Below are 144,179 nucleotides of genomic sequence, written 5' to 3' on the forward strand. Positions count from 1 at the left end.
TTCATTCTAAGTCATTCAAGCTTGACTCTCAAGCTTTCTTGATGTTGACAGTGTGCAGATCATTAACAGACAACAGTCTCTGCAACTGTGTGTGCACCGTGGCCTAGAGGCAGAGTGGAAGTCTACTGACCATGAGGTTGTGGGTTCAATTCCGACCTTGGTCAAACATTTGTATGGTGATCACTGCTTGCACTATTTGCTAATTCTGCAACAGCGTTCAGTTGCTATCAGCAGTCACACCATTTCCATTCTTGGAAATGCTTTTTCTAGTTTTTATTAGTGTGACTGCTGAAGCAGTCACACTATTGTTCTTCTGTTTGGCCATTTTCTTCCGCCTTTTTACGGTCTTCTTCTAGTCCTTCATACTTTGTGCTATTTCAACAATTCATATATCAAAACGTGCAGCTTTTTTTGAACTTTATCGGCATTACTTTTCTCTTTTTAACTCTTTATACTTTTTAAAATATTTAACTTTTTCTGATTTTTTTCAGCTTTATAATGTGTGTGTGTTGCGTCTAACGAGCAGAGCCAGAGTGGTGTCAGAGTGGAGAGAGGCAAAAAAACATTCTAGAGTTTTTCTGGCTAAACTGTCAGCACGGCCACAAATTAAACTCTAGACAAATTATTTTCTCCAGTTTTGTAGCCACACTTGTCTTCTGGCTAAAATTCTGGTCAAAAATGCAAAGAGACTTAGATAATAATTTAAAATATTTTTTAAATGCAGCCAGGGAGCTCTCTGCTCTCATACAGCTCAATGCATTTTTTTCACAGCAGCAGGAGAAGGAGCTCAACTTTGTAACTTGCTGTTAAGTGCTTTTTAAATCATTTTAATTCACCAAAAAATAGTCACAGGTCACAAAAAAGTCATCTTCTTACTTGGTGTGGCTAATTTACTCATTTCTCTTTATTTTAAGCATCATTGAAAAATCTCACATTCATCAAATTCTCAACCTCTGTTACTCATAACTCTGTCTGTAGTCCAGTTGGTAAGATGTCCGCTTGCCAACCCCAAGGTCACTAGTTCGAATCCAGGCTGAGCAATCTTGTTATGTTATGTTGAATTCTGCTCCCCTCCATCACCCTCAATTGGTTACAGGTGGTCGTTAAGAGACGCATTAATTGCTAGTGCCACCATTTGCAGCACATCATCAAATTACAATGGCAACATGCTTTAGTCTGTGCTCTCTGTGGCGAAGTGGCAGAGTAAAGGTTTACTGATCATGAGGTCATGGGTTCGATTCCTGCCTCATTCATGTAGTACTTTCTGCTAGAGACTTCATTCAAATTCTGATTTGTAGACAAACTTCTAATGGCTCATTTATGATGCTTTTATAAAGACCCACTCCCGTGAAAATCGTGTTTTTTGAGCTTTTCACATGTTCCTGTGGCATTTTTCTTGTGTTAGAGCACATATCAGCAGAAAAGGAAGTGCAAAATTGCATTTCTGAGTTTTTCTGCCTTCAAACTGCTGTGAACCAATGGCAGACTCAAACTGGCAGTTTCAGGGAGACTGGAGCTGACGTGTCACAGCTCCAGGGGAGGGCACTAGTGCTACAAGCTGCCGCCCCGTTCTTCATCTGGCTCAGAGGTGAAAGGCTTGGCAGCTCAGTGTTGCTGTCAAGGTATAATAGGTATAGCTCACCTGGTAGAGCAGCTATCACTGTGAGCAAGGACTATGCTCCAGTCTGTGATCGAATCCCAGTGTAGAGTTTTACACTAAATGCGCTGAATCTGTAATTATACAATGTCCAGCTGTCAGCAACCGGGGGGCAAAGTCAAAGTCTTCTGACCATGAGATTGTGGGTTCAATTCCTACCTTGGTCAACCATTTGTATGGTCATCACTGCTTGCACTATTTTTACAAAAGTGTCCTCTACTTACTTGTTGTGGTTAATTTCTGCACTTTCCTTACTTTTTTTTCTAAGCAGAAGCCAGTGATCCTCTTATAAAAGGTTTTCTTTGCCCCTCATATACTGTCTCTGTCTGTAGCCTAGTGGTTAGCTTGCTGGCCTGACGACCTGAAGGTTGCTGGTTCAAATCTTGCCTCAACAACAATTATAGTGAATTATTTTCCCAGTCGTCCTCTGTTGACTTCTGATAACTTGCTTCATGTTGAAACTGCTGCTCTCAGCCTGAAATTCACAGAAATTTTCATTCTAAGTCATTCAAGCTTGACTCTCAAGCTTTCTTGATGTTGACAGTGTGCAGATCATTAACAGACAACAGTCTCTGCAACTGTGTGCGCACTGTGGCCTAGAGGCAGAGTGGAAGTCTAATGACCATGAGGATGTGGGTTCGATTCTGACCTTGGTCAAACATTTGTATGGTGATCACTGCTTGCACTATTTGCTAATTCTGCAACAGCGTTCAGTTGCTATCAGCAGTCACACCATTTCCATTCTTGGAAATGCTTTTTCTAGTTAGTGTGACTGCTGAAGCAGTCACACTATTGTTCTTCTGTTTGGCCATTTTCTTCCGCCTTTTTACGGTCTTCTTCTAGTCCTTCATACTTTGTGCTATTTCAACAATTCATATATCAAAACGTGCAGCTTTTTTTGAACTTTATCGGCATTACTTTTCTCTTTTTAACTATTTATACTTTTTCAAATATTTAACTTTTTCTGATTTTTTTCAGCTTTATAATGGGTGTGTATTGCGTCTAACGAGCAGAGCCAGAGTGGTGTCAGAGTGGAGAGAGGCAAAAAAACATTCTAGAGTTTTTCTGGCTAAACTGTCAGCACGGCCACAAATTAAACTCTAGACAAATTATTTTCTCCAGTTTTGTAGCCACACTTGTCTTCTGGCTAAAATTCTGGTCAAAAATGCAAAGAGACTTAGATAATAATTTAAAATATTTTTTAAATGCAGCCAGGGAGCTCTCTGCTCCCATTCAGCCTAATGCATTTTTTTCACATCAGCAGGAGAAGGAGCTCAACTTTGTAACTTGCTGTTAAGTGCTTTTTAAATCATTTTAATTCACCAAAAAATAGTCACAGGTCACAAAAAAGTCCTCTTCTTACTTGGTGTGGCTAATATATACTAATTTATTTTTATTTTAAGCATCATTGAAAAATCTCACATTCATCAAAGTCTCAACCTCTCTTCTTCACAACTCCACTGTAGTGTAGGGGTTAGGGTAACTGCTTGTCAACCCTAAGGTCACTGGTTCGAATCCAAGGGAAGAACTCTTGTTATGTTATGTTGAATTCTGCTCTCCTCCCCCGCCTTCAATTGGTTACAGGTGTTTGTTATCTCCTTGATTACTCATACCAGTTTGCAGCACATCATCACATTACAATGAATGACAACAGTCTTGAAAGCAGTGTGCTCTCTGTAGCCGAGTGGCAGAGTAAAGGTTTAGTGATCATATGGTCATGGGTTCAATTCCTGCCTCAGTCTTTTCACTTCATTGCTTGACTTTTGATTCCAATTATTCAGCTGTCATTGGACAGTCTTTGATTCCTCATAGTATAAAGCTCATTGTAACTCAGGTTCTCTGTGGCCATATAGTTAGTGTGTTAGGTGTTGTGCTATTTCAACAATTCATATATCAAAACGTGCAGCTTTTTTTGAACTTTATCGGCATTACTTTTCTCTTTTTAACTATTTATACTTTTTCAAATATTTAACTTTTTCTGCAAATTAAACTCTAGACAAATTATTTTCTCCAGTTTTGTAGCCACACTTGTCTTCTGGCTAAAATTCTGGTCAAAAATGCAAAGAGACTTAGATAATAATTTTAAATATTTTTTAAATGCAGCCAGGGAGCTCTCTGCTCTCATTCAGCCCAATGCTGAGAATTCTCCACAACTCTGTCTGAAACATGTTTATGTCTGTGCTCTCTGTGGCGAAGTGGCAGAGTAAAGGTTTATTGATCATGAGGTCTTGGGTTCGATTCCTTACTTTTTTTTTTAAGCAGAAGCCAGTGATCCTCTTATCAAAGGTTTTCTTTACCCCTCACATACTGTCTCTGTCTGTAGCCTAGTGGTTAGCTTGCTGGTCTGGAGACCTGAAGGTTGCTGGTTCAAATCTTGCCTCAACAACAATTATAGTGAATTATCTTCCCAGTCGTCCTCTGTTGACTTCTGATAACTTGCTTCATGTTGAAACTGCTGCTCTCAGCCTGAAATTCACAGAAATTTTCATTCTAAGTCATTCAAGCTTGACTCTCAAGCTTTCTTGATGTTGACAGTGTGCAGATCATTAACAGACAACAGTCTCTGCAACTGTGTGCGCACTGTGGCCTAGAGGCAAAGTGGAAGTCTAATGACCATGAGGTTGTGGGTTCGATTCTGACCTTGGTCAAACATTTGTATGGTGATCACTGCTTGCACTATTTGCTAATTCTGCAACAGCGTTCAGTTGCTGTCAGCAGTCACACCATTTCCATTCTTGGAAATGCTTTTTAGTGTGACTGCTGAAGCAGTCACACTATTGTTCTTCTGTTTGGCCATTTTCTTCCGCCTTTTTACGGTCTTCTTCTAGTCCTTCATACTTTGTGCTATTTCAACAATTCATATATCAAAACGTGCAGCTTTTTTTGAACTTTATCGGCATTACTTTTCTCTTTTTAACTATTTATACTTTTTAAAATATTTAACTTTTTCACAAAAAATCTCACATTCATCAAAGTCTCAACCTCTCTTCTTCACAACTCCACTGTAGTGTAGGGGTTAGGGTGGATACTTGCCAACCCTAAGGTCACTGGTTCGAATCCAAGGGAAGAACTCTTGTTATGTTATGTTGAATTCTGCTCTCCTCCACTGCCTTCAATTGGTTACAGGTGTTTGTTATCTCCTTGATTACTCGTACCAGTTTGCAGCACATCATCACATTACAATGAATGACAACAGTTTTGAAAGCAGTGTGCTCTCTGTAGCCGAGTGGCAGAGTAAAGGCTTAATGATCATATGGTCATGGGTTCGATTCCTGCCTCAGTCTTTTCACTTCATTGCTTGACTTTTGATTCCAATTATTCAGCTGTCATTGGACAGTCTTTGATTCCTCATAGTATAAAGCTCATTGTAACTCAGGTTCTCTGTGGCCATATGGTTAGTGCTCAGCCTGAAATTCACAGACATTTTCATTCTAAGTCATTCAAGCTTGACTCTCAAGCTTTCTTGATGTTGACAGTGTGCAGATCATTAACAGACAACAGTCTCTGCAACTGTGTGTGCACTGTGGCCTAGAGGCAGAGTGGAAGTCTAATGACCATGAGGATGTGGGTTCGATTCCGACCTTGGTCAAACATTTGTATGGTGATCACTGCTTGCGCTATTTGCTAATTCTGCAACAGCGTTCAGTTGCTGTCAGCAGTCACACCATTTCCATTCTTGGAAATGCTTTTTCTAGTTCTTACTACTTTCCGCCTTTTTACGGTTTTAAACTAGTCCTTCATACTTTGTGCGATTTCAACAATTCATATATCAAAACGTGCAGCTTTTTTTGAACTTTATCGGCATTACTTTTCTCTTTTTAACTATTTATATTTTTTAAAATATTTAACTTTTTCTGCAATTTTTTTCCCATAGGAATGCATTGAAAACATCTTCAAACTTTTAAAATCTTCTTACTACTTTGAACCTCTAAAACTTCAGCATACTTTCTCCCACAGACTCCATTTGACTTTTAAATTGTAGACAAACTTTTAATCTATTCACATATTACTCAGCTTATTGATATCTTCAACAGTTTTTAGGTATTTGGCTGTTTTAAAATCATTAAAATTTTCGACAAAATCCAACTTTATAATGGTTGTGTATTGCGCTTAACGAGCAGGGCTTAGAGTGAGTGACATCATCGTTAGAGTGAGAGGGATCGAAAAAACATTCAGGATTTTTTCTGGATATATTGCCAGCACGGCCACAAATTAAACTCTAGACACATGATTTCCTCACCGGTTTGTAGCCACACTTGTCGTCTCTCATCTGATGTGCTCAAAACAGCAGACAGACTTACAGAATTGTCTCAGTGAGCCTAATTGTCCAGCTAGACCCGCTCCAGTGGCTCATCCACTTCAATATAAAAGTAGGAGCTGATTTTTTTAGAAAAGCAGAAATGCCCCCCTTTTCTACCTTGCGATTCTGAGAAAAGTTTTTGCCCTACAAACATTTAATGCACATCAATGTGCTCAGGAAGATCTCCTCTCCCAGTAGTCATGGCCACATTCTGATAAGAGTTACGGTTCTCTTTTTATGGGCTGTTTTGGGAAGCTGCACAGAGCTCAAATCTCTCTGCTCTGCTCTGCTCTGTGTGCAGTTGGTCCAGCTGTAGGGGCCAGCTCGTTATCAAAGTCTATTAATAGAACAGGTCAGGTGCAGCCTGGCCGCTCGTTAAGATGTTTTTAAACACAGCCCCACACAGACACATGATAAACCAGACTGACAGAGGATGTCCATGCACAAACACAGGCATCACACTCACACAGACACACACAGACACTCACACACAGTCACACATGCACGCATACACAAACAGACAAACACACAAACACAACACTGTTCCACACAGTAAAATGTAAGCAGTTAGTTGAGTCGCCATGGTAACTTCTGAGGGCAGGCTGCCACGCAGGTGTAATCAATCAGATCATTAGGGAGAGAGGAGTTCTGTGGCGCTTAACAGTTTTACTTTCTGCACATGTACACGCAGGCAGAGAGACCGTCAGACTCACACACCCAGACACACACACAGGTTTTCAGCTCAAATTCATCAGCCTCTCAATTATTTACAGGTGGAGCCTGGGATATAGGATGCAGCTTTTAACATGTGTCAAATCTATCTATCTATCTATCTGTAGGTTCCTAATAAATGAAGCCATGAGCTTGACGCTCTCCTCCCTCGTAACATCCACTTCAAAGGCAAAAAAAACTCCACACGTTCTTTCGTTCCTTTTCATAGTTTACTCCAAAAATAAAGCAAGATACAATCCAGCATGATGAAAATAAAAAAGGCCAGAGCAAAATATCTAGAAAATGCTGAGTAAATGCAGAGGTAAAGGCAGAGAGGTAAAGGCAGAGGTAAAAAAAAAACTGTGTGGCTCCACTCCATGACGACTGACCTGACTGACTGCTTCACGTGAATCACGCACACACGTATCAATCCGCATTAAAGGTTACATGCGCAATTTTTAACCTCTAAACATCCACACATTTTTAAGTGAAATGAATTAAATAGTAACTTATTAATATTAACTGTTCACCTGTAAATAATGTAAATAACCTATTTTTATCATAATTAACAACAACCTCTTTTTAGATGTAAACTTAAATTATTATCCAAATACTAATCAACTAAAAATAGCATTTAGGCTCCTATAGGCTCCTATACTATCTAACTATCTATCTATCTATCTATCTATCTATCTATCTATCTATCTATCTATCTATCTATCTATCTATCTATCTATCTATCTATCTATCTATCTATCTATCTATCTATCTATCTATCTATCTATCTATCTCTTCAAACCCTTTGTCTCTTTTTTCACTTTCTTTCCTTCTTTTACTCCTTCATTTGTATTTTACATAACTTATTTCTATATTTCCATCCATCCATCCATCCCTCCATCCATCCATCCATCCATCCATCCATCCATCCATCCATCTACTTCGTTCTATCTATCATCCCCCTCTCTCTTTTTCTTCTTTCTTTCTTTCTCCCTCCATCTACCCTTCCCATTTTCTTTCTTTCCTTCTGTCCTTTTCTTTTTTCTCTCTTGTTCCAACCTTTTTCTTTCTTTCTTTCTTTCTTTCTTTCTTTCTTTCTTTCTTTCTTTCTTTCTTTCTTTCTTTCTTTCTTTCTTTCTTTCTACTCCTTTTCTCTTTCTTTCTTTCTACCCCATTTCTTTCTTTCTTTCTTTCTTTCTTTCTTTCTACCGCTCTCTGTATATATCTCTCTTTCATTTATCCACCCCAATTTCTTTACTTCTTTCTTACTACCCCTCTGTCTCTTTCATTCATTCTCTATTCTCTTTATCTTCTATTATTCTGTTTTTCTTACCTTTTTCTTTCTCTATCTACCCTTCTCTCTGTGTCTTTTTCTTTCTTTCTGTCCTTTTGTTCTTTCTTTCTTTCTTTCTCCATCTACCCTTCCGATTTTCTTTCTTTCCTTCTGTCCTTTTCTTTTTTCTCTCTTCTTTCTTTCTTTCTTTCTTTCTTTCTTTCTTTCTTTCTTTCTTTCTTTCTTTCTTTCTTCAGCTCATTTAGCATTGTTTCAACAATTTCTTCAGCATTCACACCATTTCCATTCTTGGAAATGTTTTTTCTAGTTTTTATTTTATCTTTCTGTCTATTTTTCTTTGTTGCCATCATGTCAGGTAGGTTGTAGGTTTTTGTTCCTATTGTCTTTGTTTATACATGATTTTGATTCTCCAATTGGGTGTGTTATTAGGATTTTAAAATTTCAATATGCACAAATATCATTTTGATAACCTCACAACCTCAGAACAGACAAAGCTCTGTGGACCCCCTGAAATCTCTGACGCCCCCCTGAGGGGGACCCGGACCCCAGGTTGGGAACCAACGCCCTAGATCAGGCTTGAACTTACAACCTCTGACACCAAGAAGAACCAGCTCCAGCTCATGGAGCTAATAGGCTAGAGGTGCAACCTGGTGTGTGGCTTCACAAAAGGACTAAGGCAGTCTCCATGGTGACAGCAGCTGTCAAGGCCAATTTCAAAAACTGTCAAAATATCAACAATTCTGTTATCAAGACAAAAAACGGATAATACATGTATTGTATCTTGACAGCATGGGGGTGTTGGCCATTTGTTTTCAGCAAATAATGTTTTGCTGCATAAGTGAAAAACTGATACTTAACTTAAAAATGCCAACAGATCCAATGAGAGCAGAATTCAAAATGTTTTCAAAAATTCAGTTTTTTCAAAGTTCAGGAATATTGAAAACACATTTAATTGGATTTTATATGTTTACAGTCAAATTTTCATACACTGTAGTTAATTGTACAAAAGTACTGGGGCTACATTTTGGTGAAAGTTGCAAAACTTCTTAAATCAACTATAGCAGGTACAGTTGATTTGTTAGAAATTTTAAAAAGTTTTTAGATTTTTTTTAAAACTTAATTATTATTCTGGCCCCTAATGAGGAGATAACTCATTAACACTGATGACTAAGCGCAGGAGCCGGTGGTTTAAGCCCGTTGAAGTTTGTGCTCTCATGGAAATAAACCCTGGACCTGCTCATTAAGTTGTTTGTTGGGGGAATAAGTCATCTGTAAAGCCAGGAAATCGTTTTTGGAGGTCTCACAACTATGAAAAGCCTGTTGTGGGATTTCCAAGTCCTTGTCCTGTGGTTGAGTCACTGGTGGCCTGGTGCGCAGCGTTCACATCCTTTTGGCCTCATGCTGAGGTCAGGAAATTAAAAGGGAGAAGCCACAGACAAACAGCCAATTGTCAAGTTTTACACCTTGACCTCGGCTTAAACTCGCAGCGTCCGCCTTCATGTTTGCAGCCGCTGCAGCAGCCGGAGGAAATCGAGAGGTTACTGGCGGTTCAGCCTTGATAAGAATCTCTGAAATGGAGAAGTTCACGGAGGGGAAAAGGTCACGGGGAGTTTAAAGAGCACAGTCAGTCATGGGGAGGATTAAATAAAAAGGGAAGTCAGTGTTGAGGAACTGCGCTTTTTCAAAAAGTACACCGCAAACAAAAAGGCGTCTGTTCGCTCGCTGAACTTGATGTTTAACCCCTGAGCAGAGGAGCTTCGGCCTGAACTCGTCTTCACCTCCTGGAAGCCTGGCGCTGCAGCCGGTGGAGAAAACGATTGGTAAAGAGGGGGGGACGTGTGTCAGAGTGAGGGTTTAGCACGGGCCCCCGTACAATGAAGGTCTATTTCAGGCTCTTAACAGATGACGTGTGTGGCACAGCCTTGGATATTGAGCGTACATCTGGTGACCTCTCTGCGTGCGCCCTCTCCTCTGGCTTTCCTGCCTTTGTCAAGACGCAGCTCTGTAGTGAGCGGCGGCGCAGGTTTCATGGCAAATACAGGACGTCCTCTCACTCTGCTCCACTCTTTGATTTACACAAGTAACTCTGACCTCCGTGACCTTTAGTCACACACGTCTTAACTGTCGGTCTGACATCCCTAATGTGTTCTGTAAACCCGACCACATATATGACTTAAAACCAGTGTTGGGCATGTTACTTTTTAAGAGTAATTAGTTGTAGTTATTAGTTATTTCCCCCAAAATGTAACTGAGTTAGGAATGAATGAATTACTAAAAAGTAAGTTACTTTATTATTAAAGGGATAGTTCACCCAAAATTCAAATTTCACTCATTATCTACTCACCCTCATGTCGACTAAGAGCTGTGAGAACTCCTCTGAGTCCTTCGTGCCTTCTCTGAGTTACGGGGGGGTCCGCACAGCAGTATTTGTCCATATAATGGTTGTGAATGGATACCAACTTTCTTCGTCCAAAAAGACACACCAAAAAACATCCAAATACCTCCATACTGCTCGTCTGTAATGTCCCTCTTGTATTGAAGCCCCGACATGAGAAATTGTTTTGAAAGAAATTAAATAAGTCTATATTTTAAGCTTGTTTGTAGCGGAAGCTCCCAGTGTCTTGGTTCACTGCTCTTCCTGTGTCAGTGCAAATCTCTCTCGTACATTGCAGACGAGCAGTATGGAGGTATTTGGATGTTTTTGGTGTGTCTTTTTGGACGAAGAAAGTTGGTATCCATTCACAACCATTATATGGACAAATACTGCTGCGCGGACCCCCCCCCCCCCCCGTAACTCCGAGAAGGCACGGAGGACTCTGAAAATTCTCACAGCTCTTAGTCGACATGAGGGTAAGTAGATAATGAGTGAAATTTGAATTTTGGGTGAACTATCCCTTTAAATGCTCAACTATGTCAATTTACTCGGGCTCGCCCCCCTAATCCCCATTTATCTGGAACTAACCAACTCAGTATTCCTAGAGTTGGTTAGTTCCAGATAAACGGCTTTTTTCCAACTAGTTGATGGACTGAAAAAAAAGGTGTATATAGCTAATGTACACTTTAACTGGTGTATTATTTTGTGACAGGACTTCTTGAATCAAGTAACGACGCATTTTATTGTCAGTAACGGTAACAGCGTTCTAACGGGGTAACAGTCATTTTTTGGATTACTTGTTACTGAAAAAAGTTGCACTGTTAGTAAGACTGTTATTTTATAACGCGGTTATTCCCATCACTCCTTATAACTAGGCTACACAGAGAAGATTATTTATTCACAGCAGGGGTGTCAAACTCATTTTAGTTCAGGGCCCACATACAGCGCAGTTTGATCTCAAGTGGGCTGAACCAGTGGCATGACATAATAACCTATAAATAACAAAAACCCAATATTTTCCCCTTTGTTTTAGTGCAAATTTATTGTAAAGTACATTATTGAGATGTTTACAGGCAATGAACTGTTCTTTTACAAAACGTTAGGGCTGCAGCTATCCATTATTCTATCCATCGATTCATCGAATAAGGTCTCTTGTCTTAGTGAAACAAAGATCCCAGCACAGTCACAGGTAGTCAGGTGCTGGTCCGCAAGCACGGACATATGAAATAGGATTTCAAAAAAATAAGCAAACCACGGCACACTAACAGGACTCACTCCACTACCATTTATTTGTAGTGATTTTATTCGTAGCGATTTTGTAACATTACAAGATTTGCCAGAAATATTCTTACTGTATGTCCATTATTTGAAAACACATTGTTGGCTACAACTAAATCATAGTGGACAGTCCTATCAGTGTGTAGTGGTTTGCTTTTTTAAAATGTATTTAAGGTGTTTTTCCTTATTAAATAGCTATAACAGTATAGGAAGCCAGTGTGTGTGTATTTCTGTGTCTAAGTGAGTGAGAGTATAAAGATTGTACTTTCTTGTGTGTGTTTGCGACAAAAGACAAATTAAATTGACGCCATGTGAAACGAACGCAGCAGTGTTTTATTTGGTTTCCTCAAGCTTACGTTAGTGACATCATACCCGGCCGTCAATATCGACTTGTGTTCCATTTAGTCGTAGGACAATTAACTAATGACCCTATGTTCCCACTAGTGTTCATCTCACTTACTTTGTGTTTGATTTTTTAAGTTTAAAGGGATATTCTGGCGTAAATTTAACCCATGGTCTAACACACATAATGAGACATCAAACACTTGCTAGCTTTGTCTGGTTTCTATTGAAAAGAGACGAAAACAGAAATCACCCACTCTCCTCTGGCCGCTTGCTAGTTGAGGGAAAGCCCTGACAAGTCGATTACCGAATGCATCAGGACTCCTATCTGTCTTCCCTCTCTGTTTCTAACAATAACTAGGGAGTGTTGACAGGGAAATGAACAGAGTTGACTTGCTCAAACTATCTACTGCATTCGGTGATCAACTGGTTAGGGCTTCTGCATTATATGGACGCGGCTGGAGAGGAGATTGGCTCAGTTGTGTTTTCGTCTCTTTTTAATAGAAACCAGGCAATGCATTGTTTTATGTGACGCTATTTGTATTGTTGATAAGGTTTGGTGCTGTTCTTAACATTATTTGTGACTATGAGTGGCTTTTTAGATCATGGTTGGCTCTTGGCTCCATAGACAGCAGTGACTTGCTATCTGGTTGTCTGTGCTGAAGTTACTACAACAAGAAAAGTCGGTCGGCAAATTTAATCTCTCATGGGGGTGTTCTACCCAGTCTCACAGTGTGATAGACCATGGGTTAAACTTACACCGGAATATCCCTTTAACTGCTGCCTCATTAAAGGACGAGCCGTTACAGTATGAAACTTCAATTTTACAGTGAACGCAACTTAAAATGGTCATACACCTTTGATATTGTGTCTCTTTCCTTATTTTCTGTCTTTTCTCAGATTGGCCCACTGACCTCCGACAATGCTGTGTGTCAGTAATAAAAGTTGATGCAAAACACAAGTATAATTTGAGTGTAATTCATTAAATGAAGCTTCGGTTCATTTTTTGTAATCAAATTATTCGAGTTATTACTTGGGTAATGGTTTCAGCCCCTCAAAATGATGAATAACCAACAATTTCTTGAGAAAAATACATGACATTTCAACAATATTATACCTCTTCTGACTTCTATGTTATTTCACATATGGCAAATGCATCCAAAACCGGTCCCCCAGAGGACCCAATCTGGCACACAGGCCGGATTGGGCCCTCTGGGGGACCGGTTTTGGCCTGTGTGCCACATGTTTGACACCTCCTGATTTAGAGAAATACAAATGTGTCTGATGAAAATCTAATGTAAACCGCTCCTGACAAAGAGGAAAACATTCATACTAGGTCATGCATTTTAGTACTTTATTTTTGAGATATCAGTGCAAATGAACACCAAAAAATGAAAACATAAAAAAAAAAAAAAAAAAATGAAATAATGTTTCAGGTCTTCACATGAGAAAATGAAACATCTTTTTTTTTAATATATATATGCTGCTACAACTGTATTTCTTAGATGCACAATGCTTATCTATGATTGTACGTCAATCCCCCACTATAGCCCGAGCTCGGCGGAGCTTTGTTAACCAGTAACAGAATGAGAACAAAAAATAAAATAAAATAAAATAAAAATCACAAAAAAATATTCAATGCACGTTTATTTTTCACACATTTTTTATCAACTTGCTCAACAGTCGGTGGTTATTTAGAGACTGTTCATATTCTAAACGAACCTCTCTCTGTGATAGAAAAAGACCTATTTTAAGACTTGACATTTTCCCCCATCACCAGTAGGGATACACAGGTAGTTCCCATGCGTCTGCATGCAACAGGCAGCAGTGAGGAGAGTCAGACATTATTACACAACACAGGGCAGGATAGATTATCATTTACCACATAGAGACACATGCAAAGAACAAACCCAAAAAAAGAGAAAAAAAAAGAAAAAAAAAAGATGGGCATAGCATCCTCTGCCTTTTTATGTACACTTGTACGCATATAATTCATATTTACATATCAGGGCATTAAAAACTAGGGTAATATCTTTTTCTTAAACATTACAAAATAGTCATCTTTCATACTGAAAGTACTATTTACACAAATATATTTAACCGTTGTGAAAATGTATCAATAATCGAAGAGACGTACTTCATCATAGGTATATGTATTAAAAACATCACAAGACTAAATGGATAAAGCAGTGTGTGAAAAGAACTGAAGACAACACAGTACAATCAAAAAAGAAGGAGCTAGACACCAGATATCCCTCCACACACACGCACACACACACGCGCACTTGCACGCACGCACACACACACACACCAGTATGTGGTGGTGGTTGTTCAGGGGCCAGGTAGACATATCCAGCTGCTCTGAAAACAAACATATACCAGTGGTCTTCTCTTTATTATCATGCGATTTTTTTTTTGACTTCTATGAGTTAAGAGACTGCCACAGAAATAAAATATGTCCATAAACCACAACAGTTAAGAAATGATGGAAATAAAAATCACAAACTATCAAATTTTTAAACGGATAACAATACTGACTTTTTTTTATTTTTTATTACATGCCATTAAATTAAGAACTCGGCTTTCGATAGTGCAAACTCCGGGTGCTCCACTTATAGGAAATGTTTTGTTTGCTTGAAAAAAAAAAAGAAGGTGGAGTGGGTTTACCCAGGGTGGTGAGATAACATCCACAGACACTGCAGCCTTTTAACTGTTGCTCTAGAAACCTGTTTGCACACAGTTGCTCAACTGTAAGCGCCGCAAACGCTCTGTTGACCCATCTGCTCGCGCTCGCAAAACTGCAAAATCTGCAAACACATCACCCTGAGTTTGCACCGTCAAATGTCAGCTTTGAAAAGTTCAATTCAAATAAAAGCAAAGGAGAAAAAAAACAAAATAAAACACAATGAGTTGTGACCATTCAAACCTCGGCCAATAAATATCTCCACTCCGCTGGTGCTTACACCGTCGGGAGAAGCGAGACTGCCGCAGTGTGAGCTTTGTGCCCTCCACGACCTCCTCACGTGCGTCGTGATGAACCTGCTCTTACCGTGACTTTATTTGGGCTCTTATCTAAAATTGATGGGGCTCTGTCTGAAAATGTTCTCATGGAAGGAAAAAAAAAAATAGACATCCACTGAACTGAGCACTAACATTTTTGGAGTCATCAATAATAGATGTTGCTTGAAATGTTCTCTCTGGGTGTTTTAGGGCGGCAACAAAAGAGGACATGGAATAGTGATATGTGTGCAATTAATTTATAAATAAGAAGTAAAGGAGGGCTGAAGTGTGTAGTGCGTGATGGTCGCTGATGGGGAAGGTTCAATTTACTTGTGTGAGTTGAACAGTTTGCTTTAAGACCTGCTGTACCATCCATGACCTCGCTGGGTAAAAATAGAGAAATAATGTGGGGGTGCGTTTAGATTCTAACTCTGCTCTAGTCCACTAGAAATGAACCGTCAATTTTGCGTCTTTGTTTTCTGTTTCATCAAACCAATTTGGCAAATCATTTAAAAAAAAAAAAAAAGAAAGAAAAAAAGGAAGAAAATAAACAACAAAGTCAATGAATTTGATTTCCATCTGTTGTTTGTTTGCGCGTGTAGTTGATACAACTTCTACTCTGATGATTGGCTCAGCCCCTGGCTCTCGTGGCTGTGCTTGTCGTGATGGCTCGGTGATTGGGTGGAGCTCAGACTGTGTTCGTAGGCATGCATGTCACTGATTGGCTCTTCCTTCACTCTGGCTACAGACTGCGTCCCCTCCGCCTGCTCCCTCACCTCCCTCCTCATCTGAATGCTGCCCTTCTGCAGCATGTAGTACAGGATGGGGTTGGAGCGGGAGAGCCGGGGGGAGTCTGGGTTCGAGTCACAGCCCTCCTCCTCCTCCTCTTCCTCATTGTCCTGACCGCCCCACCGCACCGGGCTCTCCGGCTCCTGTTTTACCAGAGCGGTGGCGGCGGCGGCGGCCGCGGCGGGGTCCCGTTTCTGAGCTACGGGCCACGGGGCCGGGTGGCGGCCCCAGGGCGTGCGGACGGGGCTGTCGCTCGCAGGGAGGGTGGGCAGAGGTCTGATGTTGCTCTCCAGCCCAGAGTTGAGGGAAGCGTGGTGGGGGTGCCAGCTGGACATGTGGAGGAAGCTGTGATTGTGGGCGGGCTGGCCCAGGACGCTGCCGTTGGCCTTGCCGTTGGCCTTGCCGTTGGCCTGCAGGACGGAGGGGCTGGGCGCGCCCCCCCCGCCCCGGGGCTGCTGGGACAGCTCCTTCAGGCAGTTGTCGGAGAGCAGCAGCTGCTTGAGCACATTGAAGCCGCGGCTCTCTCTGGTGAGGGTCTCCCCCCCCGCCGGGCTCCTGGACAGAGCCGCCGCCTCCTCCTCCTTCAGACTCCTCTGCTGCTCCAGCTCCTCTTGAACGGCCGAGGAGCCGAACAGGTGCGCGTCGCCGCCGGCGTCCGGCGCTCTGGGAGAGCCGGCGTTATTCAGACCATCGGCCTGTTCGGAGCAGAGGCGTCTCCTCTTGGGGCTGGGGCCGGGATACTCCCTCTGCTCCTCCTTCACCTGTCGGGGCTGTGCCTCCGTCTGCATGGCGGCGCTGGTGTAGTAGGTGGCAGTCTGTTGTTTGAGCAGCTGGCTCAGGAGGCCGTACTTGGCTATGACCTCGGAAGGCCGCGGTTCTGTTTTGAACTCGTGCTGCGGTTCCGAGAGGAGGCCGCCGCCACCGCCGCCGCTCCTCTCGTGGCCGCCGTGTCTCTTTCTGCCGCCCGCGTCCTCGGACACGGTGGAGCACGGAACCAAGGACTCCGTGATCTCCGTTTTGACCTTTACGTCCAGAGGGGGGCCGTTGGAGGTGTTGCAGATGATGGAGGGGCCGGTGCTTTTGTCGTAGCAGGGCCCCACCGCCTCCACGCTCCTCCTCCCGCTGGGCCTGTCCTTGCGGCCACCCGTGGTGGCGGTTGTGGGGGCAGCGGCAGTGGAGCCCGTCCCCAGGAGGAGCTGCAGCACGGTGCGCCTCTCCAGAAGGTTCTCGATCTGCGTCGCCGGAGGAGACGCCTCCTTCCGACTGAAAGGTGTGCCGCTGCCCGAGGGCCTGTCGACCAGCGGGGTGGTGGTGGTCCTGTGGATGGGAGCGTTGAGTCTCTCCAGCAGGGTGATGGGCCTGCTGGCCTCCGGCTCCTGGGCCAGCCCTTTGCTGGGGGGGGGGATGGGCGGGGAGGAGGAGGCCGTGCCGCACTGAGCCAGGTTCTGCAACAGTTTGCTGGCGCTGAAGGCCGGCTCCGAGGCCTTCTCGGCGGGGAAGGTTTTGGATTTACACAAATCCAACGGGCTGGACTGGACGTGGGGGGACGGGTAGGAGTAAGGGGACAGGGCGCCGCTGCGGTCGCGAGGGAGGGGGAAGAGGGGCTGGACCGGGGCTACGGGCCTGTCTGTGGGGCTTTTTGTCCTGGTCTCGTCCCAGGGCGCCAGACCCTTCGGCTGGCTTCGAGACATGGTGGCCATAGTGATGTCCAGTGGTGAATCCTGGTCACCTGCACTCTTATTGACCAACTCATTGTTTCTGCGGTCAAGAAGAAGCTGCATTAGCGTGACCTTAGGGTTGGACTTCAGCTCTGGGCTCAGTTCAGACTTGGACGACTTTGATCCTGATGGCTCTGGCTTCCACTTATTTATTAAAGATTCTGTTAGTTTGTCCAGGGAAGAGGTAGAGAGAGAGGTAGAGGAGGATGAAGAGATAGCACTGGAAATGGACGACACAGCGGTGGAGGACGGAGAAAAGGAGGTGGTAGGGGGTTGGGCCGAAGCTTGAGGAGAGAAAGCAGCAGGGGTGGAGGAGAAGACTGTGGTGGAAGAGGAGGAAAATATGGAGGTGGAGGAGGAGAGGGAGCAGAAGGAGGAGGAAGGGGTGGAGGACTTGGGCCCTGTGTCTTGTGTGTTGGCCCGGTTCCTCATGGAGAGGTCGATGGGCGAGCAGCTGGAGTAGCTCTCTGCATCGCTGCTGTCCTTGGTCAGGCTCCTCTCCTGGACGGAGCACTCGCTGTCCGACGTGACGGAGGAGGAGCCGCTGGGGGGTAAGACGCCGCAGCTGTCCTCCAGGTGTCCGTTCTTGGTCAGCTGCTTCTGGTTGTTGTGGTTGTTGAGGAGCAGGAGCAGCAGGCTGCTGCAGGTCTGGGGGGGGCGGGTCGGCCGCGAGTCGAAGCCTCGCTTCTCCCTCGGCGGTTGGCTGTGGGTGTGGCTGGGGGCGTGTGGCGGCGTGGCCGGGGAGCTGTGGCCGCGCAGCAGGGAGGGGCTCTGTGGACTGGACAGGGCGGTCCGCGAGAGGGTCGTCGTTATCGTGTTCGTCGCCGTCATCCCGTTTTGGGTCGTTAAGGAGCTTAGGGTGTCTGGAGTTCCAGGCCCAGGCCCTGGCCCGGACCCGCCCCCCCCCACGCTAGGTGGCCTTTTGTCCTGGCCGTGCTGCTGGTTGGCCATGGCGGCCAGTCTCTCACTGGCAGAGCGTCCAGAGAGCTGGGCTTTGAGCGCGTGCTCTCTGGAGTACTGCTGCAGGTGAGCTTCACTGGACAGCAGCAGGGCCAGCTGACTGCAGGCCACGCTGGGCTTGGGCGAGGGCGCCGGACTCGAGCGGATCTTCACCATGTTGGCCACCGCCTTCAGGCGCTCGGCGCACGACACCGACTCGGCCGTGGGGGCGGAGGGCGGCGTGGCGCTGTGCGCCGACCGAGGGGACTCCGGGGGCCTGTCCTGATTGTGTCCCCTGCGGCTGTAAGGTGTGTTGCTGTGGTTCTGAAGTTTGCTCTTCCTCATCAAGCCCTTCAGGCGGCTTGAGGCCGTCCCGTACACGGGGAGCGGCTCTTTGTCGGCGGGCGGCGCCTTGGACGGCGAGGAGCACTCGCTGGGGGGCTTGTTAGAGTGCTGCGACATGGCCACGCTCTGCAGCCGGGAGCTGAACGACTGGAGCAGCGAAGCCAGCAGGGTGCTCTCCCCGGCATGGGGGGAGCCCTCCAGGGCTCCGTTCTGCAGGCCTCCCCCCTGACCGTCCAACTCCATCGGGGGCGAGCTGAGCCGCTGGTTCCCCGGGTCATTCCAGGTTCCGGAGCGCAGCAGGCGGGCCTTCTTTAGGTGCTGCGAAGAACCCAGCGTGGGCCCATTGGGTCCCGCCTTGGGGGCCGTGGGGCCATGGTTGGGCAGTTGGTAGGGCCCGCCCACCTTGTCGCCCTGCTCCTGGTTGCTATGGGCAGCCTCAGACCTTCCACTCGCCGTGGCCCCAGACCCGCCCACCACTGGATGCATCAGTAAACCTTCCAGATAAGTTAGAACAGCTGAATCCTTGTGTGTCTCAGGGCCAGGCTCCTCCCCATGAGTCATGTTCAATACTAGGATCCCCTCTTATGGTTCAGCACAGCTACTGGGAAACTAATGTCCACTAGGTCATCTGGTTGACAGTGGCATGTAACTTCCTAAATAACAAAAAGAGGGCGGGTGGGGGGCGGCCGGAAACCGATGCTGCGCCGAGCGGATGTGATCCCTCCGTGCGGTGGGCACAGTTAGCACTGTGATACAACAGCAGCCCTATTTGGAGGCGATCTGGGGCAGGTGGGCCTCCCAGGCATCGTTGTGTGCCTTTAAATACCGTAGGATCCCAGTGGGCCCGGCTCCAGGCTCAGGGAGTCAGTGGGATTTCACCACAAAGATGTTGACACATTCTGTGGCCGCGTGTGGATGTTTGGGATGTCTGTCCGACGGCCCGGCCCTGTCTGCGGGCCACCCCGGTCTGCGGGCACCCTCGTCTGTGGCCCGCCGTCTGTGGTGCCTCTCAGCTTAGCAGATCTCACATCAGGGACCTGAGAGAGGGAGGAGAGGGAGAAGAAGAGGGTTGGGTGGAGAAAAGAGGAGAAAAAAGGACAGACTGTGTGAGAGGCAGTGATTTGCAAAGCAATATATCACATTCATTTCGCCACCTTGTCTGCCATCTCTGTTACTTAGCAACATTTCAGATTGACTGCACACGGCTCCTTCTCCCTCTCTGTGCTCTCTCCCTCCGCGGCCACGACAAATGTAGATTAGGTTTGATTGGATCCAAATTGAAAATTCAAGACCACTACCTTGAAAACATTCAGGTCTTGAGCGGTAAAGCCCTTCACAGCGACGCCTTTCCAAAGTGAAGTGCCTCGTGAGAGCTGTGAATAATTTCTTATGCTGCTTGTCAGTTCAGCCCCCCCCCTCCATCCCACCTCCCCCACCCCTCCTTATGCAGTTGAACAGCGTCTTACACCATGCACACGCCTCTACACAGAGCACGGGCCGCCCACACACACACACACACACACACACACACACACACACACACACACACACACACACACACACACACACACACACACACACACACACACACACACACACACCACACACACACACACACACACACACACACACACACACACACACACACACACACACACACACACACACACACACACACACACACACACACACACACACACACACCAGGTGGATCTTTAAGTATTTAAATCAGATTTCAACAATTACAGTACAAAGGCAGGGGGAGGGGAAGAGCTAACAGATGAGCTACACTTCAGTTTTTGGGAGTAATTACTGATTTGTATTGGAAGCCTCATATAGAATATATCAAAGGAAAAATCCAATCCAAATCTGTTATTGAAAAATAAACGTTTGTATATTCTATATTATTCTCTTATATTGTCATATTATATGACACACGGTGTTGAGGTCTGGAGAAATGTATAAAACAAAAATAGACCCTATAATTAAACTTCAAAAAAGAGTAATTACAATAATTACACAAAGGGTGCTATTGTCAACCTACTAACCCACAATTTATAAGATTCTGTGCATTCAAATTCTCAGATATTGTGTGTTCTTTAAAACACTAGAAATATTGTTTCAAGTCGTCAGCCTTCTGGTTTGTACTCTTACTTAAATTAAGAAAAGGAAATCATAATTTGAGAGAGTTATTGATTTTTGTGTTTTAGTTTTGGGAGTTAAAATATAGAATAAGCTCAGATGAGTTGTAGTTATGTAGTTCTCTGTTGTGTTTTAAAATGTAAAATAATTGATAATTATAAATTACAGTAATGATTCTTTTTGTACTGCTGTTGTTCTAGGTGACCTAATCTGATGGAGTGTATAAAACGGGCATATATAAGCCTTGGGTTTCAGCTGGTTCCCTTTTCAGTCAGTATGACATGTTTCTGTGTGAGATGTATGGATGTAATTATGTATGATAATATGTGCTGGCTAAACTGTCCACGCAGAATGGTTGACTTTGATGTTTGTGTTGTGTGACCGAAATAAGATATTTCATTCATTCATCCATGTGTGTGCATTATTTGAGATGTGTGTATATGTGTGTGTGTTGAGGGGTGGGGCTGCTTTAGGATCAGGTGCACCTGTCACACTGCAGCACTGTCGGGGGCAGGGGTTGGGGGGGGGGGGGGCAGCAGCACTGACACTAGGGCGAGCGCTGTGCAGTGACAGTGTCAGTGGCTGTGCCCTGAGAGCCCTCTGCTGTGAACCCTGTCAGCGTGGTTTCCCTGGTTACAGGACACCTCCAGTCGTCCTGGCCGCATCCCCATAAAGGTTAATTAATACAGAGCTTCCGCCGCGCCTCGCCCCGCCGCCCGCGTCCTCTGCTGACGCCCACGTCCTCACCTTTAGCGTCCTCGGCGAGGACCGACACGGAGGTCACATGGCAGGACAACGGCGCTTGATTATGATAAAAGGCCACGGTCTAAATATTTCACAGGGAGCGGGAGCAGGGGCCAAAAACAACAAGGCAGCAGGGCTTCTAATCAGCCCTGAAATCCACCCCCGTGGCCAAGGTCCACAGGTTGTCATGACAATGAGGGCAGCCCAGTGGACGTTTTTAATGCCACCTTGAAAATGAGCCGGAATTAGACGCCGGAGTTGAATTCATCGCCGAGCCGCTCCAGTCCAGCCAGCGGCACCCAGGTCGGTCCGCACCCATAACCTCCAGCGGGACAGGGGCCATCCCATTGGCGTCCGTTACAGTTCAAGGCCATCTTTAAGCTGCTGACCTAAATCTGACAACAACAAAAGCCAACCTGGCCACACTGGGCCATCTGACGTCTGCTGTCATGCTAATCTTAGATGCCCTGGGATTAGGGCTATTTTCCCTGCCGGCGTGCTTAACACAATTATAATAGAACGGCCCGTAACAGCATTGATAAGTACGGTAAACATGTTTACCTGTAAGGCTGGGGAGGGAGGGAGGGGGGCGGGGGTGTTAAAAGAGCAGCGGCAACATGGGGAGTTGATGTCTGTGCTGCCGGCTCTCAACCTGTGTCTGTGTTTGAGCCCAGAGCAGAGCTGTTTGGGTTTCTACAGTTCACTGTCTCACATTCAGTGTGAATGAAACACAAAACAAAAACACAAAAGGTGTATCATCAGGCTCTGGAGAGACGTGTCCTGAGATTGAGATTTATTTGTGTATTAATGATGTCTCCAAATGAAAACTTTGGTGACATCAAATAAACTTCCTAGTCTGTCAGACCCATACTTGATGTCCATATCAATACAGTACTGCCATGCAGAGATAGATAGACAGATAGACAGACATATATTTGTCATTGTTATAAAAACAACAACAACAACAACATATAACACGATACTATGCTGCATCCATTTCTACCCCACCCGTAGACTTTAAAGTGGAACTATGCAAGTCTGGTCTGTTCTCTTCTGTGTTGCTAACCCTCCTCTTGGTCATGTGCATTTGTTTTTAACGAAGCCAGCGGGAAATCAATCAATAGAGCAGTGAATAAAGTTATTCATCATACGATGTTAGGACGTGTATATTTGTGTAGTCTTATCTGTCATAAACAAGAGATTACGGGTTACGGGGCGCATTACGTTTGTATCGCGGTGCCGCAGAGACGAGAGTTGGGACACTGGGTCAGAGGCTCTGATCTTACAAGGTTGGTTTTAGCCAAGAGACGCTAGGTGGAAGGCAGAGAGCCTCCATTCTCCCTGGAACTAGTTACAAGTCATTGATTTAACCAGCACTAGGACTTAACTGTTTAATTAAGGTACAAATGTAGTTTGTAGACAGTTAAGGTGAAAATCCAGAATAGGTCCTCTTTAATATAAGTAGTAGTAGAATCTCATATGGAAAATGACTTCATACATCTGTTCAGATTCATCTTATTGGGGGTGGCACCCGAAAGGTCTGACCTCCGCCCGCTCCTTCCCCCCCACGGAGGGACACAGCAGCGTCTATGAGCCGCTCTCTGGCTCCTGGGGTGATTATCCATTATGGTTGACAATGTCAGCCAATGACAGAGCAGCCCCTATAGCATGTGGAGTGGGTGAGAGCTTCGTCTCTGTTGGACTCTTTGTCCATCTCCTGTACTTGGAGACACCAGGAGCAGGAGGTGGCTGCTCCCTCAGCTGCTCTCTCTACACACACACACAGATTAGATCTCAAAGCCTGACCTTCATCTGCTCTGCTTGACCTCCACATCCCAACCCCTCCATCACATCACGCGCGTGCATCTTTAAAAAAAAAAGTGGTGACCTTCATTGTCAAGAATGGTAATCCATTTAAAATGTATGAGATCAAACAACACAATTAAAAAGGAGCCAAAGGAGCGGCAGTTAAAGTCAAGGTCATTCATAGCGCTGAAGCTTCGCCACTAGATGCAACAGCTGGTGTCCATGCAAAGCTGTGGGTGTTAATAAAAAGTGACAATGCTGCCTGAGTGGTGTGTATTACTAATGTCTGACACCAGCCTGGCAGATGTGTTCTCCCTGCATTTAAGGGGAGTCAAGGTTAAAGGAATTTAAAAAAGGAGAGGCGATGCCTAAACACCATTATATCATGTAATCTGCAGCCCGGCCCCTGCTACACACACACATACACATACTCGACAGGGCAGCTCGCTTACACACGCCGCCCGCGTGACCGCTATTTGTAAATTCAATATGCCCTGACATGATTAAATAAGACAAAACATAAGCTACCTGACGGAACGCGAGCACTTTGCGGGCGGCGGGGCCATCATCCCCCGGCCAACCAGCCGCCACAGGTACAAAAAAAACAAAAGAAGCTCCGGCTCACCTAAGGGGGGGGGGGGGGGGGGGGGGGGTAAAACATAAGAAGAACATAGGTAAAGGGAGGGGGTCGGAACTTCTACAGGAACCGTCCTCTCAGCGGCGACGTGCAACAGTTTTGATCATCATCATTTTTTCTGTTTTTTATTTTACTACCCTTGTTGTTTTTTCTAATAAAGCTGGGTTTTTAATTGCCATTTCGATCGTCACGTAATCGTGCAAACGCATATTTATCAAACTTTTTGTTTTACTACTACAACTTTCATACGTCTTTTACTGACTTATTCTCTCTTTTTCTGGCCGTATAGATGCTTTTTTCTTTTTTTTTTTAAGGGACAAAGGAGTTTTGGAAAGCGAAGTGTTTTCATACTACATTTCCCATGAGCCTCCACGCACAGTCTGAGTCTGACCAATCAGCACCAAGTGGACATTGTGTAACTTCTCCTGTTATCTATTCATGAAAATCGATTAAAAGTATGTTTTTCATTCATTCATCAGTAATCCCCCCCATCAACAAACTGAAGTGTTCCGGTGAGCTCTGAATTTGCCGTTCATATCATTCATACATGGAGCGGGTAAGCTCGGTGCTGGCTGCCATGTCGTATCGCTATGTTATTTACGTTCAGTGGCAGCATGACGGTAGGAAACCATGGAAACTCACCAGAGACAACGTCTGTGAAAAGTCGCCGCGGTGACACTGATGCTGCATTCACGTGCAGTCGGGCAGACGGCCGTCAGTAACAAACCAGATGTCATTTTAGTCACAGAAGTCGAGAAAAAGCCGGTAAAACGCGGGTCAGGTAAACAATACGACATCGCCATGACAACATATTGTCACGTGTATTGTTTTGCCTCGTGCTTACGGACCACTCGTTTACATAGTGGCTTGTTTATGCCGTTACGTGCAGCGGCTGTCGTCCGTCTGCCGTCTGCCCAATTTCATGTGAATGCAGCATGAAAAATATGATTGAGTTGCTTGTGATATACAACCGCAAGGCTAGATGGGAGTAATTCCTACACAATGTCCCTTTAAGCCCCACTCTGGAGTTTTTCGGGGCCGATCTGGGTTCCTTTCGGCCCCGTAAAATTACCCCGAAGTTCCTGCGGGGGAACCGTGCCTAACGGCATCAGGCGGGGCAGGAGGATAAGTCAATCAGGACAGAATAACACTGAAATGCAATACACACACCCACACAATGAGAACTAGGGCACTCTGACCCACTTCTTGGGATGCATTGACCAAACAAGTCATGCAAGTCATGCACGCACACACACACACACAGCCATGGATGTTCATAAAGGAGAAGTCAGAGCTCTTGTGTTAAGTAGTGCAGGTCGCTGCATTGAGTGCGAGCTAAAAGCTTAGATTTCACAACGGAATGGGACCGGGGCCCCGCTTAAGTTCTTGGCCCCGCGTTTGGCCTCGGACGAGGAGCGCGGGGGCGGGCGTCGACTTCATCTGCTCATCAGTACAAAGAGTTGTTGAGGTTAAGAGAGAGCAGAGAGGAACTCATGCACACACACACACACACACACTGATGAGTCATCCGAGCTCCACGGCCCAGATGACTGGAAGAGGAGCCAGACCGGCCGCGCCACACCGCGCAGAGCAACGCCGCTGATGGTATCACTCCGCCCGCCGCTTCATACATTCTGCGTGGATGTGAAGACGGTGCTGACAAAAAAAAAAATGTTTATGTACGCACTAAATATTTGTGTACGGTTTGGACGACCCACCCAAGAGCCATTTCCTGAGGAGCTGAAAATTAGTGCATCAATTAAAGAGCGCACACACACACACACTCCTGCCATCAATCTATACCCGATTCATTTCTATCGGGGTTGGAGATAATCATCGTCCGTCCTGAATGCAGCTCATTTCCCTCCAGAAACAACACACATTTTCCATTTGTAAACACTGAGGCTGGGAATAGGAAGGAGTGATTGCCCCCGCAGCTGGCACGCCACGGGGCAGAGCGGGGCAGAGGGGGGCAGATCGGGGCAGAGGGGGCGCAGACTGCAGCCCAGACGTCTGAGGGAAAACAGGACACTCTGCAATCAACATCCAGTGTCTCACAGTCGGTCCTGTCCCTGAGAGCTGCTTAAAACCAGCTAAAAAAGCTCCGTCCTTTAATGAATCATTCCCATAATATCCTTGGCATCGGCCCTGAGAAGGCTATCGCCATGAGTCAGCAGGACCTCTGCCGTTATTGGGTTAAAAGAGTATTGCTTTACTCAGAGCAGTCTGAGAAGGTTTGGAGCGGTGTAACGACTGACAGAGACCACGGCTCTCTTTCAAAATGTTGGGCACGTTACCATTAACTCTCCTAGGTCCCCAGACTGCTTTTTTATGTTTCAAAAAATATAAAAAATTTGGCCAGATTGTGTATTTTGAGGTGCATTTTAATTTTCATGATATTTTTTTTCCTTCGAGTTTTTCATTATGCCTTTTAAACCAAGTTAATCTGTGTCTCTTCAGTATGTTTCATGTTCTATTGACTCTCATTCAAAACACTTTTTTTTTTTTAAAACATTGACATCTTTGTATTGCAATTTCAGTTCTATTTTTAATTTTAAATAATTCCGTGGTGTTTAAATCCCCTCAAAAGTTTATGTTTCACTGTTTTCATTGTTTTTTAATGCACCTGCACAGAGGGTCATGCACGCTGGTATATGCATTCTTCAAGTAATCAAAACATCAGGTATATTGCAAGATTTCAAAGGCTTCACCACTAAGTGACCCCCAAAAAAGCCTTTGTTTACGCAGGTGCAAGTGTTGGTGGCCCCAGCCACAATGGACTGAAGTTCATTTTTTAAAAAACCCCAGAGACTTTAATTGCTAAAAGTGACGTTAAAGGGGCTAAAAATTCATGATAGTTCATTAATATTTTCTAGTTATGTATGGCGAGGACTGGGAAAAAACATTGATTTGTTCAAAAAGTAACTGCATTACTACATTATAAAAGTAACTAATTACCAGAAAAAGTAACTTTCTTATAAAATGTTCGCCCTCCTACCCCAACACCCCATTTATCTGGAACTATCTTGTCGTGAAGCCTGTGCGGAGGAATACTGAGTGAGTTGGTTAGTTCCAGATAAACAGCTTTTTTCTGACTAGTTGATGGACTGAAAAAAATGTATTTAACATTATTATTTTGTGACAGTTCTTCTTGAGTCAAGTAACGGTGCATTTTATTGTCAGTAACGGTAACGGCGTTATAACAGGGGAAACTGTTTTCATTACTCGTTACTAAAAAAGTAGTGCTGTTAGTAACACTATTATTCTGTTTTTCCCATCACTGCTCTTTCATAACGCTCTGACCCACTTCCTGCTTTGTGTGTCAGGCGCTACACCGGGCCGTCGGTCGTCGCAGCCTCAGCGTGGATGTTTTCTCCTTCCACATCAGAGAGAAGCTCAAAGTCAAAGTTCAAAGTTACACAATTAAGGGAATCTCTTAAATCAGTTAGATACATTTAACCCAATAAAGTATAAAACAATTATGTGCAACCTTTTTCGGAGAAAATCTCTCCGGCAGCAGCGGTCCAGCTGGCAGCGTGCGGCCGAGTACATGCCAATGAACAGGAGACTTCAATAAGATTAGTCCTACACCTGGCTCTGGAGCCTGACCCAGTAGTCACAGAGCAGGGAGACGGCTACGAGCCACGCAGACAGCTCGGCTCTAAAGTGGTCCTGACACGCTAATACACCCGGGTCAATCATCCCAACCGCCTTTAAACAGCACAGAGCGGGACCGGCAGTCAGGAACATATCTGCTTTATTATCCCAACGCTTCAACATATGGAGGCTGGTCCTGCTGAGACCGGCTGCAGGTGGCACCGGCTGCAGTCAACTGGGTCTGTGGGAGGAGGACGTCCAGAGCTGCTGCCGAGGACACACAGCTGTCTGAGGTCATGTTACAGGCCTGATGGGTCCTGTTCAACACACACACACACACACAACTCAACACAAATTGTGTTGTGTAACTTAATTTCTTAGTATTTCTTCTGGCTTTTTATGCCTTTATTTTATTTTAGAGACAGGGGGAATGACACGCAGTAAAGGGCCGCTGGTGGGATTCAACCTGATGGGTCGCTTGCTCTACCCAGTGAAGCTATACGACGCCACGTTATTAATTTTTACTCAGGTATAGATATTTTGGGGGGAAATTTTTCACTTTTATTTTGAAAGGACAGACAATTAATCTATTAATTGCACAATAATCGATTATTAAATGAATCGTCAACTATTTTGATAATGGAATAATCAGTTTGGGTACCGTAATTTTCGGACTATAGTGCGCACCTGAGTATAAGCCGCACCAGCTAAATTTTAAAAGAAAATACATATATAGGCAGCACTTGAATATAAGCCGCATGTTTTCATGTATTTACACAAAAAGACAGTAGAGAACTGCACAAGTCCGCTCGCTTTTCCGCTGTTTTGGTTACGCTCCACTCGCCCATGTGCATTTGTGTACAACGGAGCGGGCGAAAAATCAATAAATGGAGCGACCGGATAACGTTACATAACATATACGAAGTTACGGCGTGTGTGTTTGTGTAGTCTTAACCGTCATGAACAAAAGATTATGGGTTATGGAGCGCGTTTGTGTGCAGTGTGCAGAGATGAGAGCTGGGACACCGGGGCGGGGGAAAAAGTAGCGGCTTATAGTCTGGAAAGTACGGTAGTTTTTTAAAGAAAAAAAAAGTCCAAATTCTCTGATTTCAGCTTCTTAAATGTGAATATTCCTGGTTTCTTTGTTCCTTTATGACAATAAACTGAGTCTCTCTTTGGTTTGTGGATAAAACAAGACATTTGAGAACGTCATCTGGTGGTTTGGGAAACACTGACATTTTTCAACATTTTTTAACGTTTTATTGACCAAACAACTACGGTAATCGATTAATCATTGAAATAATTGATAATGAAAATAATGGTTAGTTGCAGCTCTGATATAATCCATATCCTTACAGTCAGACTCTGTGTCTCAGCCTGAAGGTGAAGGTGACACCAGCAGCAGCTCCAGGTCTTTATCTCGTTGTGCACCATCATGTGTGTGACCTCCTGACCCACAGGAAGCTCCTGCTGCTCTACACACTCTCTTCAGCTGATAATTCACTCTCCCTCCACCGGTGTTAACACACAGTGGTCACACAGTGTACCTGCTGACTGCTGCAGGGTCCCTCCACACACACACACACACACACACACACACACACACACACACACACACACACACACACACACACACACACACCACACACACACACACACACACACACACACACACACACACACACACACACACACCACACACACACACACACACACACACACACACACACACACACACACACACACACACACACACACACACACACACACACACACACACACACACACACACACAGAGAGGCAGAGGGAGGCCCGGTGTCTGAGCAGAGCTGCTCCCTCCTGATTTAGCTTTATTTTAAAAACATGCTAATGAGCCAAACTGAAGGGAAAACTCCTCAAAGGACGCTGGGAGGCTATAAATGGACCTGTGCTAACAGGTGTGTGCGGCTTCAGCTGTACTTTTAGCAGGTGTGTGTGGGTCAGCGGCGGGAGCCACATGATGGTGGTGAAATAACAACCCTGCTTCTCCATTTAGACGGGATCCTGTTAAAACAGGTGGATTAGATCAGCCTGAGCTCAATCAGTGCTCAAGTGGTCACATTCTGTTTTGGACGGCCGATCTGGGCCAGGCCGCCAGGCCGCCGTCGCCGCCGACCATTAACAACAGGGCACACGGAACTGATAAGTGTAATTGGCCGGGAGTTTGAATTTCACAGAGGTGGACGGGAAAATAGATCCAGTGATGCTGTAGCCTCGCCTCCTGCATAGGGATGCACATTTTGAATTTTTTTTCTGACCGATAACCGACGCTCATTAACCGATTATTAACCGTTAACCGATAAGATTAAGATGCTTGCGGCGCACGGCAAAAAAAAAAAAAAAAAATTATCGCTCCAATTTTTTTTTTTTTTTTGCCGTTAAATTACACACGTGCACTGCGACAGAGCAGCGCCACATCCACTGTGCTCTGTCTCAGCTGATCGCGCTCATATGGAGGTTAGATCGTCCAATGTAGAACTGTTTTTATACAAAGTGCAGCCAAACACCAGGCTGAAGGAGCAGCAGAGCTCCTCTGACAGCTCCTCTGTGGAGCTGCAGGAGAGCTGCAGGTGAACAGGCTGGAGAGCAGCGACGTCCTCGTCCTCTTTTTTTTTTTTTTCTCAGTGCCGTAGTTACAGGTGATTCACATCTATGTCCCTGTAGGTTACATTTATTGTCTGACCTTCCTTCATGGGGGCTGCACATATACTGTCAGTCCTCCTGTGTAACTTTTTGCTGCGAAATATGACTGAAGGCACGTGAACTCTGCACATGTCGACACGCCCCCATGAGTTGACGACATAAGGACCTAATAATAATTTTAAAAAATAACCGATAGTATTAATCGGTCAAAGTTCTTGTTATCGGTTAACGGTTAAACGGTTAATCATGTGCATCCCTACTCCTGCATCATACTGAAATTATGTTCAAAAGGATGCACTGACTTTCCCTTTGAGGATTAATAATGAAGTCATTCTTATTAAATTAACAACAGTGAGTCGCAGTGATACTTCCTAAGTTTATCGATACGTTTATCCTGAGAATAAACTTTGTTGTATTGAAACATTAGATACAGAAAACAACCCTTTTGTAAGCGCTTCTGCATGTGTGTGAGATTTGTTACACAACATTGACTGAACAACATGTTGATGGCGAAGGAGGCAACTATCCTTAACAGGCTTTAATGAATCAGCTCAAGCAGCAACAACAACACAACACGTCTGGTCACACTCTGCAGCTACCGGGGTATCACCAGAGCTCAGCACAGGTGTGTCTGGTTACTGTATATGACACAACACAACACCTTAATCTGCATTAACGTTCTAAAAGAGATGCACAACAACAACTTTTTGTGTCATTTATTTATAGACCTGAACTTGACACTATTACTCTATTTTATCAATTACTTTACAGTTTGTTTGTTTTTTGTTTTTTGCTTTTCCTTTGGCAAATAAAGTTGTCAGATTTGGCATTTGTTCATTTTTCCAGATCCATTTTCAACACACATTATGGAACCAGAACTGGTATGCAACGGTACCTGCTTTTTAATTACTTTTTTGTGTGCATTTGTGGTAATAGTTATTTTGTTTATTAAAAAATTGTCAAAACTTGTTCTGGTTCAATGTTAAAAAAAAGCCGGCATAATGAGGGGTCTTCCTTAAAGCGATAGTTCAACGTTTTGGAAAATTCGCCTTTTGCCACAATCCCTATAGTAGGTTCATTACCTTTAACTGTTGGTGCAAGCTGTTTTTAGATCGGTAGGGCAGAGACGCAGGCGCACAGTACTTTTGCGTTTTCCTCATCATACTAAATAGATACAACAACTCCAAAACGTTCTCATGGACAAGTTGTGACCTGCACATTCACCACGCTATGAAATAATAACGTATCATTTTGTAACATTACGACACATGAAGCAAATACTCAGAACTATGTGCACTTTTGAAATTGCGCCGCCCAGCAGCCGTGTCTGGAATGTTGGAATAACGTTCTGTTATTATCTCATAGCGTGGTGAATGTGCAGGTCACAACTTGTCCACCAAAATGTTTTGGAGTTGTTGGATTGTGTATTTGATAAGTTTGATAGCCAGAAATAGCATATGCCTCTGTAGCGTTAGCTGAGCAGCTTGCGTCTCTGTCCCGCCGATCGAAAAACAGCTTGCACCAACAATTAAAGTTAAAACCTAGCCCTAAAACTATAGGGATTATGGCAATGGGCGCATTTGCCAAAATGTTGAACTATCCCTTTAAACAGCAATTTAGTGGGACCTCTGTTTAAAACTGTCTAGAGTGTGCAGGGAGAGGAGAGGCTGTTCAGACAGGTCTGAAGCCCGGACCCGATGTGGCCTGACTCACTAGCATTAATTCTCAGTCTGAACCCGGCTGAGCCCAACCTGACACAAGTCAGTCGGGCCGGTCCGGACCACTGAGATGGCTCCGTAGTCAGTGTGCGAGGAGGAGCAGCTCTATGAGGAAATAAGATTCTACACATTTTGTGTTTGCGTCAGCCAGAAACTACTCCACTACCTCACAAACACGAGAGCGCGTTCAGGTACGGAAACGTGGCGCTGTTTGAATTCACCTGATCTCGGTGCTCAGGATCACTGTGGGACGTCGGTGGGTTACAGTAGGTACTGATAAAAGAGCCGTGTCCCCGTCCTCATCCCTAACTGTCAGTGTGTCTGTAGAGGAGCAGGGGGCCGTGGCCTGCAGGAAATCACTGTGGTCTCCCTCTCAGTCGGTCATTGATTATGAAGTCAGGGAGAGGGACAGAGACGGGGCCAGCACCGGGCCGGACCCGGCTGCCTGGCCTATCACTCCTCTGTAATGAAGGACGGAGGAAATATCCTCTGTAGTAAAAACAAAGTGTTGTAGAGGAACGCACGCCGAGCCAAACACTAACACATGTGCGCTGCTGGTGCGGGCAGATGAGCTCTCACACACATACACACACACATCATGCTCTGTACCTTGTCATCTTTAGCTGTGGAGGCTGATACAGGTAAAGTGCAGTAATCAATTTGCTCCACTGGCAGGAGAGCTGCTGTAGAATACTAATCAGCTTCCTCCTCCTCCTCCTCCCTCCCCTCCTCCTTCACTCCTCTCCATCCCTCCATCCCTCCACTGCCGCCCCCGCTCTGCCTTTCTCCTTCCTCGTTCACCTTTCTCATGACTTGACCCCCCCCCTCTCCTCCTCGTCCTCCTCTTCGTCCTCCTCCTCCTTCCTTCCCAATGCCCCAGACCTGACCAAATGCTGAAGAAGGGGCGGGCTGTCTTCTGCACAGATAACTGCTGCCACTAATCAAGCCTACGTGCACCCGGGTGTGGGATTAAAAGAGCTTGCACAGCTTGACTCAGGCACTGAATGGTGTTAGCGCGCACACACACACTTGCACACAAACACACACACACATACACACACAAGGTCAAAAACCTATAAGGAAGCCAACAGTGTCTCGTCCTAGAAACACACAGATCCACAGGCCTGAGACCAGCCAACAACACAACAAGGTCGAGTTTAAAAGCTGATATGTTAGGTGAACATTCTGGGCCTATAAAAAAACACACACAGACACGCGCACACACACACACACACACACACACACGAAGATTAAATCTAAATTTACTCCACCAGTCAAAATGGGACTTGGTGATGAGCCACCCATGTCTCTCTCTGAGAACACGTCACACCGCCGTGTTGTGTGTCTGTGTGTGTGTGTGTTACAGACTCGACTGAGAATTGACAGGCCCTTAATTCCCATTCATTTTTCATTTGGAGAGATGGCTTACAGGAGGAGGGAGGGGGGGGGGTCTCTACACCGTATCAAACACAAGCCGGAGTTGCCTGGAGGCTGTAACAAAGTGTCCTCGATGTTACGCTGTGTACACACACATACACACACAAACAGGCAGTAGGAGTGTGTGTGTGTTCTTGTACTTACTACGTTGTGAGGACCGAGAGTTTTTAACCGACAGAGTGAGGACATTTTTGAGAAGTCAGGACATTTTGGCCAGTCCTCACTTTTTCCAAGGGCTGTTTGAGGGTTATAAGACTTTAGGTTATAATTAGGTTTAAGTTAGGTTAAGAGTAATGGTTAAGGTTAGGCATTTGTTTTGGATGGTTAAGGTTAGGGTAAGGGGCTAGGGAATACATTATGTCAATGAGTGTCCTCACAAAGATAGCACTACAAGGATGTGTGTGTGTGTGTGTGTGTGTCTGTGCGCGTGTGTGTGTGTGTGTGACAGAAGGGGAGAGAGAGAGAGACAACACACCCTATGCATCAGCAGGGATATTTCATTATGTACATAACGAGTGCCATTAATCGCTCTTAACAAGAGGACGTAACCTCACCTTGGCAGTCTCACATGCACAGCAGTGAGGAGGGGGGGGGGGCATGTAAATATCTATAGTGTAGTTCGTGGGCACGGCCCCCTCCTTGTGGCCGAAGGGTGTGTGTATGTGTGTGTGTGTGATCAAAACACACAGTCAAATAAAGAGAGAGGAGGAGGAGGAGGAGGAGGAGGTGAGGACAGAAATATATAAATAAAGAGGGGGAGGGGAGGGGAGGGGAGGGGAGGGGAGGGGGGTGCCGCAGTGGCGGTTCCTGGCGGGAGCTCATACCCTTGACATACTGACACGGGTGGAATAGACGGGGGGGGGGGCAATGTCACTCTTGTCATTTTGCCTGAACACCCGCCTGTCTGAGCAGCCACCTGGCAACCCCCCCCCCCCCACACACACACCCAACACCCCCCCACACACACACGCCATATCTCGCCCACCTTCATGCGACCTCATCCTCCACTGACCTGACGCTGCTCCCCCCCTCCTCCTCCTCCCCTCCACCTATGCCCCCCCCCCCCCCGCCGTGCCACTCCCCGCCCCTCCGCAGTCCCCGGCACCCTCCCCTCCCCTACCAGCGCTCTCCGTCTCCCCCCCGCCCCCTCCCTCCCCCCACGGCTGTGCAGCAAGGTCAGGCGGGTCACCGTGTCCTCATCTGTAATCCGCTGCCATTCGTCAGCAGCCCCAGCCCAGGCTGGAGGAGAGAGAGGAGAGGCAGGCGCTCCGACGAGGGGAGAATGCCCAATTAGGCAGCTGTCACACACACACACACACACGCACACACACATACACACACAGCTCAGCACAGTAGAACAGAGCAGGAGAGAGCAAGAGAGGAAGGGAGGGAGGGAGGGAGGGAGGCTGCAGAATCAGAGACAGAGGGGAGACAGAGGGGTGTACATGAATCCTTTCAGCTGTGAGAGTCTGTGTTGGACTGTTTACAGTGTGGACGTGTAGGACTAACACAGTGTGGACATGTAGGACTAACATTGTGTGGACATGTAGGACGAACACAGTGTGGACATGTAGGACTAACATTGTGTGGACATGTAGGACTAACATTGTGTGGACATGTAGGACTACGTAGGACTAACAGTGTGGACATGTATGCCTAACACAATGTGGACATGTAGGACTAACAGTGTGGACATGTAGAACTAACACAGTGTGGACTAACACGGTGTGGACATGTAGGACAAATGGACATGTAGACTAACACAGTGTACAGTTTGGACATGTTGGAGTAATAGTTTGGACTAACAGAGTGTGGACATGTAGGACTAACACAGTGTGGACTAACACGGTGTGGACATGTAGGTCTCACAGTGTGGACTAACACGGTGTGGACTAGAGGTCGACCGATTAATCGTTTTGGCCGATTAATCGGCGCCGATAGGACGTTTTACAAACTATCGGAATCAGCTGAACTTGGCTCCGATAGTGGCCGATGGCTGCAGTTTTTTCCACAGCGCCATAAACTGCTTCTTCCCTGCCGCTCTCTCTGATCACTGAGGGGCGGGGCTGCTCTTCACACACACACAGAGCAGGGGAGAGAGAGAGACGGGGCCTGTGCAGCGGCAGCAGCAGAGAAGTGACCCAGGTGAGGGTACTGTAGGTGCGGTGCGACCGCAGTAAGAGAGAGGCGGCAGGTGGAGGGGCTGACTGGAACGAAACTCTCTTGTTATTTAATGAGAAACACTGTAGTATTTTCTCTTAATCATATAAGGGTTCCTGCATAGATAATGTGGTGGCGGCTGCCACGCTAAATATCTCACCGCCACCAGCTCACGAGTCAGTGTTTTTTTTTTTTTTTTTCCCCTCCGGCTTTTTGTGCTTTTATTTTGAAAGGACAGCTAGAGAGAGACGGGAAGGAGGAAGAGAGAGCGCCGCAGAGTTGGGGCAGACGCACAATAATGGCTCTTTACACTACAAAGTTGGGCTCTATGGGCTCTACTCGACTTGGTTTAGGTCCTGTTCCATAACAGCAGAGTTCCTCCTCAGCGGGGACGGGGTCGTCATATCACGGCCGCTACGCGCGTCTCGCTCTCTTTTTTCTCTCCTCCCGTCAGCTCCAAACACACTCGTCCAACTCGATCACGATCATTACAGCGTGGTTTTTCTTTTTACAGTCTATGGGTTTTCCACACAGTAGGCTAATTGTAGTGAAACAGTCACCTGTTAATGTACGGCGTAACCACACCACGAGCTAACGTCCTGTTTAGTTACAGTCTCCTCACCTGCAGCGTCACGTCCTCACTACAGCTGTTCTGATGTAAACAAACTCACGTGTGGAGTTCGGCTGTTCGTCACTCACAGGGTCCAGGGATGATTCAGTGTCCCACATCCTTTAGTTTTACACTAGCTAATAGCTATATATTATTATATATAAAAAAAAAAATAATAAAAAATAAAAATTATATACAAATACAAAATACAAATACCAGTCCCTCCAGGATTTCGCGGGCTTTTTTTGTGATTGTTGCGGCCTAAAATGCCTGATTTTGCGGCCACATTTTGAAAAAATTGCGGTGAATGTTGCGATATTTTAAGTGCTTTTGTTGCGATTAAATTGCGGGAAACAGCGAAAGTTGCAAAAAAATGTTGCAGTTTTGTTCTGAATAATTAAAAATCAAAGGAAAATTGAAAACTTTGAGATGCCACAAAATAATGTTAGGTCCTGTTATACCAGCAATTTTCCACTTGTTAAGAAAGGCACAGGAAAATTAGAGTTGAAAGTGGTTTTACTTTTAATTAAAATGTCTGTTTAAAAATCGTGGTAAAAGAACTGTTTAAAATGCCATTAAAACAGTCCAGTCTTTGAATAAAAAGGGGAGGGTGGCTACTCAAGTCCAGGGCCAGGGCCTTAGGATGGGGGAAGGGGCACCTGGCCGCCGGCTGCTCCGCTCCGGCCCTGCAGTGGCGCACTCACTGGATTCCCCCTCGGCGAGTGCTGCGGGGGGGGACACAGCCTCAGGTGGTCAACCAGGACAACTCACACACTCAACACGTTCAACTCAGCTTGTGTTCCTTTACTTGTCACTTTGTGCACGTTGTATCAAGTTTCTTGCCATCAGCCCAGCCACGCTGTTCCACCGTGGACTCACTTTCAACCACCGCTCCGTCCAGACTCGCACTCTCTGCTGCGTAACTCGCGGAAAGCACCGACAATTGGTCCAATTTGCGGAAAAGTTGCGGTGATTGTACAAAATTGCAAGATCGCAAAAATTCGCGGGGATTGGCTGAATTTGCGTTAATTGTTGCGATCGCAACATCGCGAATTCCTGGAAGGACTGAAATACAAATATGAATGGGTGACACATCCCCTCATTACATCCTATATCACTACACACATCTGTTTTTGAGTAATGGGAAAACTAATCAGCAGAAATGATACTGGGCCGAGTGTGGGCCGAGTGTGGGCCGAGATTTCTACCTGAGCGGTGCAGGACTGGAGCCTGTACCTGGGATTATTCAGTCCAAGTGGTTTCTCCTTCAATCAGAACCGAGTCAAAGTGCGCGTGTGTGTGTGCCAGCTGTGTGATGGAACAGGTGTGACCGAACCTCCTGGGGGGTGTGGTGGGGGTTAGAAGAGGTGAGAGAGAGTGGGGGGTGGGGGTGTCGGTTATAGTTAGAGGAGACACTCTCCTTTGGTTCTGCCTTTAATGTCAAAGTTCAGCAGGGTTCAGTGGAGCTTCAAATCCAGCTTTGAGTGGTTAGCGCTCAACAGGATTGCGTCACAAGTGCGAGCGACACTTATCCCACAAATCCTGTCTGAGTAGAAAGTCCAGTTCAGAGGGACTTAGGCTGGATGTCACACAGGATGGTTACACATGTGTCTACAGCCTGGACCACAGGTGTTTGGGCTGAACCCCCCCCCTTGTCCCCCATACTACATTACAGCATCCACTAGATTTTGACTGACACACGAGTCCGGCTGACTGAATGACTCAGTGTTTTGTTGGCCAGGTCTTGCAGGACTGGAAGTTCCTAAAGTGCTCTGAAATCTGCAGATTGTAATCTGTGATGTCACATTGATGCATAGCCTGAAGCAGCTCCATTAGCCCGGTTGGACTCACACACCATCTGCCTCCACTTTTACCTCCACCAGGAAGTTTAGATGATGGTGGAGCTATCAGCATAATAATAGATGATGAAACCTGGACTAGCGCAGGTTAACTCATCCGTGTTCAATCTAGGCCTGTCAGAACCAACTTTGCTATTTGAACAGAATCAGAATTATTTTAAAAATGAGAATATTCTAAGGTGGAAACTGACGTTCAAACGTGTGACTTCCACAACGACGCAAATTAGCGTCGCAACATTCCGGGTAGTAAACATGTTGACAAAACAAACACTTTTGTTGTTGTTGTTGTGTGCAACGTAGAGCTGCAGCTTCAAATTTACGAGCAATGTTTTTTTAAAATGCCTGTTTATTCGGCTGGAGCGGTGCACCTACGTGTTCCTGTGCTACACGCACACTTTTTTTTTTTTTTTTTTTAAATCACTTGCATGCCAATACGTGGAGAGCGATTGGATCTGTTTCACCACTACTTATAATATTTAGATTTCCCTTCCTGAAGCTTTATATTGAACTGGTAAAACTTAAAGTGTGTTGCAAATGTTGCATAACGGATTTGGTTGGTGCCCTCTAGTGGACGCGGGACATAACGCATTTTCGATCATTGTGCGGTCGATGTGCAGTGTTTTTTTTTTTTTTTACTGCCTTGTTGTTGTTTTTCTGGCAGTATAGACACTTTCTAATAAAGTTTTAATTTTAATTTAATTGTCGTTTCGATTGTCGCATAATCCTGCGATTGCGTATTTATCATACTTTTTTTTTGTTTTTACTACTGCTACTCTCACAGGCTACGTCTTTTACTGACTTATTCTTTTTTTCCGGTCGTGAAGACACTTTTTAATAATGCTGGGTTTTAAAAATGTTGCTTATTTTCGGGGGCTTTCCCTTGGCATCACAAGCCACTTTGAGTCTGACCAATCAGCACAGAGTAAATCTCAAGCCCCACCCTTTTCGGGGCCGATCTGAGTAGTTTACCTACCCCGAGGCAGTAAAATTACTTAGGCCCCGAAAAATTATCCCGAAGTTCCTGCAGTGAAAAGGTGCCTAGTATTAGCTAAAAAAAAAAAACATTGAAAATTTGAATATAATTTGAATATTTAACATTAGAAGAGTTAGAAATCTGAATGTGATTTGGGGGGAAGATTGACAGCCCTAGTTCAGTCATTAATAGATTTTATTGGAGTCCTCCAACTGAGAGGTCAGAGGAGAGGACAGAGGCTACAGGGTGGACCTCCCCACTCATGACACTGTGCTGCTACTGTGAGTGGGGCTGCTGGAGAACACTGTACAGTGAGTGTAGCACACGAGCCCACCCCCGGCTGACCGGTGAACACATCACCACAGTTGTAAACACACACACACAGTCAGTGGCGTTCCACTTTAACTGCTCATCATGTGACCTCATGCTATCTGTGACACTTCCTGTGCTCTAAATGCCCCAATGTGCAGATTTGACATTTTCATCATTTCAGTTCATCACCTGTGTGTCTGAGAGGCGTGAGAAGATATTAAAGACAGCGCTGGAATCCAACTAAACATCTCCACTTCATGTAAAATGTATATATATCGCCTGCAGACAATAACAACAGCTACATAGAATAAATACATGAGCTTATATAAAAGCCCTCCATGGGATTTGAACAGCGGTGAAACAGAACAATAACAAGGTGAACGTCCCCGTCACGACAACACTACTGTGTCTTGATGACATTTAACCACTTCTTTCCTGTGTAGTCTGCTGTGGTATCACAACCCGCACTACACCAGACTGGATCCGGATCTGCCGGTGGAGTGGAGGGGTTCAGTCCCTGTAGTCTGGGATCTCACTGGGACGGCTCAGTGGAAACAGGTGGGTTTATTTTTATTTTTAATGTGGGTAAAGCTGACAAATCAGAGGCAGACTGACCCTTTACACACTGCCAGGTGAGTCAGCCTTCACCACACTCTCTTTACACAGCACACACACACACACACACACACACACACACACACACACACACAGAACAGCTGCCTCTGTGCAACTGACACTGAGCAGGTGTGTGCTCACCTCTGGACAGGTGACAGAAGGCTCGTCCCCATACCAGAATTTCAGTCCATACCAACACTGGTCAAAATTCTCCATACTTATTTAATACCATGTGGAAAAAATAAAATAACAGATCGTAAATGTTGTTTTGATAATGTGCATATTTACATTATCAAGGATTTATACCGTCTCAAAAAAGAAAACAAACGGAAGGCGCATATGGTAAAGGAGAGGTGCATCAAAGTCCTCATTCATCGAATTTGTGCCTCAGAAGCCAATCAGCGAGCAGGATTCAGTCACCATAACACAACATGGTCTCTGAGGCTGAGAGCAGAGAACCTAAACGTTTTCTCATTTAATGTCTCCGCAATAGAGTTTCATTGGGAGTCTCTTGAATGCTTAAGTTTATAGAAAATAAACAAGAGCTGTTGTTCCAAATCACTATGTCTATCCATGCATCCTGGTAAAAGTACAAAAAGAAATCATATTTCAAAGGTCCAGTGTGTAAACTGGGGGGAGCATGGAGCAATGAGGTGAAGATCTAAACCATTTTACATTATGTCTGCTGTTTCCTACTCCTCCTTCTTTCCTTCCTCCTTCCTCTTCGTTGGTTTATCAATGAAAGTGAAACCTGCTCTCTGATTGGCTGGATTTTCCATTTGGGTTGCCGTACAAACATGGCGGTACAAGATGGCAACACTCTCCCTTGCTATATGTAATATAAAAGAATAATTATAAGGCTACCAAAACCAAAGAAATGTTATTTTATAGCGATTATAAACGTATACAAATATATTCATGGATAGTATATTCAGATTTTGCCAATAAACATTGTTAATTATTACACACTGGACCTTTAAAAGATATCGTCAGACTATCATTATTGAAAAATTGAAAAAGAATAATTGGGATTTTTTTTCCGCCCATATCGACCACCCCTAGAACCCATGGACTTAATAAAAAACAACTTCAGCTTCAACAACTTCTCAAAGAGCAGCAGCATCATCAGATAAACAACAGTGTTAAAATGGTAAATATGACTCAACACAAACAGGAAGTGATGTAGTCATTACTGTGTGTCCTTCAAGTAGTTCAACAAGAGAACTCATGTTCTCATTATTCACTTTTAGGCTGTTTTCACACATACTGGTGTGGACCACAGGCTCACACTTGTCATGTTCCCATGACGACTGACTGACCAGAAAAAAAAACACACAACACCTCACGTTCACATGACTCAATCAAACTTACGTACACCAACCCGCCGAGGGCAAAGTTGTACATCTGGTTCTCAAGGTACCACCCCCCAAAAAAAAGCAGGTACTGATGTATTTTTTGCATGTTGGCATCGACTTTGTACCTAAGTATTGGTTCTCATGACAACCCCAGTAGGGATGTCACGATTACAGATTTTCTTGGTACGATTATTGTCAGAAAAATAATCATGGTATTGCGATTATCACGATTATTATGCGTTAATAAATTTCACAACACTATGAATGTGTAAAATCAAATACAGACAAAATGTAACATTACTAATCTCTTAATAATATAGGACCAGCTATTAATCCCCAGTGGGAAGTGTTTGAAATATTTAAGTCATTAATTGTCATCTATACCGAATGTTTAAGTTTATTTTAATTATTATTATTTTTAATTCCAAATGACCCACTAACATTTAAATTCCTATCAATTAAGTGTTACACTAGGTAAATGGACCAGTATCTGTGCATTTTCCTTTACTTTGGTGCACATCTGCCGATATGGTTCCGACATAATCTTTTTCGGAAAGTGGCGGTATTTAGGAATCTTTACGATCAATTAATTGGGGCGTTTAATACCACGATTGACATCCCTAAACCCCAGTGTTGAAGAGGTTACAGGCCTGTTGTTGATCCTGAACCCCAATCAGATGCTTTTCCACTGCAGACAGGAGCCCAGAGTTCAGTTCACGTGTCCTGGTGGGTTTAACCAGTGGAAAAGGGGCTTTAGTGACCACCTGCAGAGGCACTGTAGCTGCTCTGCAACACACACACTAACACACACTCTAACACACACAGTCAGCCGGCTGGTCTTAAAAAGGTGGGATTGATTCAAGCTAAAACACAGTTCAGCTGCTGGTTTCCTGTCTCTTTAAATAACTTTAAGACTTTTTTCCTCGCTCTACCTCCCTCCCCGGAGGTTTATCACTATGACTCTTCTCTCTTCCATCGCTCTCTCTCTCTCTCTCACACACACACACACACACACAAAAATACTGCCTGTGTGTGTGTGTGTGTGTGACTGGCAACGACAGAGCAGTTAGCCAAGCATCTCTTGGCTCTGTGCAGAGAGAATAAGACACTCTCATTACTGCCCTTTAAAAGCTCCTGCCCTCACAGAATCCACTGTAGCCCCACACACACACACACAGACACACACACACCGGCTCAGGCAGGCACAGGGAAGATTTTGGGGGAGTTGAAGGCTCCCTCTTTCCCCTCGCAGCTCGGCTCTGTGTGTGTGCATGTCTGTGGTTGATGGCTCTCTGCCCCCCCCCCCCCACCCTGCCCCCTCCCTGTCCCCCTTTCCTGTTCCTCTTTAATGTCACTGGGCTGGCTCATATGACCTTGAGCAGCAGCGTTGGCACGGCAAGAGCAAGAGCTGCTTCGCCTGCGGGCGCCCTTGAACTGGATCTGCAAGACAAAAAAGAAAAAAAAAAAAAACCTTCCTGCAGCCTGATAGACATCTCACCCCCCCCACCACCACCACCAAACCCCCCCTCAACCATACTCCTCCTTTCTCATCCGCTCTTTTATTCAATCTACGCCACTCCTTATCTGGTCCCTGTGGTGGGAAGAGATTTATCAGGATGCTGCATCTTTAACCTCTCTATCAGCCTCAGATAGAGACACAATTTCAAAATGTCTGACGGGACTGTGAGGATTTCTGGTTTAAAAGCCGCAGCCTCCTTCGTGCAGAGGTGGAGCGCACCTGTAACCAGGAGGAGGAGGAACTTCCGGCCTGGTGCAGGCTGACCTGTAGCTTCAAAACAAACTCTCCTGCCGCCGGTGCATCGCTCCGCCGGCCAATCACAGCACTCTGACTGAGAGAGAGAGAGGGGCGGGCGGCGCCTCGGAGCCTGTGTTTTGACAGGTTGTTGGCGACCGAACTGTGATTTCCCCAAAGTAAACAGGGCGGTCCATAGTCCACGGTGGAGCTCTGCACCGTCACACTCACAGTGGAATCAACTGGAAAACATGGAAAGCTTTAGCAGCAGTGCAGCGCGCCCAGGTTCGAGTGCTACAACAAATATTTGCGTCGCCGTGTTCGGGAAGCAATGTGTTGGATATGAGACGTTTAAAGGGACAGTTCAACATTTTGGCAAATTCACCTGTTGCCATAATCCCTATAGTCTTAGGACATCTTGTCGGTGCAAGATGTCTTTAGATCGACGGGGCAGAGACGTGAGCTCTGCACGACGCATGGTATTTTAGCCTGTCCCTCATCAAACTCATCAAATACTAGGGCTGATCCGACCTTAACGTCTGACGGGGAGGGGGGGGGGGCACGTAGCGTGAAAAATTAAAGTAATGGCAAACAAACACTGCATATTTCCAAAGGTTTCCAGGATGCCAAGTAGCCTACTCATTTTAACCTCTTCATGCAGAGGCCATTTTTGGCAATTTCCGCCTGTTTTTGTATCACTGCAATTAAAGCTTAATAACCACAAAAGTACTAATCCCACAACTATGGTTTATGGCTTAAATGAAAGACAACCTTTGTCCCTTTACATCTATATGTATAAAATATTGAATTGAGTCATTCCATAAAAAATGGGCTTCTGAAATTACTATTTTTTTTGGAAAAAAAAAAAAACGAGTTTGAAATTTTTGGTGAAAAGGTGATATATCAAAATCCTAATTATAAAACAGGTTGAATTTTACATATGGTTCACACACTCCCTGTCCACATATGTACCAAATTTTAGGTTGATAGGTAAAACTACTGAGGCACTATAGAGTTTTTCCAAACAGTGTCCCTTGGCGATGTACAGTGTGCAAAACCTGTCCAAAATTGTCCAATTTGGCTAAAATGCACACTGCAAGATTTCAGTGAGATTTTTTTTTTTTCCAACAGATAACCTATTGGGGCCAGTCACACACTTGATGGCTTTTAGGAACACCAGTTACATAAGTAAAATGCCATTTGAAAATTTAATTAATGGGGATGAATATTTAGTGTCCAAAACCCATCCAAACATGAATTTACCTATTTTCACCTGTATTATATTGTTATTTTCCTTTATAACTCCAGAAGTAAACATCCCACAACCATCAGTGATAGCTTAAATTAACAAGGACATTTGAAATAGTTAATTTTGTCTTTTATTATTATTTTAATTAAACTTGGGGCAGTAAAAACACACTTTTTGTGGAGACTTGTATTGCTTACTTGTTGACACTAGGGGGAGAGGGAACCACAGGAACCAGCTGGGTGCAGGCTTAAGCTTTGCCCAATCAGGGATCATTATATATCAGGTCACACCTTAGAGTCTCTGCTATTGGACCAAAAAGTTTTCACCCCCGTGACTTTGATTGACAGGCGATGCCAGCTGCGCAAAGCGGGTGCGCAGTCTGACGGAGAATGACTCATTAGCATTAGCACTGCGGGTAAACGTAACCATTGATGGATTATCTCATAGATTATCTGGTCACGATGGATAAAATCGAAGATGCCTGTTTTGTCGACCACATCTTCAGCTTTAAATAGAGGGTAAGCTTGTAATTTTATTCAGTGTTTTAGTGGGTCTATTATTGATGATTGTCCGTATTTTTCGGCACTCGAAAATGACTTCCGGGTTTGTTTGTGTTCAGTGAGCAGGCTTGTTTAAACCTTTAATGGGGTAAAAACTGCATTTTGTTCTTTGCTTTTGTTTATATGACAGTAAACGATTTTTTGGTGGTGAAAGAAGAGGTGTACAGATGGTACATATATGTTTAAATCACCTTCGTTGTTGACGTGACGTCGCTTGTGGGCTGCCGTAGTCTGATATTGTTTGAGACATTTTCAGTGACTGTGAAAAAACCGTAGCACCTAGAAACTTCATTTTTTTTCCTACTTGTTGCCGAAAGTGTCCTTAAAGGGTCTGTGGTGGAGTTTTCATTACAGCATGCATACTTTTCGTTATATTAAGGACGCCGTTCATGTGTTATTGATTTGGGACGCCGGCGTCCCAACCACTAGGGGGCCTGCGTGAACAGGTTAATGTGACGATTGCCGATGAGATCCGGTGTCAAAAAGGAAAAAAGGAAAAAAAACAAAAACAAAACAATCTATCACGGACTTCATGATCGATTACCATGGCAACGAACAAAGCTTCAGCCTTTCAGCCCTATCAAATACACAATCCAACAACTCCAAAACGCTCTCATGGACAAGTTGTGACCTGCACATTCACCACGTTTTTGACACAGATGTGTAGCCGGAACTAGATTTCCGACACGGCTGCTGGGCGGAGTGATTTCAAAAGCACAAGTAGTTCAGATTGTTTGCTTCATGTGTCGTAATATTACATAATTCTACATTATTATCTCATAGCGTGGTGAATGTGCAGGTCACAATTTGTCCACAAGAGTGTTTTGGAGTTGTTGGATTGTGTATTTAGTTTGATGAGGGAAATGTGGAAATACCATCAGTCTCCGTTGGGTTAGCTGAGCAGCTCACGTCTCTGCCCTGCCGATCGAAAAACAGCGTGCACCGACAATTAAAGGTAATGAACCTACTGCCATGACTATAGGGATTAATGTGATTTGTCAAAATGTTGAACTATCCCTTTAAATTCACTAGGTCTTTTTCTTTTTGAAGGCAACACATGCAGAGTGGGAGGACTGAGCCCGTTCTCACCTCCTACCGCTCCTCTTCATGCCTGACCTTTCACAACTGTAATGTTATCACATGTCACACACAGGCCTGCTGGAAACCATCTGCTAAGGCTGCTCCCTGTCACCAAAAAAAAAAAAAAAAAAACAGAAACACGGGCAGGTACTGGTTCTGACTGGTTCACTAGTAGTAGTCACACAAACATACACACACAGAGTGTACCGCCCACTCAGAGGCGGTTGTTGAGCGACATTAGCTGTGAGCAGCCTCTTCAATTAGTCCTAAGGGGCTTTCTCACAGAGACGTGGAGTTTGGGGGCTAACAATAACATGAGGGCGGAGCAGGAGGAGCCCTCTGTCTCACCCAGGGTCACTGCTAATCCAATCCACCCTCCATGTTTAGCCCAACCTCAGGATATTATGTTCTGTCTCTGTTAGCATGACACCTTGGCTAATAAGGTTGTTTTTACACACTGTGTTGGGCACGTTACTTTAAAAAAAGTCATTAGTTATAGTTACTCATAAACCTTCCCCAAAACGTAACTGAGTTACCACATTATAAAACAGAGATTTTCCGATACCATTTTTTCACTCCCAATACCGATTCTGATACTTGTGCTGTGGGTGGCTGAAGGTAGCCTATTGGGTCATTCAGGTCCAATCACAGCACCACTGGCAGAGCACCATATATCATAACGACTGACAGGGAATCCCGATTGTAAGAATGAAAGGCTTAACTTGCGTAGTACGGGTTATTTTTAGCGCTAGAGTTGGACTAGCTAGCTAGCGAGCTAACTGGTAAACAGATGCGCGTGGTATCGGATCGGTGCCTGGACTCCAGTACTCGCCGATACCGATACCAGTATGAAAGGCATTTCTGATACTGGTATCAGAATCGGAACAACTCTTGAACTTGCGTTACCTTTTTTATAAAATGCTCAAATATGTCAAATTACTTGGATAAAGACGTTTATCTGGAACTAACCAACTCACTCAGTATTCCTCCATGATGGTTAGTTCCAGATTAACGTCTTTTTTTCCAACCAGTTGATGGACTGAAACAAATGTGTATAATAACTTACACTTTAACGGGAGTAGCCTATTATTTTGTAGGGTTGGGAATTGGCAAGGACCTCATAATATGATAGGCTACGTATCACGATACTTGCGTCACGATATGATACTGCGATATCCAACTTTTGCGATATATTACGACATTCTACATAGTTCACTGAAAAATTAAAAATGCATGATGCATCGTAAAATCCGAGTTAACATCTGTTTTTTCTAATAAGATAAACTTCTCACTGTTTACCTCTCTTAAATCATTTTCATTGATGCAAATTAGGCGAACATGTATCTGACTAACTTAACTGTTTATTAGGGCTGACCCGATTATCATATTTTGATAATCGAAGCTTCGCGGACATAAAACCGATTTTAATCGAAGCTTCGGCGGCCGGCGGGGTGCGCCATCGTACCGCCGGAGGAGGGGGCTGGAGGGGGGGCTGCGCGAGCGGAAATAATGAAAGTAATGGCAAACAAACATTGCATATCTCCAAAATCAGGCAGGTTTCCAGGATGCCAAGTCGCCTACTCATTTTTATGTAACAATTGCCGATGAGAACCGGTGTCAAAAAGGGAAAAAGGAGGGAAAAAAAAACGATCACGGACTTAGTAGGGTCAGCCCTACTGTTTATATTGCATAGCTACTAGTTCAAATTAATTAAATACTAATGTGGACCGATGTCCTACTGTAAGTAAAATAAATTAAATATATAGTTTTACATTTAAATAAAAATTAAATATAACCTTATTATGTGGCTCTGCCATAAAAAAAAATCAACTGAAATCTAGTTTTCATATCAGGGAGACGTGTGCGTTAAAATATTAAAAAGACACACCATAGACCCCCCCACCCCCACCAACATAAGAGCCAAAAAAGCAGCCTTGGTTGTGGAGGCACCACAGTGTCCAGGGAGATTCATTACAGGCAGATTTGTTCCACATAGTGAAATATGAGTGAGCTCCACTGCCTGAAAGTTGCACTGCTACATACACAGACCCCCCGACGCAAGAATAAGCCGCGACTCTTCAGTGTGGAAGGTCTGAGCTCCGAGACGATGGAACCGCCGCGTTTGTCCCTGCTCCGTCTGAAAGTAGGCCGCTGCAGCGTAATCGATATCAGAAAACGCGCGGCGATAGCGCTGATTCAACGAGAGTGAAGATAAATAATGACAACTAAAATGTCAGTTAATGATCCACACACACATATACACACACACGCCTGGCTGTGGCACAGATCGTATGCAAATAGGTCATTTCATGTGAATAAGCGGCGGTATTGATCATGTGTAAACCGCAGCAGAAGTTGGTACAGTAAATAACCTGACCTGAATAAAGTGGAGCAAATCTGGCAGAAAGCGTTCTATATTTAGAAAACGACGGCGTGTGTCAGAGAGGGAAATGTGAAAAGATCCTGTACTTAAAAGCATCAAACACTATTACAGCAGACTGAGGAGGAGGAGGGGAGGGGGGGGGCTCCTGCACAACTGTACGGCTCATGTGTGGTGGATGTTGTGTTTTTATTTGAAGTGCTGGGTGGAGAGGAGACCTCGGCGGTGCGAGCTCGGCTTGGGGCGTATAATCTATGGTTCATTTACAGCTTTTCTCCCCAGTATGACAAGCCGTTTACAAGATGTAGCCTCTGCCGCTGACCCAGTTCTGAGTGGCTGCGTCTTTGCGACAAGGCCCTGCCTCCCCATCAGGCCCTGCTCCTCATCTAACTGACGATAACACCGCCACCCTCTGCCTCCATGAACTGTGGGAAAAAAAAATAGGTCGCCCTGACCCACTTTTGTTCTTTTCTTTTTTTTTTCCTCCCCTCCCTAAGATTGTGCAAGTTCTGCAGAGCATGATCGAGGGAGACAGTGAAAACGAGAGAGAGAAAGAGGGAGAGAGAGGGGGGAAATAACGGAAGAGCGGAAGTTAAAAAAAGACAGAGGCTCCTCTGTGATGGGTTCCTGCCCCTTGGACCTATGTGATCCTCCTGGCCTCTGGATGGAGGCGGCCCTTATCAGCCAGCCACCTGTGTGTTTAGTCAAACCTCCCACGCCTTGATACAACAACTGGTCCTGACCTGAGACACCGCCCACAGGCCTCCCGGTCCAGTCTCCGTCCCCTCTCCTGAGGAGACCTGTCACAAGTGTTACATAACCGCCTGACCGCAATTATTTCAGCTGATTGCAGATATTCTGCATTATGGTTAGAATGGTTTCCATTTGTCTGTATAACAACAGCTGGATGAAACCAACAGAAATGTCATTTCATCACTGTTTCCTGGTCGTTCTCCATTGTTTGGCTGGTCCTCTTTTAGTGACATCATCACGTTGCACCTCCTTCTTCTGTTAATTGCACACGAGTGGAGACACAAACTGTTTATCTGGAGGAGCTTCATTTCTAATATTCAACTACCAGCATTTCAATGAGCATCTATTGACATCAGAGTCATGGATTTAGTTACAAAGACTAAAGGAAAACGGACATTTTTATTTTAAATTTTTATTTATATGCTCCAATGTTTAAAGCCAATAAATGACTCCTCTTCTTCAAAAGTAGATTGAAATAATTAGATAATCCTTTATTCGTCCCACAGTGGGGAAATTTACAAGGTTGCAGCAGCAGACAACAGCAAAGAAATTTATAGCACAGATAATAAAAAGCAAATGGCCATGGCAGGAAAAAATATTTGTACTAGAGTATGATTAATGAATAAAAGGAATAAGTTTAAGTTTAAAGGGACTACGAGGAGTTTTGGAAAGTGAAGTGTTTTCACACTACATTTCCCATGAGCCTCAGCACGCACAGTGAAATTCTTGGATGGCGCAAGACAGACGAAAGTGAAAACATTTGCCAAGAATGTTTTCATTAATCAAGAATGAAAGTCGGAGGTTCGAAGACGATCAGATACCGTCGTAGTTCCGACCATAAACGGCAATTTGGCGGCGTTATTCCCATGACCCACCGGGCAGCGTCCGGGAAACCGAAAGTAGGAAATGCTGGGTGAGTGGACCACTAAATAATAATAACAAAATAATTATAAAGACAAAACGATATATTTATCAAAAATGGAGCCATTAACAAGTGTGGGTAACGTAGATTCATCTACATTAATGAGACTTTTTTTTAGAACCAAATACAAACTCCTCATTGTTCCTTTAATGTTTCCAATTGTGCTGAGAACAGCTCTGGCATGTGTATTATTAAAGTATCAGAAAAAGACAATTAAATGGTTAACTTTCTATATCTGTATAGCAACGAATGGTCAACATAATGTCATGACGGTGACAGTCCCTCTTCTGAGCAGCCATCCCCTCACGTCTTACTCAGAATGCTAAATAAGACCCGGCTTCTTGTTTGAACACATACGTGCACCACGCTGCCCCCACTCCCTCCGCCGTCATCCGACACCTGCCGAGGTTTGACATGTCATCTATCCAGAGAAGTTACGACCCATGGGTGGGTGGGTGGGGGGGGGGGGGTTGAGCCTGGAGCTGCCCTGATGCCTACTGCTTACGTGGCACCCCTGCCTGTGTTGGTCAGGACTTCACATGACACATGTGGGATCACGCATGGCGCTCTCATGCAAACCCTGGGCTCATTAATACATGCTGTGGTGCTGTGGTGCTCTCCCTCTGTAATCCCTCCTCACATCACCCCCCCCTGCCCCTGCCCCTGCCCCCCTCCCTCCTTCATTCATTCATTTACAAAACCGGACTGTTTGTTCAGCGTTTGATCTCCTGTGTGTGTGATACCTCATCAGTGCACACCTTTGACTGCTCATTTAAATATTCATGCGCCCAGCCAAAAGTCACCACTCATTGCTCAGCGGTGCCGCCCGTGTCGCCTAGCAACCTTTGTTTAGCTCCCGTTGGAGAGCTATTTTTGTGGGACCTTTAAAGAGACTTTCTAGCTGATACGTTTTCACAGCAGGTAGAACTGGCTCTGCTGCGCGTTGTTATGACTTCACCGTCTCTGGAGCCACAGCCCGAGTGCTGGACGTCCGTTTTTACACAAGTTACATGAACCTATCATGACCAAACGTCTGCGTGTGGCTTGAAAAATACATTTTACAATTCATATCCCAGATCTTCATTTGAAAGATCTGATATTGATTAATAAAATCCTTTGATCACTCTTTTAATGTATGTCACTTCCCGTTTCCTCTGTTAGTCTCGCGAGATCTGCACGATTGTGCGAGACCGACCAACTAAATTTGTGATGACGCTGCATGGACTGCAGTACTTGAATTATCACAGGACTGTACCAAAGAGTTGGTTGTTTACTTCTGGGGTGGGTCATGTTAAAGCAGAAGTAAGTGATATATTTGTGTTAATATAAGTCTTAAATAGTTATATCTTCCGACAGCAATCACTTACATAGAGTGTTTGGTCTGAAACACGGGTCTGTCAGTCACTCTGCTCTGCTCTGAGCCGAGGAGAAAACATTTATCGTATCCTACAGTTTTTATCCAATGAGGAGAGAGAACGGCATGCAGGGCTGTGTGTGCAGCCAAGGGACGCCGTGAATGTGGCGACGTAGGGACGAGGACTGTTATGGTGCGTTCAAGGAAACTCGTATTTTTCCGAAAGTGAAGTCGTACCAGTTCGATCTGGTACGAGTTCACCGGTCGGAAGTTACGAGGGGCCGTTATAGTGACTTTCACCGGTAAAACAGGTCGGAAAAACACAAGTGGGTTGCCTGGAACGCTACAAAATCGTAAGTTGTGACTTGAAGGTGTAATTTACGATTTCAAAAGCCTGCCTGGAACGCAGCATTAGCGAAAACGACCGGACCACTTACTTCTGCTTTAAATAAATGTGCAATATGTAACTCAGGGCTTCAGACAGTGAGACAAGTGAAAGTTTGTACATTATATAACAGATTTACTGTAAATATGTTTAATGGCTCCTTACAATTTAAAAAAGATTTTGTTGTATCTACTTATCTGTAGTTTTTCTTCTATTCTATTGGAGCTGCTGTCACACAATCATTTCCTGCAAAGGAATAATAAAGTTCTATTCTATAAAAAAAAAAAGTATCTATTTGCACATGTGCAACTGGTAAATTTTGCTGGGGTTTTTTTCTCCCCCTTTTTTTTAACACTGGTGAAATGTGGAAGGGGCGACTCAAAGAATCTGGAATCTGTGTCTGTTTATTTGGTTTGCAAGTCGATTTACGGTGTGCGTATCCTACATTTTCTGATTACACTAAAATTTTAACTCCTTGTAAAAATCCTTGTAATCTAGAGCTCTGTAACTGCTTTTGGGTCAATTTCTAATGTAAACATTAATATTTTCAATAAAGAAGCAGGTGCAAGAGTTTCATCTTTGTATAATCTGCAGCATTAGTTCTGTGTCTATCTCTTTCATAACCAAGCAAAATGGTATTAAAACTGAAATCCCTAAATATTGAATCGGATCTGATCTGGAATGGATTCAGTGAATCCGCAGTGACACCCAACCCTACTACGTGTGCATGGACATTGGTTTGCATCAGGAGGTTTTACCTGATGCTAAACTCTGCACGGTGCCGCGTTAAGCCCCTGCGCCGGCCGGCGGCTCCAAGACACGAGTCACGAAGACCACAGCTCCGCCGCCGCATGACCTGCAACCACACCTGACCTCTGGCACACGTGTGTGCGAAAGCGCAGAAAACGGAGTTCGCAGACGGAGAAAATGGCCGTTGGAGGAAAAAAAAAAAGTAGAATTGGGTGTCAGGTCTATTTATTGTGCCGGGGCTGCTAGAGATTCTAGTTCCTGTGACTGTGGGGTGGATGTAGGTCAAGCCTCGCCTCCTCATAAGCACCAAGGTCAACGCTGAATGGAAGGGAAGGTGGCTTAGAGAGGGAGAGAGAGAGAGACAGAGAGGCCCTGGATAAAAACATTGGTCTGGCTCCTGTGCCAGCACCGGCCCCTGACGTGTACACACAGTTACACAGGAACACAGCTCCTCTGTGCTGTCCCTAGGTGTGTGTGTGTGGGGGGGTGCGGGTGTTAAGAAAATAAGATCATTCATGTTATACAAGCCTTACTGTTAGTACACATGTATAACAGCCTGCTCTGGTGTGTGTGTGTGTGTAGTCTGGTGTGGTTCCTCCTCTCTCCCTGCAGCACATGATCATCACTGTATTTAAAGGTGAAGGTGGTTGAATAAGCCTGTGTTCCAACACACAGCACTCTGCTCTGCACACTGTCTGCCACTGAGGATGAGGTCCCCCCCCCCTCCCCAGTGCCATTTCACTACTCGGATACTCGTCGGACAAGATAACGGACAAGTGGTTTATCCAATCACATACAAGATTTTTTTTACAAGGCCCCGCCTTCTGAAATGAATCGCCTATGGAGCAGTCCCAGACCCTTGTGCGGAGCTCAGCATAGCTTTGCGGAACTACAAGGGTCTGACGAGAGCCAGGCTAGCGTTCCAGGCAGGCTTTTGAAATCGTAAATTACAGCTTCAAGTCACAACTTACGACTTTGTAGCGTTCCAGGCAACCCACTCGTGTTTTTCCGACCTGTCACTATAACGGCCACTCGTAACTTCCGACCGGTGAACTCGTACCAGATCGAACTGGTACGACTTCACGGTCGGAAAAATACGAGTTTCTTTGAACGCACCATAACAGTCCTCGTCCCTACGTCGCCACATTCACGGCGTCCCTTGGCTGCACACACAGCCCTGCATGCCGTTCTCTCTCCTCATTGGATAAAAACTGTAGGATACGATAAATGTTTTCTCTTCGGCTCAGAGCAGAGCAGAGTGACTGACAGACCCGTGTTTCAGACCAAACACTCTATGTAAGTGATTGCTGTCGGAAGATATAACTATTTAAGACTTATATTAACACAAATATATCACTTACTTCTGCTTTAAAAAAAAAAAAAAAATCTCGCGGGACAGATTTTTAACGCAACGAGAAATATCGTCAAGTTTAATCTCGCGAGATCTCGTGGGACGAGATCTCGTCACACCCCTAATATATATATATATATATACACACACACATTGATACTCTCGCAAATGAGTATTGAGCTACCTTTTAAGTATTGAGTATCAATTAATTTGACAACCCTATTAACTACTATGATTCCTTTTAGCACACAGCAACAACCAACATGTGTCCACAAACATATCAACTAACACCTACCTATAATGTTAAGTTTGTATGTTTTTTTTTTTTTAAACAACAATTCACAGCACTAGATAGAGAATGAATTAACTGTTTACTTGTTCTCTGTTTGTTCTACATATCTAACCAAAACACTTCAAATCGTATCAGTCTACTAACAGAAATAATATAATGAGCAAAGAAATCCAAGTTGTATTTTTGTTTTTCATAGTTTCACACATGAGCTCCTTCCAATCAAATGTTCAGCACCACGGCGATGGAGCCGGACCAAAACCAATGGACACAGTAGAGAAGTTTGCTGCCGAGACAGCAACAGGTCACAAATAGAGTCAATGTTCTGAGCTGCTCTGTGCGGAAAATGAATCCAGCATTTATCTCTATGGGGGGACAGAGTGGTTGATAAGCTCTGATCACTGGGAGCTGCTGTCTGCTGGAGGAGCCATCTCCTCTCTGCACCGTCTCTGGTGTCGGTGAAAACGTGGCAGAGGGCAGTGACAGTCTTTTTAACCCTTCTAAAACCTTCTCACACCGCTTCATAACAGCACGTTTTCTCCTAGATTTCTGAATAAACCTACTGAAAAAACCTCCACTGACTGCTTTCACACTGTTAAACCAGTTTGCCTTTCCGCTCCAAGCCGTGTGACGAGACCACAGAGCTTCCACACAGACAGAGTGAACTGTAACTAACTGTAACGTTTCCACATGAGATGCTTCAGTCGGCCATTGTGTTTTTAAAAAGAGCTGCAGCTACTGTTTGATTTTAACAATCAGGATTATTTTAGACACTCAGTACGTTTACATGACACTTGAAAAAACCGAATTATTGCCTTAATCCGACTATAACTGGACAACTGAAGTGCATGTAAACACCTTAGTCCGACTGAAATCGGAGTTGAGAACTCCGATTAAGACACCCAGATAATGCGATTGGAATTCGATTTTCTCCGTCATGTATACACCTTAGTCGGAGTATAACTGGACAATGCATGTGCGCATGCTCCACAACAGTAGAGACGGCACAAAGTGGAGCAGAGAAGCCGCCCGAACTCGGCAAAGTAAAGACAAAAACCCAACGTCAGCGCCGATTCAATGCATTTCACACAGCGCGACCAGCAGGAGTGTTTTATTTTATTTTTTTAAATGAGAGAGAGAGAGAGAGAGAGAGAGAGAGAGAGAGAGAGAGAGAGAGAGAGAGAGAGAGAGAGAGAGAGAGAGAGAAAGAAAGAGAGAGAGAGAGAGAGAGAGAGAGAGAAAGAGAGAAAGAGAGAAAGAGAGAGAGAGAGAGAGAGAGAGAGAGAGAGAGAGAGAGAGAGAGAGAGAGAGAGAGGAAAAAAGGAAGCCCGTACCCTCTTCTCAGTGCGCATCCAGCCCAGACTGGCGCGTCTGGTCGGGAACTGCAGTTGAGAATTTAAGCTTATAAGTTGTTTATATTCAGTTTTTTACAAGGTGACAGAAAAGTCAACAGGACAGGGGGGCGTATTAACCCGCTGAAGCAATGGGTGACGGCGCATGAGGGGGCGGACCCCGTCAGTTATTCGGTTTTTTCAGTTGCATGTATATTGAGACAAGGACAGAAGTCCGACTTGACGCCAAAATCGAATTTTGAGCATAGCTCGATTAAGCTCTGCATGTAAACGTACTGAGTGTGATCGTTATACTAAATTTAATGACTAGATGTTTAAAGATACAAATATTGTTAATTTAACTTCAAGGTAATATTAACAATACACAGAGTATTGTTTGATAAGCAAGTCTGGGTTTTATATTGACACTGTAAGGGTATGACAGTGCTCAGAACGTGGAGAAATCACCATCAGAAATACTACTTGATGCACTCAGCCTGTATTCAGACCATCAGGATCAGTCTGGCTGTGACATCACAACAGCTCTGCCATCTCTATCATGCCAAGCCAAGCCCCACACACCTGAACCCAGGATTCAGTTTCTCTAAGTGTTTACCTGAGATGTGCTAGATTTTTTATTGCATCATGCAGAAAAGACGCTTGGGGCCTCTGGTGACTGGCTCACCCATCTGTTACTCCAGCTCCAGAGAGAAGGAAGCACAAGAAGGCTTTGGTTCTTTAAACCACAAACATCCACTGTAGAGTTCCAGTGGCATTTTTCTTTCTTTCCTGTTTCTTGAAATAATCATTTTTGAATAATATGAATTATTGGCAGACTATGACCACAACTGAAAATTATTCACACACACACACACACACACACACACACACACACACACACACCCTTTGGGGATAAATATTTTTCAGGACACAAGGTTGACTAGTTAATTATCTGAAATAAATAAATAAAGGCAACAATGAAAACTGCTTCCATGTGAAGTGTCAACACAGTTTTATTCTGTAGTATTAGCATACACCTCCTGTTGAGGCAGTGGACAGAGCCATGCTCATTTAGCCATGGAACAGAGCTAACAGTTAGCTTAGCAAGCTAATAGGCGAGTTATGCAATTGTATCAAACAGTGGAGAGTAGTGATGTCATGTAGAAGACTGTGTTCATGATGGAAAATCGAAACCTGTGTTTGAACTGTCGGCATCATGAGTGAAAACAACATGCTAGCATGTAAACGATGTTGTGTCAGCCAAAGTTGTTAAAAAATGTTGTCAACTGATGCAACGTTTGTTTCATGAGTGTGACAACTTGATTTTACTGGGGAGTGCTGTACAGTATTGTATGACACGTTATCCTATAGCTCCTTAGCTTCAGTGAAAATACCTAGCTGCCCACAAAGCTAGCCCTTACGCCACTGATTAACTTCCACTAATGTTCCCAGTGAACGACCTTTTGACCTGTTTAAATGAATGAATTCTTGCTAGCTAGCTTATCATATATATTAGCATTTTATAGCTAGCTTGTTAGCTATTAAAATGCCATATCTTTATCACATAACCAGTATATTTAACCACAGAGCAGCTACCAAACACCATGATGAAGCTGACCTCTGAATGATGTTTGGGTCTAATTCATAACTGTACAGTAGGCTGTTACTGATTACATGATGACTACATGATGTCCACAACAAGCACAAGGTATACCACTGTTCTCCATGTCCATCCAGTCTGCTACAGGAAGTAGTCTGGATCCATCAGATATATCAGGCACATTGGAGACTAAGTATTAACCCATTTATATGTTATTTCCCGGTTATCTGGGAAGGACAACTCACACCAACACTTAGACTTATGTAACATTTCAGTTTCAACTGCAAACCTTGGGAGCAGTAAGCTTTTTTCTTTCTTTCTTTTTTTTTTTTTAAATAATGAAAGTCAAATAGCCTAGCTCCCATTAACCTAGCCATGGCACACTTCAGTCATGTGGCCTCCTCAGAAACCCTAACCCCCTAAAGCACAAAGCAGCAGAATGAACAAGGGCCTATCAGAACTGTTTATTCTGTGTGTGTTTTTTATATGACTGTAATCACAGGCTGCAGTCTCAGAGTCCATGGTGTTTCAGTAGACCTGAGGGCGGCATCAGTGGTCCTCAGTGACACTGCTACGAGTCACCACCACCCAGAGAGAACTTCTGCAGCCCTGGAGTAAAGAGGTGGAGGTGAGGTTTGGCCTGATCTGTACTCTACATCCCAGCTGTCCTTAATGACTCACCAACATGCTCACAGTCCACAACAGAAATATCACTGTCCATGTTTCACACTGTTCAACTGTTGGTGCTCAGGTTGCTGCTCTACTCAAGTGGTTTTCAGCCAAGTGGCACAAAGTACACACTCTCTGTAATTGCTGATGTCATAATTTTAAGTTTTAACATTACTAATATATGACATACTAACATTGTATAACATACTTGTTTTTTTAAATGAACTGTAATTTTAGGGAGGAAGTTTGAGTGAGAATAAAGGATTATTTTTGATAAAGATTTGTCTAAATAAACGGACAGCATGATTGTGCTAAAAGACAATGGGCAAAACAATTATACTCCACATTTGAGTAAAAAATACTCTAAGGCAATGGTTCTCAAAGTGGGGTTCGGGGACCCCCAGGGGTCCTTGAGAGGGTTTAATGGGGTCCCCAACATTTTTCAAAATCTTACAATTTTTTTTTTTTACAGAAATATTATATTTTTTTCCAGAAATGTCTCGACTTTTTTCCAAGAATTCATGCCATTGGCAATAATTTGAACGTATATTGACAAAAAAAAGTAACTGATACCGTCTGTGAACAAATATTTGTGTATTTCTGGTGTTTGCTTCAAGATTTGGTCCAATGGGGGTCTGTGGTCTAATTTGTATCAATTTAGGGGTCCTTGATGTAAAAACATTTGAGAACCACTGCTTTAAGTTCAGTTGCCACATATATTTTAGTCTTGTGGATGTAAATGATATTGAGTTTGAGTCCATTTTTAATAGTCATTAAGTTATGTGAAGTTATTCCAATGAGTTGGTATTTTAATGTCAGTATACTCAGAAAGTCATGTAACATGAACTCTAAACATTTGAACTCAGATATAGTCAAACTTCTGAGTTTATTATCACAAAAACTGGTTGACACAGTGTGAGTTGTGCTGACTTTTATTGGCGGTTACAGTGAATCTTCTTGTAGTACAACACTTAAAATAACACATATTGTAATGTATTACACCTCTTAAAACAGTTGCTAATATTACAAGACCACCCTGAAGTTTCTGGAAGAGACTAAACCAGCCGTGTTTTATGTGACAACACACACCTAGGAGAGATGATGAAGAGCCTGAGGGAAACAGTGCCTCCCTGTGATTGTCTAGTTACAATATGAATCTACTGAGAGCACGGTTAATATTCTGGGAGTGAGGAGTGATCGTCCTTGACCAGTGTTTTCGCTAAGTCTGCTGGGGTCCTGCTTTTACCCAGTCATCTGATAAACATGTCCCAGCACAGAGGGGCTTGTACAGAGAGGACAGTGAGACAGCTGGAGGAGGAGAGAGCGAAGGCAACTGTAACAACAGGGAATCTTTCGCAGCCAGCTCACTCCGGACATGAATCACCCTGGATACGAGGCGACCTTTCCGTGACACGCGCTGGTATCGGCGATTGAGAATTGAGAAGATGACTAAACCTTGCTGGGTTTGTCACGCCGGTCGCGGGGGGGGGGGGAGTGGGTGGTGGTGGATGGAAACGTTCCCTACATTCAGACGAGGGCAGGGATCAGCAGCACATCGGCGTCTGACACGACCTCCACCCTCTGTGACCTTGGAGCGATTACCCAACTGAATGACAGCCCCGTGCAGCTGCAAGGCAGGCAGGCCACAGTCCCCGCCCCCCCCTTCCTTCTCATCCTCGTAGACATACAAGGTCGGGAGCGAGGGTAAAAGGGGAGGAGGAGTGGAGGAGGAGGGGGGGGTGAGGCTGGGTGAAGGGTGTCACATGATTGGATCTCCTTCTGGAGAGTTACTTAAAAAGCCTCCTCAGCAATCAGGTCAAGGTCGTGCTCTAGCCTTGATGCCAAAAGAAAAGAGAGACGTGTGTGTGAGAGTGCACAAAGACATGACAGAGGAGGAGGAGTGACAACGCTCTCCTCTAAACGTTCAGCAGGCCCTGGCTCCTTGATAACTTGAAAACACAAGCTATGATTCTATTAGCTGTATTAATCTTCCTGCTTAGTGGACACTTTTTTATTCAAAGTCACTTACGCGATTATCGCTCGTGCACATCTCTTTCCCCATCTCTGCAGCTGCTTATTTACTGGAGGAATCCAGGTTAATTGCCTTTGCTCAAGGGCAGAGGGGTGAGCGTGAGTATGAGCCAGCAATCTCCTGGTCACCAGTCCATTCTGCCTAAGTAATAGGTCATGTGGCTGCCTCCAGTCATCGGCCCCGCTGCTCTCCATCTTCTCTCTCAAATGGTCCTCTGTGCTACTGGGAGCCTTCTAACACAGTTATGAGAAAGCTGCACTCCTGAACCGCAGCGTTTCAGCGCGTTTAGTCTGCTCTAGTAAGGATGGACTGAATAACGCCACCTCACTAATGGATTTACAAGTGAGCCGAGGGGTCGCCGAAGGACGCCGTGTTTCAGGGATTCAGCAGGCCGCTGGGTTCCTGCCAGACGTCGTAGGAGCGACTTCATTTCTTTATTTTAGAGACGTGCTACTTCTTCAGTCGCCTTGTTAACATATTTATTAAGAGCGTGATGAGTCATTCGTGCATTCATTGATCAATTTAAAATGGAGCAACCAGGATGTGATGTCAGAGCCATTATGAGGTCTGTCTTTATGCATCTCAGACACACTGAGGACTACGGGTGTGTAATGGCGAACATCTGCCCATACGATATGTACTACATAGGGATGTCATGATTACTTGTTTTCACAATGAATTGCGGTATTAAACGCCACGGTTGATCAACTGTAAACATTCCTCAATACTGTCAATCCCCCAAAAAAGATTATGTCTGAACCATACAGGCAGATAAGCGCAACTCGCACAGGACGAAAACAAAGTCACACAACAATCGTATGTATAACTTTGTTTTCATTCCGTGCGGGTTGCAGAACAGAGACGTGCCCTAGTACGCATGCCGCTAAAAAGTAGCAGACAAAGAAAGAATTACATTTTATATGCATAACCACCTGCAGGACACCCACCTGGCTTTGTATGCCATAGGAAAGGTCAATGCATATTACAGGGGTGCAAACTCATCAGGGGTAAAAAAGGTGACAAGATACCGACCCCCTAGGGGGGTCCGGGGGCATGCTCCCCCGGGGAAATTTTTTTAAAAACCAACTTTAAAGGTGAATTTACAGTCAATTTTAGCATGAGACTAGGGTCCAGATTTACTCAGGTTTGCACAGCTTTTGCTCCTGTTAAACCTGCACAATCTGTCTCTCTGTGTTTGGTTTTGAAATATGTGAAGGGGGTCTTCAGCCTATATGCAGGTTTAGCATGAGCAAAAGCTGTGCAAAACTTGGAGAATCTGTCCCTTTTTGTCCATCAGATGAACCTTGCAAACCTTGCCTTCAAACTAAATAAAATGTAATACAGACTGATTGGTTCATTGTGAAACATTTATTTATTGATGTAAATGTGTTTTCTGTATGTAGGCTATGCTCCGAGGCAGCGCTGCTCTTTCTGTCCAATAACACACATGAAGCTTAAAAATGCCATAGGCTACATAAAACATATTAAGCGGCAATATGTATTTAAAAGATGTTCAAGCAAACGGTTCGGTTCACGGTTTTGTGGTCATGGTTTTCTGTTCGGTTTTGATTTTGATCGTTGGGAAAATCAATCATGTCTTGTATATTCAGGTTAAAACTTAAAGAATGAGGCAGTCTGACATCTGATACATCATTGTGACAGTCTGAGGTTAAAAGTAGGTGAGATTCTGGCGGCAAGGGAGGAGACATTCATAGTTCCAACATGTTTTAATTTATTGGGCAAATAAAGTTATCTAACAAATGCTAAGAACAATTAGATATTCACTGAAATATATAACCTATATTTATTAATTGTGGTTCTTACAAAAAATATATCTTATAAAATATAAAAGCTAAAATGTCTCTTAAAGCTCTGCCCCTTTAATTAGTGCATACAAAATAATTTAACTTTAGCCTACTACTTTTACAACCACATTATTTACCAGCAACATAAAGTGAAAGAGGCAGAGGTGTCACTGCCACAGTCAGTCAGCCTCCTCCTCCTCCTCCTGCTGCTCAGGTCGCGCTGCAGCGCTAATTAATGCTAAACGCGCTAATCGCTAATTGGCCGCGATCGCGATCATCACACACACGCGGTCCCATACAGCACCTATACAACACTGCTGGCGCATCTTCTAGCTCCGACTCTTTCACTCGCCATGCTCAAAAAGTCGCGTTAGTTAGTCTGTATTAAAAGTGAAGCTTCAGGTGTGTGTTGCTGGACAGAAGAGGAGCGCTGCCACCACTCGTTGTCATCCAGATAAGGTGCATGCGCCCTTAAAGAGACAGGTGCATTGGCTCGGCTGGGCTTGCCTCGCCTCGCCTCGCCGGACCCCCCCCCCCCTCTCTCAAATTTTTTTTTATTGCGGATTTACACGAATCACACAAATGACCAATTTGGGATCCAAAACGGCGAATTTCGCCGAAAGATGACAAGTTTGCACCCCTGATATTAACTGGGTTAAAATACGCTAATGTCAGTAGTTGAAAAAAAAAAACATTAAAGGGACTACGAGGAGTTTTGGAAAGCAAAGTGTTTTCACACTACATTTCCCATGAGCCTCCGCGCGCACGGTGAAATTCTTGGACCAGCGCAAGACAGACGCAAGTGAAAACATTTGCCAAGAATGTTTTCATTAATCAAGAATTAAAGTCGAAGGGTTCGCAGACAATCAGATTCCGTCGTAGTTCCAACTTCCGACCATAAACGGCGATCCGGCGGCGTTATTCCCATGACCCGCCAGGCAGCGTATGCGAAACCGTAAATGCTGGGCAAGTCGACCACTAAATAATAATAGCAAGATAACAACAAAGACAAAACAATATATTTAGCGAAAGTTAACAAGTGTGGGTAACGTAGATTCATCCACATTAATGAGACTCTTTTATAACCAAAAGCAAACTTTTTGGGGTCTCTAATAATAAATAAACTTAAACATTTGGTATAATGAACAAACATTTCTCCTGGGGGATTTATAATTTGTCCTATATTAATAGATACTTAAAGTATTTTGTAAAGGTACTTTATTTGACATGAGGGATTCAGGAACATGCCTTTAGTGAAAACCTGGGGTAATCCGTCTGACTCTACTCTCTACGGCTACCCGAGCAGGTTCCCCTGTTGCCCAGCAACACTTCGGCTTATAACTAGAACCCCCCCCCCCAAAAAAAAAGTTACACAATTACAGTTCAAGCCAAAAGAGGATTTGGGGTCATCATCAGCAACTTCCATCTAACGTCTTTAAGACACGGGTCTGACAGAATGAGGAAGTGGGGAAACCCCCCCACCCGCTCACCCACCCACCCCAACGTTTTCCCACACATCCTGCAGCGGTGACAGCCTGCCAGGGGCTCACAGGGTTACAACACAACTCAACCCAAACACCATAGTTACATTTTGCCTGAAAAACTTCACTCTTTTTCTGCAAAGGAAATCTGTCTGAGGGACACGACCTCGCAGCCTACACTTAATATACATCGGCCTGCTCCCTCTCCTCCTCCCTCCCTCCCTCCCTCCCTCTGCCTGTCGTCCTGTGCAATATACCCATCACTCATTCATAAATTCTGAAAACTCCTTTTTAGTTAATTGACTGAGAAAATTTAATTTCAAATGAAAGCTTTTAAAAGAGAAAGACATAATTAAGTTGCAGGGATCTCTCTGTGCCCCATCCTCGTCCAGGGTGGTGGGAGATGGGAGGAGGAGGAGGAGTGAGGGGGGGGCAGAGAGGGGACATGTGCTGTGAGGTGTGCAGCCCTGCACTGCACTGCACTGCTCCGTGTCAGGCGAAGTCATACACCCATGTTTAAAGCAGAGCGTTACATAAAGCCTCCCCCCTCTCTCTCTCTCTCTCTCTCTCTCTCTCTCTGCACGGGCTTACTGCACCAGACGCTGTGTCCTTGCCTGGGCTGCTCAAGGTTCCCAAAAGGACAGGCTGCTAAGAAGTTGGGAAGGACGGGGCCCTGTGATAGAGGGAGGGGAGGGGACAGGAGGGGAGGGGAGGGGGGAGAGAGTCAGAGAGCGAGCTGCTGCCTGTGACAGCCTTGGACTTTGAATTCAACGCCAGACGAGCTCATGCATCAATCCCTCAACTCGCAAAAGACAAGCCGCTAACCTTGACGGGGGCCGGAGACTCTTCAGGAATGAGTGGCATTTTCACTTAGCCCCCGTCTCCTTCCTGCACCGCTGCCACATAACCTGCTTAAAATAAGACACAGTTGAATAACAGCTGACCTGTCGGTGGACTTTGTGACCTATTGTTCTAGCCCTCAACCCTTAGGCCCTTTCAGACCCGTGTCAGGGACATATGCGATGATACGGGGAAGGCTACAGAAATAGCCGCCTGGCGCGGTAGGTGCATGCGGGGGGGGGGGGGGCTCGCCACAGACTGGTCTGTCTGAAGTAAGGCTCAAGTAAATCCATGTTTGCCATGATCCCTGGGATCAAGCACTGTATTATCACAGCTGAGCGAAACAACGGCTACAAACATGCAGGGACTGAGCCGACATTTTTGTCTTTTACCCAAACTCTCCATCACAGGTCGTGTATGCTTGTCTGCCCGTCCTCGCATTCCCCTTGCAACACACACACTCTGTCAGGCATGTGACATTGGCCCTGCTTGTGGTAAAGCAGAGACCTTCCCCTTCGTCTAACTGCAGCATCCTGGCAGCGCTGGCCACGGCGGGCGGGCAAACCTTTCCTGCTGCACCTCCACCGCCCCGGGGCTCTGCTACAGGAGCAGGAGAGAGAGTCACTTGCACTCCACTCCACTGCTGTGACCACACCAGCCAGGCCATAGGGGGGGTTGGGAGGTGGGAAAGGGAGTCGGCTCCTCTCGCGTTACCTAGGAGGTGTGCTGCTCAGCTGCGCCTTCAAGGACCAGGAGTCGGTGCAGAGGTGTTAGCCACCTTACCACCACATTAAGGTACTTTATTATTAGTCACATATACAGCTAGTACAGTGAAATTCTTTCTCTGCATTTAACCCATCCCTGAGGAGCAGTGGGCAGCCGCGGTGCAGCGCCCGGGGACCAACTCCAGATTATGAGCCAGTGCCTTTGGTCAGGGGCACTGACTGGAGGATTAACCTAGCCGACATGTTTTTAGTGGTGGGGGAAACCGGAGCACCCGGAGGAAACCCATGCAGACACGGGGAGAACAAGAGGCACGCTGCTCAAAGACAGTATGTTTACATGGCACCTGAAAACACAAAGTATGGCCTTAATCCGTCTGTAACTGGACAACTGAAGTGCATGTAAACACGTTAGTCCAACTGAGACTAGACTTCTCCAGATCTGACTAAAACGCCCAGATGATGCGCCTTAATCTGACTGATACTGGACAATGCATTTCCGCATGCTCCTCAACAGTACGTAGAGACGACACAAGGTATAGCATAGAAGAAACACTGTTCTTGTAACCCTCCAATAGTATACAGTGTTCTCGTCTGCCTCGCGAAATCACTATAACAAACGAAGGATAGCGAGCAGTAGAGCTGTTCCGATTCTGATACCAGTATCGGAAATGCCTACGATACTGCCGGAAATGCAGGCATTGGTATTGGTCAGTATTGGAGTCCAGGCACCAATCCAATACAATAAGTGTATTAGCTCCATTAGCGCAGCTACAGTCCAACTGGAGCGATCTGTATATAAAACAAAATGAGCAGTGCTACAAATAACCCACATACTTGTGTATGCCATGGCATCCATTGCATCCAGTGTATTTTTACAATCTGGAGTCATGTAAACATGACGTACTGCACATCATTTTCTGGTCAGTCGTCATGGAAACATGACGCTCTGCCAGTGGTGCGTTCGGACGCGCTTTTCTGCTTTGTTTATCACCGCCCGTCTCTGTTGCCTTGCTGTATGTCTGAATAGCTGTGATTTTTGTGCTGTTGCCTCTAACCAATCCTTTTTCTTTCACAGCCCTCTTACCCCCAGCTTGTGCTTTTGTTAGACCATCACAATAAGAACTTGTTCTTAATGAACTGCCTGGTTAAATAGAGGTTAAATAAAAAAAAATAGATAAAAAACCTGTGTATGACCTGAAAAGTGAAACAATGCATCACTACCAGTATGTGTGAAAACACTCACTGTGGCTGCACTTAAGCGTTTTTTCATGAATTGTTATTTATTCCTAGATTATATTTGTTCTTTTTCAGCCATGTCTGACTGTCAAACTAGACAATAAAAGTTACATCTTTCTTTTGCTGTATTCATTAATGTTTACAAGGGGTTTAACCTGATCCAGGCCTTACAACAATAGTAATCATGTCACAACCATGCAGGCCTTGTAGTATATATGACATATGCACACACATTATTATTTTTTAAATAACACATTGGTATTAGCCAATACCCACAGCACAAGTATCAGAACATCTCTAGATATAATAGGTCAACGGGTCCATATCAACCCACTGAAATCACACACATTGCCTGACATGTTTCCGTCAACTATTCGATTTTTTCCCCCGTTGCATGTAAACTTAGACATGGACAGAATTCGCCCAACAAGACGCCCAACGCTAGCTGTGAGCAGAGCTCGACGTAGCTGTGCATGTCAACGCACCGAGCGGGGCTTCCACAGCTGTTCACACGCTTCATACGGGCAACATGTCATCTATCTGACCCCGCAGCATCTCTGCCTCTCTCTCTCTCTCTCTCTCTCTCAGGCTACTTCATATTCCCCGAGCAGGTTTCAGCAAAGTCTAAATAATTCACAGCTATTGCAATCAGCAGCGATCAATCAGTGGCGATAATTGAGGGGCCCTGTCATTGCACCAAGGCCGAGGTGAAAGCATGAAGGAGGAGGGTCTGAGAGTTGGAGGTGAGGGTGGAAGGAGGAGGGGGAGGAGGGGGGAGTCATTCAACAGATGAGCTCTGGCTAGCTGCAGCTCTCGGGGGTTTGCGGCGGAGGCGTCCATCTTTCTTCCACGCCTTCTCGCCATCCCAGCCCTGCATCCAGGAGCGCAGGCAGGCAGCAGTTCCTGCCTCGTCATCACAATGAGTCCCATTCAATGTGGTTGCCTTTGAATGAGATAGTGCTGCTGTAACAGAGGCCTGGCTGGAGGAGCCGTCCTGTGAGCAGGCTCAGTGGGAGGGAGCTCAAACAGCAGAAAGCACAACTCACCCAGCTTCACCCTCAAACTCACTGACATTAAACACTTGATCTGACCAACCACAAACATGCTATATTCTAATCATCTAATCAAAACTGGCCACAGTGAGGAGAGCAGTTACTCAGTCCTGTTGCACAAGAGGTTTAAAATCTAAACCTGACCGTGTTTGTTGTCCCCGTTGTGGATTGTAGCATCAGAGGATAAATATGTGGGGAAAAATGTGGGCTAAACATTAAGGATGACCAATTTATCATATTTTCATTGTCATCGCAATATGAACATGTGTGCTTAAAGCATCGTTTTTTTAAATGTGATGAGTAAGGAGAGGGTTAAATTAACGTTATGTTTAACTGATTGATTATTCATGTGCAATTTGTTCAATAAAAGTATGTTCAGTGTATTTTTTTTATATTATTCTATTCAGTGTTTGAGGATACGTGTTAAAACAGAAAGACCCAGGAACTGTATGGATAATATGCACACTTGCTTATTTATCGGAAGTCACATCGTCATCGCAATATTGAACAGTGTCATCGCACATCTTGCTCATATCCTGCAGGCCTAGTACTAAACATATAAATTATGGTCTTGAAGTTTGTAAGTTAGTGACCAATAAACATCTCTCCTGCCCCTCAATGAAAACAATCTACAAAAGAGCCTGATAATAATAACTCATTGTTATCAGTACTACTATTTATGTATCTTAGTGCAGCTCCAGTACTGTGCTCAGCTACATCACAGGACAACTTTATGCACTTGTCCTGTCGCGGTCTGAAGACATGATGCTGAGTTGTGTGTGTTTGTGTGTAGACATATCAGATGTTGAATAGCAGCTCTGTTATTAGAACAAAGTGTCCACTGATAAACTACACTGTAAAATTATTTGGCCTAATTCACGTCGCACACAGACATCACAGGGCTCAGATCAGTAGGTGAATGAGCCCTGTGATCCACTGCAGGTCTCCCGGTTTGATTCCGCCACCGGGGCCGCCGCGGTCCAAGCTCCTCCTCAACAAACTAACTGTCACCGTGCCCTTGAACAATGTTCAGTGGCCAAGAACACCAGAGCTGGGCAGCTCCCAGATCTATTATGAATCAGAAACTGCAGTAAACGCACAAATCATGTTTGTGTAGATTACATAATTTGTTTTGTTTATTTGTGAAGAAGAAAAAAGGCGAGGATGACGACGGCCTCGGAGTCTCCTGACGGTGTGACTGACAGACTCACAGACAAGCTGAGCTGGCACAGGCCTAATGGTTGGACCGGGCATGTGCTTCTGTATCTGAGATATCATCTGAACACAAATACACAACTACATCAAACCAGTCAAGCTACGAGCAAAACAACAAGCTGCATGATAGGATAAGATAGAAGATGAAGCTTGATTCAGCAGCTGGGTGGACAGACTGAGAAGAAACAAACTGACAGAAGTCAGTATCTGAGGTGTGATATGTAAATTAGTCAGTAAGTCTAGTGAATAGAAAGACAGAAACAAGAAGGAGAGGGAGGATCCAGTTACAGTAATACACAACCACTGTGAGCAGATATAGCAGCGTTAGGGGAATTCAGTTTCCATGTGACAAAAAGCCTCATCTATAAATAAAAATGAAATAAAACATGCAGAGAGCACTAGAGCACACCTGCATGAATGTGTACACACACACACACACACGTCAAAACATGCCACTTGAATACAGCAGCAGTGGTGTTATGATGGCAGATAAGACTGTGTGTCCTTAGAGGCAGCCGGTTCACAAGAGTGCAGGGTGCAGAGTTCAATCTTGTGACTGTTTAGCAGCACCAATATTATTTGCATGTGGACATTTGAATGTCCTGAATGTCACGGGCTTGTGCCCATCAGTCAGCAGCTCCCTGGACTTCAGCAGACAGCTCAGTCAAATCCAGCTGCATCCAGCCCACCCCCCCCCCCCCCGAAATAATAAGTGCCACCTCGGCGGCAGGCAGACATAGCCTACTGTTGGAAGTTCAGGTCGGATAATTAGGGAGCTTAAATGCTGGACAAAAGAAAGGCTAAAAGACAAGAGCCCAGTATTCAGAAGGCTTTAAAAACTTTAACTTCTCTTTGAAAACAATGACCCTAAAAAAAAACACAGGCTGTTATTGGGAGCTGTGTCAGGCTGGACTGAAGACACGCTCACCCTGCCCTCCTGTTGGAACTCAGAGCAAACTTCAGCCCGTGACCTTTCGCCTTCATGCCGGGTGCGAAGTCCAGTGAAGCAACAGGACATTTCAGGAAATGGAACACCTACGCAACAAAAAAAGAAAAGGGCCATTCACAAAGCTTCCCTGGCACTGACTGGAAAAAAACATCCCAGAGTCTTTGAACTCATCAAAACATTATCTGACACGATGACACCGTGACGTGACAGGCTGCAGCTAACCAGCTCCAACACGCTGCTGCTCCCTCGGCCTGCACTCTGAACCAGATCCAAACCTGAAGGAACAGCCTGCTGTTTTTAGGATGGCGGGGTGGGGACAGACTAATATGTGGCTCGCTGCCTGAGCCATGACTTCACCTAGACGCCGTACATGCAGCAGGTGGTCATGGAAGGTAAAATACTGTAAATGAAGACACGCGTTATATAAAGGGAGATCTGGAATCAGCTTCTCCGCGGGCTCGTCAGAATTAGCATATGAATTCTGAGGTTCAAAAACATGTTTTGTGAGCTAGCACCTTCACCTTCGACCTTTGACTATCAAACTCTAATCAGTTCATCCTTGAGTCTGTGTGAACATCTGTGCCAGATGTAGACCTGATGAAATCCCCTCCAGGCACCCTCTGATATATCACTTTCACAAGAGTGGGAAACATGCGAGGTCACGGCAACCTCGACCTTTAAACCGCCGGAATCTAATCAATTCATCCTGGGGTCCGACGTGAGCCAGCCAACGTTTTTCGGGGGCCCATATTTGAAGAAACCCCCCCACCACCCACCCCCTGAAGGCTTTCCTGAGGTGCTGCCCTCACACCGGCGTGGGTACAGACAGACAGGAGGTCAGAGCGAGCGTTGACCACCACAATCTAATCGCTTCATCCTGGAGACTGGGTGAAGGTTTGTGCCAAGTCTGGAGAAATCCCTTGAAGGCCGTGTTGCGTTCAGGAACACAGGAGGAGGAGGAGGAGGAGGACACCCATGACCACCTCACTTATCCAGGGCACAGCTGTATCCTAACACCTATTTACACCCCAAACACACCGAGCTGTACTCAGGCCCTTTAGCCCCTCACTCACAAAACCTTCTAAAGTAGCCGTTCACACAAACAGTGCAGCTGTGAAGTGTTTCCCGTCGGTGGTGCTGCTAACAATACTTCACAATAAAAGCCTGCTGCTGTTCTGACTCGACGTGATTGAGTGTATTAAAGGCGCTAACGTTACATTACAACTCCTATGACCAGGGCAGCGATGTGTGTGTATGACGTGTAGCTATATATGTAGCCTATGTGTATGTGTGTCAGTGTCGGTAATAGTAAAAAAAAAAAAAAAAAAAAAAAAACACTTTGATATTATTAGCTTAAACTGCGTCGCTCCGCTAGTATCACGGACGTTGCTAAATTAGCCACATTTCCACGGAGAAATGTGCTGGAGGCCGAAGCTGCTGGTCCACGGACACACACACAGGAGACACACGCACACGCACAGGCTTGTTATCACTGTGGGCTCACTGTGAAGCCCACAGCCTCTCTCTCTCACACACACACACACACACATACACGGTTATCCCTCACTTGTTCTTTATGCAGCTTTTTCAGCGCTAAATCCACACGAGCCCGTTCTCCATGACGACGCGCGCGCACATACACACGTACACATATACACAACCTTTGCTCGACAAAACGGCACATTTAGCCGTCAACCGTCTACACCGCGGCCCCGGGCACAACACACACAACACATACACATACACATACACACACCGCCTATTTCCACCCCCAGCAGTAATAACAGTTGCCCACATATGACAGCGCGGTTCCGGGCAGCACACAGATCCCTACCTGCGTTGATCCACCCCACAGTCAGCCGAGGAGGCGCATCGTTGTTATTCGACAGGAGGGAGGCAAATCCAATGAAAAACGGTCGCATCTGTCTCGACACTTAGGGACAGGAAACAGAAAAAAAAAAAAAAAAAAAAAACACGAGATGCTTTCAAAGTCAAAACATTAGTCCCGGAAAAAAAAGCCGCCTCGTCTGTGTAGGTATAGTCGGTGCGGCGGAGAGCGGCGGAGCGTCGATGTGAATTGTTTATTCTCGGAGTCTCCTCGCTGTGGAGAAGTGAGTGGAGACAGCCACACTGCTCCTCCTCTGCTGCCGCCGACACCACCCTTAAAGGAACACGGCTCAGTCTGCTCCCCCTCCCCCCGCCCTGCATCAAACTGGCTGCCATGATAACATTAAATAGGATACCATAACAATCATGTCTTGCGTTTTTTATTTCCATGTTTATTTTGTTTTGACTAGTTATTATTAGACTTATTACATATTTTAATTACATTTTAATTGTAATGTCTTTATATTATTAAAGGGATAGTTCAACAATTTGGCAAATTCCCCTATTGCCATAATCCCTGTAGGCTAGTGATAGGGGTAGGTTCATTATGTTTAATTATTGGTGCATGTTGTTTTGAGATTCCCGTGGCAGAGACATGGGCTGCTCAGTGAACACAATGGAGGTGAATGGTACCGGTCCCCTGTCTCTCAAAACTCATCTATTACACAATCCAACAACTCCAAAATGCTCTTGTGGACAAGTTGTGACCTGCACATTCACCAGGCTATGAAATAATCATGTATAATTAATAATTATACATGTAACATTACAACACATGAAGCAAATAGGCTACTCAGAACTACTTGTGCTTTTGAAATCACTCCACCAGGCAGCCATGTCTGGAATGTAGTTCCGGCTATACATTTGCCTCGAAAACAACTCCATCTCGTAATGTAAAATTATTATTTCATAGCGTGGTGAATGTGCAGGTCACAACTTGTCTATGAGAGTGTTTTGGAGTTGTTGGATTATGTACTAGATGAGTTTTGAGGAACAGGGGACCGATACCATTCACCTCCATTGTGTTCACTGAGCAGCTTGCGTCTCTGCCCCACGGATCTCAAAACAACTTGCACCAATAATTAAAGGTAATGAACCTACCGCTATGACTATAAGGATTATGGCAATAGGCAATTTGCCAAAATGTTAAACTATCCCTTTAATGTAAAGCTAGAAACCATTATACCAGGATACAGTTACATTAACATTAAGTCAGGAGGTTAAGGAGGCTGTTTAAGTTTGTAGCTGCAGTAAATAGCAGCTGATAGTTTTGAACAATGACTTAAAGGGCCAGCCCACTGGCTTTACACATACTGTTTAGTTAAGTGGTTAGTTACCACCCCACCACTCAGCCAGTGACAACAACAGCTAATAACTCTATTGAGGGTCATAAAACCCTGATGATGTCGTCAGGGTCTTCTCAGTTTGAGCTTTTTAACAGGCAGTCTAGAAAACAGTGTTAAAAGATGCTGTTACATATTGGAAATGTAAGATGCAGTGTTTTCACAAGATTCAATGGAGTGTCCCTTTAAGGTACCATTCATATTGATAGGGTTTAATATCAACATTCACATTTTACCCTGAAATTAGTTGTCAGTGTAGATGAGACCAAGTACATGAAGTTTTCAAGATCCAGACATTTTACACATGATGGTTGACTTATCACCACTCCAAGAGGACATAGTGTCCAACTGATTGGATTAAAAACTCACCTTTAAATTTCACATTGACATACTTCCAATAAATAAAACCTAAAATTGGGTACTTGTCATACCGTATAAAAAAAAACACATTTCCCTTTGCTCTGTGGGAAACAGCTGGATTGAGGCTGTTTTATCAGTTCTGATTTACGGTGACCTATTACATGCTACTGCTTCCACTCTCCCTCCACTGGAGGTGTTAGGGCCCTCATTAGTTTTGTTAAAGGTATGATTAATAATTACTGTAACTATTAATAAAACTGTTAAAAATAATAATAATTAATGTAATTGTTTTTGGCGGTGTTCGGTGTGTTGTTCTTGACTGTGTGTCATTTTATTCTGTGTTCTCACCAGAACATTTACTCCTGGTGCCCACACTGCTCTGAAACGTCTCTGTTGGTCCTATTTCAGTTTGAAAACTCCAGGGTTGGGTTGCAAGCTGCATTATAACACCACAAACGCCTTTGTCATTCTTCATTCACACTGTTTTCAGAAACCAATCAACTGCAGAGAAAATGATCTGCATCCTGTTTACACAGGCTTACACATGCCCAGTGTGTGGATGGTCATGTGATGTGTTTCCAGGTCTGTCACTATGATGGAGATAGTTTCTGATATGGAGGTAAAATATTCCATTTTAAAACCAAAACATATGGAGGTGGCTTGAGTCTGTTCATATATGAATACATTCTCTGTTATTTCCATCCTTAGAATAAAGATTCTTCCTGTTGTTTGCTCACTATAGAGTTGTTCATCACCCTACAGTACACCACCTTTATGTGTTGTGTTTTATATTAAACAATGAAACACAAGTTAATAAGAGAAAAAAGAATCCACAATTATGCCTTCACCTCTCTTTTAACAAAAGTTGGTTAATAGAATGTCCTTTATCTCCACACTAGTGCGTTTTTTTCATTTTTAAATCAGTGATTTAAAACAATCGGTTGTTTTTCATCATTATCCATGTTGTTTTATCTCATTGAGGCAGGTGAGATCAAATCGGAGAGCAGGAGCAGCTGTAGGCGTCTAGTACATCATTATTTCCAAATGTCTCCCTTCTCACCCATCCAGACTACAACGCTCCCATGGAGTTTCCAAAACGCTCTGTTTTCACTGTTAGAAAACTCTGGAGCAATGTGGACAAGTGGTTAAAACACAGTAAATGAGCTGTGTTTAAAATGAACATAGCAATGTAGACATAATGTTAAATACAGAGTTATACGTATGTGAAGAGCCCAGAACATTTTAGTCAGTGACTCTGAAAACAGTGAGTATGTTTAAATGATGCTTGAAAATAACCAAATTATTGCCTTAATCCAACTATAATTGGACAACTGAGTGAATGTAAACGCATTAGTCCGACTAATATCTGAGTTCTCCAACTCCGATTAAGACACCCAGATAATGTGATTGGAATTTGACTTTCTTACTTTGACCTTAATCAGAGTTTACCCGGACAACGCATGTGTGCATGCTCCAGACCCTGGAACAAAAAACATCCAAGAAAGCCGGTCGCAGAAGCCATTGTTGTAGCGTTACAGCGTTCTTTTCTGCCTCTCGAAATCACTATGACCACGCGGGATAGCATGCACCTTATCAGCATAATAAGTAACGTGCACATTACGTACAAGATGAACAAAACTGTACCATTAACCATCTGGCTGTTGTTTGAAAATGCCGGTCTACCACCTGGCTAACAGGTCAACCGGAAAAGGTTCTGCATTAACCCGCTGAAACGACACATATCGCCACCTGGTGCTGAGGAGGAGGACACGTTCCCGTCTGTGATTACATTTTCTCAGTTGCATGTAAACTAGGACAGGGACAGAAGTCTGATTACGCCAAAATCAAATTTTGAGCATAGCTCGATTAAGCTCTGCATGTAAATGTAGCCGATGTCATATCTGGCCCTCTGCGTTATGTTTCTCACGGCCTGCCCTAGGTGGGGTTCGATCCCATGACCTCCCGCTCCGGAGGCGACGATGCTAACCTCTTCGCCAAGAGGTTGTCAACAACTTGGCAGACTGGTTAGCACGTCTTTTATGGGTGGAGTGAGTGCACATCCGTTACATAAACATACTGACTCTTTAGGCCTTTGCTTGAAAGAGAATACAATACAATACAATATACAACAGAAAAAATAGAATAGAATACAATACAATAGGAGAAAAAATACAATACAATACAATAAAATACAACACAACACAACAGAAAAAAATACAATACAATAGAAAATAGGATAGAATAGAATACACTGGTAGAGATTTACTGCCAGTCTCAGCTCACAGAAACCCAGTGGAGAGAATGAGCAACATAGATGACACATGGCAGGCACAGAGGCAGTGCCCAGGTGTGTGTGTGTGTGTGTGTGTGTGTGTGTGTGTGTGTGTGTGTGACTGAGGTGTGAAGCAGCATGTCATTCACAAACAGCAGACGTACTCATGGAAATTCCATCAATGACCTAAAATGCAGCTTCAAGCTTTGTGGAGAAACAGTTCTGACACCAGTCGGCCATTATGAGTGCAGCTCTGAGCGCTCTCTGTTTTCCCCCCTCCCTGACATCTTGTGCTAATCTTTGTTATCAGGTCCACTGGTCTGGAGCTTGTCATCTCACAACGGCCTTGAACAAATGTCTCTGAGGAAACATCCGTGTCATGAAAAAGAAAAGACAGCATAACCTGCTACTACCATCCCTGTCTGTGGTTCTCTCTCTCTTTTCAAATGCAGAGTGGGATGTGTGTGAGGTGGGTGAGGGCCCCTCCTCCCTGGGCTCTGTGTGTCACATCCTGCTGTGCTGCTGGTCACTCTTTTCAGCCACTTGGACGCAGTGCCTCCTCACCTGCTGTATCCTCACCGAGGTGCTTAAAACAGGCTTCAGTTCAGGTGTCATTCAGGTAAACTGGAGAGACTGCTGTTAGGTGTTAACTGCAATTTGCATGTTGTATACAGCAGCAGTTTGAGTGTGATCAAAGTCCTCACCAAAGTGCTGTTCATAAAAGTTGATGTTTGTGTATTTATTGTTGTTGTCTTTATTCCTTGGTCTCAGTCAGATGAGCAGAGCGGCTCCACTTCATTTGGACGGTATCTTACCTCGTAACCCCTCTGAACGCCAGCGACCTTTCATCTTTGACCTTGAATGCCACATAAGTGGAGATACAATACCCCTCCTGTCATTCCTCCCACCGGCCAGAGTGCGTTGAACTTTGCCCTCGCAGCTTTTCACTGAAATGTGGTTGACCCCCGAGGGAGCAGACTGCGGCTGACAAAAAAACATTTTGTCGCGATCTGACTTATGTGAGCGAATGAACGCGCTCGTGGACAAAGAAGGCAGCATGCAGATGTTAACGGGCCGGTTGATCCAGCTGTGGCCTGGGACACAAGAGGTGAAGGAAATTTGGAAAGTGTGGCTCTTTACAAACAGGGAGGTCAACGAGCGTTAAACCATCATCAGTAAATGGACTTTGATGTTTTACACGGCCGGCTTTTCACAATCCTGTTAACACAGTGTCATATTAAGTTCTGGGCTGGACTGAAGTACCATTCAGGGACAGATTGTTTTGCAAATATAAACAAATTCTTTTTTTGTTTGGAAAAGGCATTTTCAAACAGACTTGACAATAAAAAAAAATACAAAATTGGTATTTCCTATCGTCCTTTTCCAGTTTTTTTCCCCCTACAATCATTCATGCATACAGGTGGGCAACAAGAGTCCGTAAAAGTCACAGTTTGTCCTCCTGCATAATTGCAGTTTTCTACCTCATAGCGTGGTGAATATGCAGGTCACAACTTGTCCACCAGAGCGTTTTGGAGTTGTTGGATTGTGTATTTGATGAGTTTGATGAGGGAAACCAAGAAATCCCATGAGCCTCCGTAGCGTAGCTCTGAGCAGCTCGCCGCTCTGCTCCACCGTTCTAGAAATAGCTTGCACCGACAATTAAAGGTAACAAACCTACTGCTATGACTATAGCGATTATGGCAATGCACCAATTTGCCAAAATGTTGAACTATCCCTTTAACCTTTTTGATTCTCAAACAATAGGTCAGCTTTTCCATTTTGAATCTTTGAGTTATTCCGTGCCAATCCTCAATTGTAGGTGGTGTTGGATTTAACCACTTTCTGGTAATGGATTTTTTTCCTTGCAGCCAGAAGGGCCTGAAGCAGCTTTATGTCCCTCTGTTTTCAAGCACACAACACGACCCAGATACAGATTTTCAAAATAAACAAATTCTGTGTGAAAGCAAAATGTAAGATTTTTTTTTTAAAAACATGTGTTTATTGACATTTTGATTTAGTATACAGAGTATACATTAACATATAAACACAAACTTGAACAGCCCCACCCATCTCTCATCCATCGAGGTCCACAGAAAATGTAAGATTTAACACAACAAATGGGTTGTGTTTATATCTTTATCGACTGCCACACGCCCACACATTCCACCAGTATGACACTGTAATATAAGCGGTTCATGTGTGATTCACCTTTGCCTCAGCGTGGGTTCACTGAGTGGTCACCAGGGCGGATAATCATTCATATCTTCGGATGGCAAATGCAGATTTGATTTGCTCCTCCACCCAGGAATAAAGTCTAATCGGCCCCCCCCCACCCTCTTTAAATCAGAGCAGGACTCAGTATTCTAATGTAAAGGCCAACATAGTATATAACATGTGGCCAAAGGTTGTCTCTCCACAAACACAGCAGAGTTTAGCTTCAGACGCCTGATTTTCTCAGAGGGAGGGGAGCCACAGTGTCAGGAGACATTAACCTTTGACCTTTGACCCCTGCTTCAGCGTTTCAGCCACATTGCCTCCCAAGGTTTTGGTGAGTGGGGAGGAGGAGGAGGCAGGTGCGAGCTGCAGCGGTGGGAGGGCCAACTTGAAGTCACACCATACTGTAACCTTTGAACTGGAATGAGTGAGGGGCGGTTGTGACATTCCCCACATTTACAGCTGCAGGAAGCTTCTGCTGAAAAAAAAAAAAACACATGACGCAGCAAGAAAAAAACAACAACAACTTGTGTTTATTTTGCTTGGTTTGTTTGAATCCAGAAGTGAATAAATGAATACGTTGAATGAATTGTTTCCCTCTGTCGCTGTAGCTTTATTTGAATGTGTTCAGATGATCAGCCTGATTCATTCACTGGACTGTATTATGAAGTGCAAAGTTCTGCCTTCACTTGTTAAAGTCACTCTGACAAGGTCAGTGCCTGAGCCGGCTAAACTTTGAACAGAGTCATCCTCACTGTAACCTCATGAGGAGCAGATCACTGATTAACCACAGAAACTGTCTTTTATTGGTGCAAACACACTACGGCTTCAGGGAGAAAATCTGTGACCTCTGCTCAAAACAAACAGACACCAGTGATTATGAGTGGATTACGGCAGACATGCTAAACAGTCGTCTCGGTAAATATTCTACTTCTGTCCTTGGAGTGTGTCAGGAAGATGAAACTGTGTCTGACAGATGAGATAGATAAGTGAGTACAGTGCAGCACTGAGAGAGAGGAGATACATGAAAGTCACAGCTGCCACTGTCACAGGCACAGGTGTAGTGCTGTGGAGAGCACACCTCAATGACGCTCTGCTACTTTTATTATCCCAGTGATGAAATAAGACATCAGCACTTTGCATTATCTGCTCGTTGAGACAAATGTAGGCCTGCGCTTTTAAGCACCAGAAGATACCATCGCCACTGAAGTGTACGTGGTGCAGAGAGGCTGACTCAAAACAAATTTAATGGTCAAAGCTTTTAAGGTGTATTGATTGGTTTCCAAATGTCAGTCACACAAATGAAAACATTCCACCATTTCTGGTATCCAGTTGTGAAGCAAATGAACAGTAAATGACAGAAAAACGTCTTTATTTCTGAGGCAGTTACACAGACACATGACAAAATCAGTATGTTTTACTATACTATACTATACTATACTATACTATACTATACTATACTATAAACACAACAAAAAAGAAACAACAAAAACAAGGGGGTTAGTCATGTACGACTGTAGAAAAGAGTTTAGGAGAGTGCCTTCTGATATTTGGGACACAATACTAAAACATTAATAGTTGAAAATGCCTTCCGAATTTCTGTCCACTGTAGTGGACGCCATATGAAAGGGCTGGACTAGACTAGATTGTTTGTAGCCTATAGGCTACTTCTCCACAGTAAGCTAACTTAACTACATTCTCATAGCCTAGCCTGTTAGCTTCCAATTATCTCTGCCTGAACTACAACTTAACCTAAATGGATGTTTACAAAGTAGCTTCACTTGTGTTCATTCACCTGCTGCTTAATGATTCACAAGTTACAACCTGCCACACATCCATGTATAGTCTGTTACTACTGAGCTGCTTCATTTCCACATCATCACACTGTTCTGATCACGCGATCATTGTCAGATGATCGGAGTAACCACTGAAAGGAAGGTGGTTACTAATCATCATAATCATCAAGCCACAGCTTAAAGGGATACTTCACCCAAAATAAACAATTCACCAATTTGCACCAAGGAAGGGTTTGGAGAACTTTCAGAGTTATCAAATCCCTTTTGGAGTTCCAGGGGGTTCCGGCTGGCAACGGAATTTTTTTTTACAGTATATTTTTTGGCTTTTATTTGATAGCTCATATAGTGAGATAGACAGGAAAGGGGGAGGCAGAGAGAGAATGACATGCAGGAAAGGTCTGCCCGACGCGGGATTTGAACCGGGAACGCCTGCGTTGAGGACTGTAGCCTCTACATGGCTGCCGCTTTAACCACTGCACCACGCACCGCCAGGCAACGGAAATTTAATTTAATGGCGGCGGATAGAGTTAAATTTTGAATCGTCCAAACACACGCTATAGATATCCAGATACCTCCATACCAAGACAGATGACTCCGAAAGTTCTCCTAACCCTTTGTTGGCATGATGCTGAGTATAAAATTGGTGAATTATCGATTTTGGGTGAAGTATCCCTTTAACTGGCTGCTCCATGGGTCACACCTGCGGTCAGAGGTGTGAGGAGGCGCTGGACGCCGTGACCCTGCCCCTCCCTGCTCAGTTTACTTTCCCACCAGACCCACAACAAACACTCTTGAGTTATTTAACCAAACGTGCTCCGGGTGAGCAACCCTATATCTGACTGAGGTCATCGTGGGATGTTGACAAATGTCTTCGGGGGTATTGATGCCCAGACAGTTGATACTACAGTCACTGTCCAGGTATGTCAGTGTTATTTAGAGCAGCGCCTCCGTGTTGAGTTTCTCAGCCAATGAGCTGACCGATCAAGGATCAACACGCAACGCAGCGCTTTCCAAAAGGGATATCATGATGGTGGCTTCACAATAGGGGTGGTGTCTGCTTTCTCATTCAGCAGTGTCTAAAGTCTGCAGAGAAAAATAGGCCTCATAAGCACCCATGTTGTCTGATTATAGAAAAAAGAAAAGAAAGAAAAGCACAAAGAAAGGAAAAAGCTCCACGCCATTCTGCCTGGAGCTGCTGGTGAAGGTGTTACTGTTATTCCACAGTCCACATGACCTGAACTTACAAAGTTTAGACAGGAAATGACACATTTAAAAAAAAAAAAAAAAAAAAAAAGGACATCTTCGGTTATTAAAATCTCTGGCTGTTTCCTCATTTTGCTTTCACTCTGCAAAGCAAATGTTCTGCCAGAGAGTGAATTGTGAGGCTGCTGACACCAGTGGGAATGTTTACATCTCCCTACGCCTGTCCTCATATCTGCTGATTAACTCCGTACGCTCGCTCTGAAGGAGAGAAATCAAGAGGAATTTTGGAGTTGTTGTTTTTTTTTTGGGATAACTGTCTAAAGTACGAGAAAACAGGTCACTGCGTAAGCGTGGCTGCCTCTGTGTGAGAGCGCAGCGTTTGTGTGTGTGTGTGTGTGTAAGAGAGACAGAGAGAGACAAAGAGAAAGAGAGAGAGACAGTTTGCGCGTGTGAATAGGAACGCAGGCAAGACTAGGCCGGCTCCTCTGTGGGTGAGTTGCCTCATGTCCCCCCTGTACATGCACTGGCCCTGCATCTTGTTGACCTAGTTGGTGCTCTTTGACTAATCCCTGACGGTTCTGCGGGTGGTCTGGGAGGAGCTCTCCTCCAGTTTCCTCTGCATTTGAATATCAGATGGCAAAGGCGGGGTCTTGTGGAGGGGGGGAGAAAAAAAAAAAAAAGCATCTCTGAACTGCCAAGGGATTTGACTGGAGCGCCTGCCAACACAACATGCAATGTTTTTTCAGAGCTGCGTGCACCTCCCCTCACCCTCTATCTTCTTCTTTCATCCACTTGTCAGAGATAAAAGGCATCCATATATATATATATAGTATATATATATATATATATAATTATTATTATTATTCATTTTTTTAACCAATATTGACCCACTGGTTCAACACTATATATATATATATATATATGTATATATGTATATATATACACATATCTACTAGTTCCTATATATAAGTGTGTGGGTTTTTCTTTTACCAATAGTGACCCACTGGTTCAACACTAACACTAATACTGTTTAGTTTGGTTTAGTTTATTTCGGCCTTGACATGGTGGCACCTCATTGTACAATAGAAATTATATTTCAACTTTAATACAGCAGCTTGACAGGGTCTGAAAAAAAGGTAACAAAACAGAAAATACGCAAATGAAAATAAACAACAAGTAAATAAAGACAATAGACATTTAAACCTAAAATGTGTAGACTGAAGCTTAGCTAATTTTGCGTACCTTATTATAAATCAAGTTATATTAAAAACTTTTTTTCCTTTTGTCAGCAAATAAGTAAAAAAAACAAAACAAAAAAAACTGTGTGTGTGCGTGTGTGTGCCATGCACACTGTCAGCTAACATGTGTAACAGGAGGTTTCCCGCTCACACACACACAGCTGACGTGTCTCATAGCAGCCTATGGAGCTTTATTACTTATGTTTGGATGATCCAATTACTCCTTCACCTTGTGGTTCATGGCTCTGCTAATGCTCCCATTCACTGGCTGTGGTCCATTTGCATGAATAATCAGTCACATACAGTCTGCTGCTAATACCCTGAGTGAAAGTATAAAAACAAGCCTGTCAGTGAAGGCAGCACGAGGTTTCTCTTGTGTGTTTTTGATATAATAGTGGACATGTGATGTGTGTAATCTGTGTGTGTGTGTGTGTGTGTGTGTGTGTGTGTGTGTGTGTGTGTGTGTGTGTGTGTGTGTGTGTGTGTGTGTGTGTGTGTGTGTGTGTGACAAAGGCAGTGTTGGTGTTGGTTGCAGATTGGGCTAGCTGCTTCATTTGACTGAGGATTCACTGGGAGGACAAAGCAGGTGCTGAGCTAAAGAGTCAAATATCAGGGACAGAGGCACCTCACTGTCCCCTGCTACTCACACACACACACACACACACAGTGGTGAGCGAGGACAGTGAAAACACAGCGCAGTGTCCCTGGGCCCTCGTCCTTCCTCCACCCATCCACCAGCAGCCGTTCCCATGGGGCTGTTAACATCCTATTGACCCTGCTCACTCATTATCAGATCAGCATGGAACACACTGAGGAACTTTAACCCCCCCCCCCCCCCCTTATACATACACTCCCTCACACTCCACACACACTGACGGCAGATTACTCTGCTTTTAGAGCAGTATTTTAGCCCAGTGTTTCATAGCAGCCCTACTCTCACACCACACTGGGAGTTAAAACCATCACTCCTCAGCAGTGGTGGGAATAACAGAGTTATAAAATAACAGTGTTAGCTACTTTTTTCAGTAACGAGTAATCCAAACAGTTACTGTTTCCCCCGTTAACCACCTTATTCCGTCAAAACCGGAAGCTGGAATTCTATGTTTATGTTTCCATGGTTTCAGTCGTTGTCCTAGTTGTGGTAATTGCATGGATCTATTAATGCTGGTGTTTTACAGATTTTCATTGAAAAAAAAAATCCATGCATTTACCACAACCATGGAAACTTCGGAAAAAGGTGCATAATGCCAACAATAAAATGCACCGTTACTTGACTCAAGAAGTCCCGTCACAAAATAATACACCCGTTAAAGTGTATGTTATATACACTTTTTTTTCAGTCTATCAACTAGTCGGAAAAAAGCCGTTTACCTGGAACTAACCAACTCACTCAGTAGCAGCGTTGCACAGCCTGCCTGTGTGGAGGAATACTGAGTGAGTCGGTTAGTTCCAGATAAACGTGCATGGTTTTAGAGGGGCGAGTCCAAGTCATTTTCTTGGTACCGGTAATTAGTTACTTTTATAATGTAGTAATTCAGTTACTAACTTGGTAGCGTATTAAAGCAGAAGTAAGTGGTCTGGTCGTTTTCGCTAATGCTGCGTTCCAGGCAGGCTTTTGAAATCGTAAATTACAGCTTCAAGTCACAACTTACGACTTTGTAGCGTTCCAGGCAACCCACTCGTGTTTTTCCGACCTGTTTTACCGGTGAAAGTCACTATAACGGCCACTTGTAACTTCTGACCGGTGAAGTCGTACCAGATCGAACTGGTACGACTTCACGGTCGGAAAAATACGAGTTTCCTTGAACGCACCATAACAGTCCTCGTCCCTACGTCGCCACATTCACGGCGTTCCTTGGCTGCACACACAGCCCTGCATGCCGTTCTCTCTCCTCATTGGATAAAAACTGTAGGATACGATAAATGTTTTCTCCTCGGCCCAGAGCAGAGCGGAGTGACTGACAGACCCGTGTTTCAGACCAAATACTCTATGTAAGTGATTGCTGTCGGAAGATATAACTATTTAAGACTTATATTAACACAAATATATCACTTACTTCTGCTTTAACCATAACTTATGACTTTTTAAAAATAACATGCCCAACACTGGACCCCACTGAGTCATAACCATCAGTCCTCAGCGCTCCATCAGGAGCTCCACCACCACCAACATGTCCCCTCCATGCGTGCTGCTGGGTCCCAGGGGACGTCCATAGCTCCCCAGCACTGTCACTTATCGTGTTGACATAAATGCAGTGTGGCTACTAATGAGCTGCCAAACAACAGCCACCGACCGTCAGCTCATTAAGGCCTGTCAATATAAGAATATAAGACCCAGGCTGATTTTTTAGGTTGTTACACTACGTCGGTCTAACAATAGATCAAAGCATTAAGCTACGGCTGTTTTTATTCATTTGAAGGCAGTAACATCAGGATTCAGCCCAGACGTGAAGCCTCCTATAATTATAATTCCTGACAGGTGCAGGGTGGTGTGATACCCATGTAGGCACCCAGCCTGCACGTCTAATGTTTATTGATAGCAAAGCCTACATCGGCTGTTAGATTATTATTTCAAGGCAATATGGGAAGGCTTAGTTTCAGTGTCTGCATGAGTGTGCATATGTGTGTGTGTGTGTGTGTGTGTGTGTGTGTGTGTGTGTGTGTGTGTGTGTGTGTGTGTGTGTGTGTGTGCGTGTGTGGGGGTGTGTGTACACGGCCTCAGTGTTTGTTTGTGTCACACAAAAAACAGATTAGTGAAAACAGTAAGGTAAAATAAGCAGCCTGACCTTGCTCTAAAACTGAAAGGCAATCCTCTGAATGATCCGCGGGTCAGTAGCTTTGTCCTTCAGACAGTTAAAGTCTGTCCTTCTCCCTCCCTCCCTCCCTCTCTCCCTCTCTCCCTCCCTCCCTCCCTTCCCCCGCCTGTCTCACTGTTCCTCCTCACTCCCTCTCCCTCTCTCTTTGCCTTTCTTCTACAGTAGTTGTATTCATATTAAATCCCTCCCCTCCCCTGCTCCTCAGGTAAAACTTCTCCTTTATTCTGTCGCCGCAAAACTGTCTTTCTCTCCCTCACACACACACACGCACACACACACATTCTCACACACACTGTTCAGAACTCTTGTCATGTCATCTTTTCATGTCTGCTCTTTGAACACGGCTGTTTGTGTTATTTCAAGATGCGATTGTTCCTGGTGACAAGCAGCGATTGTACTGATGTGTCTGATCTGCCGCCGTGCTTCAAAGGCAAGACGAGCGACGGATGTGCAGTTAGCGCCACGTTCATTTGACAGCTTCATATCCCTACTACCGCAAACTGGCTTCATCTTTTTTTACTCTCATTCATTCATGGTGCCATGTGGATACATCATCCAGAGTGGGATGGCTGGGTGGCCTCTGGTGGTCCCACGCAGATCAAAACAAATCTCCACATTGTGGACAAATAAAACTAACTAACTAACTAACTAAGTCTGATCTGGTTCCCATGCAGTGTATTCTAATGAATTCTCCACCTCCTGCCAGTATGAGGTGCTGGTTTTGAGTAGAATATCTGAACAACTGCTGGAAGACTTCTGGTTCTGCTGTGTTTGAGTCATAGACATGAGTCAAAGTAGTCCATCCATCCATCTATCCATTGTCTGTACCAAGGGGGTGGATCGGACTATGCGTAGACTATGCGTATTTACTTTAACTATCTACATAATGTTCCTATAATGTTACTTTCATAGAAAAGTACATGATTAAAATTATTAGGAATTTAAAGTATGCAGTATCATAACTGTATTTCTGATGTTCATAACAAACCAAACCATTTGAAAGTCGGTCAAAAACTGGTTATTTAGTAGAACATGCACCATAGGCATAACGCTCTGAGGGAGCGATCGGACTGACGCAAGGTGATGGCCGTGTCATTGGGCAGCAGCGTTGGGTTAGGAAGTGAGTAAGTAAATAAGCTTTAAGGGGCCTGGGAATCAAAGCCAGAACCTCCTTCTTAACCACTGGACCAAATTGCCGCCCCCCCCTCACATTCAAAGTTTATTATAACATCAGTCCTGGTTCCACTAAGAAAGTTCCTTAGTTGAAGAGGGAGTAACCTTACAGGAACGTCCTCTCACTTGGCCCACTGTCTCCACTGCAGAGTAGGATGAGTAGAGTAGTAAACACGTGCAAAAGTTCCAATTGTCACGTAATTGTTGTGTGACAGTTTCTCTTTTACTTAGCTGCTTGTTTTGGCGCTTTCTGTTGGTGACACATCCTGCTCTGAGTACAGTATACCCAATCAGCACCAAGTAAACCTCATCCCCCACCCAGGAGTTTTTGGTGCCACCCAGAGTACCTACCCCAAGGCAGGGACTCGTCTAGCCCCTGTGAAAGTTCTGGGAGATCGTCCTTCCAGAGGAGTTCCTACTATGGAGACGTGCTAACGGCCACGACTTGTAAAAATGACCCAAAAGTTCCTGCAAGGGAAACAGCCCTTGTAGTCTGAAACAAAGGACAGCCCTTAATCACTGCCATATCGAATCAAGGATTCGGTTTCTGTCGAATTTTGTTCTATTTGATGAGGTTCGGTTTCTGCTGAATATTAGAACATCAACCGAACAGAACCCCTCGCCTGCCCTACACAGATCGACGTAATGATGATCCCTGAACGACAACATTCAATGCACTCTCAGCACAGCCAGCATCACTGTAATTATCACAAACTAATTATGGAGTCAGCTAGCTTGATGCTCACATATAGTGGAAAACACCATAGACTGGCAATCGGAAATTAGCATCGCTATCCCGGAAATTTTAAACCAACAAAGTTATTTTAAAGCAGAAGTAAGCGGAATATTTGTGTTAATATAAGTCTTAAATAGTTATATCTTCCGACAGCAATCACTTACATAGAGTGTTTGGTCTGAAACACGGGTCTGTCAGTCACTCTGCTCTAATGTAAGCCGAAAACTGTTCATTGTTTTTTTGTTTTTTGTTTTGAATAAGAAAAAATGCTAAAGCTTGTATCCTGAATGACTTGAAGCTTAAATGTTTGGTGATGTTCTCTGAGTGTGAGCATTTCCCATTCTATTTTTACAGATAGAATAAAACACACCATGTGATGTTTGCCTCATTAAAATGTGTTCACTGAATGGGCCAATGATGGGAGTAGGATGGTGTTTGGTTTGGATTCGGCTGAATCTTTAAACAGTGGATTCAGTATTCGGCAGAACTCCAAAAATCAGGATTGGGTACATCCCTAAAATATGGTGAACTACAACCGTGCCAAACCAACCTGATTAGCCACCCTGTGCTGCTCTGATAGCCAAGACTCAGGAAGTACAACAGCACTAGAGACTACTGCCTCTCTCCAAACTGAACCATAGACAAACACTGACGGACCATCAGGGGTGAACTGCAGCTTTCAGTATATTCTTTATAGTCTACTTGCCAGCCCATAGGGCCCCATTGTGAACCCGGAAATGTTGAGTACCCCAAAGTTTTATGTTAGAAATAGATAGTATGGGTCTCCAGTATTCAGAAACTGCAGGATGCTAATTTATATATATTGGGCAATTAGCACAATTGACATAATTAGCATAAATTAGCATAGTTTCCTATATGGGCAATATTTCAGCAAAATTGACTTGGCTGATCTGGGCAATATTGGAGTGGTTTTAGGGGTTATTGATGATGCTGAATCCATTTCTGACATTTTCAAAATTCAAAATGGCTGTCTAAACCGGTAGTGACCAGATTTAAACCGCCAGTGGGCCGATTTTGATGGATTTCAATCTGGTCCCTTCCGGTTTAGACAGCCATTTTGAATTTTGAAAATGTCAGAAATGGATTCAGCATCATCAATAACCCCTAAAACCACTCCAATATTGCCCAGATCAGCCAAGTCAATTTTGTTGAAATATTGCCCATATAGGAAACTATGCTAATTTATGCTAATTATGTCAATTGTGCTAATTGCCCAATATATATAAGTTAGCATCCGGCAGTTTCTGAATACTGGGGACCCATACTATATATTTCTAACATAAAACTTTGGGGTACTCAACATTTCCGGGTACTCATTTTTGGCAAGTAGACTATTATAGTGTCAGGGTTTGTAAGAAACTGGACCCAAAAAAACAGAAACTGAAAAAGCGGAAGATACCACAAAAGATGAATTAGAACTCACTGAAGTACCAGGAAGACACAGGCACACTGCATCAACACAGACGAACCGACAAAGGACAATGAGAAAACAGTGAGTTTAAAAACACAAGGGACAAACCAGACACAGGTGGTCCAATCAGACACATGAGGTAACCACAGGAGGGAGAGCACAGGAAGACAAGACAGGAACTTCAAAATAAAACAAGGAACTAAACAGGGAACAAGAGACACAAACAATGACATAGAGAATATGGTTTCAGATTTCAACACCTGACACCTGACTCTGAACTTTAACTCGGAACATCTCCACAGCTGGGACCCTCAGCAACCGACATAATACGTTGCTGATGTTCAATGGTTCTCAGTGACCGGGCATGCTGGTTTGGGCCGAACCAGCACCATATTCCTAGGATGACTCACGCCTGGGATCCACTGACGTCAACGCGATTGATTGATTGATTGGCACGGACCCCATTCGCTCCCCATTGGACAGTGACTTCTCGTCTGACGGATTTATTTGCATAAAGTTGAGCTGCGGTCAACTTTTGGACGCGACGCAACTGCTCAAACGGATGCACCGCCTACCGAAAATGCTTTGCGGGGGCGTCATTAACGGTTTGACGCGTTCCATAGAAAATGAACAGGCAGCTGCGTTGCGGCAAACGCAACTAACGCCAGTGCAACGATCGAATCAGTCTAGTCCCTGAATCGAAACAGAGCAAATGAGCCAATACACACCCTAAAAAGACGCACCTGGACGTGTGACAATCCTGAAAAGAATGCCTGATCCAAAACAACCATCCATCACTGTCTCACCTGGCGATCTGCACAATTAACAATGTTGCCTTTAATCCAGGGGAGCTTTCTTTGCAATAGGCTGTGTATTTGTTACCTGATCACAGGCCTGCTCTGGCAGGATTTTGTTTCTGTTGAGCTCATCTGATGATTGAGCTTCTCTGTTGAGCATTGTGATACTGTTGATCCTACTGTTGACTTGATAGAAATAGATGGTCCATCTTGGTTGTTTACACCGAACAGCAACTGGATCGATTGCCACTGAATTTTGTTCACGTCTTCCACAGGCTGCAGACCTAAATGTATTTTCCCTTTATTTTGTGACCAAATATCTTCAGAAGACATTCCCATCAGCCTCAGTGGTACTAACCCTAACCCAGTGATATTTAACTAATTTTAGCATCAGGCTACTAATATTTTCAGCTAATAACAGGATACGATTTTTGTCTTGCACCATGGTCACCATGTCAGATTACACACATCACAGTGGCATGAATTCTTGCCGTGTCTTGGTCAGGGGACCAGCAACACTACAAGTATGACCCCAACCAATCAGTGACCACGACCGATCACGACCCTGCTCCAGTTCATAGGCCATCGAGTTCACAGGCCAACCGGGGGGGGGGGGCAGGAAACTGTCAATCATGGCTAACGTAGCACTGTGTGTGATGCTAGCTGTCTTTATTTATTTTTTCTTTATCCTTTATTTAACCCGGTAAAACTCATTGAGATTTAAAAACCTCTTTTACAAGAGTGGCCTGGCTAAGAAAGCAGCACATAAACAACTCCACATGGAATTATACAAAAGGCATAAAAATTTACAAATTACAGATGACATACAGTAAGGCAAACATAGATCTCCTTTCTCGATCCTTCAAAACTGATCTGAATTCCCTAAGGCCAATAAATTCAGTCAGTCTTAAGTCCTTCTGCAAGTGGTTCCAGCTTTTCCCCCAACTCAGTCCTTTAGCTCAGACACGAAAAAGAAAAGGAAGAAAAGACGATTGTGGAGCCGTTCCTGGGTCTGGTGAAGAGGACAGCATGTGAAATTGCGTAAAAGTCAGCCTGAATTCATGTTGTCTGATCTTGGCATGAAACCGACATGCTGTAAAATCAATTGTATAGTTCCCAAGCATCATTGTGTTGGGGTTAGGGTTATTGTTGTTAACATGTGTCCATGCTAGCTAGCTCTCTGTGTTTTCCACAGATCTCTCCAGAGCTCCATCCCTCTGCAGCTTGCCCACTAGTAGCCTACTCCCATTAAGTTGGCCTGTTCTCCCTGCTTTCCCAGCCTGCCCAGCAGAGCTGTCTCTTCCTTGACGGAATCATCCCATTTATCATATTCCATGTTGTAAACCTGTTTCTTGTCTGGAAACAACATCTCCTGCATGTCTGCCCGTCCTGGGTGAGGGATCCCTCCTCTGTTGCTCGCCCTGAGGATTTTTTCCTTGAGAGTTTTTCCTCAGTGTGAGGGTCTAAGGGCAGAGGATGTTGTTATGATGCTGTGTAAAGCCATGTGAGACCAACTGGGGCTGTACAAATAAACTTGCCTATCATTTAGCTCAAGGCACCACTGTGCCTATAAGAACAGTCACAGAACCACAGGCTTACCTGGACCTCTGGTCAATACAGAGAGTTAGTGGAGGTGAATATCTGAAACCACATTCTCCACATTAACTTTGTTTGCATTTTTTAATGGCATTATTGTTATCCTATTCTTTTTCTTCCATACATTTGTTGACTCGCAACCCCTCCTGCAGTTATAGAGCTATTAAACAAAGTTGAGTAGCATAGAGTTGAGCGTATGGAGCAGTGATGTTGAGACACTGTGAGGAAGCTCCCAGGTCTGTGCACAGCAGCGCACAGAGCAGAGAACTGTGAGGTCACCACTGATAAATCTGAGTAAAAGGCATATTATACTGCGACTGTGTGGATTCAGTTAAATGAGGAAATACGTTCCTTGAGCACAGAATTGATATCTGTCTGTTCAGCTTAAATAAGTCTTTGCTCAAGAATAGTGTCATTTCAAAAATATGATTTGTGAAATATATTTTTCCATGCTCAAAAGTGATCCTATTGTGCGTTTAGGAATGAGGCACAAATGTAATTTCATACTCTCCTGTCAAATCACACAAACAGACAGTTGTTGTCACTCAATCATAACCAAAGAAGCAACACATGTATCACAGATCATATGAAAAGATCTACGTCATAGATCCATGAGGTTATATTAGACATGAGCTGTACTCATGATACAATAGCTATGGATGAGGTGTGCACCAAGGCAGCCACAAGTCGCTGGTTAGACTTCTGGATCATATTCAAATATCATTGTGATACTGCCACCATGTGTGAGATATGGATGCCCAATGTAAATAATACTTCAGGTTCAGGTTCAGGTCACTTTACTACCTGTAGGCAAATTGTGTTTGCAGTGAAAGAGTCATCAGTCCCTCACACATACACATTCAACACTCGGTACAGAAAACACAACACATGCAGGGTGTAAACAACAATAACAAAAGAACAACAATAAATCACAGTGTTGTTTTCATGCAGTGCGACTATGACTTGTTCATGTGAATAATGGCTGGAGGAACACAGCTACAGTAAGAACTTTCATCCAGAGGGAAATCTTCTGCAAGACCAATGCTAGTGCCCCCTTTTCCACACAGCTTCACAGTTCACTTCAAAGTTCAATTGTCTATCTAAAATCATCCCAAGGTATTTGTAGGTTTGTACACAACCCACTGTCTGACCTTTAATGGATGTGACTTCATGTGTCAGTGCACGTCTTCTGAAATCATTGATCATATCCCTTGTTTTATATATGTTCAGCTGAAGGCCGTATTCCTCACACAACTTGACCAAATCATCAATGCCTGAAAATTAAAATGCGACCCGCGGGCGTTGAAGTTCGGACCCAAGACTCACGAGCATTAATTCTCGGGCCGAACGTGGCCAAAAAAAAAAAAAAAAAGACGCTCATTGTCCCACCTTTTCTCCCTGAACCGCGTTGTTTTGGCCGGCCTGGCCCCTCTGAGAACTCCAGCTGACCGAAGGAAAAAGCCAGAGCCTATACAGTCTGTGGCAGGAACACACATTTATTTAGAAGTTCAATACGTGCCAATTAAAGTACAAGTACACAAGCATTAGTCAAGCATTAAATACTGAATCATTTATAACACATGAATACTCATGTAGTTTATAAACACAGTTAAAAATGTTTTACTCATCATCGATAAGCACTAACTGTATTTATAAACTACATTCTAATGAGTATTCATGTGTTAAATGAAGAATTCAGTAATTATTAATGCTTAACTAATGCTTCATAGTGTGTACTTATCACAAAGTGTTACCTGACTGAACTTCTAAATGAATGCTGCTCTGGATCCAGCTCTTTCCTTCTATTCTTACTTTTTCAATCTGTACGAAAACGATTGGAGAGTATTTCCATCTTTCCTGAACATAAGATTTGTTCAAAATTAAATAAAAGCCTGTCCCGTAGACGTCTGTCTCAAATATAAGCCGGGTCAGTTCAGCAGTTGAAGCAAATAAAAGCCTGGGCTTCTATTTGAGAATTTACAGTCATTTCTCATGTTAACTTGCTGATAGAACACCCTTTCATTTCAGTATTAGCTTGTCATTTCCTTTCCAATATAATGTCTCAGTGATGACCACTAGAGGACTGTACAGTAGGGACATGCCTGACACTGCACTGGGTTGGCTTCATTCAGACCACAGTACCCTGAGTTGGCAGTCCAGACCTGCTCTATAGGCTCTGACAAGTTCTGATACAGATATATTTAAAAGTAGGAAAAAAACAAACAAAGTCTTACATTAGATTTAACTTGTATTTAACTTTAATGTTCTCCCAATATCAATCACTGCTGCCCTGACACTGTGTCTGACATGTGGTTACATTTTTGAAGAGGTAAACAATGGAGCTTACAGTCAGGCTTACACGGATATCATTTTAAATATCAACTTATGTCGGTTAAGAGATCGGTTTGACCAGTTGGTTCAGGTTTAAACTTGTTTTCATTGCACTTTGCCTTCTACACTACTGAAATCACCAGAGGGAACAGGAATGTTGTAAAACAAGTCCATTTGCATAGATCCAGAATATTAATAACAGACCAAGTAAGACTCAGTGATTAAATTAATCTGTTCTTTGCTGTAAAAACAGCAGATACATGTTAAAACATATTTCTAATGATTGTAAACAGACAGCGATGACGCTCCCTGTCGCCCCGGCCCGGCCCTGCTCTGGAGATGGACGGTTCTTCTTCTAACCGTGACCTTTTTGGCGTGCTGGGTCTGCCTCCGGTGTGTGTATGTGGAGTATCACATACAGGACACATCCATAATTCTGAAGCGCATCCCAACGAAAACCGACACAGTACGGAGCAGGCGTGTGCGACTGCACGACAAGTTTGTGAAGAGGAAATGAGTGAGCAGAGAACCGAAGCAGTAGCAGTGTCCCTATGGATTCTTTAAGCACAGTCACAGTGTTGTGTTGATCAACTACAGGTTGTCATTGTGGCTATAAATAGAGCGGTGTGTGCTCTTATGTTAAAGAAGGCTATCGTGTTATTAGAGAACAGTGACCCCTCCCCCCCTCCCCCCCCCACACACACACTGCCAGAGTGACGGATCGATGGAAGAGTGACAGCAGTGAGGAAATAGAGAGATTCAGGATTTACATTGTCCTCTGACACGCTCATATAAACGCCTCCCAATGATAAAGAGACTACACACTGACAAGGACACCAGTCCTCGTTTAGCTGCTTACAAGTTAAAAGATTTGTGATCTCTCTCCTCCCTCTGCTCCTCCTTTCCCTCTCTCTGTTTTAGCAGACTTCATTGCAAAGCTTATAACCTTTGTGAATTATTTAGTTTATTGACCTCTGCAGGGATTTAATATGAAGGTTGTTTCCTGCTGCCAAAGTGAGCGCCGGCAGGGTCCTCAGGTGACACGGCCAAGGTCGCCCGTCTCCCTTCAGTTAATAATATATTTGTCACACGCAGTGTGTTAGCCCCGACACAGTGCTACTGTCTTCCACTTGATTAGTGCTACTAATAGGACTGCCAAAGATAATAAAGTAGACATTGGCTTAAGGAGATGTGTCAAATGTCCACCGCATCTCTCTCCTCTCTCTATCTTCCCCCCACAAAGATAGTCTGAGCAGCACGCACACACACACACATACACACAAATTCACACCCTGCCTCCCCCTCCTCCTCCTCCTCCTCCTCCTCCTCCTCCTTCTCTCTGTTCTTGTTTTATTGTTTCCTAGATGAAGGTTAAAGGGAGATGCTGAACAGACAGAACAGCCTCAGGACCATGGAGGGCCTGGCTGCCTGGCTGCAGCACTGGGTACTGGCAACAACCAACCTCTGCAACCCCCCATCACCCCCCCCCCCCCCCCCCCCCCCCGCCCCCCCCCCCTCAACTACATCCCTGCACAAGTTCATGCAGCACACTGGTGTGTCAGAGGGGCAAGAGGGTGAATCAGCCAGAGCCATGGGGGCAAGTGGGTTATAGCATGTGAGGTACAGGGGGGGGCAGTAGAGAGCCTGACCACGCCTGTCACTGATAATAACCACAGAGAGCTATGGAGCCCTATTAGCGCTGCGGCTGCGGCTCGGCTGAGACAAAATGGCGCCCAGTAGGTTGTGGTGATTTGATTGTATGAGTACTGGTGGTAATGGAGAACAAAGCAGGACCCATGCAAAGTGAAAGGGCAGATGATGATGATGGGGTGGCAACCGCCATTCCGACATCCCACCAATCCGACATAGAGCTCTAATTGTCTAATTGTCAACACTTAATTTCTATCAAATGTCCCATCATTCCGACAATTTTTGCCTCCTATGGTCGGAATGACGGTATTTTTTTCTTTTTTTAAACATCCTGCCTTTCCGACAATTCCTTTAATAGCGTATTTTTTTCCCCAAAAGATTTTGCACTGGTTGGGTTTAGCGAATGAAGAAAGGAGTTGGTTAAGTTTAGTAAAGGTAGAGGCTAGACAGGCAGACTAGTCCCTGTCTGCACTCTGCTACATAATTACGCACAACCATGTTGGTATTCCTCTATCAGCATGTCTTAAAGAAGGGAGTAACCTGTTGAGTAACGCACATTTCCTTATATTGAAAGCTTTGTCGGAATGGTGGGACGTTCGCATGTCGGAATAGCGGTATGTTGGAATGGTGGGATGTCTAAATGCTCATATATGCTCCACGAACGGACGAAATTGTATGCGTCCGTTTTAAACGTTGTTACCATAGACTGTAAAAAGAATGGACGTAGCATCCATGACGTCACCCATTGGTTTTGGGGAGTCGTTTTTGTGACTCAAATATGGTGCCCTGAACAGCGCCATGTTGGATTGGCCGGCCGAGAACCCGCCCACTGGCCTCGAAGCAGCTGTCCACGGAGCTGCTCGGACCTGTCACTCAACGTTTCCGCGCCCTAATTGGCCAGAGTTTTAACCTAATAACAGTAAAACGGTAGAGTTAAAAAAAAATTCACCCAACTCAGAGTGTGTGCGGGGGTAGAAACTATCGATTGAGACAAAAAAACGTTCTGACACCAGGCTTTTAACATGTTTATTGAGGATGTAAAGTCTGCGATTTCAACATGGGGGTCTATGAGGAATGCTCCCTTCTGACACCAGCCCCCAGAGGAAGCCGGGGGGATTGCAGTTTTTTGAACGCGGAAGTGAGCTTCACTTCTCAGACCGACAACTGCCCCCTTGGTTGTTACCTCACGGCCCACCAGAGGTTGCGCTAGACTTTTTCGTTGTCGGTCATTTTGACTGACGGGGTCATAAAAATTCCGTCATGATCTATTTTTACCGGTCACTTTATTTAAAAAAAAATGATAATAATGACATATTCAATAGCATTCAATTTTAATTCATTTTTAATTCATATCAAGTCACATAGTGCACTCACTTTGTCTGAAAATTACGGATGACCTCATAATTTTTCCGTCACCATTTTTTAAAAAAATGGTAAATGACTGGAAATATTCGGTTAACGCGACCCCTGCTGCCCACATACTTTCATGCGTCCTTTACGTTGGCATGGATGCTAACCAATACATCCACCAGGGGGCAGCTCAGTGTCAAAAGTTTATGACAACAAACATGGCGACTATGGAGGAGATCTTGATAATGTACATCATAGTAATTGTTTGTCTCTGTGTCCAGATGAATTGACATTGAAAATATGGTGGTAGTTCCTCACTAACTCGCACAGTTTCTCCTCGAAAAGTTCAGCCATTGTGTCAACGCCCACGGTTTCCGGTGGTACTGCTCCGTTTGGTCCGTATCCGTAAGCTGTGTGGAAACGGACGGAAAACGGACGAAATGAACGCAGAGTCTACAGACGAAAGGCTCCGTCCGTATCCGTATGCATATTTAACGTTGAGCATAAATGGGCCTTAAATGGTGCGATGTCGGAGTGGTGGGACACCGGAATGGTAGGATGTCGGAATGACAGCATGTAACCGATGATGATGATGGTGGTGGTAGTGATGGTGGAGGAAGAGGAGCTGCAGTCAGAGCTGCAGGCTGTGTCCTGTCTGTCCTCTTCCTGGAACAGTTTGCATTGAGAGGTCACTGCAAGGTGAGTATGACACACAGGTGAAGGCAGCTGACACCTGTGAGACAGAGACAGAGACAGGGTAGCTGGCAGTGGCCACAGTACACCTACATTAGCATAAAGTAGCTGGATAAGCAACAAAATCACTGTAAAACTGACTGTAATAAATATCTATAGTATTCTTATTAAAGGTAATTAAGTCCATGCTTTTTTGTGTCTAAGCCCTTCACATAGGCTGAAGTCAGGTAATATGGGACATCAGGTAAAAAGGGGCATAAGGTCTGAGGCATTTTGCAATTCAAATATTACCAGCCAATCCCAAAACACGATTTTGAGTTGTTGCCATAACACCTCTTGACAGAAAACAATCAATTTGATTAGTTGTTGGTAACCATGAAGGTCTTGATGAAACTTTGAAGGAGACTCAGGAGGGAAATTCAAGCGTTAAGTGCAGTGACATGCGGAATTTCACTTTTGCATAATAAGGATTCTAAACAAACAAACAAACAAAAAACAACTAAGTATCTGCAAAATTGTATTTTTATTATGTTTTTATTGAAGTCTATTAAATGTTCAGTCCTGAAGAGCTTTGGCCTTCCTACTGTGTTTGATTGACATGTGAGGGTCAGTGTTGCTGGAAGATGTGTGGTCAATAACCATGGTGCAATAACAACTGGAGCACATCATAACCTGCTTAGTCTATTATACAGTAGTCCTATGTCGACCATGAGAATTAGTACAGGATGGTCTTATGTGATAGAAGACATCTGCTTAGCTTAGCTTAGCCTGCTAATGTGATCCTTAAAGCAGAAGTAAGCGATCCGGTCGTTTTGGCTAATGCTGCGTTCCAGGCAGGCTTTTGAAACTGTAAATTACAGCTTCAAGTCACAACTTACGACTTTGTAGCGTTCCAGGCAACCCACTCGTGTTTTTCCGACCTGTTTTACCGGTGAAAGTCACTATAACGGCCACTCGTAACTTCCGACCTGTGAACTCGTACCAGATCGAACTGGTACAACTTCACAGGTCGGAAAAACACGAGTTACGGGCTGCCTTGAACGCACCATAACAGTCCTCGTCCCTTTTTCACCACATTCACGGCGTCCCTTGGCTGCACACACAGCCCTGCATGCCGTTCTCTCTCCTCATTGGATAAAAACTGTAGGATACGATAAATGTTTTCTCCTCGGCTCAGAGCAGAGCAGAGGGACTGACAGACCCGTGTTTCAGTCCAAACACTCTATGTAAGTGATTGCTGTCGGAAGATATAACAATTTAAGACTTATATTAACACAAATATATCACTTACTTCTGCTTTAATGTAAACTAGATGTTCCTTCTGGGTCATGTTATTTGAGCTCTTTAATTGCAGTCCTGCAACCTAACAGGAATCCAGGTGTAGTTAGTTACAGAGTAACATTTTTTTCACTCAGCAAGTTAACAACCTCCTATGTCTGTAGTTATGTGAAATAAGAAGCACCGGTCCCATACTTTGTAATTAACTAAGCAGTTAAGAGAGGTTGTAGTGCTATGGGTACTTTTATGTATGACTAACCTGTGTAACAGGAGGGAAGTTTAACCATTTTTCACTCTTTTTAGACTTATTTATGAATTATAATTAGATGTCTGTGACACTACTTTAGCATGAAAGATATAATGGCTTTAACCTTCACTAAGATTACTTTTTAGGTCAAAAACACAGCAGGACTTTCCCACTACCTCAGGTTCAGGTTGAGGTCAGATTGGATTTCACAGGGTGACTGGAGAGTGAGCTATTTGTGTGATAATCAGAAATGTTACATGTATTATCAACACAACCTTGAACCATTGCATAAGGCCCATGAGTAATGGGTCGGGCCAGGTCAGACAGAACCTACAGGCTCAGTAGGAGTCAGGCTGGATGATCTAAGCTCTGGTTGTTTCTACAGTTTGGGTGATGGGCTGGAGAGCAGGCGATACAGTGAACAATCTATGATGACAAGCAACAGTGCTGACAAAGTGGTCCACTGTGTGCATCAACTGTTCTCTCAGTCTCTGTCAATGCATTCACTGAGTCTGTGAGCCACTGTGAGCCAGAGTTCACCACTCTATGAAATAATAATGTAACATTATGAGACAGAGTTATTTCCGAGACAAATGCAGCCGGAACTACATTCCAGGCACGGCTGCTGGGCGGAGTGGTATCAAAAGTGCAAGTAGTTCCAAGTATTTGCTTTGTGTGTCGTAATGTTACATAATTATACATGATTATTTCATAGTGTGGTGAATGTGCAGGTCACAACTTGTCCGCGAGAGCATTTTGGAGTTGTTGGATTGTTTGTTTGATGATTGTGTGTTTGATTATGGACAGGGGACCTGTACCATTCACCTCCATTGTATTTGCTGAGCAGCTCACGTCTCTGCCCCGCAGATCTCAAAACAACATGCACCGATAATTAAAGATAATGAACCTACCCCTATAACTATAGGGATTATGGTAATTGGCGAATTTGCCAAAATGTTGAACTATACCTTTAAACTAGCTAGTAACAACTTGCAACATACAGTAACTGCCACACCGAAAATAAAAGGTAATACCTGCTAGCATGCTAATCACACTTCAAAACCATCCATTCATCCCTCCATGGTCTGTACACCACTTATCACAGAGCCACATATAGAGAGAGACAACAGCCGTGCTCTTCCAACTGTGCTGGCCCTTTCAGAGAACTAATCTATTTAAATTATCTCTGAATCTAATGTGATGAAGTGATGTATTAACATATTTAGCTGAGTCAAATGATTTTAAAATGAAAATTTATGTGAAATTACATAATTTAGACAGGGCTACAAATAAGACAACAGGCTCTCATCCAATCCATTTACAGGAGCAACATCATCACTAAGAACCAAAAGCTCCTGCCCACTGGAGAACACAAAATGAATAGGCTAAATTACTTAAATTTTTCAAAATCAGTTTTGAGACCAATGGAGAGAAGGTGTGTGATGGTTTATTGAGATGAAGCACCAACAAAGTTAGTGACATACACAAACAAACAGCCTCTTCTTTCTTTCTTGGAACATCCTGAAAATCAAAAGACAAAATCAGAGTATGTCAGCAGAGAGGATGATGGAGTGAGTTTCAACCTGAATTAGATGACAGCGTGAGGTGAAATCTGCCCAGGCATTAGCATGATGTATGATTGGACTCTCAGTGTGAGTAGATTTGTTGAGTCTCTTAATGACCTTCTACTCTGGACCTTTGTCCTCTAACTGCCCACTGTCATCCATAACTCAGCTGATTCCTATCTCATAAATCATGGCTTCGACCCCCATCACTGTGACAATTAGACTCGATGCTGGGATTGGTGTTTGCTAAATCCAGATTAACTCATCCCACCTCGGTATCTATAGGACATATGAGTATGGGATTAATGGACAGTGTGCTGCCTTTTATTTGAAATGGTCTGGTGTCAAAAGAGAGACATTAATCGCTGCAGTTGGTCCTGATGCTGAGACGTGACACTGTTTTCCACCCAAGATCATGTCCCACTGCATCAGGAAGGAGATTCAGGGTCCCTACATCAACTAGAAATATTTTCATCATCATCCATTATTCTGCTAAATCAATCAGAATCAGGGGATTTTTACACTATGCATTTTTCCCTCTCATTGAACCATTGATATTTGGAAGCTACTTATTTATTTACTTAGATTATTTACTATACTTTTTAGACACAAAGCTGTCTTCTGTTAATCTGTTTTTTTTTTTTAAAGCTCTTGTGTGTTCCTGTGCTGTGTAGTTTTGACTGTGAGTATTATGTCTTTTTTTATGAGGCCAAAGATGAATTTCCACAACGGTGGACAATAAACATTCAAACATTACTGGAGCTGCTCTCTGCAGAAATGCTTCACTAATCATCTGGGTGCAGCCTCCTCCAACTCAACACTTTCCCCCCGTGTATCAGATTGGATTGTGCTTATGTAAAACTGACACCCACCTTTAGGGATTTCTCCTGCCCATGACGTGTGAGGTCACTGGTGGAGCCACTTAAGGCCCATTCATTAAGGCCGACCAGGGGGAGAAGTCTGGAGTAAAGTCTCTACTACCAAAGTAACTCTGCAGCTCAGACCTCATTTGCAACCAGACAAGCCTATTGTAACAGCAAATAAAACAATATTGATTTTGCAAGTGGCAAGGGGCCTGTGCATCTTATTGATTCGGATCAAGCACTTATCACTCTCCAGGCTCAGAGAGTGTCAATGTTAAGCGCAGGTCTCAGGTCTTAATTACGGTGGTGGCCTTTGTGGCTGCTCCTCTCCTAATGATGCTTCATAACACCGCTACATTTGACCTTCTATCAGCCAGGTGGACAGAGGTGCCGTCTCTCCTACACGGGAGGACATTTGACTCTCTGCTAACTGTATATTCATCTGACTGCTGTGTATTTTTCTTTGCATAATCTGGTGATTTTATTACTTTGTGTGTGTCTCCTAGCTAGATCCCTCTGTGTATAGATGCTGTGACAAATAAAGTGTAATGATTCACTTTCTCACTGTGGTTGGAAGCTAACTCTGGTTTATTACAACAGCTTTTGTTAATTTTGTGACCGTCATTGTTTTTTAAGAGGTTGTACTATGTCCTTTTGGCAGTGCTGCTTCTTCAGGACAGAGAGGACACAGTAGCTGAGATACCATCAGCCTATTTCTATGCGCATTATTGATTTGCGCATAGAAATACCTGTATGGATACACAGAAAATTAAAAAGTCCCAATATCGCAAAAAAGAAAATGTGTTCACGCTTGGGTAAGGTGGAAAAAGTTGGCATGTTTACAAAGGGTAAAAGTGAAAAAGTACAATGGAAACAGATTTAGCCAATAAATTATGATATTTAGAAATCATGTGAGTATGTCACTCCAGTGGGAAGGCTGTGGATGAAAACACTCCGTCCTCACAGCTGTGTTCACAGGCTCCTCGCAGCCCGCAAGGATGTGTGAGCTTCCAGACAGCTACTTCATCAACATGTCTTGGTGGGTCAGTGCCACGGTCAGTGTCCTTCGCCAGCAGAGCACATCATCACATTGCTCATGTTGCTCTGTCTTCTGCTATGGTAAATGACGCCTGACCTACTGCTTACTTTGGTGAACTTACTCCTATTCGCATCCCAATAATGGATACAATTTTGGTAAAAATTTGCTAATTTCAATGGAAACTCAGCTAGTGACTCACTCTCAAAAAGACAACTTTTTTCAGTCTGGCTGGATGAGCAAAGCAAAAAAAGATAGAAACTTTAAATCACTTTTAGAAGGACCCAATCAGATACATGCTATTTCTGAGTTTTAAAAAAGTAGTTGGTAGATAGATGTTATACTGTGTAGGCCAGGGGTAGGCAATTATATTTGTCGAAAGAAATTAAATTCACCTTTTTGCCTAATAATTTGGTTGTATATTTTATATTTTTATTTCACTTGAGCACATGTTTTTTATTTATACACATCTTTGGTGTTTTGTATGATATAAAATTTAAAATCTTGACATAGCCTATCATATCATCATTTACATATCATGCTGGAGCTTTACACTAACTTGTATCCTCAGACATGCCCTGTGATTTTCAACATAAATATACAAGGAGGCTGACCATCACAGGACATGTCTGTTCTGATGATACAAGTCATTGGTCCTGACATGTGTTTCTCTTCTATAACACACATTCTACATCTCAGAGGTGACATCATTCCACACATGGGCTTCCTTCACCTTTCAAATGAGGCAGAGTGGGAAACATTAGGAGAGACACAGACCGAAGGCACCAGGACACAACACCGGGGGAGAAGCAGGTCCGTGCAACTGTGCGCCTTGAACCAAGGCGGCGGCCAAAATCATCAACAAACATTCGTGCATGGTGATTTGGATACCTGTGCCTTTCCTTATCCCAGTGCAGGGGCTCACAGGCACACACAAACACTTTGGCCCAATTCCAATCTGACCCCTCACGGACTCACTGACTTAGAGGCGCGTTCACGGGAAGTCCGTGAGTGTGTGAGGGCTGTTCCGTTGTCAGATCATCAAGTCAGTGAGTCAGTGAATGAGCCCTTACTGCCCCCTTACCGTAAGTCAGCACCGATGCTGACTTTGGGTAGGGGAATTACCCACAGTTCATAGCGTTGTGAAGTCAAACAAATGAGATGCCGTCGGAACGCAAGTGTTAAAAAAAAAAAAAAAAAGTAAATTACCACACGTAGTCAGAGAGAACTCCGCCGCTCTCTTTATTGTTCATGGACAGGAGCAACAACCAAGAAAAAAAGAAAGAAAGAAAAAGAAAGAAGAAGTTTACTGTCAGTATTAACATGTGCAGTTTGTGATTATTGATGATGATTTGATCAGATCTGATCCGGGAACATTTTGTTTTGAGTCCGTCCACCTCACACACCTTGTGCGCGTTGAAAGTACGGTAAATTATCGGCCCAAGACCGGAGTCAACAACATGTTGTTGTCAAGGTAACGTGTCGTGAGAGTGGGTAAGTGCTGTTCCATTCATATTTACAGCATCTGGACCCTCACAGACTCTCACACTCTGTCACTTAGAGCTGACGTCACTTTAGTCAGTGAGGGTTGGGGGATAGACACTTTGAGAGTGTTTCTGTGTCCCAGCACATTGACTTACAGGCGCACACAGAGACCGAGAAAGAACAGTAGGCTACATAAACTATTAGAACTCAGGCCACCTAGTGCCGACCCCTGGTGTAGGCTATTGAGTCTTTATTGACTTGTCGCAGTCATGTATGTATGTATTGAGGTTGTTCTGATTCTAAATATCTGCAGTACTAAACTGTAAATATGTCAAAATATCAAAAAAGAAATTATATGTTTATTGAGAAAAACACAAAAATCCCCAAAAATGAAGTGTGACAGAGGGTTAACACTTTACACACATAACACTTACAAAGCCATGGTAGCTTATGATAATGATGTACACCTTATGCATCTGCCTGGCAGGTCGACACATGTGGTTTTGATCCTGAGACACGTCTGGGAGCTGCTCTCTGACAGATGCACTGCTGTATGCAAGTAAAATAAACCACTCAAAAACTCATGAATATATTTCCTCAGCCTTGCCAGGTCAACAAACCCTGATAAGACCACGAGAGAAACAAACATACTGTATGCACGGCCGAGCCTGAAGTGCAGTGACCGGAATATATTCCTAATCAGGCTGTTTATTAGACACATTTAAGATCTTCTTAATGGCATATTCAATGTGCCACGGATGGACTTTCTCAGCAGATCTCCATTTTTTCCTCCGGATGTCTCAACATGTGTGGATGGGAAAAGATTTCGACCCTGGCTGGCTGAGAGGATTTATAAACGCTACACCCCGAATGTACCTAGGATCTCAGTCATAGATTAGTGGGCTAAGAGGGAGCACTGCCACTCAAGGTTCTGCTGTCAATCGTTGAATCTGGGTACTAGGTCAATCGATGGTTCCTCTCCCCTCTCCACCTCTCTCTCTCTCCCTCTCTCCAGTGATCCTCTCAGATCAGTGGAGGAGGGAGAAAAATCAATGGAGTAAAGTAATCACTTGGCGGAAGATACAGTGAGGCCCAAGGCCCACCCGGCTACCTGAGTTCCATTTCACGCATCAGCAGCTACAACACAAACACACACGGCTCGTCCGCACTCCCATCTTAAACAACACGAGATGTCTGGCAAAGAGAACCCCCCCCTCCCGTGACCTATTCCTCCAGAGGAAACTCCCAGATTGCACTGCAGCTCACCGCCGCTATCTACCCCAGAGCCGGCTATTGATCTACAGACCTACACAATCAGGCTCTGACAGCGCCGGCCATACCACATTTCCAAAAAAAAAAAAGCCAAGTGGCAAAAAATACGCCTCCCTCCCCATGCTCTGATTCCTCTGACATCATTGGCTATGGGGACATGCTGCTCGATTTTACTCACGATTAACAGTCGGGTCTACGTAGTCGGCACTAGTTGGGGACAGTCGGAATGGCGAGTTGGAGCAGAAATCTGTTAGTGTGTGATGGGCACAGACTCAAATTGACAAGTGTGTGTGCCGCTGCCCGACTTCAGTCACAGCAATTCAAACATGTTTGATTTTTTTTTTTAGACAGTCAGGTAGTGTGTATGGGCTACTGACTCAACCGCAAACACGTCTCCCACAGCCAATGAAAAAGAGGAGGTGGGACAAATGAAATTGCGTCAGAACTTAATGTCGACTCCTCCACAACTTGATCCATACCAGTTCTTTCTTTCTTTAAAAAAAAAAAAAGAAAATTAACATTAACACACAGATGTTTAACCCCCACCCATCCCCACATGCTGCCAATACAAAACATAAATTAGATAATGAAAATAAACTCATTGAGATGAAAGCACACCTCAAACATTATATAAAAAGGCTACAAACACACGCACACACACACACACACATATATATAGTATATATATATATATATATATATATATATGTACATATATACATATATTATACACGTGTGTAAATAATAATTTTAATTAAAAAAAAAGAATAAAATAAAAAAGATTAAATAGTAAATAAGTGAAAAAGTAAATTAAAAATGAATAAATAAATAAATGAATGAATAAATAAATAATATATATTCTATTCTATTATATATGCATGTGTGTACAAGATTAAAATAATAGTAACTTTAAAAAAGAAACAATTCAGAATATAAAAAGATAAGTGAAAAAGTGGATATTCAAGGCAATACAAGTAGGCTATTTGCCATCTGTATCACTTTGCAAATTTTTGGAGGTCTCAGAGTCTCCAAAGAGGTTTCAGCACTAAGAACAGGTTTTCTTTAGTTTCTTTAGTCTAGTTAAGTTTCTTTAGTAAAGTGCAGTGACAGCGCCGTGTCAGCATCTGGTCAGTGAAGCAATGGTTTCGGGTACAGCTATAATAATAATAATAATTTAAATGAAGCTATTGAGCATCAAGTTGTTGCCGATGTTGAGACAGTTACACTCGCTACATAAGAATGATTGACCCCACGACCCCTTCAGCTTATGTGTGAGGAGAGTGGGTGGAGGGTCACAGCGGGTGGTGGGGAGAGGAGCCACAGGTGGATATTTGTTTAACAAGTCTAAAATGCAAATGGCAGTTTACTGTGAGGAGCTGCTGCGCTAACAAAAGACCTGAGGGAAAGGTCAGCAGCGTTCCGCGGGGGTCAGATCACCACGTTAGCCTGACCACAGACTCCAGCATGTCCCCAGGTCTCAGTGCCCATGTTGTTTATGTACGGGGTCAATGCAGACCAGTGGTTTGTGGTGGGTTTATTTATCTGCCACCCTCATTCAGCTTTAGTAGCTTTATTCATTTGCACTGGAGCAGAGAGGACGGAGCTTTTTAAGTACACTTCTCAGAATGGCTCGGAGGAAAAGAATAAACATGATAGTTTCTCAAGATGAGAGATCGAAAGGGCATTTATAATAATCATTGTTTTAAATGCCATTTTAAGAAACAATCAGATCTACATCTTGTAGGAGAGTGAGACCAGAAACACCCTGGATGCAGGCGAAAAAACGCTGGGGCTCGGAGCGACAGCGACCGAGTGTTTTTTCGCTCAAGTCGCTCCCGTCGCTCGAGATGAGAAATCCCACCTCTCCGGTCGCCGGTCGCTCGTCGCTCAGCGCTGATTGGCTGCCGTAATCCCGGTGGTGCCGGTGTAAACAGAGACACATGGCAGTGGGCATGACGTCATCAAAGCGAAAATGCGAGTCTGTGCCTCTGTGCCAAATTGACAAGCGTCTGCAGCTGAGCGACGGAGCGGGGTTTTTTTTGGAGCGATACGAGCGACAGCGACAAAAATAAAAGGTCCGAACCTTCGCTCTGGTAGCTGAAGTAACCATGGGAGCGAGGGCTTGAATATTCACATCACCTGGCTTGTGATGTAATAAGCCGGGTGAAATTAAAACGGCTAGTTAAGAGACACATTTCTGACTATGGCAGTTTACAAAATATTGACGTAGTTGTCAAAACCTACGTTTAAGGGGTGAGGAGGCACTCCGGATATGCAAATACACATACTAAAGCAATGAAAAGGTGAGTTTTGCATAATATGTCCCCTCGTGCAAACAGGTCATGAAGAGGGCGTGAGCTGTCCCCTATTGTGTGGCAGCCAGATCAAGAAAGAGCAGGTCTTGCATGCTTGTATGTGACCTATGACTAAGTGAAACTCCACCGACCAGAGCAGATCTGTTCCAAGTTTCACTCAGTCATAGGTCACATACCTACACGCCTACAGAGAACAGGACAGTATAGATGTCCTCACTCACCTGCAACTTAGAATGATAGGTCCCGACCTAGAGACTGAGATGCTGCTGTGGACCTAGGTGTCTGGAGTTTCTGGGTTAGCTCTTTCAGAAGAGAGGGTAGCATAGTCGGCTATGGTAAAATCACCCAAGGGAGAACAATGACACAGAGGATCTGTTGCAGAGACCTCAGGAGCCACAACCCAGCATGGTGACTGTGAGTGCAGATGGGGGTGCTATTGACCATATTCACAGTGCCGCCATCTTTACGTCACCACTCGGGCTTAGCCAGCGTCTTCATAAAAAAATATTTAAAAATATGTTAGCGGGCGTTAGCTGCAACTGCTAACGGTAACGTGAATGTTGATATGACACCCTAATGTAAAGGCGCTTACACACCGCTAGTTCGATTATTTAGTCCGCACCAGACAGTAAAATTGTTACATTGTAGCTACAGACTGCGGAGTGGTCCGCGTTCACACACGCAAACGGACTAAAATTGGTCTGAATGACGTTTCGTCATCTTCCGGTAGAAATAAGTGCCAATTTGGACTTTCACAATGGAGACAACACTGTAGAACATAGCGCGATATAGCTCATAGGTGTACTGTATATTAGTGGCCAAGCGCAACCTATCCATGCGCCCTCCCCCCCTTCTCTCTCTCTCTCTCTGTGTATGTGTGGGTTCCAGGGTGCCATTCCGAAGGGCCGCCACTCCGAACGTTTACTTTAATTTGTCGGAATGCCGACCCTTAATCATTTATGGGAAAAGGGTGCCATTACGAACCTGAAAGAAAGGGTGCCATTCCGAACCTGAAAAAATCTTGAATGGTTTACGGCACGGAATGAACAAGTCTAATTGCGGTGGTAGTGTAGTGGTCAGAGTATATGCATTTGACGCAGTGGATCAGGGTTCGACTCCCGGGGGAGATACATATTAACTGCGATTTTATTGGCCTCTACCTAACCTTTTTACTAAACTTAACCAACTCCTTTCTACATTGCCTAAACCTAACCAAAGCACAGAGCAAGGACATTTATTTTCAGCAGGAGTGCCGCGGCTGCATCAGACCATGGATGTAATGCATCAGACTCGCACCTGGGTGAAACTTTGGAGGGGGAGGGGGAGGGGCCGGTCGGGCGCGTCGTGTCAAGCCGGGCAGGAACCCAGCTAGAAATTTTTTGTTCTAAAAACATTCTGACAATGTTACCTATAATGTTGTTAGAATGTTTTTAGCGGGAAGTTTTCTTTAAGTTCCCAGAACGTTCTAGAGGAACATTCTCTGAAAACATCCTAAGAATATTTTGTGATAACCATCTTAAAATGTTGAAAGAAAACATTGCTATAACATTATACCCTAATGTTTAAATGATGTTTTTAGCGGGAAGTTTTCTTTAAGTTCCCAGAACGTTCTGGAGGAACATTCTCTAAAAACATCCTAAGAATATTTTGTGATAACCATCTTAAAATGTTGAAAGAAAACATTGCTATAACATTATACCCTAATGTTTTAATTATGTTTTTAGCGGGAAGTTTTCTTTAAGTTCCCAGAATGTTCTGGAGGAACGTTCTCTAAAAACATCCTAAAAATGTTTTGTGATAACCTTCTTAAAATGTTGAATGAAAAATGTTGCTATAACATTATACCCTAATGTTTTAATGATGTTCTTAGTGGGAAGTTTTCTTTAAGTTCACAGAACGTTCTGGAGGAACGTTCTCTAAAAACATCTCAAGTATGATTTTTGATAACCTTCTTAAAATGTTGAATAAAAAATGTTGCTATAACATTATACCCTAATGTTTTAATGATGTTTTTAGCGGGAAGTTTTCTTTAAGTTCCCAGAATGTTCTGGAGGAACGTTCTCTAAAAACATCCTAAAAATGTTTTGTGATAACCTTCTTAAAATGTTGAATGAAAATATTGTTATAACATTATACCCTAATGTTTTAATGATGTTCTTAGTGGGAAGTTTTCTTTAAAGCAGATATCAGTGGAATGTTTTTGTTAATATAAGTCCTAAATAGTCCTATTTTCCGTCAGCAATCACTTACATGAAGTATTTCAGCCTAAACACGAGTCTCTCCGTCACTCTGCTCTGCTGTAACCCGAGGAGAAAATTTTCCTTGTGGGATACAAGTGTTATCCAATGAGGGGAGAGAACGGCATGAAGGGCTGTGTGTGCAGCCAAGGGATGCGCGTGAATGTGGTGACGTAGCACGAGGACCAATTGATGCCTGACAAGGGCGGGGGCTGCTAACTCATGGTGCGTTCAAGGAAACTCGTACTTTGTGTTTTTCCTTCCTGTGAAGTCATACCAGTTCGATCTGGTACGAGTTCACGGGTCGGAAGTTACGAGTGGCCGTTATAGGGAACTTTCACAGACAACAGGACGGTAAAAACACGAGCTACGGGTTACCTGGAAAGCTACCAAGTCGTAGTTGTGACTTGAAGCTGTAACTTACGGTTTCAAAAGCCTGCCTTGAACACAGCATTAGCCGAAACGGCCGTGCCGATGATATCTGCTTTAAGTTCACAGAACGTTCTGGAGGAACGTTCTCTAAAAACATCCCAAGAATGATTTTTGATAACCTTCTTACAATGTTACAAATGAAAACATTGCTACAACATTATGCCCAAATATTCTTGCAAAAGGTAACAGCTGAAAGTTTTTAATGTTTCCAGAATGACAATACTTAGGGACTCAATAACATGCTTTGAAAAAAAAAAAAATCCACAAAGGTAATGTTGTAACATTTCATTGAAATATTTAAACATTGAAATATGACATCATCATTCAATTTCAAGATTACACTTTCCTAACAGACCACTAGGATCACTGAGAATTTACCTAATAATAGAACTGGACTACAAGCCCATGTTAATGTTTGACAACATTAATTTATTTAAAAATTTTTTTGATCTACTTCAATAAGCAATGCAAAAGTACAAGGTAATCTACTGTATGATTTGAACCATTTAAAATATCAATCACAAGGAAAAAACCCTAACCCAAAAATACAAAGAAAAGGTGTGTGTTCACTGTTCATGTGTCAGAATCCTCTGACAGCAGTGTGGGGCTCACACACTGCAGGACAGGAGTCTTCCTCTGTGACAGATGGTCCAGTTGCCTTAAATCACCACCTGCATTATGACAAAAAAAATCATAAAATCATGATTGTTTCGGCTTCATTAGATGTCTTTTGGTTATCCTGTAAATTACAGACTATTAATAATGAAGTTAATACCGGAAATAACCAGTTATATCAGCAATATAAGTAAAGTAGATAAAAAGTGAGGTATGGTATAGTGGTAGTGATACAATGTCTAGTAATTACTATACTATTTACTCAGGGATGCAAACGGGTCAGGACCAAAAAAAGAGAGGAATTTCCCGGGGGGGGGTGCTCACCATTAACAAATCACGGAAAAGTCAATTTCCAGTAGTTCAACCCAAGTATTGATTGATTATAGATGGACATAGTTTTCAGAATGCCAACATTTCTATATTAAAAATGCTTTAAAAAAAATTCCTTAGCAATATTTCCATTTTGGAGATACTGATTTTTAGGTCTTCACTGAATGTTAGTCATAATTATTACTATTAAAATAAACTGAATAAATAAAGACATGGGATGTTTCATTCAGTGTGTAATGGACATATATATAATGTGTTAGTTTCACTTTAATTAACACATTCTACATGGCGGAGGCGACGTCTTTCCACTCAGGGCTTCCTTCACCTCTGAAACGGGGCAGAGCTCCGTGGAAACACCTGCCTGACACAGCAACGTAGGGAACCGTGCATGTCCGCGGCTCACAGCTCCACATGCACGGGGGGGAAAAAAAACGGCGTCGCCGTCGCACCGACTGCACGCGGCTACGCGCCGCTTTAATGAGCGCGCATGTCGCGTCTACATTGGAGGTCGGCTGTTACCAGTATAATCAGAGACAACCATGAATGAGTTCGCCTCACGTGATTGTCACTGTCAGCCTGTTAGAAAAACATTTTACTGACCCCAGCTGAGACGCTGAGACCCCCCCCCCCCCTCCCCTCAAAACAAAAACTCTTCGGATCTGAACGATTCACACAAGTCACCTAATTGGTCATGAAAAAAGCGAGTTTCGCTTTTCGGCGCGCTGTTTGCATCCATGTTTACTACTATATACAGGATTCCAAAAAACTTGTTAAAGGGATAGTTCAACATTTTGGCAAATTGGCCCATTGCCATAACCCCTATAGTCATAGCAGTAGGTTCGTTGCCTTTAATTGTCGATGCAAGCTATTTTTAGAACTTGAAGTTGTTTTAGAGGTAAATTAATGCAAAACCGCTGATGCACATTGGCTTCAGGGACAGTTTTTCATCAAGCAGTCTCTGCATTTACCTCTAAAACAACTCTGTCTGGTAACGTTCTGTTATTATCTCATAGCGTGGTGAATGTGCAGGTCACAACTTGTCCACCAGAGCGTTTTGGAGTTGTTGGATTGTGTATTTGATGAGTTTGAGGAGGGAAACCAAGAAATCCCATGAGCCTCTTTAGCGTAGCTCTGAGCAGCTCACGGCTCTGCTCCACCGTTCTAAAAATAGCTTGCACCGACAATTAAAGGTAACGAACCTACTGCTATGACTATAAGGATTATGGCGATGGTCCAGTTTGCCAAAATGTTGAACTATCCCTTTAAGCCCGGTGGTAGGGTGGCACCAGCAGCCCACCGGTGCCCAAGCGTGTTTTTTGTGACAGGGGACTGACCCTGACCATTGACTGATGGCAGGACCCAATAGGTAACAGATACATTAATGGAGTAATATAATTTAGAAGGCGTGATTTCATAAGGGCTTAAGATCAATATTAAAAGTTGAATGGAAATGTGAAAATATTCCCATTATAATGTCTTATTATAAGACAGTTATATAACATATTTAATTAAACACCAGCTATAGCAAGTCTCACAGATTGCAATCTTGAAATGCTGTTCAATCAACCACAAAAATAAATAAATAATAAAAATACTATTTAAATAAATCAACTGTCTGCACTAAAAACTAAAAAACAACTGCCTGGTGTCTCTATTGTTAAAGTCTAGTGTTATTTATCAGAGATTTTTATTTTTTTCCTCAGAGGTTTTTGCAATCTGAAGTCACATACAAGTAACGTAACACACGGCCAGTCGTCATGGAAACGAGACAGTCACGGATCTACTAAAGATACTCTATCCACTGTTTGGACCAGAGTGAAAACAAACATGTGTAAACGCGAACCTTACGAGCTGCAAAATGAAACAATGGAATGGATCATTTTCACATCTGGTGAAAGCGTCTCGGCTCACAGACGTCCGGAGCTCTGACGTTGTAACTTCACATCACAACTTCGTTGGGCATAACGGGACATGTCACGAAGGAGAGGCCGTTACGTATTAAGTATTGTTTGTTTGTTACCTCTATAAAGTCATTTCTATTTAATTTGTGTATATCTTAGTCATTAACATTTGTTACCTCAATAAAGTCATTTCTATTTAATTTGTGTATATCTTAGTCATTAACATTTGTTACCTCAATAAAGTCATTTCTATTTAATTTGTGTATATCTTAGTCATTAACATTTGTTACCTCAATAAAAAGTAATTTCTATTTAATTTGTGTATATATCTTAGTCATTAACGTTGAAAACACTCTCTTTTTTGTAGTAAAAATAAGAGTGAAAGGTAAAAAAAAAAAACTAAATTCCCCAAAATTAAAACGGAAAAAATTATTTTATAGGGCCCCATTTGTATTACAGCTCTGTTTACAAACTTGTCGGCTTTCTTTAAGTAAACAAGCCCCTCGGTGTATGTTTGAATAGCCACCTGACGTTGTCTGTGGGGGAAGAAAATGTGGTTTTGAGGGAAACAGGTAAACAGCCTAAACAATGTAAGATCTGCCTGCTCCCATTACGGGGACAGCTCTCCATTCCGACACACCTCCACTTCGAAACACCGCTGTTCCGACGGGGACAGGAGGGCTCCGTCTCGCGCGCGATTTTCGGCGTTAGGTTCAGTTGACTTTTTTTCTCTGCTACTCTACACAACTCTACAATGGGTTGAAATTGCTTCACCACACTGCTGCATCGTGTTGTCAGACATGAGTGTTGCATGATTCTCTATTGGCGCATTTCCACTAGCATGGCTCGGCTCGATACGGCTCGGCTCAGTTGTGTTTCCATTACAACTGAGTATCACTTGGTGCCTCCTCGACGTGGGCGGGGTCGTCATAACACGGCTGCGCAAAACCGCTGTGACGTCATTTTCACGGCGCCGAGCAATGTACAAATCCGGAAGACCAGAACAACAACAACAACAACATCAGAGGAGGACAGCATGGAGGATATCGAGGCGATCGTGTTGCTGCTCACCCTGTTGTCTTGTCTTGAGTCTTGTTTTTATTTACATTCTAGTCGGTCGTTGCGCGGTTATGATGCTTCCAGTGACGACACTCATCGGCCAATCAGTGGAAGGCAGTCGGCTGACGTCACGTTTTAGTAACGCTTCGGCTCGCTTGGAACCAGGGCTGAGGTGATACCAAAAGTGCACCTGGTTGCAAGTACTGCGTGCTAGTGGAAACACGCGTGCTAGTGGAAACACGCGTGCTAGTGGAAACACGCCATATGTCAGCAGCTTTTTGCGTAGTTTAGAAAGGCAAATCGTACCAGCGTATTTTGATGTCAAATTGCATACCTGCTTCGCAAAATGCGTACACACGAGAAGGTCTCAGACTCAGAGCAGAACTTGGTGCGGTGGCCCAGTGTGTGTTGATTCCTCCAGCAGCAACATGCTACCTGGCTCTCAGAGCTGCAGGCTTTCAGCAGCTGTTTCTCGGCACACAGCAGCTCGATCCCCTGGTCCAGCCCCAGCTCTCTTCTCCACAGCTTTCCAGTTTTCAGCAGGACACCGCAGCTGCCGTGACATATTGGCATGTGAAGTGTAACCCACTAAGCGCCACAGGGTAGTATGATATATGGACCAGGGACAGGTTCCTAACAGGAGGGTTAAAGTGACAGAGAGAGAGAGAAAATGACACATTATCATAAATGGAGCCACAGGATACAGTCAGCTTGACCTGTATGGAAAATAAAATAAAAAAATACATGGAAAGTGTCCAGTGTTATGTTCGTTTCAATGTCCCTTTAATGTCGTTGTTGTGGTCAAGTCAGCACGCTCAGTCCAAAGGGAATAAAGTCAAGTCAGATGTAGTTTAAAAGTCTTAAAGTCTGTGTTAAGTGTCATCCGAGATTTGATAAATATGTTAGAATATGGTTCTTGAAAACACATGCAAAGACCGATAACTATGGAGCACTGATCTGAGTGTGGCAAGGTGAAGAGGGCCCGGGCGGGGATTGAACCCACACCTCCCGGGTAAGAGTCATGTGCGCTTGCCAGTCACCCAAAGGGACATCCCCTTGGCCAAGTAGCCAGGGCGCATGATCAATTGGAGGCATAGTGACAGGACCACCACTGTCACATCTCTCCCCCTCTTTTCACAAGCACGTCCTCGTGCTTCCACGCAGGCTGCCACACATTAGGAATCCATGGACCCACCCCTAGTGCTACATGGATCCTGCCAACAACGCCAGAATGTGGCAAGGTGAAGAGGGCCCGGGCGGGGATTGAACCCACACCTCCCGGGTAAGAGTCACGTGCGATTGCCAGTCACCCAAAGGGACATCCCCTTGGCCAAGTAGCCAGGGCGCATGATCAATTGGAGGCATAGTGACAGGACAGGACACTGTCACATGAGGGTAAAACTATTTTTGAGGACAAGGATTTCTCAGTCCAGGTGAGACGGACTCATATCTGGCCACCACTGGCAATGGGAGGCCTGAGCTATGGGCCAGACGCTCCAGCGCCTCACCTGGACTGTATGTCTTTTCCCTCACCATGTGTTTATCTGAAGTATTCAGAATTAGAGCTGGACTCAGACTCAGAGGTTCAAACCTGTAGCTGCCCGGGTATGATGTGACAGTTTGCATGAATGTCATTTGGTGGTACTTGATTGAAAGTTCAAATTTGACAAAGCTCAGCAAGTGGGCAGGGCTTCAGTGCCTGCAGCAGACACAACTCCAGCTTCCAGAGCTAGGAGAACTGCTTGATTTTGTCATGATTTTAAAACCTTATTTACTAAACTAAACTAATTTTTCTAGCATTAAATCAAATTTGACAGGATGGTTAAGACAACATCTGTGGTGTGACTAACTTAGAAAACTAGTTTAATTTTATACAGACTTTGGGCCCTAGTTTGCTGGCGCAGCGCAGGTGGCGCAAGGTAGCGCAGCCGGTCTAATGCAAGTTTGGACCAGCGCAGCCTAGCGCAAAGTCAGATTGGAAGATTGGCAGATCGCGCTGCGCTGAGATAGGCGTGGCCGCGCAGCAGGGGGAGGCGTCACAGATTCAGCTTGGTGCAGTGGAAGTTTCGTCCGAAAATGTCCCGCCGAGGTTGCGCTGAAAGCTCGCCACCTCCAACCAGGTCTAGTCTCAGCGCAGCGCGAAGCGCAGCAGGTGCAGTGGAAGTTTGGCTGACTGACCTGCAGTGCACACACGTCACCAAGACCTCACAGGCAGATCTCCACAGTTCCAGACACATTTCAATGCAATAAATATCCACAATAACCACTATTTAATGCAACTAACGGAATCAACACGTGAATTTATATCTATATAGATTGTCCCGTCACATCTGACGTCAGATCAAAGCAGAGATCAAAGGCTGTGGCACGCGTAATGGAAACTCCACCTGAATTAACACAGCAGGGACGAACTGGCACTGAAAAGCAGCTGTGGATGTCCCAAAAGCAGGACTGAGGGTGGATGACTGCATGTCGCTGCCGTGTTGAGATACCACTCTGCCCTTGTGATGATCGCTTTATTTATTTATTTATTTAGCCTACTTATTAATTCATGAGCGGAGAGCGACCGCATCACGCAGCCGTAATGAAAAACAAAACACAAATCATCATCTCTCTTAGCCCACCACAACAGCCTCGGTATCAGATAGTCAGTATATAGCCTACTACAGTATACTCAGCATCTCTATCACAGAAAAAAAAGAGAAAAAAAGAGACGGACAGAGAGAGAGAGAGAGGAGGACAGAGAGAGAGAGAGAGAGAAAGAGAGAGAGAGGGAGAGAGAGAGGGAGAGAGAGAGAGCGTGTCCTTTACATGGCGTGTGTTTATGTTGTGATTAGTGTAGCCTACACCTCTCATCTTATACACAGAGTTTGAATAAATGTGAGTTTCTTTATTAGTTTATTAGTTGTTGTTTCTTAGATTGCGTATAGGGGTTCTCAGTGTATCAGATCAATCCTGGTTAAGTATATTAGTAAACTCATTATTGGTCACTCTGAGCTCGGACCTCCGGACCAAAACAGCTGTTTCCTCCTGGGAGAGGTTCGGCCTCTGGCGTCGCTGTTTCCTCCGTCCATGTCCAAGTATAAAATGACAAACTTGCAGCGCGCATCACCCGCCGCGCAGTTAAAGGTGAGGAGAGGAGCTCCTTTGATTGGTGAAGATCTGACTCGGCTGTGTCAAACCCACTCCACGCCTTTCTCTCCTCCTCCTGTCTCCCTCCCGCCCTCTCTCCTCCCTCTTTGCCGTTTGCGCCGGTGGGAGGGACGAGGGGAGGGATTGCGCCGGTCTAAGTCTGACTGCGCGGCCCACCAATCTTGCGAAATGGACCTGGGCCCCACCCCGTTGGCGTGGCGAAGCTGCGCTGATCACAGACTTCACCTGGTCGACGAAACTAGAGCCCTTTAAGTTAAGTAGCCGTGAGTCTATGGTGGTCCTACCACAGTGTGGATGAAGGTGTCGAAGAGGGTTTGGTGTCCTCCTTGGGCACAGTCGATGTTGACCCACTCCTCGGGAAGGAGAAGCCTTCTCACTGGGGGCTCGCCATCTCCCTTGTTAGGGAGAATCCAGAGTTTCCTGACAGATCTCAAAAACCTAGCCTGTAAAGACAATGCTCTTACTATATGTTATTTTGAAACTCTCTATGGCCATATTCAACACAAAACACTAGTATAACACAACAGTGATTAAATGATCTTTTTCTTCTAATCTGAAATGGAGTATTTTAAATCATGAATTATTATAGCTCTTTTCCTATTAAATATAATTAATTTCCCTTTTTTTGTCTGTTACATACATTGCCATAAAATGATGAACTAAATAACAGCAAAACACACATCCTATAGGCTACACTTCTCAATGTCAAAATAGTCTTTTGATTTTGTGATAAATGAACAATGAATTTAGGCTAGCAGTTTCTTTAAACATACTACACATTATGAACAAAGTAAACACACACACGGTAGCATAACAAAATAGCATATCTCATTTTCTATTAGGTTATCAGTGCAGAAATATGCAGCTCTAAATCTTGCTTTAATACACTTAGCATACAACACTAAACGGTAAGTCAGGTTCATGTATCCTCGGTGGTTTTCCACCTCTCCTGCTCCACTCACCACATGGCTAATACAGTTAGCATGCGCTAGCTTAACTCCACCAACTCACCATGACACCGCCAAAAGTAGTGATAGTCCTGGCTCACGGCTCCTAAACCACCGCTCGGACTCAAGTTGCGTCCCTTAAATAATTATTCAGTGGTGATAACCGCGTTCACAACCACTGTGTGCTTAATTTCTGCTTGTTTTCTTCCTTGTATATCACCCCTGCAGCCTCACGCTCTGACTCGGCACTGACGAATTCAAACTGGAAGGGGCGGGACTTACTCCCCTCTGACCAATCATTGATCTGCGCTGCCTGATCTAGCCAATGAGGATCAAGTGTGTGCAAAATCACTCTGATTGACAGATTAATGAACAAATGGGGAAATAATGTGAATAACTAGTAAACTAACTGGACCCAATTCTCTACTGGGGATCAATAATCAATTCAAAACAGTTATTGTAGTCTTACCATGATCCACGATCACAATCTGTGCCTCCAATGTGGACTTGGGAGCGAAGTAGTCTGAAGTTGCAGCAGGTTCCTGGTTTCTGTTGTGTCCCGCCGGCTTGGGGGTCAAACCACCAGTCAATCACTATTGGTGCAAGTCTTGAATTTTAATTTGTCAGAGGCCCACCGGCTGGGCCGTAAATCTACTACATGCCAATGATCTTATCAACTGCCTAGGCTAGAATAGATCACTGACACCTTAATAACTGTTGTGTAAAACGCACACACAACAATGAGCAAGGCAACATATGCCACTAAAACACACATAGCCCCATTTTCTTTCCTTTTTTTAAGATCAACCAGTGAAAATACATTAACATGATGATTTTAATTTTATTATCCTGTAAATATCCCCAAAACCATTAAATCCAAATTGGCAAGCTTTCAGGCCACCATTTAGCTTCCCCCTAATGTACACAACCAAGTTGCCCACTTATTTCAAACAGCCCACACAGTGGGCTGCATAGAGCTGCCTGTATTTTATATTGTGGCAAAGGAGTTGTTGTCCTCATTCGGGGAAAGATGGACTGTAGAGTAGACAATGGATAAATAATTGCCTGCCCATCTCTGTCAGGTTTCTCATGTTCCCATGATAATTACTGACTTTTCTCATATCAAACTTCATATCACAGATATCATAAAATTCAGCTGCTGCTGATTTGAACACTTTCTAAAGTAGCCTATGTGAAAAATAACTTTTGCCCCATACTGTAATCAGTGTCATACAAAACGAGCCCATTGATATTGTGAGAGAAGATGAGTCAACCTAGTGCATATTTCCTTATAATTGATGAGTAAAATATTGATAAGTAAAAAATAATTATTAGCTGATGACTGACTGAGCAGTCCTCTAGTCATCATCAATCATTGTGATAGAGCAGGATGGTTTATATAAAAAAAAAGGCTATAATGTAATCGAGGCCTTGTTAACATACTGAAAACCTGTTCTGAATGTTGCTTTGAGAATGTTCCTCTGTTGTTTTCCTCTAACATCATGGAAATGTTTTATAGAATAACATTCAATAATCCATTAACTCAAAAACATCCCCAGGACACCCTAAGCATGTTTTAGACAAATATTCTACGTTTGTTAACATATCACATTACAAAAATGTTTTGGAAAAGAACACTGCATAATCTGAAGTATCAATAACATCATGAAAACATTTTCCACTTAGAAAATGTTCATAATGTGATATTATTTAACATTGAGGGAACATTAATGTATTAATAACATGCTGTAATCTGTTACCTAAACATTGTCCCTAAAATATTCTCATAATGTTACATGCAAAACATTCTTCCTTTGTTTACATAAAACATTAAAGGAACATTTGGTTAAAAAAAACAAAAAAACATTTTGTGATCTGAGGCATCAATAATATCCGGCAAACATTTTCAAAATATTGCTTTGTGCATATTCTTCATTTATCATAATATAACATTGTAAGAATGTTTTATAAATAACATAATATAATCTGAGGCCTTAATAACATAATGAAAATATTTTCTGGATGTTCCTTTGAGAATGTTCCTTTGTGGTTTTCCTGTTACATCAGGGAAATATTCTCTAGAAGAACATTCAATAATCAATTAACTCAACAACATCCCCAGAACATCCTAAGCATGTTTTAGACAAATGTTCTACGTTTGTTAACATATCACATTACAGAAATGTTTGGGAAAAGAACATTGTGTAATCTGAAGTATCAATAACATCCTGAAAACATTTTTGAAATATTACTTTGAAAATGTTCCTCATGTGATATCACTTAACATTGTGGGAATATTTTATTAAAGCTTCAGTTGGTAACAATTATTCAGTCATATTTGTTGGAACTGTCACTATATTCTGATGGTCAGACATTAAATGAGTAATTTAGGACAAAATCCAACTCCTCTGGCTCCACCTACAGCCTGTAATCGTATTTGCCAAAATCCACCGCGCCCGACGATTCTCCACCAGTCAGGTAGAGGGAGCAGGAGGAGCAGCCAATCGCCGCTCCTACACGTCGTGCTATGGATACGGTACATCTTCTGTGGGTGCGTTTATGGCTACTTTGTGTGTGTCTGTGCGTGTGTGGGGCGCTTGGCAGAGGCAAAGACGGTTTATAAACTCTTTGGCAGAGGTTCATAAAGGGACCTGACGGAGTATTGTCTTGAAATTTCCGACCAAGTCGCGGAGTTTACTTTCACTTTCGTCAACTTACCAACTGGAGCTTTAATAACATTCTGTAATCTGTTCCCTAAACATTGTCCCCAAAATATCCTCAAAATGCTATGGGTAAAACGTTCTTCCTTTGTTTATAAATGACATTACACAAACATGCTATTTGTGATCTGAGGCATCAATAACATCCTGAAAACATTTTCCAAATATTACTTTGAAAATGTTCTTAATGTAACATTATGGGAACATTTTATAAATAACATTCTGTAATCTCTACGTAAACGTTGTCCCTAAAATATCCTCAGAATGCTATGGGTAAAATGTTCTTCCTTTGTTTATAAATGACATTACACAAACATGGTATTTGTGATCTGAGGCATCAATAACATCCTGCAAACATTTTCAAAATATTGCTTTGTGCATATTCTTCATTTATCATCATATAACATTGTAAGAATGTTTTATAAATAACATAATATAATCTGAGGCCTTAATAACATAATTAAAATGTTTTCTGGATATTGCTTTGAGAATGTTCCTTTGTGGTTTTCCTGTTACATCAGGGAAATGTTCTCTAGAAGAACATTCAATAATTCATTAACTCAACAACATCCCCAGAACATCCTAAGCATGTTTTAGACAAATGTTCTACGTTTGTTAACATATCACATTACAGAAATGTTTGGGAAAAGAACATTGTGTAATCTGAAGTATCAATAACATCCTGAAAACATTTTCCAAATATTACTTTGAAAATGTCCTTCATGTGATATCATTTAACATTGTGGGAATATTTTATTAATAACATTTTGTAATCTGTTACCTAAACATTGTCCCTAAAATATCCTCAGAATGCTATAGGTAAAACGTTTTTCCTTTGTTTATAAATGACATTACACAAACATGCTATTTGTGATCTGAGGCATCAATAACATCCTGAAAACATTTTCAAAATATTGCTTTGTGCATATTCTTCGTTTATCATCATATAACCTTGTAAGAATGTTTTATAAATAACATAATATAATCTGAGGCCTTAATAACATAATTTAAATGTTTTCTGGATGTTGCTTTGAGAATGTTCCTTTGTGGTTTTCCTCTAACATCAGGAAAATGTTCTCTAGAAGAACATTCAATAATCCATTAACTCAACAACATCCCCAGAACATCCTAAACATGTTTAGACAAATGTTCTACATTTGTTAACATATCACATTGCAGAAATGTTTTGGAAAAAAACATTGTGTAATCTGAAGTATTGATAACATCCTGAAAACATTTTTGAAATATTGCTTTAAGAATGTTCCTTCTTTGTTATTGTATAACGTTGTAAGAATGTTTTTAAAATAACATATTGCAATCAGAGGCCTTAATAACATCCTGAAAATGTTTTAAAAATGTTTTTCTGATAATGTTTTTCCTTTGTTATTATGGAACATTTAGATAATGTTTTATAGAGGAGCATTCTATAATTGTTTACCTCACCAACATCCCCAAAACATCCTTAGAATGTTTCATCTAAAACGTTCTATCTTTGTTAACATTTAACAATACAGGAACATTGTTTGAAATAATAAACATCATTATAATGTTCTTTAAACATTAGATGAAAATGTTTTCTTTAAAACACAAACAGAACTTGTAGGGAATGTTAGCCAAAGTTGTGGGAACGTTCCCTGCTAGCTGGGAAGTCAAACCACGAGAGAATCCGGTCAATTTTCAAAATAAAACACATTCGGAACGGCGGCCCCTCGGGAAGTTCGAAATGACGGACCTTCGGGAATTTTCGGACTGGCAGACCGTCGGAATGGCGGTCGCCCCCCCGTATGTGTGTGCGCGGTGCGACCGCACGCGAGAGAGATGGCAGGTGGAGGGGCAGACTGGCAGAAATGATAGATGGTGAAACGCGGTTTCTTTTTTTCCGTGCGAGACTGTGGCGGGCCCAGACACACCCCACTTTTCAATGAAAATATCCAGGTAGACCTGAGTTAGTCCAGGTTTGCGTTCTCACCAGAGGTTGGCATTTAGTGCGGAATCAAGCAGACCGAGACCACCCCTTTTCGGAGGTCTCGGTCCACTTGATTTAGTGCGCACAGTTTCACACAGTAGTGTAAAACACTTATGTTAAATAAGATTAACTAATGTGGATTACAAAAACAAAACAAAAAGCTGTTTGTTCAACATTTGATATCTGACTAAAATAAATATTTTACGTTTCTCCCTCTCTTTAAACTGACAGTTGCAGTCAGCACATTCTTTAAAAATGCTTTTATTTTGAGGCCAAGCTGTCTCTTTTTCCTGTTCTTGACTTCCTTGTCCTATCTTATTGTACAAGTTGGATAACAGAACAAGTTGGTCTGCAGAAATGAATTGAATATCTTCATCCAATGCAACAATAACACGACTACAGCTTTTAGCTAATGTATCTTAACTAATCAGTTAAAGGGATAGTTCACCCTAGAATGATATTTCGCTCATTATCTACTCACCCTCATGTTGACTAAGGGCTGGAAGAATTTTCAGAGTCCACCGTCCCTTCTCTGAGTTACAGGGGGTCTTGGCGTAGCACTGCATTTCAATGCAACGGTTGCAAAGGGACACCAGAGCTCTTCGTAAAAAAACACACACAAAAAAACATCCAAATACCTCCATGATGCTCGTATGTAATGTCCGTCTTGTGCTGAAGCCGTTGCATTGAAATGCAGTGCTACGCCAAGACCCCCTGTAACTCAGAGAAGGGACGGTGGAGTCTGAAAATTCTTCCAGCCCTTAGTCAACATGAGGGTGAGTAGATAATGAGCGAAATATCATTCTAGGGTGAACTATCCCTTTAATAATAAACAATTTCACAAACATCAATATACATTTGCACTAGTACAAGTAGGACAATGAAATAAGGTAGCCTAATACCCTCTCAACTGGCATTATTCATTATAACTGAACTGTAAATAAGGACTTTGTTTAGCTATGATGCTAGCAGTATTGGGCATGTTACTTTTGAAAAGTAATTAATTATGGTTACTAGTTACTTTCCCCAAAAAGTAACTGAGTTAGTAACTAAATTACAACATAAAAGTAACTAATTACCAGGATATAGAAAAAAATGTGTATATAACGTACAGTCTAACAGGTGTATTATTTTGTGATGGGACTTCTTGAGTCAAGTAACGGCGCATTTTATTGTCAGTAACGTTAACAGTGTTATAACGGAGGAAACAGTAACTTTTTTGATTACTTGTTACTGAAAAAAGTAGTGCCGTTAGTAAGTTATTCCCATCATTGAATGCTACTGTAGGTATACTCCTTTAAAGCTAACATACATTAAACTGACACACCATCTACTGTGATGTATTTGTGAGAATGTATGACCCCTCTCACTTTGGCACTCATAAACACTTAACCCTCCTCAAAGTTAGTTTTGATTATTGTGTGTGTGTTGTGTCTACAATAAGCTCTGACTGTATGAGACATTTATTATCTGTTGTCAGCTCACTCAGACATGTCTGAACATTTTGCCATGTCAGACTGGATCCTGTGCTTTTGCAACATGATCTGTGTCAAGGCCGAGTCCCTGTGAGTTTGACCGCTCAGAGATTTCTCAGTGACAAACTTCAGGCCTCTCCTTTAGCTTATAGGCATAACATGTTCCTGAGCGGCACAGGCAGGGTCACCCTGATCTCTGATAACTCTCCTCCTCCTCCTCTTCCTGCTGGTCTCTCCCTCATTCTCTCTTGTTCTCCTTGTCTATTTTTTTGTGATGTTATCTTTTCACTCTCCTCCCACTCCCTGCAGTACCCTGAAGCTCTTTGGGATGAACGCCTCATTGTTTTTGTCCTTGCACTGTTTTCCAAAAGTGCGTTGCCGAATGTGGATGTTGAATGGCTTCACACTCTGTTTGACCTTTGTGATTTCAAAGGAGGGCGGGTCAAGTCTGGGCCAATTACACATTTTAGATAGTTCACCTTGGAAAGCATCCAAATTCTAGTTTCACTAGGTTTTACAGTAGAGTTTACAGTGCAGAGACAGCTGTCAGCTCATAGACTGTAGTTCATGTTTGAATGCTGATGTGACAGCTGAACCTCTTGTTGTCACATGGTCATTTGTCACCACTACTAGAGGTGGCAAAACACAGTGATAATGTTTGAAAATGTCCATGTCTGTGGATAATATTTGGATTTAAGAGATGTTCCTGAGTGGCAGCTGTGTCACATAGTAACCGGCTTATGACCCCCTCCCCACCCCAACAGCTTGGAGCCTGGTTCAGGCTCATGGTCAGAACAGTGTTTTGTTTTTGTTTTTTTTATATATAGTATTGTGTAATATATTGTGTTTGGCATCAATTCAAATTGGACCTTCATGGCTTTTATTTAAGACCAATCATTAATCTTTCTTATTGCAAATATTAAATTAATGCAATGAAAGGTAAAGTCAGTCCTTACCCTCCAAAAGATAGCTCAGCAGCTGCTGCTGTCAATCACACATCTTGCTAGCTAGCTAACTTCCTCACTCACTTCTTTACCCACTGAATATGTATTAATAGCATCAGCTGTTTTTCTCTGTAGCCTTCACCTTCAGTGTTTACCATGTTAACATTCCAAAAATGTCTTAATGAAGTTCAGATATAATACTTCCCTTGATGCACTGTGAACTGCACTGATTGGAGCACAAAGCATGTGAGTGGTGAGGGCGTAGCCTACAGAGTCACTGTGTTGTTCTTCAGTTTGTAGGCTACAATTGGATATTTATACTTTATTTACAGGATAGCCCCTTGAGATGTACCATCTCATTTTCGAGGGGGTCCATGTTATCAACGGAAATACAAACATAGTTAGTACATTATAATATACAAAGAAAGTAAGCAGAACAAACAACAAACAAACAAACAAAAAAGAGAACAGACACATGATACAATATAAAGACACAGACGCCCATTCACACACACTCACACACTACAATGCTCTATCGATCCTGAATCCCCCCATACAACACTCCAGTAAAAAATAAAAATAAATAGATGAAATAAAATAAATACAGTAGTTGATTTGATTAGTTACACTTCATGTCAAAGGGGCCTTACATCACAGACAGGAGCAGGGTGTTTGAAGGTAGGTAAACAAAGCTGATTTAAAAAGATGTAGAGAGGATATGGACCTAATTGAACCAGGGAGATTATTCCAGTCAGCAGGGGCTTTGTATTTGAATGCACGTCGACCAGATTCTTTATTGATTCTAGGGGTAAAAAAGAAAAGTTGACCAGTATGCCTAAGGTTATATTGTGAACTGAAGGGAATCAAATATTGTTTCAAATATAGAGGGAAATTAAAGTAGTTGCACTTGAAAATAAATAATAACCAGTGCTTATGCCTTCTGGACTTGGGGGCCAGCCAGTTCAAGGACTGGTACATATGACAGTGATGGGTCATATAAGGACACCTGAGAATAAATCTACATAAACTATTATACAAGACAGTAAGAGGACGAAGATTTGTTTCTGAGGTGTTCTGATAGATAACATCACCATAGTCAATTATTGGGAGTATCAGTTGTATTATGATTCTTTTACGAACTTGAAAGGAAAAGCATTCAATAGACCGATAGAGGGATTTCAGCTGAAAATAGATTTTCTTGGAAACTGAGTCAATGTGACATTTAAAGGATAGCTGTGAGTCAAGCCAAAGACCCAGGTATTTGAATTCTTCAGTTTTTACTAGTGCTGTTCCATCAATGAAACTAATACACCAGTTAGTACTTGCAGGTAAAGAATTGGGTCGAGTGCAAAACAACATGGTGTATGATTTTTTCTTATTCAGTTGTAATTTGTTTGAAGAAAACCAATTTTGGACTGAAATAAAGTCAGATTGTAATGAATGCTGGATTTGCAAAATATCAGAGCTAGACGAGTATATTACTGTGTCGTCTGCATATAAATGAATTTGGCAATGAGAACAAGTTTGTGGAAGATCATTGATAAAGATTGAGAATAGTAAAGGACCCAGGGATGAGCCTTGTGGCACGCCTTTATCAATGATCTTAAAACCAGACTGGCAACCTTGGAAAGAGACACATTGACTTCTATGATGAAGGAAAGAGTTGAAAAATAATAAAGAAACAGGAGAAAGACCAACAGAATACAATTTGGTCCTGATCACGTAGCTTCTTTTTTGCCGTATCGAACCCCCGACGTCTCTGGACTAAGCCGGCGGAGAAGTCCGGGTAGATGTAGACTCGAGTTCCTTTGTATTGGAGAGGCTCCTTCTTCTCCCGGGAAAGTTTCAAAATCTTCAGCTTGTCCTGGAAGTAGTGGAACTTTACCAGGATTGGTCTTGGTCCCTTGACTCTGAGGTTGTCCCTGACGGCCGTGCGATGGCAGCGCTCGATCACAGGAGGAGTGGAGAAATTCGCTTCACCGAGGAGCTGCACCACAAGATGTCTCATGAAGCCCAGGATATCATTCCCCTCGGCCCTTTCGGGAATGCCGATGAAGCGTAGGTTCGAGCGCCTGCTCCGGTTCTCGGCATCTTCAGCCCATGCTTTCAGGTCGGTGTTTTCCTTTTCAAGCGTTTTTACACGTCTGACCAGGTCTGTTATGTTGTCTTCGTTAGAGCTGACTCTCTGCTCAAGCTCGTTGACTTGCTCTCCAAGCATATGGAGTGAGCTTTCAATCTTTGTCAAACTTGCACCAAGTGGATCAATTTTAGTGTCTATGTGTGCAGTCATGTTGCGCATCATTTGTTGCATCTTGTCCATGATGCTTTGGAGAGAAATTGGCTCGTCGCCCATTGTGAAGCTGGCAGCTTTTCCACCCGAAGTAAAGAGAGGCCTGAAGTCCAGACAACTCGATGGTTTGGTGCTAAAGGCTCGTTATCTTTGTATCCTTAGGATGAGCACAAGTAGCTGATTAACACCATCAAAGTTTAGTGTGGAAAACATGCGTCCCAGCGACCTTAGTATACAGATAGTTGAACCATCAGACTGCAGCTTGTAACACACACACTCACTTCACGGCAGCCATCTTGACCTGTTTGACAATCTTTCAGTGTTTTATGAAACATATTTTACTTTTTACTTTAACACATTTTACTTTGAAAAAAGAAAGAGAATTCACAACACAAAATGTATTGTTACAAAAACACAATAACATATCCAAATGCAATGGGTGTATTATTAGCCTATTAGTTTCTGAGTTTTTGACCCTGATGTTCTAGGGCTTAAAGAAAAAATTTATTCTAATTCATGCATTTTGGAGATTTATATGTCATTGACAATTTGAAGTGTTAAACTTACCTCAATATTTATTTGTCACCAATAACAATGTGGCCTGATTGGGTCTCTTTAAAATGATTCCAAACACAATATTAAAAAACAAAGTGTCCAGACCATGAGCATAAACCCAGGACCTCATGTAGGCTACTGGTCACTGTTATATACCATAATATCATCTGCAAACATGGACATTTTCAAAATCTATTGTCATGTTTTTCCACCTTGAGTGACACTGAAATGTGCTCCTACATGGAGGAAACTAAAGTGTTAGTTATCAGTGGCTGCATCAAGCAAACGCACTGCTAGTGTGACTCCCAGGCAGCGTGTTGCTATTGACAACAGTCAGCTTCAGTTGCAGTTACATGTTCTCTAACCTCTGCCTTTTTTTTTTGGTGCAATCTATCTGTTTATTCAGGTTGTGTGTGTGTTTATTTGTTAGTCTCATCATGCATGCCACCAGTTCTCACAGAGTGTACCTTCAGATGTCGTTCCTCCGCGGGGGGCAGAGTGATCAAGGAGGAGACAGTGCCTCCTCATGAGAGCTCTAAAATTGATGTGCCCTTTTAGCTGCAGTGAGGGTGACCTTAAAAATCAACAACGCTCAGTGAGAGGCACGGCCACTGATTAATCTCATCCTCTGCTCAGCTGCTCACACTCAGTCATGTTCCAAAGTGTTTGTGCTACGTAGAGAAGGCCACACAGCCATGAAGCCAGACAGTGAGCTCGCTGTTTAAGGTGAGACAGATATCACCATGAAACTTCCCAATAGTATTACTTACATAAGACAATCATTTTTTGTTTTACAAGTTTTGTCAAATCTTATGTTAAAATATGTAAATGAGGCTATGTCTAATTAAATATGCCCTAATTTGCATATATCTCCAAAACAGAAATCCGACATTGGACAAAGCTACTTTTAAAGAGAGCCCAAGGAGTTTGTTTTTGGTTACCTGGAATAACACAGCCGAATCGCCGTTTATGGTCGGAACTACGACGGTATCTGACCATCCTTAAACCTCCGACTTTCATTCTTGATTAATGAAAACATTCTTAGCAAATGTTTTCCTTTCGTCCATCTTGCGTCGGTCCACAAATTTCACTGTGCGGTGTGAAAACACTTCGCTTTCCAAAACTCCTCGTAGTGCCTTTAAAATTCTTGTTCTATTTTGTAGACATATTAGAGTCAGAAGTTTTTACAGAGGGGAATTCGGATACCTCTTTTTATCATTCTGTAAATGAGAAAATACTGTCACCAGCCCTAAAAAAAAAATCAAATTTCACCATGTTTTTAGGAATAAAATGTTGCGTAAATCAGGCTGTGAATGATATATCAACAACCCCCTCTGTAAAAACCTTCAGAAAACTCAAAAAACTCATTTTGAGAAAACAGCCTTTAAAGATTTGTATTGTAAAATTCCATAGATTGTTATTGTCAATTGTAATTTTACAATTGGTTGCAGAGTAAGTGATGATTTTTGGAGCCCACATCATTGTGCAGGAGAGAGAGAGCTTTACAATGATACCTGACATGACCAGCCAAGGGCAGACAACAGGCACAGCACAGTTTGCCACAGTAGCATGTTAACTTTTGATGAATTTAGGAGAAATGAAGTAAAATAATAACCACCTTAATGTTGATATTCTACAATTTCTTTCCACTATTCTGAAAGAAGACATGTTAAGGACGCAAAATCGCCCCCAAAATCTCAAAATTGACCAGTGCCTTAAAAAAGCTATGTTTTTTCCTGTAGAGTCTCGCCTTAATTTTGAACAAACGTTGTGCATAACTGTGTTATGTCAGATTGTACGGCGGCTCTGATGGAGAAGGAAAGCTATTGGAGAGGGCGTATGGAACAGCAATACGTTCCCAGAATTCAATTGTGGACGAGCTACTGTACGGCCGACAGCCACTGTTCAGTCGGGATCCAAACTAAAGGAGCAGTCGAAAACCTTTTACCAGCTGAATAATTGCAGCGCCGTGGCTTTGGCCCCTTTGAATTTAGTGGTTTGATAATTACTGTTGTCACAAGAGATTTCTCTTTAGGATGTGTCCTTGGAGGGGTTCACACACCGCTGACATCTTTGCTAAAGAGCAGGACACGCCTGCACAGCGCCGCACACACGCAGGGACGCTCTGATTGCCTCGTCCACAGAGAGACAACTGGAGCGGAAAAAGGCGCTGGAAATTCAGCAGGCATGGATAAGAAAGTGAATGTGATCAAGTGCTGCAAGGGCAAGATGTATTCATTGACCCCCCCCCCCCCATCCCCACACTGCCTCACCTCACCTTCCTCTAAACCACAGCAAACACATAGAATTTAAAAAAACAAAACAATGCAGGACACACACACATACAGTATATCCTGTACGCTCCATACAGCCCATTACCTCAACCTGGCTCTCCACCTCCCCCTGACCCTGTCATCCTGTCCTCCCACCCCCCCCCCCCCCCTGCTCAAACTCATTGCTCCCTCACCGCCCATTTGCTGCCACTTCCCAGCCCTCCACCTGTTCTCCCCCCTCCCTCCTCTCGTCTCATTCTCGCTCGCTCGCTCGCTCCCCGCAGGTCGTCTGGCTTGTTGATGTCAAGGTAGGCAGCGCGGTGAGTAATTCTCCCAGTGATACCGGCTCTTGACCTTTCACTGCACCTTAAGGAGAAGGCGAGGGAGGGGGGGGGTGAGGATTTTTCTCAGTCGTCACCGGCGTCACTCCTCATCGGCCGTGATGCCTCTCTGGTGCATTCTGACAGGGAGAGGGGGTGAGGAGGGGGTGCTGTCATGGTTGCAGAGTGTCAGGTCTGACCCCCCAGGTGGCCTGCAGGCTGACAGCAGACAGACCTGCTATTTGTTGCCTGAAACACCTCTGAGGAAGATGTCAGGTGGCATCACAACAGCACAGCACCAGGTCCCCGAGGCCCCCCCTCCCCTCCTCTCCCACCCCCCAACACACACACACACACAATGTGCCCTCACTTTTATGAACAACCTACATCCAAACACTGTACACGTGACAGATCAACACACACGGCCGACTCCGTCCTCCGTGCTGCGTCCTCCTCCGCCATATGATGGAGAACCTTCTCCTTTTGTTGACTGCAGCAGTCGTAAACCCTGAAGACCGAGTCCCTTTGAAAATCCCAACCCACAGAGCTGAGCAGTGAACGCATCATCATCATCATCATCATCATCATCATCATCATCATCCACTCCGCTGTAGTTTCCTCTGAGCTCTGCTCCTCATGACCGTGTTTCCTGGGATCTGTGGCGCTGCCATGAGAGAGGTGTTTGATTTCCACCACGCCTGCAGCACAACCGCTTTAGAAAGCCAGCAAACACTTTGTTAACACGCCACAACATGGAAACATAAAGCATGGAGAACAAACATGGAGGCAGCAGCACATCACACTGGTGGAATGAGAGACAGCCTCTCTATGAGCTGGTTATTGAACAAGCCTCCAGCTCAGGAGCTCTCTCTTTTTTTTCTTCTTATTTTGACACTTTATTTAGATATTCTATTGTTTAATTATTGTATCTTTGATAGAGTCATGCAGCTGCTGCAGGAAACAACATGTGTCTCTGATGTTGATGATGACAAAAGCTAACTGATAGCAACACTGCTAAGCTAATGTACGGAGATAATGCCGGAGACCACGCTGTCGCGGCTCGTAAAACTTCACCGTTGTGTAAAGCAAACACACTCGACTGAAATACGTGAAAAGAGTATTCTGACTGGTTAAAGTCTCTCTGGCAGTGCAATATCTGGGCCAACCTTTAGTCCGAGTCTCCAAACATTGACTTCTTTCTGTCTGTCTTGACTTCACTGTCCCGGTGGCGATATTTTTTTTCCTACTACGGCCAGCCAAGACCCACCAAGACCCGCCTTACTCCACCTCTGATTGGCTGCCTCTGCAAGGCTAAGCCTATCCCTGCATCTTACCCTAACCTTAACCACTCCCTTTACACGCCTAAACCAACCGTCTTTGCCTAAACCTAACCGTCAGAGTAGAGGGCATCGTGATAAGCCAATCAGAGGCCTAGTAAGGCGGGTCTTTGCCTGGCCATAGCAGGAAAAAAAATTTTGCGTCCCGGTGAACTCTGGGATATTTCCTCCCGGAGAATGTTCTAGTAGTCTCTTTTTTATTAAACAGGAAAAGTTAACCTCTATCATTTTTTAAAAAACCATAAAATATTTTTAAACAATATAATACATGAATTACAGAGTTAATATATGAGCAATATTTATTTTAATAGGACTATTGCAAAAACGAGAAAAACCAGAGGATTCTGGGAAATGAAGTCCTACTCTATACTCTGTGTTGTAGAAGCAATATAAAGGGATAATCTGCATATTTTTTTTAGCATGACTGAGATTAGAGAAACCCAGTAAAATAAAGAATGAATGTTTAATACACATTTTTAGAGAACCCTACATCTATTTATAAATATATATTATAAATATAACTTTATTATACCTGAACTCAAAACAATTAATACTATTGTCCACAAATAACTCAAAGGTGTCACTGCCACATGCATGAATAAATAAATAAATAGACAGCAAGATGGAGACAACATAACTTGTTGAGTGAAATGCTTCTCTGTAGTGTGACTAATGAAGCTTAGCGAAAATTCAGACAGGAAGACTATCTCTTTAAGCACACCTCAAAGCCCTTTCCCTGTTTTCACGCTATCCTCTCGCTCCACCCTCATTTTCATAATTCAACCAATCACAGTCTGCATCCTCTTTCTCGTCCACCAATCAGTCATTGGCGTCAAATTTAAAAGTTCTCTCTCTCTCCTGTCATCCAGCGTCATTTCAGCAAACTCTCAGCCCACCTCCACCCCGGCACCACCTCATACAGACTGTCTTAATCTGGATCTTCAACCGAGAAGTTCCCTCATCAGGCGACTTCAAGCTTCCCTACCACCACCAGTGTCTAGGCCCGGGGGGATATAACTTCTTCAGATGCAAGCTTCTCATCCCCAGATCAGTTTACTCGGCTGGTCTACACCCCGTGGTCTAAGCGCCAAAGCATATTTTGTTCACAATAAATGTAATTTCATCTTCATCTTCAAACCTGGCTCTCTTGTCGTAAAATGGTCTATCCTGATTGAAATGGATATTTTAGAACCTTAGTCAAATAATAAACATTTTGAGACTCACTAGTTAAAGGGGAATTGTCGTTTTTTACAATCTGGACCTTATTTCTAGCATAAAATACCATCATTTACTCACCCAGATAATTACAAGTCATTCCGACCAAATTAGATCCAGCCGAGAGCCGCGTATATCTGTATAATGCGAGTCTACAGGGCAGCAGAATGAAGCCTCTAAATAACACATTATCCACCACGAAACTCGTTCATTTCACCAATATTTTGTTATGATACGCTAGTGCTATTCCACTCTGAGTCCGGGGTTAGCTGTTATCAACATCCAGGGTCTGTAAGTTGACCTACTGACCTCTGACCTGGATGATGTCATCTCCAAGCGCTGCCCGGCTCATTCTGATAATAATCATTCCACTTTGGCATTCGGGTCCATTTTTAGTGCAACTAGCTGGAGCTTTGTGAGTCCAGGTTAGAGGGCTGCACGGGCCTGGAAATAAAGCCCGTACCCGGCCCGAGCCCGAGACTCTAAAACCGGACCCGAACCGAGCCCGAATTAATAAATTAAAAACCAGGCCCGACCTGACCCGTTACCCGAAATGTTATTATGCAAAATGGAATAGCACTAGTGTATCATAACAAAATATTGGTGAAATGAACGAGTTTTGCGGCAGATAATGTGTTATTATTACGCGGCTCTCGGTTGGATCTAATTTCGTTGGAACGACTTGTAATGACACCAAAGTTATCTTAGCTAAATGATCGTATTTCATGCTAGAAATAAGGTCCAGATTGTGAAAAACTGCAATTACCCTTTAAGAAATAAGGTCAGAATGGTTTAATATTAAGTAATGTCCAAAATGTTCACTAGTTACACTAGTGTGGACTGTGGCTCTCATTAGTTCAGTAATAATTGTAGGTCACTAGTCAGAAGGGGTGTGGGGAATTTGACTCCATTTCAGCCCCCCCTCCTCTCCCCTCCCCCGTCCACACAGACCAACTGACCTTTACTTCTGTGAGCGAACCCTGTTTGTTGATATAACGGTTAAAATGCTTGTTATGAATTTGGCCTCCATGTTAACTGGGGAGAAAAGTTATCCACATTACAAATGTAAATCACAATTACAGTATAACATGAACTGTGTCTGGTCTCTTTGTGGCTTGTTAATGGTAACAACTAATAAAACTTCCTCTGTTCATCTGATCCTTGTCACTGTGTTAGTTACATCACTGTACTGTGTTGCTGTCAGGCTACACGCTCCCTGGACTCTGTGACGACTGAGAGCTGGTACAGTCCGCTGTTTCACCAGGAGGCTGCAGCTCTCTGGACCCACCTGCACTCCTGGAGAACATGTCAGATATTCTGCAGAATTTAGCTGCAACCTTGATCACTGTGTGTCATGTCATGGTGTGGGGTATGATTACACTGTGACCCAGATGAATTGATATGCTGCTCAACTCCTTTTTTTCTTGCCATAATTCTCCAGGCAAAGTTGACAGTTCAAAGGCAGAATGAGGACGACTACTGGTAATAATAAACTTAATTTATAGAGCACAAATGTTACAAAGTGCTTTGGTAGTCCACTCCACTGGTGTGACTAGTTAACTAGTGAGGTGTACAGCTGCTAGGCTACTCATTCACAAATCACAGCTGTTGGATGTTTCTATTGAACAAGTGAGACCAACAGGGGTGTGTCTATGGGTGGGCTAGGGGTGGCCATTGCCCACCCAGGGAAATCATCTGCCCATCCAATGAAAACTCTGAAAAATTACCTAAATATTTTTTTTGCGTTTATAGTTTTCTGTAATTTTGTCATTGGTCATCAAAAGCTGCTGCACTGCTTCCTATTGGCCATGGATACAGACATGGTTTAGTGAATTGCAAGACCTGTTTAGCCAGTTGCTCTCAGCCTTTGGTTCTTGTTTATTCTTTTCTCTGGTTGTATTTCTCTTGTACAGTATAGTGTCAGGGTTGAGTTTATACGTTTTGCAAGCTGTGTGTTTCTTTTTAAGTTACTAACTCATTTGGTGACTTTTGATTTAGTAATTAGCCAGCTAGCTAGCCTGCTGATTTGTTGCTCCAACCACTGGGGTTGGTAAAATGTTCCTCTCTAGGGTTTATCATAAAATCTATGTTTACATTTAATTAAAAGTGTTTATTTTATTTCATTTTTCAAATGACCAATCAGCCTCCTCCATTAACATGTGTTGGTCAACCCCCCTGTGTTTCCAGTATCTCACTCACTAATGGATGTTGAGGACAACAGAATTACAGCTCTGTCATCCTGTAGCACTAACTCCTTTCATGGCTCTAACAAAGACACAGAGTTGGTAATTAGCCTGATCATCACACCGTCACCACACCGACGGCCCCTGTGACCCCGGGGGCCACGGCAGGTCACCACGGAGCCAGCGGTGAGCCCGGTGAACACACATCAATTGTGCATGTAAACTCCCATAATGCAGGTCAACCGAGGCTCATTATAATTCCTAGTGTATTGGGGCATTCAAGGACTGACAGTGATGTAGTAGATTATGTAAAGCAATAAATAAACAGACCGGAGCTGAGGTCTGGCCGACCCTCTTCCCCTCGGTGGATTACTGTAAGGTTGAAGGGTGAATGCGGCCCCGGGGACACGGGGGCCAGTGGACGGTGATGGGCTTACTGAGAGTGACATTAAGATAGAGATGACATCAAGTGTGGCACCGCTGTGCCCTGTGGCGAACCACCACATGGAGACAATGTCAGCGTGATCTGACTTCACCCCAAAATGCTGCAAAGCCCCCTTCCCCTCTGACACCACACATATCCCTTACACATGTCAGCTGCATCTCACATCAACTAAATGTTAACATGAGCTGAGACCTTCCAGATGTGGATGTGCAGCTCTCACCTTGAGGCAGGTTTAGCTGCATGAGATTTAGAACAATAAATGTTCCCTGTTCTGGGCCTTTTGGGGATATCCTGTTGTTTTAACACAGGGAGCATTAAGACAAAAAAAAAAGAAAAATCCCTGTTCATCTCACCTAGGTGTTAAGCTGTGTCAGAGCTACATGTGTTAGGATGAACAGAGGTGTCTCAGTGTAGCAGCAGTGTACAGGAAATATATTTCATATCATGTAAGAGCTACCAGGCAAAAAAAAAAAAAACGAGAGAGAGAGAAAAAAAGAATTACAGTTGTTGGGGCATGTAGCAGCAGTAAACTGTCAGTATCAGTGAGCCACAAAATCCAATTATCCTATTCATACATGACAAAATGACCTTTGACTCAAAATTCAAATGGTCAATTTGAGCGAAACGCTTCCTCCTTCTCCTGAGAGCTTATCGTGAGCTGGGCTGTATTTTATAAGAGATCTGTTTTGTCTCCTATATATAAGTCATCAGAACTACAACTCCCAAGGAGGGAGGAGATCAGATAGGGAGGTCTGCCATCAAGGACGGGGAAACCATTTAAAGGTGACATTTCAGTCAACGCAGCAGATGCCGCCAATCTATCTCTCCTCCTCGGCTCTATCTCCTGCCCTCCTTTACATCCCTTTCTCTTCTCTCCCTGCCTCTATCTCACTCTGGCTTTTTGGCTCTCTACTTCTGCTTTCCTCCTCCTTTTTTTTTCTTTTTTTTTCTCCATTTTACCTCTAGCACCGCTGCTCAACCCCCCAACCCTGACTTCCCTCCACCATCCCCCCACTCGACGTGCTGACGAGGCAGCGGTGAGGAAGTGGTGTAATAAAAAGAAGCGCTAATGAAAGGTCGCGCGGGGTCAGCGTGCTCACATACCTTTGGCAGACGAGGGGACGAGAGGTCATTTATTCCAAGGGGACAAACTGTTTCACTTTTTGACTGGGGGGTGGCGAAGGTTCAAAAGGTCGCAGCAAAGGGCACGGGGTCGCGGCCTCTGGGCTGGGATCCTCTGCGTCCTGGGTTCAGAGGTCGGCCGAGGAATGCCGGGTAAATGTGAGGTTGGGAGAAGGGTCAAAGGTGTGGCCTCCGTCCCCCGTTCGGACGAACCCGTCTGAATGGATGTGTGTTGGACTCTGGCCTGAGACAGGAGGTCACATTTCAGCTTCAGCAGCAGCAGCAGCAGCAGGTTTGTGCTGAGCTGAAGGCGTAACTGTGTAGTTACATAGTGGATCAGATCATGTTCATACTTTCACAGCCTTAACCTTCCTCTTGTCAGCGTTCTGCTACCATCTCTTGTGTTAGGGTCGGTTCTGACCCGAGTCTGGAAAACACAGTAAAAACTATTTATCCATTTGTTTCTCATCTGTCAATTACGGTGTTAGGCTTCCTTATCCATGAAAAGGTTGGTTTTGCATTTATGATTTCCGTTTTAACTCTCATTATTGCACTTATCGTGATAACCAGGTCATAACCAACCCTAAAAACACAAATGTCATAATTTTAACCAGTGCATTTTAGACATTTGTGAATAAAACATTTTGGTAACAACAATAAGGGTCCCTTAATTGACGTTAGTTAGTACATTATTGAGCATTAATTAACAGTTTACAGATATATTAACAATCATTATTAGGACAATAGAGGTTCCTGACAAAGTCAAAAAGACTTGATGCAAAAAACAAATTAATGTGGTACTTTTATGCATTAAAAACCTGAAGACAAGAGGAAGGTTAATTAAACTGAACTATAACTGTACTGGATACAATTTATGCGAGTAATATGAGCTCCCACACTGTAAGACAATTTCAAAAATCTATTCCGCACGTGTGGATGATTTAATCCAGAGTGTTTCCATACATCTCTCAGGCTCTCCTAGACTGAACAGCAGGGGATCCAGCAGGTCAGATGAGCTCAGAGCCACCGGGACGTCAGCAGGAGTGACACTGCCACCTGCAGGAGGGAGAGGGAACAGCCAGAGGAGCCTCGCCATTGTTATGTATCACCCACACTAACACTAACCTGTGAAGACCACAGTGATTTCATGTGAAGCAGGAGGGACGGAGTTTCTAACATGATGGAGAGATTGAGAGAGGAGGAGTGTGTTGTTGAATGTTGACTCAGCTGTTGTGTTTCTCTAAACAGAACAAAGTTACTGTAAACATCATGATGTGTGAGGCTCATCATGATGCTACAGCAGCTGAAACCTCTCACTACTGGTTATTAATCATGAAATTAATCATAATCAATAAATACAACACTTTCTGATCATTAGGTTGGTCCACTCAATGGCTGAGCCCAGGACTGCTGTTGTTCCTAACAGGCTCCAGCAGAGGGCAGGACACTGACACAGAGGAGCTCCACTGGTGATGTGGAAACAAGCTGTGGACAAATGTTTTACGTCTCTTTTTGTTTAAAGTGTTCATTTACAGTCAATTTAATAAGACATTAAAGTCTTTTTAAAGGTAATACTTTAATGATAAAAATATTTTACATTCACATCAACATCAACATCAACATCAACATCCATCCCTTAGTTCTATCTATCTATCTATCTATCTATCTATCTATCTATCTATCTATCTATCTATCTATCTATCTATCTATCTATCTATCTATCTATCTATCTATCTATCTATCTATCTATCTATCTATCTATCTATCTATCTAGTTATACAGTGATGATATATATTGGCACCCCTGCATTTTTATTTTTATTTTTTATAGCTAATGCCCAATTTATCCCTAAAAATCATTGCAACTACACATGTTTTGGAAGCGTATTTCAGAAGTGTATTTCTTTGGTTTGCAATGAAACAACACAAAAAGAAAACTGAGGGGAAAAAGTCAACTCTGACATTTTACACGCATAACTCCAGAAATGGACTGGAGAAGATTGGCACCTTTTTCAAAACTGAAAGAAATAGTCAGATTCCACGTGATGTTCCTTTAACTTGTATTTTACTTTAACTCACCTGTGATAATTACTGTATGAATCACACTTGCAACCAATCATTTTATCCAGTTCATTTTTGGAGTTCTGTGTGTAAAACGTCAGGTTTGACTTTTTTCCTCAGTTTTTGTGCTGTTCCATTGCAAACCAAAGAAATACACATATGAATACCAAGACATTTGTAGCTGCAACAATGTTCAGGGAGAAATTTGGGCATTATCTGAAAAAAAGTGCCGGGATGCCAATATTTTTAGCAATGGCCTGTCCATTTTAGGAGTCACAATGTGACGCAGAACTCAAGAAGAAAACTTCAATCCTAAACATGCACAACTCGTTATAAAGTTCTCAATATTTTGATGTACACAATGAGTCCAGAAGCCAACAGGGGTCTCCAAAGTCCAATAATCTAAATCGTCCAAAGCCAGGCAATCAATAACAAAACAGAGCAAATATGTCCAAAACCAACAGGCAGAAGACATAACAAGACGAAGGCTGAAACACACAGAAAAAAGACTGATAAGAAGGACACTGGAACTCTGGTCAGAGGACAGAGACCATGTGGCAACAAGCAGAGATCAGGACACAGGTGAGACACTTTATGGTGGGGAAAGGTAATCAAAGACCTGAAAGAGATAATCAGAGGATGAAGGCAGCTGTTTGTCAGAGAAAGAGCTGGAACCACAAGGTGAGAGGTACCACAGGTGTTCACCAGCCATTTCATTATTCAGCCCAGAATAAACAATGCTGCTTTATTCATCAGGAACCTTAGTTGAAAGTCTCAGAGTGTATAATAATCATTAAAAAATAATAATAGTTGAATCAGATGGTGAGCCTGCAGAAACTCTTTGGTGGCTGTGGGAGGAGTTTGAAGATTTAAAAGTATGATGCCAACCAAATCAAACGATATTGAGTTGAACAGCAGCATCTGGGGATTTTAAATCTGAACCAAAACAGGCAGCAGAGTAGGCTGTGTTGTGAGACTGAGAGAGAGTAGAAGTGTGGTGTCTTTGTTTCTTATCACCAGAGAAACATTGTCCTCATTCGGTGACCTAGTTCTCCAGCAGAGGACCGCTGCTCCTCTATCCTGCATCAGAGTGAGAACGACTGCGCTGAACACGCTGTCTGAAATCACTGTAGCACTCTGTTAGTCTGTTACTGTACAGCTGACTGAAGGCTGCTGGAGGCTGGAGGGGTGCACCTGGGTAGGGGGGGGCAGTATCACAGCACCCACGTAGAAGTCAGTGTTTTTTTCCCATCTCATTTGTTTGTTTAACCATTATTATTATTATTATTATTATTATTATTATTATTATTATTATTATTATTATTATTATTATTATTATTATTATTATTATCATCTAGCACTGCCTGACCATGATTTTATGACAGCATGGTATTGTTTTTGAGTTCTATCACACCTGTTACTCTGTATTGTCTTGTATGTTTTTTCGTTTTGTTTAGTTTGTCTTTTATTCTTGTCACCACCACAATCATTCATGTCTTATACTGTTTGTCTCTACACAATTTTTAGTCAGTGTTACCAAGCGGGGAGGAGAACATGTTCAAACACAGAACCTTAGGGAACAACGCTGCACCTTGATCTCTGGAGTCAAAACAATCCAGATGTTTTTACAGTTCATTACATGTATTCATTATCTGAATAACTGGATGTGTATTCAATCCACAAACTCAACACCAGCTTGTGTCCAGTCAGAGACACATGAAATGCATCTGATAACATGTGACAATCCTAATGGGATCTGTACATCCCACATGAAAAATAATTTTAAAATTCATTAACAAATGAGCCTTCATGTCTGGAGGTTTGTGACTCTGTGACTGTCAGGTCATTATCATAATCACCTCAGACCCCAGACAAAGGCAGCCTGTTGTTCTGGCGGCCTGTCTCTCTGTGTCTCTGTCTCTCTGAGGCCGCTGTTGGACGGCGATGCCTCACTGCATCTATTGGATTATGTGAAGGATTTGAAACTGGGATTAGGCCACTGGGCTGTGGACAGCATGGGGGTGTGTTAGGGTGCATTTTATGTGTGTGTGGGGAGGCTGGTGTTGTGTGACCCAGAGGCAGAACTTCAAACATGAACCTGTTCTGTGCTTCTCTCTGGTTAGACTCAGCATGTTATGGACCAGGAGCTGTGGTCTGGTCCCTGCAGCCTCAGACCCTCTGAGTCTCTGAGGAACGGGACCAAACCACAAACAACTTGTCTTCACTCTGAAGTTATTTGGCTGTGAATGTAATATCTATCAGTTCAACAGTGTTTCTATGATGTCATCCTTGTGTTTGAATAATTATGTGGATGAATTTGAATCTTCTTTGTCTCATCAAATCAAAACACTCTAGTGACCATCAGACTATTATGAAAAAAGAAACCATGAGACCAACGTTCAGGTGATAAATGTCTGTCATAATGTCTGAAATGTATTTCTTATGTGTTTATCTTTATCTGTAGTTATAGGCTAACACAGCTCCCACTCACTGAGCTGGATCAAACTAGTTAGTTGTAGTTCTCACTGACAGATCCGAGGTTTTACTCTCTCAGGCAGCTAATCTATTTGATATGTTTTCCAGGTGAAAGTTCAGTCAGTTTACAGAGTCCATGCCACAGTGATAGACAAGGCTGGAAAGCTGTGCTGATAGATGTAGTAATCCAAAGTGACAGTAACATCAGGAAGAAGGAGCCTGAGAAGCTGAGGAAATACAGAGGTCTGGAATATAGTAAGAACTAGAAAAGGATGTGGAAAGTGGAGGCAACAGCAGTCCCCATGGAAACTGGGAGAGCGGCTCCGGGAGATTCCAGGGGCGTCATCTGACATCTCTGTCCAGGAGAACAGTCCTACACACAAAAAAAACTCCTGGGTTATTTTTTCAACCCAAATTCTGGGTTACTTGTGTTGGGTTAAAATAACGGGTAATTTATCAGAGAGTAACATATTTTCTGGGTTATAGAGCTAATATTATAACCCAATTCTTGGGTTGTTTGGGTTATACTGTATACCATTTCTGGGTTATTTTTTCAAAGAGTAACCCATTTTCTACACACAAAAACCTATTTCTTTAAAGTCCCTGAAAAGTGACACTGGATTCGTCTTCTGAGTTAATTACATCCCAGACATATGTCCTATTAACCATCCTGCCAATTTTGGATGCTAGAAAAATTCGTTTAGTAGGTGAAATTAGGTTTTAAAATCATGACTAAATGAGGCAGTTCTCACAGCTCTGGATGTCTGCTGCAGGCACCAAAGCCCCGCCCACTTGCTGAGCTTCGTCAAGTTTCAACTGTCAATCAAATGGCCTACTGGCCGGCCAACTGTGCTGATGCTACTGCTAACTGTCACATCGTACCTGAGCAGCTACGGGTTTGAGCTGTAAGCTTGAGCTGGAGTCTGAGTCCAGCTCTTATCTGAATGTCTCGGATACACACTGAGCAGTGAGGGAAATATGCTGGGGCCGCTGCCGTCAGCACACCAATCTCCGCTACCTGATAGCGTTAGCTCGGCGGCTAGCCCGGCGCTAACGCGTTACCTCGACTAGCCCGGCGCTAACCGTTAGCTTGGCGGCTAGCCCCGTTCGTCCCGTTCGCAAAATTTTTTTTCCTGCTATGGCCAGGCAAAGACCCGCCTTACTAGGCCTCTGATTGGCTTATCACGATGCCCTCGACTCTGACGGTTAGGTTTAGGCAAAGACGGTTGGTTTAGGCGTGTGAAGGGAGTGGTTAAGGTTAGGGTAAGATGCAGGGATAGGCTTAGCCTTGCAGAGGCAGCCAATCAGAGGTGGAGTAAGGCGGGTCTTAGCGTGGCCATGGGTGGCCATAGTAGGAAAAAAAATATCGCGTCCCGTTCACCCCGAGCCACTGCAGCATCGGACCCACGGCTCACCGCCACAGCAACGGGAGCCTTGAAGGCTACACCGCAACAACAATGAAGGCCACCACCGTCAGCACAGGACGACGGGCCTAGTGTTAGCCGCCGAGCTAACGCTATCAGGGCAAGCAGAGATTCGTGTGCTGAGGGCGGCGGCCCTCGGTTTTGTTGCCTGTGTAGCCGTTGCTGTGTCGGTGAGCTGTGGGACGGACGCTGCAGAGGTTCACCTGGGCTGTGGCTGTTTTAGCTTTTAGAGTTTTGCCACCGGGCGCTGGCTGGTCCTACTGTGGCAGTCTCATTAGTTTGTTTGAATTAAAAGTGGAGCTTCATGTTTCATATAAGAGCAGCGCTGCCTCTAGGATCTGTATAGACTATGTTCAAATAACACCACATTTACATCAATAAATAAATGTTTTACAATGACCTGATGAGTCTGCATCACATTTTATTAAGACAGAGACCAAGCTAGTGAACTGGTAGCTCCGGCGGCGCTGGTAGCTCCAGGGGTAGTGGCAGCAGACGGTCGTTGGCATTTTATTTATAATAATACTGTGCACATGGGAGGAGTTAGGGACGGCAGTGCGTCACGGCGTCCCCCTCTGTAAGCCCGCCCTTAAAAACAAAGACCACTGAAGCAGAGTGAAACTGTGAAACCCTAACCTCTAAAATTAAGCACTGTACAGAAATGAGTCTTTTTGCATGTTTTTATCAATAAATTTCGAACATTTTTAATATATTTTGAAACAAAACTTCAATTTCACTTTACAGGGACTTTAACCCAATTTCTGGGTTGCTTGTTTTGCGTTAAAACTATAGTTATTTTTCAAAGAGTAACCCATTTTTTCTGGGTTATAAACACATTTATAATATGAACAATCACACGTCCAGTGTTTTTTTCTGCCTGTTTTTTTACTTTGCCTATTTCTTGGACATTGCTTTTGTGTTTTTCCCCTAATATGGCTGCCTTCCCTGCCTGCCTACCTGTGTATGACTTGGCTGGGTAAATAAAGGAATTATCTTTGCTAACTGTGTTTCCTTGGTTCTTTTATTCTGCTCCTGAATCTGAGGTTCATTGAACAGCAGGACTTTTGCCTCTAGAGTCTCCAGCGATCAGTCCAGACCATGGAGACACAGAGCAGCACCAGTTCAATCTTTAACTGATGATAAATATAATGTAAGACAAAGTTTTATTTTCTGAAATAAGGTAAAGTAAAAGGTAACCCAATGTAACCATTGAAGGGGCATAATCTCAGAGTGTAGAGTGTTCATCAGTAACCAGAGGATTAAGGGATTGAATCCTGATTTGAACACATTACAAATGTTGGGTTAAAATTAACCCAACATTGTAGTCAATATGACCTAACCTTTGAGTCAAGTACTTAACACGAAAGTTGGGTCAAAAATAATAATCCAATTTTCTGGGTTGAAATAACCCAGAAAGTAGTTGGTCCCTTTTTAAAACAGGAGTTTTTAGTCCGTAGGAAGTTGGAACAGACCTTCACGGCCCCAGGACTCTGGTGCAGGATCTGAGCCTGGAGGAGGATCAGACCGTCACAGGGGTGAGTGAGGAGTTCTAACCTCATCACAGGATGACAGGGAGGCCTCAGCAGGCTCCGCTCTGACAGCTAGGCTACACCATGAACCCTGCAAAGCTCATACAACCAGTCTGAGGTTCATGCCCCCCCTCTGCATCCACCGTGGTTCACACTGAATGAGATAACATCTGTTAGCGGCCAGATGCAGCTGTCAGAGCTGCACCTGCTCTCCCGGGCTGCAGCCTATCAATCAAACCATCATTTACCATGTTACAGGGAGGGCGTCACACTGGAGAGCACAGCACTGAGAGCACAGCAGGGACCTACACCCCAACACAGACTGTTAAACCCACAACATGATGGTTGTAGCTTCAGACCTGTTGTCGAACCTGTCGGCTTCACATCACTGATGTAGAAAATGATACAGAACATGTGTGTAATGAATGTGTAACACATTACAGGAGCAACAAAACAGCCTAAACACTCCAGAGGAAACAACTACAGCAACATCCTGTTCCACTACAGACAGGTTGTTATGGCAACAATTGTAACACCTAGGCCTATACCTGCTGAAAAAAATCTGAGAAACCATTAGGAATATTCTATGGGTTTCTAATGGTTCCTGATGGTTTCTAATGGTTTGTAATGGTTACTTATGTTTTCCTAATGGTTCGGTTTGTTTTTCTAATGGGATTCTATTATCTCCTACTGGTCCCTACTAGTGGTTCCTACGGAGTCTAATGGTTTCCTACAGGAGTCTAATGGTTCCTACAGGAGTCTAATGGTTTCCAACAGGAGTCTAATGGTTCCTACAGGTGTTTCTACACCAGTCTAATGGTCACTATACAGTGGTGTAGTGGTCACTACAGGGTGTAGTGGTCTCTGTTATGGAGGAACACAGATGTCATGACTTATCCATCCAAGAGGAGGGAAAAGAACACAACCTAATGGAGGTGACAAACATACACACAATACAATAAAATTTAATTATTGATTTATTTTACTCTTAAATCTGAAGGTTTACTGCTATCTTTATTTATTCAAGTTAGATTTTAACTTATATAAAATATTTTTCTGAGCAAATATGAAG

The 144,179-nt window shown here is 43.6% G+C and overlaps 1 protein-coding gene across 1 annotated transcript; it reads right to left on the minus strand.

Moving 5' to 3' along the window:
• Positions 1 to 13,360: 13,360 nt before the first annotated feature.
• nrip1b (nuclear receptor interacting protein 1b) lies at positions 13,361 to 71,295 on the minus strand. The gene is made up of 2 exons (XM_085798776.1): positions 70,987 to 71,295; positions 13,361 to 19,781 (listed from the first exon to the last, which is right to left on the minus strand). The coding sequence occupies exon 2, from the start codon at positions 19,303 to 19,305 to the stop codon at positions 15,568 to 15,570; it is 3,738 nt and encodes a 1,245-aa protein (XP_085654902.1). The 5' UTR covers positions 19,306 to 19,781; positions 70,987 to 71,295; the 3' UTR covers positions 13,361 to 15,567.
• Positions 71,296 to 144,179: the final 72,884 nt, after the last annotated feature.

Source organism: Trachurus japonicus, chromosome 14, assembly GCF_045865225.1.
Source record: "Trachurus japonicus isolate A0001 chromosome 14, Traja_1.0".
In the NCBI taxonomy this organism is placed as follows: Eukaryota; Metazoa; Chordata; class Actinopteri; order Carangiformes; family Carangidae; genus Trachurus; species Trachurus japonicus.

What these genes read in the sequence shown, in the direction of transcription:
- nrip1b (XM_085798776.1), bottom strand. Translation starts at nt 19,305, where the DNA reads ATGACTCATGGGGAGGAGCCTGGCCCTGAGACACACAAGGATTCAGCT.